At 38.4% G+C, this 120555-nt stretch overlaps 3 protein-coding genes across 14 annotated transcripts; 1 reads left to right on the top strand and 2 right to left on the bottom strand.

Annotated features, from left to right (window-relative positions):
- Nucleotides 1-590: 590 nt before the first annotated feature.
- LOC114354085 (mitochondrial import inner membrane translocase subunit TIM44) lies at nt 591-6279 on the bottom strand. The gene is made up of 8 exons (XM_028306341.1): nt 6118-6279; nt 5924-6019; nt 5394-5555; nt 4955-5096; nt 4597-4703; nt 2752-2841; nt 2311-2433; nt 591-1971 (listed from the first exon to the last, which is right to left on the bottom strand). Exons 1-8 carry the CDS (start codon nt 6118-6120, stop codon nt 1384-1386), a joined length of 1311 nt encoding a protein of 436 aa, XP_028162142.1. The 5' UTR covers nt 6121-6279; the 3' UTR covers nt 591-1383.
- Nucleotides 6280-6862: 583 nt separating this feature from the next.
- Nucleotides 6863-38579, top strand: eIF5 (eukaryotic translation initiation factor 5). Of its 12 annotated transcripts, none has more exons than XM_028306298.1 (13): nt 6863-7160; nt 7380-7510; nt 27026-27134; nt 27827-27938; nt 29134-29367; nt 30176-30293; nt 31628-31814; nt 32497-32598; nt 32910-33039; nt 33856-34015; nt 34914-35121; nt 37459-37641; nt 38342-38579. In XM_028306298.1, exons 5-13 carry the CDS (start codon nt 29211-29213, stop codon nt 38456-38458), a joined length of 1362 nt encoding a protein of 453 aa, XP_028162099.1. In that variant the 5' UTR covers nt 6863-7160; nt 7380-7510; nt 27026-27134; nt 27827-27938; nt 29134-29210; the 3' UTR covers nt 38459-38579. The 12 variants fall into 12 exon arrangements, with proteins under 12 accessions (XP_028162099.1, XP_028162073.1, XP_028162062.1 ...); XM_028306272.1 differs by having other exon boundaries at nt 27821-27938; XM_028306261.1 differs by having other exon boundaries at nt 27803-27938.
- Nucleotides 38580-45114: 6535 nt separating this feature from the next.
- On the bottom strand, nt 45115-94844 carry NijA (Ninjurin A). The gene is made up of 8 exons (XM_028306184.1): nt 94658-94844; nt 55684-55806; nt 52892-53002; nt 50443-50495; nt 50273-50374; nt 49411-49587; nt 47134-47392; nt 45115-46189 (listed from the first exon to the last, which is right to left on the bottom strand). The coding sequence occupies exons 1-7, from the start codon at nt 94842-94844 to the stop codon at nt 47192-47194; spliced, it is 954 nt and encodes a 317-aa protein (XP_028161985.1). The 3' UTR covers nt 45115-46189; nt 47134-47191.
- Between the last annotated feature and the right edge of the window lie 25711 nt (nt 94845-120555).

Raw genomic sequence — 120555 nt, 5'->3', positions numbered from 1 at the left:
TTTTACAAAGTAGAATTATTTTTATTTTAAGTTTTTGTAGTGGTTTATGAAAAATGGCGGAAATTATTGCAACATTGCAGTGAAATGCATTTTTTTCAACTTGTGCATACTTACTACTACTTTTAATTTTATCTTCTCAAATATGTTTTATACCTAGAATCTTATTGTTCTACATTTTTCATAAGCGACACTTCAGTTTATTTACGAGATAGTGTAGCTCGAGACACATTCCTTAGTTCGCGCGGTTTGTTGTAACCTAGTCACCATTCGTCGTATGCGGTATGTAGAAGCACTCGTAGTAACAATGTAAATAATTTATGTATGAAGGCGTGCTCCGTCTTTTTGAATGTGCCTCTAATAAAAAAATGTTTTATCAATTTGTCTTTTATTTTTCTAAGATAATGCAAAATTATATAAAGTGCATCTGTAAAAAAATCAGTTTTCTTTTTAATATTTTTAAATAACAAAAAATATAAAGCACATCCCTAGATATAATTTAATCGAAGTAGTTTATCCATTATGCTACAAAGAATGTCACAAATTGAGATTGAGGATGCCTAATAAATAATGGAGAAAAATAAAAGATATTATTGAATTTCTGTACATTTTAATAGGTAGGCGATCTTTTGTTAAATAAATACATTCCTTGTCTGTTCTGCCAATCAACAAACAACCATACTGAACAAATATTAAATTACACTTTCATTGCTATTTTACAGGCAAAACAATACTCCTGTGTATATTGCTCAGAAAATACGATTCAAAATTCGTATGTCCGTAAAAATTAAGTAAATCCGTTTATAGTACAAATATAAACCATTATAAAATAAACTAATACAGTTAAAAAATAAACAAACTATAACTCAAAACGTAAAAAAACTCACAGAGCCCTAGAATGTATTATAATTTCTTAGGCAAGCTACGTATCATTTCATTGGTAAACAACAAGGCCAATCTATTTGAGCCCTTGGCTAAAAACATTCAGAGTTCAGTGAGTTTCAAAACTAAAAATACAAATTCCTGAACAAGTATAAATTACACAGAGTAATCCGATTGCAACTAAAATGTGTTTGACTTCCACTAAAACAGAAAGTAGATCTTTTATTATTCGTCACATTAATAAATATACGCGAACCATTCATATTTGGAGCCGGGCACGTTTCGAAATGTGTGTTCGCTCGGCTTCAGAAAACGTAATTAACAGAAACAACGTCGACGTTTACTAAAACCGAGCTACGTATTTGACTTCGAAAGGCGACGGCCGCATATTTAACGATAACCGAACAACAACAGACGCGAATGTTTCGAAAAGGTCACCGGAGGCCTACGAAAACGCTCTAATCGTCAACAACGAATTACGCTACTATGTACACGGGCACTGCACTAGATTAACTGTTCCACACTGTTGGCCGAGAGCTCCAGTAGGCGCCAGGCCGCCTTGGAGTTCAGCTCCTGCGGGTCGCGACACAACACCCACACGTAGTTGACCCGCATGACCTTGTCGGGGTCGCCCTCGATGACGTTATTCTTGCCGTCGCGCACACACATGATCTGCTGCGACTGGAATGTTATGACCAGCACCGGGCCCTGGTCCATCATCTTGCCCATGACCAGCTCTATCTGCTCGATGTCTAATATCTTCGAGTCGAGACGGTAGCCGAGCTGCTTACATTGCTTGATAGGCGTCGCCAGAATGTTGAACACTCCCTCGTAGCACCAGTCTTTGAGAATCTCTAGATCCCCTCTGACCATCGCTTCCAGAATGTTCGGGATGATGTCGTTGGCGCAGTCTTCTAGGAACTTCTGCTGGGTGAACGTAGGGTCAATCTTGCAGATTTCCGTGAGCGTTTTGGACAGTTCGGTCTTTTCGAAAATGTTGCCGAAGAGACTGCCGACTTTCTCCGTGACGAAACGCGAGGCTCTGACCACTGGGTTGTCTGATTCTTCGTATTTTATTTTCCAGTCGAGCACCTATACGACAAAAAAATAAAATAAATAAATAGCAAGATATGTATCAAGTATTTTTGTTTCAACTATACTTACGAGCAAAAATATGGAATCACCCCTTTATGTTCCGAGCGGTCTTAAGAACTGAATGACTATGTATTGTATGTATCTATGGTTTCAATTTTAGGTTTATAATATCTCCTTTAAAATGGTACCATTTTTATTGATCTTCTATTAGTCATTTAGTTCTTATGATCGCTCGGAATAAACAGGGTGATTCCATATTTTTGCTCACGAGTGTAGTTTCAAGATTTTGTCATTTGTCTCCAGCATCAGACAGTACGACCATCAGCTGGTCCTTACCTTGTTGATGTACTGGTTGTTGTTCTTGAAGTCCTCCCACTGCTGGTAGAACTTGGAGTCTCTGTGCAGCTCCACACCCGTGGTCTCCGTGTCTGCTTCAAACGACCGCTCCATCGACGCCACCTACAACAATCGACTATGTTAAAATCGGACTTATACTTATATTAAGTTTCAATCACCCATCATCATCATCTCAGCCATATGACGTCCACTGCTGAACATGGGCCTCCCCCAATGCTTTCTATGTTACCCAGTTGGTAGCGGCAGAGTAAATTTGTATTTAGTCTGGTAGTGGCCTGCGTCCATGGCCTTTATGATGTCATCGATTCACCTTGTGGACGTCCACGCTGCATTTTTCGGTACGCGGCCTCCACTGCACAGCACACCACAAAAACAAATTGATTAGTTCTTAGCATTAGTTCAAGGCATAGAAGTACATACCTCCACCCGTTTTCTTAACGATAATGGCGAGGTATACACCCGTCCCTCCAATCCTCTCGGCGCCATCTCGTTTTTCACCACTTCAGTAGCCTAGAAAACACAGTGAAATTAATATTGACCTATATTTTATGCATTTGCAACATATTGGTGTAATAATAATTTGGTTAACAGATCTATGTCAAGATCTTGGATCCAATGATCAATAATTGAATACAAATGTCAAGAAATTACATTCCTTGTTTGTAGCTATAGCACGGGCTATAGTCCGGTCGCCGAGCACGTAGAATTTCGTTCAATGCTCGCACACTCACTGCGGCCACGTCGCACAGTCGCGATAGCAATATAATTACGTGCGAGCGATAAGGATGGGTTCGTTCGTTCGTTCGTTTCAGCCGAAAGACGTCCACTGCTGGACAAAGGCCTCCCCCAAGGATTTCCACAAAGACCGGTCCTGCGCCGCTTGCATCCAGGTACTTCCCGCGACCTTCACCAGATCGTCGGTCCACCTAGTGGGAGGCCTGCCCACGCTACGTCTTCCAGCTCGTGGTCGCCACTCAAGAACTTTTCTGCCCCAGCGGCCATCATCTCTTCGAGCTATGTGCCCCACCCACTGCCACTTGATTTTAGCGATTCTGCGGGCTATGTCAGTCACTCTGGTTCTCCTACGGATCTCCTCATTTCTGATTCGATCACGCAGGGAAACTCCGAGCATAGCACGCTCCATCGCTCTTTGGGTGACCTTGAGCCTTCTTATGAGGCCCATAGTAAGCGACCACGTCTCAGAGCCATACACCATCACTGGCAACACACACTGGTCAAATACTTTTGACTTGAGACACTGCGGTATTTCGGACGTGAGAATTTCGCGAAGCTTCCCGAACGCTGCCCAGCCGAGTTGGATTCGACGATTAACCTCTTTCTCGAAGTTGGACCTACCTAACTGGACTGTTTGTCCCAGGTATACATAATTGTCAACAACTTCGAGTGTAGTGTCTCCAACCTTCAGAGGAGTGGGTACAACACGGGCATTTGACATAATTTTTGTCTTGTCCATGTTCATTTTAAGACCCACTTGTTGAGAGGCTCTACTGAGGCCATCGAGCATTGTGTTTAGGTCCTCCACGGTCTCAGCCATGACTACGATATCGTCCGCGAAACGAAGGTGGGTGATATACTCGCCGTTGATATTTATGCCGAATCCGCTCCAGTCCAGAAGCTTGAAAACATCTTCCAGGGCGGTGGTGAACAGTTTCGGAGATATGACATCTCCCTGTCTCACCCCTCGCTGCAACTGGATAGGTTTCGAGTTCTGATCCTGGAGGCGGACCGACATTGTGGCGTTTTCGTACAAGCCCTTCAGCGCTTCGATGTATCTATAGTCAATTTGGCACCGTTGGAGAGACTGTAGCACTGCCCAGGTCTCGATCGATTCGAAGGCTTTTTCATAGTCCACAAACGCCAGACAAAGTGGCTGATTATACTCCTCGGTCTTCTGTATAATCTGCCGTAGCGTATGTATGTGGTCTATGGTACTAAAGCCTTTTCGGAAACCGGCTTGTTCGGGAGGCTGGAAGTCGTCGAGCCTGCGAGCGAGACGATTCGTAATGACTCTCGAAAAGAGCTTGTAGACATGGCTCAGAAGTGAGATGGGTCTATAATTTTTCAACAAGGTTTTGTCGCCTTTTTTGAAAAAAAGTATCACCACACTTCTGTGCCATGCCGTAGGCGTTTTTCCCTCAAGTATGAAGGATGGGTAGCTTGGGGTCATTGGACGAAATTCTACGTGCTCGGCGACCGGACTTTAGACTGATTAGACTAGAATACTAATATGTGAACCTTGTATACCTGTGAAATGGTCTTGAAGGCGGACGTCCTGCCGATCTTGTGTCGCGTGTCGGCGATGCTCTCGGCCGCGTCTTTTGCCGTTTTGGATAAGTCTTCTGACAATTTGCCTGAAATTCAACATTTCCAATTAAGACATCTTTCTAAAATCAATCCCATGGGCAGTATGGAGTACATGGTTGCAATAAGTGAAATGAGAAAAGCTATTGGCTGCTCTAGTAAAATTGGACTTAATATTAAGAATTACCACACCAAAAAAATAATACTAAGTTTTGCAGATGGCCAGACTTTCAGATCTTAACTAAAAGAGGTTTTACATAACATGGGCCTCAAGAATACCATATACATTTGGACAATCAACCTGCTTTCTTGGCAATCTCAGTCTTGCTGGCTTCCTCCAGCACGTGGCCCATCTTGCCCTTGATGCCTTCGATGGTCTCCTTCAACACCTCGGAGCCTTTGGAGGCTTCTGATTCAACAGCATGAAACTTCCGTCTAGCAGCCTAAAAGAGTAAAAAAGTAGCCTGTTATCATGTTAAATGTAGGTAAAAACATGAAGCGTATGTTAATCCTGGGTTGCGCCATCTTACATCAACTGTATGTAATATACATCAAAAGTCTGTCAAACTCCATACAAAAACACAGGTTAGGTTATACCCAATATACAACTACAACATCAATAGAAAAGGTACTAAACTTAGTACTTAATACTTAGGTACCTATTCATGAAAAATTTTAACTATGAATCATATGATGACCTCAGAATATAAACAAATAGCAAGTGTGAATAGTTTAAATACCTGCAGGGCTTCAGAGTTTTCAAGTTTCTGCGCCTCTTCTCTGAATTTTTTTATGTTTTCTTTCATCTCTTTGTTTTTTTCTATATCCTCTTTGATGTTTTCGATGATGGATGAGAAGAAACCTTTTCGAGCCGAGTAATGCCGACATTCTAGTGCTGTTATCTGGAAATTAAATTAAGATATGGAGTGAATAAGAGAACCATTTTTAATTTTCGAGATACACAATAGTGGAACTGCTAGGAAGATAATATTTAAAGAAATAAATGTATTTCTCTGAAATTTATTAAGTAAGAATTTAGTTATAAATAAGTAATATTATTTTAATGAGATGTGTAGGTATTACAAAGTCCAAAAAGACAGTATCACAAATTAAAATTTTATGAATGAAACAAAATTGTTTAACAGTTTAAAGTAAAAATGTGTGAAATAACGAGACAAGAGAGACCACTAGCTATGGGAATTAACATGAATTATAAAATATTTCAACAAAACAGTCATAATTTCATTGATATTGGTAGATATATTTTTACCTGATCAGATTTAAGAGAAAGAACTGTTGGCTTGAGATTAACTGGTAGAACACATTTCCATCTCGCAGGGCTGTAAATCAATTGTCGACATGAATGCTGAAATTGAAAAATAATCATAGAATTCAATCAAGATTCACAAGGACGACTGACATAACCTCAAACACCCATTACAGATGTTTGAAAACTGCAATTACCATTTCTCTACTAGAACCTTTTCTCAACACACGGATTATACACTGTACACTATGCTAATCTATTCTACTTTAATCGGTTTATCGAATTATTCGGATTTTACTACAACAACTACGAAAACCCATTCATAATCCGTGCAATCATCTGTCAAAAAGACAGTTGGTTCTCAATTCTCATTGGAATCTGATATTACGAAATTTCACATCTAGTAGGTATTTCTTGATGGTAACTGCGATTTTTATTTAACTTTGTTAGACAAGCGTCATTCATATAATGAGAAAATGTTTAACATGGGCGGGTGGGTCTCGCACGCACGTAGCACAGGAGGCCTTTAGATCATAAAGTTAAATTTTAATGTGCGTTAGTTATATTTTTGGTGTCGGATGTCTTTCATTATTTTTCAAATACTCAAAGCTCTTTGTCTGTCATAATAGCTGCTGCTATGCAAAAAGCATTTTCTTGAATATCCTATAAGAATATTTTTTTTCTTCGTAAGATCGTATGATTTGGTTAAATTAAGGGTTAACATGTTCCAACTTCGTGACAAGCCTAAAATATTGAGTGATATGATATTATTTTCACGAACTTCCCAATTGAACATAGAAAACAATCAAATCCATAGACAAATACAATAAAAATTAAAAGTTTTTTTATTTCCGTTTGTCAATTTTAATTTTTCAGAAAGAATTTGGTCTTTCGGAAAAAATAAATTACCATTAAAATTTTCGTAATTGTTCTGCTTCTGAATAAATAGAAATGAAATATTTTTTCAGCCCAAACACCCTCAATTCCAAATATTATGTTTTTATTATTTCTTGTTTAAAATGCTCGCTTCCGGTGTGAACATAGTTCCAGAAACATAAGAAAGTGTACTTTTCATTTATTTTCTGTCGTCATTTTTAGCCACGATAACGTGTTGCGTTTGATGAAAATCTAATTTATTTTATGTTTGTTCGTACTCGAACGTAAAGTGGTGCTGGTGTTTAGTTTGTATCGTGCGTTCGGAAGTTTCCGAGGTGCTTCGCTTCGTCATAGACAGAGGAAGGTATGTACAGACGTAACACTGAACAACTCTAGCCTATATTTACCTATAGAGTAGGCATTATAGGCATTCGATCGTGGACACCACGTTTTTGCCAGCTGGTGCGTACATTGCGGGTGTAGAAATTGGTTAGAATAGTTGTTGGATGTGTGGAAATTGTAATAATGGTCGGCGTGTGTCGTATTTATACATGATAGTGTAGTATGTGGCATTTTGTGACAGGTTTGCGCGCCCGGCGAGTCGCGTGGACGTCTCCCTGGTGCAAGCTTGGAAGCAAGGATCAACAATTCCCGTTCGTCAGCTCTCGTCCATCGGGGCGTTACCGTTTTATATGACTTTAGCAAGAAATACAGGTAAGAAATCATGAATTTACTAATTTGCATATTGCTAATTACTTATTGGCTAAAATTAGTTGCATCAGACTGTCATGTGTCCTCCCCCTGTGGGGTCTCACCTCACTGAAATGTCCAAAACTTTTAATGTTATACTTGCTAGTATGTGTTCAACTGGACCAGCATTTTGATGTGTCATGGCCAAATTTGTAAAATCATTGTTGCAGACTAAACTTGATTCATTACCTTTGGTATGTTTCTCATTAAAAAAACAAGTGGATAATTTTCAGAATTTAAATAATAGTGGGTAGAGCAAGGCTACTAACTAAGATAATTTTGGCAGTTCTAATAATCTCTTTCACACTTGAGTTATAGAGGAAAAGAGGTTTCATTCTCTTGAAGCATAAAAATTTTTGAAGAAAAGTAAAGGCGTTAATTTACTTAATTCGTCTCTTATTGATTTCATCCAAATTAAATGGACTATCAAGAGCTAAGAGATACATTTCAGATTTAAGGGCATTCTTCTAGCTAAAAATTGATTAGACTTTTAACTCAAATGGACAGAGGAGGATAAGGGAAATTTAGTTATTTTCTTGGTTTATGATATCATAGCTTGTTGATGTGCCGAGTTAAAATCACATGGATGATAAAATTCTTACTAAGTTAACCTTGCAAAGTTTCCATAACTTCTAGACTACAGGAAGAATTTGGACCAGAGCATAATATTCTAAACCAGGAATAGGCTAAAATTTTCCTAATATTTTAAGTTATTGGTTGTTGAAAGTCTATTTTTTAAAACATTTCGTGTTCTTCATTAATTCTATCATTACTCAGGTTTTGGATGATTGTTTTCGAACCACCTATGATTTAAGTCAGCCTCATGTTACTGTGCTAATTCATTTCAACAGTTCCAGTATCAATTGAATTATAACTAGTTCTAATAGACAATTCCTGGTCTGTTTTGGATTAGTTTTCTAGTTGTTACTGGTCAAGACAACAGAAATGTCCAATGTAGGTTGTTTACAAATATCCAGAAAAGGTAGGCATAGACACTATTTTATCCCTTCCAAAAGCCTAAACATTATACATGTGTTATTCGGTAAATAAAATGTTCCTACTAAAATATTCCCATGTTTCCAATCTTCTTCTTTTCATGTCGATAACAAACCTACACAGTGTCAGCCCAAAACTCCGCCTCAAGAGTGGCGTTGTCAGTAGCACCCATCAAATCCTCCTGAGTGCAGTTGCTTGGGCACTCAGGGCATGACATTAGGTGCTTCATCGACTGGGGAACAAAACCGCACCACATGTTTCCAATTGGATAATTCTGATTGGCTTGTCAGTTGTCATAGTAATATCTCTGTAACAATCTTCAAAATTGCGTATTCTGCGCGCGTGCGGCCGTTTGTTCATGCCCTGTAATAAATCTGGCGCGATGTAGTCTCAGAGACTCAGACTCAGGCAAAGTCGTGATTGTCATGCAAAGGCGCGAGCGGCAAATCCAATAACCTATTTTGCATTTTCGTAAGTGCTCACCCGTAGCTGTGACGCGTTGTGACGCAGCTGGGAACCTCTTTGTTGAGAAAATCCGATACTTATTCCATTTGGCAAACAGCAGCTGCCTACCTTAAATATGACTTACTAGTGGCCGCCCAAACAAAATTTAGCCCTTTTCCAAAATAAAATTTAGCCTATGTTACTCGTGGATAATGTAGCTTTCTAATGGTGAAAGAATTTTCAAAAACGGTCCAGTAGTTTTTGAGCCTATTCATTACAACTAAACAAACAAAGTTTTGCTCTTTATAATATTAGTGTAGACAAGTCAGCAACTACTAGTATTTATTAATCTTCTAACATATTTATTATTCTAAGATAGTACATAATTACTAATAATTAGTTTCAATTTAAGTTTACTGACGTTAATTTGATTGCCGTGACTTCCGAAGGGGAGAGATTTTTTTCGAGGCGGGTATATGATTCATTGTTGTGCAATCAAATCAAGTGCGTCGGCTTTATTAGTTAATAATGCGTCTAATGTCGAAAATTACGAGTAATCAACGTAATAATATTTACCATTTTGAACTGTAGGGTAGCAGAATAGCTGGAGTTGCTCTCCTTTAGTCCTCTAATAAAATAGCCATCATTTTTACCCTGGACCATCTTTAACCTACTAGGGGCCCTGGGCACTTATGGATCAAGGGGGCCCTTATCACCTGGAAGTCTGCAGTCTTTTGAGCAGATAGTCCCCCTACGTCGCGGGGCCCTGGGCATGTGCCCATAGTGCCCAGTGGGAAAGAGGGGCCTGCTACCTACCCCAAGACCAAGAGTCTATCTGGACATAACATCGGGCATAAAGTAAGCCGTAAAATGTTCCTCAAAATGATTTAAAATCCGCAAGCTCAGTTTTTTGAGCTTCAAACTTTGCAAGCACTGAAATGAAAAGCACCCAATCGAATCCTGAATAATCAGCATCTAAATAGGCCGGAAATGAGGAGTCTAGGTACTAGGTGGACCGACGATCTGGTAAAGGTCGCGGGAAGAGCCTGGATGCGGGCAGCGCAGGACCGTTCATTGTGGAAAACCTTGGGGGAGGCCTTTGTCCAGCAGTGGACGTCATTTGGCTGAAACGAACGAACGAACGAACGAGGAGTCTAGAATGTTCGCGAATAACTAACGCTCGACGAGCTATTGCTTCGCGCCTTAACTACTGCGCTCGAAGATTTATACGCTGCGCATATCGGAGAGGCATTCGTCTTGTGGAGTCGTTTAAAAATAAGCTACGCAATACCAGTTATCGTTCTATGATTTAAGAATCAAATCATCAAACAGTTAATGAACATTTTCAGTGTTTGGAACATTGCTTCAATTAATACTTACAAATATGGTCTGACTATAGATGACCCACGCTGAACTGTCCCGCCAAACTCAGTGACAGGGGGGCGCTACCATCGTTCAACTATATGGTTTCCAACATGGCAAAAATCTGAACCAGCGATCCGGTATTGACGGTGGCGCCCCACTGTCAATGTCATCGACAGGACAGTCCAGTATTTTGGAACTATAGTTCCCTATTTTTGTCATCACAATGTACCTACTGCGTGTAGGTGATATACATGGACTAAAACCTGCATATTATGCAGGTTTTAGTCCATGTATCCCTTTAAACAAGGTCTCGTAAGGCTTGGCTGAACTGACTAGTATGGACTGCCAAGCGTCGAGGAAGTCCAGACAAGCGGTCTGCCCGACCGACGCTATCAGCTATAAATAGTACTGATAGGGATTGTGCATATGTGCCGGCAATGTTCTAGCGCCATAGTTAATTGGTGCATTGGTCACTTGAATGTCAATTTTTGGTGGGTAGTCTGAAATTAATCATTCATCGTTGATTTATTTGTAACTATTATGGGCGACGGTAATCACTTACCATCAGGTGATCCGTCTGCTCGTTTGCCTCCTGTAACATAAAAAAAAACAAAGAAAAGAAACATTGTCCAAAGTGTAAATCCTGGGAAATAGCGCTTGACCCTCTACTGTCGTGTACCCAAATAAAGTGGATAGTTATTTGAAAGAAACAAGAAAGAAATGGTTGTTTTTACTCTTGAAGTACCTAACTTCTCGTGAGTAATCTCCTATTAACCAAAGAAAAGAAAAATGTCCAATGCATAAATCCTGAGAAGTAGTGGTTACCCTCTTTTGTCGTTATCCTTTGAAAGAAAGAAATGGTTACTTTTACTCTGGAAGTAATTTATTCGTTAGTGTCCTGCTATTCTTTGGAAAACGCTTTTCTTGTTTTATACACCGTTCATAGAATCTCATCATGTAACAGCCTATTTATACTTGTGACATTGCGTTTATCTCGCTCGCCGACCTTTTGACATTGCCTCATTCGGGTACCTCCGCTACGGACTCACTGCAGGGTGCACGCTCGCGATCGATCGCGCTCGGCCGATTGCAGAATATTGCTATTGCTGTATAGTCGCCGCACATCGTATAGCTAGGAATATTGCCCGCCTCCTTGCACAGGAAGATGTTTGCCCTTACTTGTCCCCTTGACAAGGATCAGGTTTCTGGTTGTTTTTCGCTTGGTTCGTCGTCTGTTTGGCTTTAAAACAAGCCGATTGCAGAATATTGCTATTGCTGTATAGTCGCCGCACATCGTATAGCTAGGAATATTGCCCGCTTCCTTGCATAGGAAGATGTTTGCCCTTACTTGTCCCCTTGACAAGGATCAGGTTTCTGGTTGTTTTTCGCTTGGTTTGTCGTCTGTTTGGTTTTTGATGATCCTACAAATGGTCTGGCTTTTAACTTCGTTGTTGTGTACTTAGACGACTTAAATAAAAAACCAAGAAGATTGAAATCAGCACAAAAATGATTCCTACAGAAAAAAATCTCGAAACTTTCACAACCATCCATTGTTACCCTATGTCCAATCAATCCCACAGGATAATCGATACTTTGCAATGTCATCACAGTGTAAAATACAATTTCCTTATCATAATAATTGCGTGAACATATCCCCTCTTGCACGGTCCCGGCACGCCTTTAGAGTCGAGCTCGTCATAGTAAAACATCTTCAAACTAGTGCCGCAATTTCTAAGTCTATGGAGACTCACATTTTATCAAAATTGTGTCATTTAATTGGTGGTTAAGTCTTGACACTCGTGGTTTTGTATGGAAAATGTACCCACAAGTTTAAATATGGTTTTTACTATTTTCTTTTCCTCTGTGGATGACGAACCTCTCGCGTGACACAAATAAAGATATTCTGTGCGTGGTCCCATCTATAGAAGCTCCTCAAAATACAAAAAATCTTTTTTGTATTTTTCTTCTCGGATACTTTGCTTCATGAGGATTTAATTCGCTACCTTGGTTTACCGTACGTGTAGCGGGGACAGGACTGTTTCCGGACGGTTACCGAAAGTTTTGTTTATCTATTGTTGGGTACTCAACTCATAGGTTAGACCAGATGGCGATGTCCAAAATGTTGAAGGATATAATTTATTTATATTAAAAAAGTAGGTCCGCGACAGTCCATGACTTGCGGTGGCGACAGGAGATTCGCGGGTGTTACGCGGCCGGCATGGTTGCCGAAACGCTCTGTTATATCATCAAGGGCGTTGAACCCACCTTTCTCGTCTAGCACACAGACCTCGTTTGCCGGCGCACGCGCATACATAGTGAATTAGTGATAGTCAAGTCTAAGCGCCGCAACGCAAAAACTACACGGATCGTAATATTTATTTGTTTAATGTAGTTACGTAGAATTACTGTTGTCGATCACGAAAAATTGCTAACTGTCTGACCCGTCATTTTCCAACGGCCCAGAAAGTTTCGCTGCGAAATTGAAACTGGTTCGCCATCAAATATTAGAAGCAAATTTAGAACCTGTCCATCATAATTGAACAGCGAAACATTCCCGAGAGCTAACAGCCCCTGTCGGATTCGGGGAAGAATCTACAATATCTACTGAAATATTCAAATACGATTAAAGTAGAAGCCTCTGGGAAACGAAATCGATGTGACCGCCTCACTCGGAAAACGAAGACGGTCTCGACTTGCAAATCCCTTCGCGGGTGTCGCAACAACGGTCGCCGTCGTGGCTTCAGACTCGGAGGCCGTTCTAATCCCTGCAGCCGTGCGACACCGCTGGCATTTGGTGGCGAATGTTATGCCCAACAGATTCAAACCTTACAAAATATTGGTGATTATTGCATCCAATCATTAATCCTTCAAGCTCCGCGAATCTAGACACAATAGATAATCAATTGTTATGACATTAATTAATGCCGTCTGGGACTCAATCGGTTAATGCACTGCTAGTGCTAGCATTGAATACTCTTGTTGAAACTGTATCAAACGTTGTAAAGTCTATCTCCTCCAAGATCTTTAATTTGGCATATGTAGTTGGACTTCAACATCTGTGTTCAAATTATGTACAAGATATACAATGATATTGTGTGCGTCAAGCACGTAATCTACGTTTGTTGCTATCAGGCTTATATTTGCGGATTACGGGGTTCAACGGCCGGCTGGCGCAGACTGTGGTACCACACGCATGCTGCATCCGTAATGTGGCTATCGATCTATCTGCTGATGCAATCATTGACGTCTGACATGCAGACGCATTGAGCACTGTCTAAACACGTACCGAAAATATAACCATGTCCAAGACTACCTTCGTGCTTGTACATATTCGCAAACGAATCCTATTCCCTCGAAAGAAATAAGATAACATTTATCTCGACAACTTTCTTGTCCCATTAGAAGGTCAAAGTTTTATCAGATTTGCCGATACAGTCCCACGTTGCGCCGTAACTTCATCTGGCGTAAATTCTGATGGCTAAGTAGATTTCTCGCTGGTGGAAAATTGTAGGTTCCGTCAACCATGAAGGGACGAAAGATCCGAAAATTTTCTCATTCAATGAGCTGAATACGGATTTTTAACCAGGTCAATGGTTCGATGGAATTATTATAATATAGCTTTTGTTATGGCTTCAGATTTTTGACAAAATCGAAGAGTAATGAGGACAGTTTCCATTTTGTTATAAAATGTTGTTCCTTTCTTAGTTGATTCCTTATGTTTGCCCAAATGCATCTTAAGGTAATAGTGAAGTGCATCCATATAAGAGTTAGTTTTTTGTGTTGCATCATTTTGTAAGGAGACAAGTTAAATGTGGCTCAAAGCGCTCATGCCCCTAATGACATAGATAAGCAAAACGTAACTATTATAACAAAAAAAAATAACTTCCTAATAAATTCTTAAAGGTTTCTATGTTGAGATAATATTGAGCAACAATGTTACTGCAAGCTATGATTTGCTGGCTTTAAAAAAAATAATGTTACGTAACACACGTGTTATTTGGTTGGAGATTGTACTTTTGTTGTTCGTTGCTCCACAAAAATAATATTCTGTGTGGAGTGTGGACTATAAACAATGAATCTCCATTTAAACTAATTACAATTGGTTTTCAATTTCATTGATGCACCATGAAAGGTATTTTACAAAATATGCAAAATTTTAAAGTGTGTTTAGGCTCTAAAAGGAACCTGGGGTGGGCTGTTACATAATCGATCGGGGAGACACGCATGCGTGCGGTCGCCGGCACCCCTCCTCTCGATCCTGAAGCCTTCCAGGCATCGCACACTTATGTACTACGATGAATCGCGAGCGTTCTCGTGACGCCCGTACTTAGCAGCTGAGAACGAGCACCTCTAATGCCTGGCATGCAAATTATTCTGAACCCGACACATTGTACACTACGCTGTTAGCTTAAATAAAGGCGGGAGCACTCTCTTTGTTGTTTCAAAACGACGGTAATTTAATCTCCCGTATAATGTTAACGGTGTTCTAGACAGTTTACTTTACCGGAGCCCTTTCTCGAGAAAAACATTTCGCTGTCGACCTTTACTGCTAATTCAATATTCTAATTTTCTTTTCTCATTACCATTACTGTGCCCACAAAAGGTTTTTCATGATATTAATTCAGGCCCTAGAATTTCTGAAAAACAGTCTTATCATATCTGAATATTCAACTATGTGACGTAGTTTCTGATAGCCGATGATCCATTATCTAATATTGCACATTCATGTTCAGTCAGGCGGCCTTAGCGCCTAGTGGGGTTGTCACTCGATATTTCTGTATCGTCATTACGCGTATTCAGAGCGTGCTAAACGGTTCTTCGATACGGCCGACATTGGCCCCGTTATCGCAGGGCGCGATTGTTACTCCGGCGCAATGGCGGCTGATAACAAAGCGCTGGGCGTACCTAGATCACGGGATATCATCAATAAGAACCCGTGTCTATGTAATATGTAACGACATCTTCACCCTTTTAACCTTTTACTTTGCTGTCCCTCCAATGTCATTAAGCTTCGTCCTCATTGCTCATCATTTAGCCATTGTCACACCTGAACACTCAGTTGAGTACCCAAACCCCGGGATAGAAGCCTCGTTAATAATTACTAACCATGTCTGCGGATTATGGTTCTACATAAAGATGTAGATAAAGATGTAGATGCGGATAAAGATCCGCCACCGATATTACTCGATCGATCTGTCTTCGACCAAGTTTTATATTAAAGTTCACATTTTGAATGTCTATCTTGTAATTTTGGATGTTCAATCGTGGTGTAGGTAATCACACTTTTAATTTGTTTGACGCTCTTCATCTAATCTATACCTGATACAATTTTTTTATGAGACAAAGGCTGGTTCGATATACAATTATGTATAATGTATTTGTCCAATTAGTCGGCTGCCTCTTGCCACGTCTTCGTCTTTAACTGCCTCCTTGTTAAATATTATATTATGATATGCGTGTCATTATAATTGGTGCTAATGCATCATTATCGCTTGAGCCAAGAGCCAAGCGGGTTAGCACACTCGTTGTGAGCCGACGTTACGATAAAATTAAATATTCCTAGTAATTTCTTTAATTGAATGCTGTTGATATCATATTTCCTTGCAATAAACATTTCAAATAAAATCGATCGTTTATAATAATAATAATAATAAATATCCTTGGACATTTTTTTACACTGCGCTTCTAGTCCCAAACTAAGCAAAGCTTGTACTATGGGTACTAGACAACGGATATAAACATACTTAAATACTTTTTTTTTTGTAAATACATACATATTATACATAGAAAACACCCAGTCCAATACAAACAAATATGTTCATGCACACAAATGTTTGTACTGTGCGGGAATCGAACCCGCAACCTCCGGAATAGAAGTCCGTTTCGAACCACTACACCAAACGGCCGACAAACCGGTATGTTTATGAACTCGTCACCTCGCGATTCTTCTACACACCCGAATCGTATCCTTCAGTCTATTCCAGTCCGTGTTGTTCTGTATTGTTCTTGACTATATTTTCACATTTCTATTCGAATAATGGTTTCGTCCAGAAAATATGTATAGAAATTCGCTGTCCTTTATTCGCGTTCCTATTGTTATAACCGCAAAATACATACAATACAGAAGGACAGTTCTTGTTTCCAGAGTCGACTAAAGTTTCTTTTTTCGTCACAACAATGGTGGATTCATAATTTATGGTAGGAGTGGATCTATTGTTTCAATTTTGATAATTGTTCTCCTTTACGACTACCTACTTCTAATATTGTTCTAAATGTTTATCAAGGGAAAAATAATTTCTTTCCTACAAGAATACTCAATTCGCTAACTACATTATTCATTCATAGATTTAAAAATTATTCATGGCACTTTCTCGTGCTCTATTTTAGCGATTCTTCTGAGTTTGTCAAGTAAACGAAAATCTGTTTCCCATAACCTGTCTACCGAAATAATGAGTCATGGTATTTTAATTCGCATTGCAAATGATATAGCCCTGCACCTTGCCAGATTGTTTACGTCAGTTGTTTAGTGGGTAGTTAGAATATTTCAGCATGATTTTTCAATTATCAGTTGGCATACTTGTGATAGTCTTGTATCATCACCATCTATCTAATAGTTTTTACAGTATGATAACTGTATTTTTACAACATCATAAAATGTTCTATTAACTTTGCTTTTATCACCATTTTCTCTGTGTTGAACTTAAGTTTTACGATTCTTGATTAGGTATCACCAACTAAAACGCTATACGCTTGAGTGGATACGCATTCATTTCAGAAGTGTCCTTTATTAAAAAAATGCTGACGTCTTCCCTGACGTTTCATGAATGAAAAATGACCTGTCTAATGATCCATTTAATCTTCAGGCTTCAGAGTATTATTCAAAAGTTTTCGATAAGATACGATCACCTGTTTCACGAATATTAATAAATGCGGTATGATGAGCTATCAATACTTCAATCGTAATAAGAGTTCTATGTGATAAAAAAGTTTTTTTTAAGTACGAGTTTACGAAGTACGATGAAATTCACAACTATTATTATCGTCTGGTCTCTCCTATGACATGTAGCCTGCGAAACCTCTCCCCTCTGTTAATTGTTCTCCAAATTCTAGTTGGTGCTAGTTCGCATTTTATTTCGTTATATTTATCAGCCCATTTCTGCTACGTCGCTCCGCCTGAGGTATTGCGCAAAATCCGCTTGTAATGCATCATCATTTCCAGCTCACACCCACAAATATCCCTGCATGACGCTGGTAATCCTGCGGGTTGCGCCTAATTGTGGTTAATGTATTGTGATCCATCACCGAGTTTGTTCCATTAATGTTTTATACAATTTCTCCTTCAACGTGAAAATGGTGATAGATAATGGTAGTACATTTTTAAAATTACAAATTGACTCTATGGATCTTTTTCCTTTGTTAGCGATCTTATCAATAAATAACCAAAAACTATTTCAAAACTCAATAACAGACACGTATTATGTGCGATTTGATACAAAATAGGTCAAACGAGTGATCTCGTTAAAAAGCGATTTACTAACCGACAAATTGTATACTAAGTGGATGTATTGAATTCGCTCAGCGAATCTTGTAGACCGCGACCGAGTGGTGCAAGTGTGGAGATGAATGCGGTTTGTGTGAGCTACTCTTACGTTTTATCTTTGCTTGCTATGACTACAAGTGCCATTGTGTAGTAATCCATAGTTATCTCAGTCCAGATCACTCCTACTTCACGAATGCAGATATCTTTATTATCACACACCACATGTGCAGCACGAATTTAGATATCCTTATCAAACACCATCCGTGCATCGGAATCCTCACAATGTTCATTTACCCTGTTCATTCTGTCTGAGCTACCACCCCTCACTACTTGTTCTAACTGGTTTGAAATATTCGTTATCTTTTGAACGAATCCAGTCCTATAATGCCGTTAGCTCTTGTAAATCCCATCCCCATTCCACAGCTCAATCCAATACATTTGCCTACGGCTGAGCAGCGAAGGGTGAAATCATCAACCTTGTTATAGATTGAGTCCAACCGTCTGAGAATTGGGAAAAGGTACCTTACCCTAATTGACCTTTAATAACGGGGTAGTTGACTTGACACCACTAGTTGATTGGCATACTTTTTATGAGCTGTCAAAACGCGATTGTTTTGGGTTAAAAAGAAGTGAATTCAAGATGTTGTGTTTTGATATTATTGGTTAACAGGGTCAGTTCACTACCTAATCTATGTCTGTCTCTATGTAATTTCCCAGGGTAAAGGACATAAAATAAAGTGTTACAAGGCAAGGCTTTGATACGTGACCTGTATGAATTGGTTTCTGACTTATGTCCCATTTGATTAGACCCAACATTCGGACTTTAGCCTTACCCCAGAAACTTGATTCAAGGCCAGTATCTCATCCCTTAATCCGCTTGTATTAGACATGGTTGGGCAGCGGAGGGTGAAATCCTCGTCTTTGATAAGCCGGCTGGACACTCGCTGGGGAATTGGTTAACTAACCCACACTGGCTAATTAGCTCTTTGTTTCCTAAATTAAGCTCATTGCGGTTGACTCTTCATCCATCTTAATTATTACGATTGAGGAGACCAATGACACGATATAGCCTCGAATAAATACAGTGCTGCCTACCAGCATATCTCGATATTCTCATCCAATGACTACCAGTCTTTTTGAGTTCCTCGGTTCAGAACTTGGGGGCTTGAACGGTTCTAAGACAGAATATGGTCGGTCGGCTCATGGAATGTATCACTTACTTTGGTCTTCTGCCGGGGGTTTAATGGGATCTTTAAAGAGATCCGAATCATCGACCTTTTTGAACAACTAATGACGTGAAGGGCGGTCTTAAGTATTAAAAACCTTGCTATTCAGAAAACGTAAATTATGAATACTGTCATCAGCTACGAAATTTATCGTACATCCCAAAGCGTAAATGCTAAGGCCTTAGCCTTAGTCGGTAAACAAGTGAACTTATCTGCCGTCAATGCTCCCTCGTTACTAACGGACTAGATTAGTCGAGGTTCCAATTCAGAACGCGAATAAATATGATATTTTATCCGAGCTTACTTCAGAATAGGTATTCTGTGCTTTGGGGCAATGACCCAGCCCTCCGCCGATTACATAGATTGATATCGAAAAGCGGCTAGTTAGAGTGAAGTATAATAATGTGAAAGGGGTCTTACTTTGGTTACGAGATACATATACGATACGTCATACTGCGCACATACTGTATGTGCTATGCTATCAGCTATACTAGAGTTAAATAGTGTCATTTCGTTAGTCAATTTGTTTCACCATTGGTCTACCAAACGTTACTTTGTTGTTCTCGTAGTACAAAGAACCTCTAGGAATACAATAATTTGCATTCTGTGTAACTCCAAGAAGTGTACGTAGGATTTTCTCATGCCCTTGATAACTTCCTAGAAAGATGCGCGCGCTCAATCACGCGTGCTGCGGGAACTATTATCTTCGGGTAATTAGGACGACGCAGATAATTATATGCAGCAGAGCATGTTTGACGCAACCAGTGTTCCTGATTTATGTTTCTGTTGTCCGCTTCTCCTATAGTAATTCTACATGATCTGTACGAAAAAATTCTACATATAAAAGCGCGTAACAATATTTTAATGTTAAGTTTACCCATTGTTTTTTTCCATGCAAACAGTGGCTATATTATTATGTGTGTGTGGTCAACCAAAGCGTTTATCAGATGACACATGAGCGGCCGTGATCGGAAGCCGACGTGGATGTTTGCTTCTGTAATCGATACCGCTGTGGTACATATTTGTTTTGGGGCTTCCGTTGTCTTTCATAAATAATAGGTTGCGATTAATCGATTTATTGTCAACATTCGGCAGAAAAAGTTTCTTGTGTGATGATTGCACCAAATACATACTGAAAGGAATGTGCATAGCTGAATTACGAAATTTTGCATTGAAGTACGACCGGTGGCAGTCGCAGTGTCTGGCGGATCGGGTTGCGCCCGCGCCGGTGTCGCGTTACGGCTCCGTGTCCGATGCGCATCGATACCGGACGTGGGTGTGGCGCAAGCTTTAAAGCGAGTTCAACAATGCATACATTTAAAATGACAGTTCCATACAGGACTTCCTAAATCTGGAGACTATTGACTGCAGACGGCACAGCGACGTAGCATCCTACTTACTAGGAGGACTAGATAAGTGTTATTTAGTGGGATTTTCGATTTGATTACGAGGTCGGACTACCGACACTTAATACCAATCATATCGTAACAGTTTTAACGAAACGTGACGTTTCAGTTAAAAAGCTTACCTACTTCTACACTAACAGCAATTTTTCTCGTCATTGAAGAGATAGCAGACAGAGTGATTAGCTAAGACTAAGAAAAACATATCCCTTTACACAGAATATACGTAGATCTCATCAACATCCCGCTCATCAACGCGCTAATCTGACGGCACCAACAATGTGCCTGACTGAATGGATGCCGCTCGATCGTCTGCCGAAGCGTCGCATGTAAATAATAACATCGCCCATTCAATGGCTCGGATTGCTGCATCGGCCGACACTTCCTGTCGCGACGGTGTTATGGTTTCAGCGCTTCGCAGAATAGCCTTGCGACGTCACATGTTTGTATTACATATTCAATATTGTAGCGCCGAATCGCAAGATTAAGATTGGGGTCCGATTTATTACTTTTTGGTTGCCATTTACAATAATTATCTATTTATCTCTTCTTTTCGGACTTAAAAGTCAAAAGAACCCATAACTTGTCACGATTTCTAGAATTATTTCATGGTTCTATTAGCGCTGTAGTAAACCTACTGTTTGTGTTTAAAATTCGAGACGCCAATTTTGTTTTTGGGAACTGAAGATTCTCTAAACATGTCAGTTCTCAATTGAAGTAAACCTGCGCGTATTGCCGTTTTTCAAAATGATAGTGGTGTTAAAAGGTTGCAAATTTCGCCGCACCACACTACATTAGCATAATTTATTCATTATTCAAGCACTTCTGCTCGTATATTGGCTTATCAGCAAGTTGGTGGATGAGCCAGCTAGACTGCAGTAGCCTTTGGTTCGAGTGCAAATTGTATTGAGCCGTAGAAATCTCTGGCGACTAGGAGTCGTGAGTGGGTTTTTAGCATTCCGATAGCGCGAGACGCGGTGAAAGTACGCCGCTCGCAATCACTGCTGCGGAATTATTTTTAACACTTATCAATTAGCTAGTATAGCTGAACTAGAATAAATACAGAAGGATTAAAGCGCCGATTTAAACAAGCGACGATGTGAAGAGCAGCGATCGATGTTCTCGATTACCGATACTCATTCTGATGCTATAGTGTAGATAAAATATGGTCTTCCTGATGTCATTAGTTTGATCCAAACGTAATATTATTATCATTGTCATTATTTCAGTGGGTCCAGTCCTCATTTTTCTTTAGGTATTCATTCAGTCCTCATTCAGGCTCTTTCTTTCTTCATTTTCTAATACGAGTAATGTTCAAATATGTGTTTTAAACTGAACTGCGGGAATTGCAAATAATGAAAACGTGCAGCCTGCCAGATGGTTTAAGCTGGTATCTCTAAAATAGTGAAGCGGACATAAGGTCTGTGGGTGCGGGTGCTGGCGCATTGCGACCCGCGTAATTGGGCCCTGCATAACGCAGCGGGGCGCAGTGGGACAACTCCAGATGGGGCCAAAAAACGGGCACAATAGTCATTTGCAATTTTTTAAAATAGTCATTAAAGGGCATTTTTCTTCTATGTACGCTTACTCATAAATCTAATCCGCGTAGTCCTTTTACTTCACCTGAGTATCCACATTTTAAAATGCCACGCTTTGGAGGAAATTGAAAAAAACACTGTAAGAGTAAGGCTTAATTCAGACACCATGTTTTTCACCACGTAAAAATAGCAGATTTGTCATTTACAAAGTTTGACAACGTAGAGCCCATCAAAGATGAGTTTTGGAAGGAATTCCAACTCTCATTAGAAGTCGCCGAGAAAACTTTTGGAATCAGCCAATCGTTGAATAGCCAGAAGTCTGTTTTCATATCTGAGTTTCGAGCTTGCTTTCGGAAAGTCCAATACTTTCCGAAGTAATCGTACCTAATTACGAGGATTTAGACGTATTAATGTTGGCTTCAATCTGTGTAAGAGGGTGTGGTGTGGTACGTGCGAGAGTGCCGCACTGCAGTTTTCTTTCGGGAAGTATTCGAGCATTAGCGTACATTTATTTTGACAAAGAACCCTGAAACGTACGTTTCTAGTTTAAAATAGGGCGCGTTGTAGCGGTGCAAAATAACTTCTGGCTTTAACGAATTCCGTTGATAGGCGGAGGGTGTGACCTTGTATGCTAAAACATTTCTACCTCTATACTGGTGCGAATATTTCTATCTGATATTCACTATTAATAAATCTAAGCTGGTTTATTTTGACATCAGCACTTAGTAATTATCGACTGAGATCATTTATATGCGCGAAAGGATAAATATTATTTGTCAGATGATAAATTGAGCATCTGGGGGAATTTATCCTACGATTCACTGATAGTTCCTGTGCTGTGCCATTATAGCGGACACTTGAGATTGTGGCTCCGGGCCGTGCAATTTGTTCAGCCCGTACTTTGTTAACTGGAGTGTCTATGACTGCTATGCAGGACATAATTCTAGAGCACGTTAATATTAAATATATTGCATGTCTTTTGATTGCGGCTTTCAAATAACTGAAGGTATAATGTGTTTCTAACATCCAAGAAAAGTTTAAATAGAAACGAAAATCTGTAATCATTCACAGCTTGCATCGAAAGTAATGTAAAAAGCAATAAATGCAGTTATTGCTTGATAGTTTGGAAATTGGATATAATCGCATTTCACGGCGCGGCCGATGCGATGCGATTGCAGGTTGCAGCCGTGAACTTTGCTTGCGGCTGCGTCGCTCGCTGCACCGGCGCTGCACTTGCATCGCTTCCTGTTTGTTTGCACACCCTTGTGAAATCATATGCGTAGCGACGAGCCGGTAGAAGTTCGGAAAGAAACCAAAATTTTGCAAATTCAAGGTATTTTTACATTTTTAAGTAGCGTGCGTGAAGCTAGACATTCTAGCTAGTGACGATTGCTTGTCTCAAAAATAAGAGGATAATGTTGGGAGATTTTGGTCTCGCATCATTTTAAAGCAATTAATCAAACTCATGATAACATTTTGATGTAAAATTAAGCGCAATTACGCACGCTATCCGCATTCCAGCGACAGCGACCTTAAGCGCGAGAGCCGAATCTGCAATGGACAAAGTAACGCGACGATAAATTTTAACAGTGGCTTTATTAGTTTGCATAACATTCGCTCGTATACGACGTATGGTGCGTTGGCCAATAGCGAGGGCGTCCTTGACGCACTCGGCCGCGGACACAGCGAGCGCTGCCGTATGCTCCACATGCTCTCTTCCGCGAAACCACGTAAATGGCAAGGAGATAGCTCGTAAGTTGTTTTGTTTACTACATACCTACCACGCAAGAAAAGGTTATTTCGATTTTTTTCCGATTTTGCCAATAATATCGGATATTATGATAGAGCGTGTGTAGGCTTTGGACCGGTGGGAAATATCGGAATGACAGCACGGGATTATAGTATTGACGAGGATTCGCCGGATTACAAAGGGTCAGTCGGCAAGGGAGTTCGCGGATGTGTAATAATAATGGCTGATACATTTTCAAATGAAATATCTTTGTTAGGTGTCCGTACATCCTTTGGAGACTCGAGCTACTTGGTCTGTTACTAAGAATTCGATTTGTTTGGCTAATATCGAAGAAGCTTAGCAATGTTTCTTTACTAAGAACAAAAATGAAGTACTTTCTATTACTTTGCTGAAATCAAAGGTGGATATTTTCAATACTTGTGTAGGAAGACTAGTAGTTAGTTCGCTGACGTCACGCCTTTTTATCTGAAAGTAATTCGCAATAGTAATCGGCTCTGCAAACGTTTGTACTCGCTTATTGGCTTTGCGCGGATATTTGTGTGTAAGTATGGCAAATACGTCATACGCCGTGTATGTTTGTTTGTATTGGAATATCTGCGGTAATGTGCGTTTGCTCAGGTGCTTACAAGTTAACATTGTTTGATAAAGTTTTCTATTGTTACCCAACTTATTTTAATAAATGAGAGTTCATATCATTTCAAATCATAGTTTAGAAAGAGTACTATTTTTCAATAATCTACTAAAGCCATACACCATTCATCATCATCATCACCTCAGCCACAGGACGTCCACTGCTGAACATAGGCCTCCCCTAATGCTTTCCACGTTGATCGATTGGTAGCGGCCTGCGTCCAGCGCTTCTCTGCTACCTTTACGATTGTCGTGATATAAGCAATTAAATCTTGCCTTGCTTGCAGACAAACGGATTTACCTTTGTTGATGATAATCATATAAGTCTACTTACTTCGCACAGTACACAGTGTTTTAGAAACCCTCAAAATCGGACATGATTAAGTTAATGCCATGAGTCGATAGCGTCTTACGTTTCAATCACAAGAGTGAAACTCACGTGTGCTCATTTTACTTGGTTTTTGAGAAAAAAATTGTGAAAGTTGGCCGTTTTTAACATTCCTAAAAATAAAATAAAAAATTTTTTAATAATTAAGAGGGCTAGTAAACTTGTGATAAAGCTGATTCGATTGATCATTAAAAGACGCATGTATTGTACTTTATTTCATTTCTACAAGTCAGGTAGTTCCAGAGATTTTAATTATATTTCATTATTTAGACTTTATTTTTTTTCTTCCATCCTAAATGGAATCCGCAATTTTATTTCATACTGAACAATACTTTGGTATAACTTCTATGTAGAAATATTTTTATCTTTTGTGGATCGTGTCTTGTACCTGAGATATATGAATTTTTATTTTTTTTTTATTTTCGCCTGTACAATTTTTTTATAGCAATGTTTCATCTACGCATTGAAATATAATCTGACGTTAACTATACTCCGATGAAGGGTTGTGTGTGGCACGGGAAGGGGTCCACACTCGTAGGGCGATTGCTAAAACCCATTTAGCAAATTAAATTGAAAAGAATACCTTTCTCTAAAGCAGTACTTTCATTACTTCAACCTTGCCAACACGAACACCAAGACACCGAAGATACTGGAGATACCGAACACAGTACAGAGGATGAAAAGTCCATAATAATATAAACGACACAATGTATTTGGCACGGGAGACACGTATTTTTGACGACGAAGTCCCCTTGTAATTATTCTTTAAAACGCCTTATCATATTCCAATGCGTCGATGAAACATTGCTATAAAAAATTGTATAGGCGAAAATAAAAAAAAAGAAATTCAGATATCTCTGGTACAAGACACGATCCACGAAAGATAAAAACATTTCTATATAGAGGCTATACCAAAGTATTGTTCAGTATGAAATAAAATTGCGGATTCCATTTAGGATGGAAGAAAAAAAATAAAGTCTAAATAATGAAAAATAATTAAAATCTCTGGAACTACTCGACTTGTAGAAATGAAATAAAGTACAATACATGCGTCTTTTAATGATCAATCGAATTAGCTATATCACAAGTTTACAAACCCTCTTAATTATTAAAAAATATTTTTTTTCATTTTTAGGAATTTTAAAAACGGCCAACTTTCACAATTTTTTTCTCAAAAACCAAGTAAAATGAGCACACGTGAGTTTCACTCTTGTGATTGAAACGTAAGACGCTATCGACTCATGGCATTAACTTAATCATGTCCGATTTTGAGGGTTTCTAAAACACTGTGCAGTAGTCAATACACAGCGTTTTCCACGCGTTTATGAGAAGGGTTCGTATAAATTAGAAAACCTTTTTAGCCAAAATAAATTGTAGATTAATCATGAGGTACGGCCTCGCCTCGGTAAATGAATCGATTCTATTGGTTCTTTATAAACACATCCCTCGCTACGCATCCTCGCACATCTCTGGAGGAAACGCAGCCTAATTGATTTCATTATTAAACATTGTCAACGGGGCATATTGTAAGCATATTACAATGTCTACGCTCCGTCTGCCCGAGTCGAGCGAGTTCTATTCGTTTACTCTGCGTCAACTAGATAATTGACAACATTACATCGCCTATTGCACTCCGCGCACTTGTCCAAACTAACTCAAACACGATTCCAATTGGAATTTATTTGGACTTCCACTTGTTGAAAGGTCAGTGAAGTCACAAATGTACCAACATGTTGAAAGAATGTCATGAGGAAAATTGGCACTCATTTTGAATGCAAAACAACATCGGCAAAAAGCTTTAGGTAGCTTCTTTTAAGCAGGGAATCTTCCATGTCCAAACACGTTGACTAAATTCTTCCACATGTCTTAATAGGCAGTGATGTAATCTTCATTAAGGCAGGGTTCCACCATCTTACTTTATCTATAAAGAACGTCAAGTCTGTTAAACTCCATACAAAAACACCGGTTAAAGTTATAGTTGAAGTTGCAACTGAGGCAAACAATTTCAAGTTCCTTCTCTTCAAGTAAGAAGCCCCTCCCCAACCCGTCTGGCCAGCGTGGGTAGTGTAGGCCAATTTCTCCATTTGCCCCTGGTAAATTGTAGTTTTGCTCCTGTAGTGGAGACTAAATGACCTGATGATAATGAAGTAAGAAGTGTTAGATCTTCTAGCCTCTAATGGGAACCCTTTGTTGTTGCAGAGACATCAGTACAGTGCGTGGAGAGTGGTCGGCGCGTGGCATCGAGGACAGCGGCCGGCTGCCGTCGAGCGTGCATGACGCTGCACACAACCTCCAATACTGTCCGCAGGTCAGCCGATAGGGACACTAGATGCCTTATAGCTGCTCAGGAATCGTCACCAAGGTACCAGGCTTAGTTGGGATTAGGCCCGGTTTCCACCAAAGTGAAGCGAAGCAGAAAAGTGTGTTGAGCCAATCAGATTACATTATTTCCACTTTAGTCTCTGCGCTGCGTCGCTGTCAAATTCGACGGCTCGACACTTTTCCGCTTCACTCCTCCTTGGTGGAAACCAGGCCTCAATGAACAACACAAGAAGAGCTTATTAATCTTAGGACCAGATTTTTATTGTAAAAAAATCGGGTTGTGACCTCCCAAACCAACGGGCGGTGGTGCTTTACACTTGGCGATAGCATGAAGCGGTGGACTCGCCCAAATTCCGAACGGGGGTGGCTCAATCGTTTCTTATTATTTGCAAAGCTGTCAACTGATAGCAACTCGATTGTAGTTTCCAATAAGGGGATTACTTTGCTAATTTATCAGCAGTAAAGTTATTAGAAGGTGCTTTCAGTTTTAATACATAGCTTTGAACATAGTTTAATCTCTTTCAATGGTTTTCTAAAAAATACTCATGTGAACAAATCAGTACCGCGGCACAATGACCGACGGCAAACGCGCGACTAACTAACAGGACGGTACTGGCTTGTCAACGCTACTGAGGCAGCGCCGTTCTGTTGCAGAGCATCAAAATTTTGCAGTAACAGGCACCGGAAGCTGCTGCCGCTGCGGCAGACGTGACTGGCGCGCCCGCGGGCCCGCCCGCATGCCGCCCCGCGCCCGCCGCGCGCTCCTCACCCCCGCCAGCTAGACAGCCTGGTCAGTGACACACACAACACACTTCTACAGGGTGTTAGGTAAATGGGTATATGAGCCGACACTAGCCCATGTTAACATGGTCATATAAATGGTATGGTGAAGTCAGAAATTTGATATAATTTTTTTTTTAATTTTCATACAAAATAAATTTTATAAAATCCGATTTGTATGAAAATTAAAATAATTAAAATGAAGATATCAATTTTCTGACTTCACCATACCATTTACATGACCATGTTAACATGGGCTAGTGTCGGCTCATATACCCATTTACCTAACACCCTGTATAGTCTGGTCCGTGAGCATGTAGAATTTTGTCCAATGACCCCAAGCTACCCATCCTTATCGCTCGCGCGTAATTATGTTGCTATCGCGCTCGCACACTCACTGCGGGTGCTAGTCGCACAGTCGCGACAGCAATATAATTACACGCGAGCGATAAGGATGGGTAGCTAGGGGTCATTGGACAAAATTTCAACGTGCTCACGGACCGGGCTTTACAAGAGTAAATACAAATGAGTAGGTTATCTTCATAGAATCGCACCGAGCGCGGTTTGTATGTGAGCGCGCTAATACGTATGCGGCGCGCACGCACACTCTGACAAAATTCGGTGCAACACCCTACTAATTCACGCTAAATTGTATTTACTCTGCTTCTACCCTACCCAGTATACCAGTTACCACGTCCCCACACCCACTACCCTCGACTCTCACAGCAGGTTAGAAGACAGCTATGGTCAAAATACTACTTATTCCTATGCAAAACAACCCAAATGGGTAGTTGACTTGACCAATATTTCCGAGACAACTACTTTTACCAAAACGCTTCAGTCAGTTACTTAACCCCGTTTTTAATTGGCTATTTATTACGATTTCTATCCTGCTTATGAGTTCTATAGTTTTAAGATATTCCAGCATTTCACAAACCATTCATGCAACATGTAGATTATTAGGACCAGATTTTATGTGCTGGAGAAAATGGTCTGAATTAACCAGCCTGTCTGCTTGTATCTGCTGTATTTGGAATAAGTAGAATGCACGTTCCCCTATTTATGATGGAACTGCTAGGAAAGAATACGAAGTATTGATAGATGAACAGCTAAGTTTAGCCGTGATTCGGACCTATTTTCACAGCAATCGGAGCAAAATTTATGTCTACATTGACATCTTCTAACCAATACATTATCTCTTCCAGAATCAGTGTCAAGAAAAAGCCAAATCAACAATCATCAGTCCCCATTAAGATTAGTTAGTTATTAGTAAGCCGCAGCCATGGGTTCCGTGAACGTGAACCGCAATGTGGCGGACGCGTTCTACCGCTACAAAATGCCGCGCATCTGCGCCAAGGTGGAAGGCAAGGGCAACGGCATCAAGACCGTCATCGTCAACATGCCCGAGGTGGCCAAGGCGCTCGGCCGCCCCGCCACTTGTAAGTACACAATTGTTTGTTAAATTGTTATTCATATCAACGACAGCCCGACGAATTGCCGGACTAATGTGGTACTGAGAACTGATGGCGCAGAAAAAATCTGAACTGGCGACCACGGACTGGAAAACGTAGCGTTAGGCCCAGAACAGACGGTGAAACGCAACTGCAACGAAACTGCAACTTTGTGATGATTCTGATGAATGAAACTGAAACTGAAAGTTTCAAACTGGTCGCGTCATGCGTGGTCTCTCAACGGCCGCCATGGCAGAAACTTAGATGCTCAAAAAAAACTCAAAAGTAACTAGCAGTTGCAGTTGCGTTTCACCGTCTGTTCTGGGCCTAAGCGTTCCTACTCAGTAGATCGACGATCTGTATACAGGTCATTATAAAATCCATGAGGCCTTTGACTAGCAATGTACAGCAAATCAAATCATTTATTCAGTGGCTAGACCCTTCCCAGGGCGCTTGTACACGTCCCAAGTATAGCTTGTCCTACCACCACTTAGGAAGTTCGGAACAGCATAATATGGGCTGGTGCTGAGAAGAAATGGACGGAAGAAACTTATGCCCGTTTTCACCATCAATCCCTAGTTTTTGAAGTACCTATAGTAACACATTTTTGTTTTCATAGGAGTCACTTAAAAATTAGGAATTGATAGTCCAAACGGGCATTAGTCACCTTAATTAAGTTAAAACAAACACACTATTATCTGATAGTATAAGCAATATCCTTCATTAGACCCACTAACTTTTAATGCCAATAATTTGATCCTTTTATGCAAGTTGCTAATTGTGTGAATGCTTGCAGACCCGACGAAGTACTTCGGCTGCGAGCTGGGCGCACAGACGCAGTTCGACTTCAAGAACGAACGGTTCATCGTCAACGGCAGCCACGACTCCGCCAAGCTGCAGGACCTGCTTGACGGGTGAGTTGCAGTTCACCTTTGACCTTTGTATTACTTTTCAGCAGCTTCTTTTTGAGGCAGACAAGTGGATACGACGTATTGAGGCAGTGGGTGGAGGCACGTTGCCGATCGAAGTGAGTCGACGCTACCCAGTACTTAAGAGCAATACTACCCATGGCACCAGACGCGCGTAGTCCCGTCTCAATTAAATTCACGGCTCCGATTGAAGCGCCTATATAAGCGCAAAACCTTATAAAATATGGCTCGGTCTTTTTCTTCTAAGTTGTTTCGTTCTTGGGTTCGTTCGTTCGTTGTGTTGTTCGCAGAGTGGTTGTGGTCACGTTAAGGCGTTCACGTCAATTGTAGAGACGGATACAGCTCTTCACACGTGCTCCTGCCATCTCTCCCTATTGGCAGACTGCCTGGTGTAATCAGATACGCGGTTTCTCGGCTCGGTTTGCGCCGACGATAGCCTCGTGGCGAGTCGTGCCTTAGCTTGAGACAGCGTTACCATTTGAGCAGCCACGGGTCGAGGCAGTTGCTTGACCTGAGGCTATATCTAGTGGAGATCATGCTTATGATAGTTCAAGTAAAGGACAATGACCAAAAATGTATGGAGTGTGGTCCAAATGTCCACCACTAAGGAGACCTATGTAGTAAAATAGTCTACTAAATACTGATTAATTATAACCAAACCGCAATCAAAAATATGCTGTCAGTAAAAAGTTATGACTGAATGAAGTCATGATTTTTACCTTTTCATCCGAAAAATGTTCTTGATGTCATTCTATCCATCGCACATTTTGGATTAATCTATGCATGTTATCATAACATTGTTATGTCATGTCGCTTAGTGTGCCGTGTTAGATTCTCGCTAAAAGAAAAAAAATAAGCTCAGAAGAAAGACAACAATATTGGAATTATGGTTGGGTGGTCGCTGCTCCGCCCCTATTAGTTGTAGGGTGATGTTATATAACCTAAAACCATCCTTGATAAATTGGCTATCCATAACAAAAATAATTTTTCAAATCGGACCAGTAGTTCCTGAGATAAGCGCGTAAACTACTTCAATTTTTCATACGGTCATAAATTTTTACTGACAGCTTATTTTTTTTCATCCCATATCGAAAGTTAATCTCTATTTAAATAAAAAAAAGTATTTAAGTATATTTATATCCGTTGTCTAGTACCCATAGTACAAGCTTTGCTTAGTTTGGGACTAGAAGCGCAGTGTAAAATGTCCAAGGATATTTATTATTATTTAATGGACTATAAGCCAATATAGGTCTCATTAGTGGTGGACATTTGGACCACTTTTGGTCATTGTCCTTTATACGATACTAACAACGTTTCAGATTCATCCGCAAGTTCGTGCTGTGCCCCGAGTGCGACAACCCCGAGACCGAGTTGATCGTGTCGACGAAGCGCAACACCATCTCGCAGGGCTGCAAGGCGTGCGGCTACCACGGCCAGCTCGACTTCAACCACAAGCTCAACACCTTCATCCTCAAGAACCCGCCTGCCAACGACCCTGCTGTGCAGGTGAGATAGCGGCAATAAAGTCCGGTTTTCACCAAAGCGGAGAGGAAAGGAAACGGCAGACGTGTTTTGATTATCTAAGCAGATTTTGTTATTTCCACATTTCAACTTTGGTGGAAATGCATGAAGCGGTGAGGAGATGTGTCAGGCAGGACCGGCGGCCTCGCGCGCCTTGTACTTCGCTGCTTTCTCCTCCCGGCTCGTACCCTCTAAAGCAGTGGTTCTTAACCTTTAAGTCATTAGGGACCATTTTACCAAATTTGTCTTGTCAGGGACCACCTCATTATCGGTCAAAACCAGTTTGTCTGCAAAAATCAGTTAAAAGTGGTTTTGACCAAGTTGTGCAAGTGCACTTCGTGGACCACTTGGAATGCTTCCAGGGACCACCAGTGGTCCGCGGACTAAGAACCACTGCTCTAAAGCGTCATACGATTCGTAGACACAGCTGACAGCGTTACGCACATCTCCTATTTTCCGCTTTGGAGGAAATATGGCTGCTTTAGGAAGAAAGCTATGATTTGTGCTCTCTGGTGCCACTGGCAAATGACCGCCTAACTTTAACCCCTTCCCTTTTAGCAAGAGCCGTATTCTGATGGGCTTGCTTCGTGATAATTGTGGGAGATAGTTGCAAGAAAAAGGTCTACAAAGTAAACTTTACGAACTAACGAAGAATTTGAATTTGCAGGGCTCTTCGCTGACGGAGGGCAACCGCGGCAAGCGCTCCAAGCGCTCGGGCCCCGGCGCCGGCGCCAACGGCAACCACGAGGAGGGACAGGAGCCCGCCAACGTGAGTATACTTTCCAACCTAGTGTATTTACTATTTATCATAGCTTTGTGTCTGTGAATTTCACAACCTATTGTATTGTTATTACTTCTCAATAACTTTTGTCTGTGGATTTTCATAAATTTGTTTCGTAACAAAGCTACGATTGGCCACGTAAAATAATGTTAGCAACTGAGGCAACAATAGTCAATTGAAATGATTCAGTTTAGTCGCTGCAGACTTCTATTAGTTCCGTCCTGTCTACCACTGACGCACATAATTCGCACCAGCCCTTTATTATTTTTTTGAAGTAAACAATGTTTTTGTCCGTCCAGCAGGAGGGCGAGACGGGCGCGGCGCCGGCGCCGGCCCCGCACCGCAGCAAGAAGGCGGCGGCGGCCGACGACGACGACGACAACTGGACCGTCGACGTCAGCGAGGCCGCAGTGCGCGCGCGCATGCAAGGTAACCAGCTTTATGGAGCACGCATTTCAATATCATCATTATTGTCATTTTTTGGCCCGTTTTCTTCATCAATCCCTAATTTTTAAGTGACCCCTATCATTTAAAAATTAAGGATCGATGGTGAAAACGGGCATTAGTCTCTACTGCAGGAGGACGACTCTTTCCTTTTCCCCTTTACTAGAGGATGTGGAGGATTTGGCCTACATAGCCTGAAAGCCCTAGGGAGTAGAGTTCCCATGCTGGCCAGACAGGTCGGAGTAGCATTACGACACCTACGAGAAGAGTGGGGGTGGTCCTGAGTGGGGGTGGTCCTATTCTATGCTACCTGAACCAATCGGTTAATTTTTATATTTATCGAACATAATAATATTTTTACCAAAACTAAGATGAGTTTTGTTCTATCTCTTTTTACGAATTTGAGTGGAGACGAGACGTGTGAATAACGAAAATAGCCTGTAATACCGACGACCTCATAAAGATAGCAGGAAGCTGGATGCAAGCTGCTACCAACCGGACGATATGGAAATTGAGGGAGGCCTATATTCAGCAGTGGACGATCTGTGGCTGAAATGGTAATGATGATGGCCCATAATATCGTTTCGTCTCCGCTTTTGACTCGTCAATATGACTTACTTGACTTAAGGTCCTATGTCCCCTAGATGGGGCAGAGGGCGTCCACAACAGGCCTCCATCTCGTTCGGTCATGAACTTCGCGCTTGATCTCGCTCCAAGTCTTACTGATCTTCTTCGCCTCCTCCGCTACAGTCGTCAATATAAGAGTCCACAAAATAATCGTTATCTAAACTTGTCCTACAGACCTGACGGAGGGCGCCAAGAGCATGACGGTGTCGGAGGACAGCGAGAAGAACGAGAAGCAACGCATGGACCTGTTCTACGCCTTCCTCAAGGCGCGCGCCGCCGCCGCCGACCTCGACGGCCCGCGCGCCGCCGGCGACGTGCTGCACGAGGCCGAGCGGTCAGTACGCTACCCTGTACCACGTTACTAGTATACGGAGAGCGGCTTCTAATGCTGGTTTTAGTTAGAGTCACGCTGACCGTCAGCGCTGACAGCCAAAATGTATGAAGCGTCGGCGCCGAGCGATCAGCGTCACTCAGGAATCTTCCCTTCAATAAGGCTTGATTTCCTTTTAGGCTGACATTGGTGACCGACGTCAGCGCCGCGCACGATTACACACTAGTTCTATGTAATCATCTACCGCTGACGACGGCGTTGCAGTGCGGTGCTGCATAGAACATTGTGTTTATTCGTACGCTCGACTGATGTACGCGACCGACGTCAGCGTAGGAGGAAATCGAGCGTTACATACATATTGATTTGTCAGCGCCGACGATCAGCGAGCGGTCAGCGCGATTCTAAAACCAGTTTAACGCATGCATGGATGCTGATAGTAATGGACGCCTAGAGTGCGCGTGCGAAGCGAACGTGCTGCACGAGGCCGAGCGGTCAGTAGCCGAGGACTTTACTTAAACGTACATAATGAAGGCTAACGTTTTAGTGCTCACTAGTTGACGCCACTGCAGAGTAAGGTCACTGTCACATACTAGTGACGCCCAACTGGTGAGCGCTGAAATGGTAGTAAAACGCTCGCACACTCACTGCGGGCGCCCGTCTCACAGTCGCGACAGCAATATAATTACGCGCGAGCGATAAGGATGGGTAGCTTGGGGTCATTTGATAAAATTCTACGTGCTCACGGACCAGGCATTAGCAAGTGACAGTGACCTTACTTCATAGTGGCGCCAACTGGTGTGCACTAAAACGACAGCCCTCATTATGTTCGTCTTGGTCCCCTAGGTAGACAAAAAGGAAAAGGTGACTTGCATTTCATCTAAAACTGTTTATCGATCCACAGCTTGGAGGTGAAGTCCAAGGCGCCGCTGGTGATCTTCGAGATCCTGGTGCGGCCCAACTCCATCGCCACGGACCTGAAGAAGCACCGCGCGCTCCTGCTGCGCTTCACGCGCGCCGACACTCGCGCACAGCGCGCCGCACTGCACGCGCTCACGGCGCTGTGCGACCACCATCCGACACTGCTGCCCAAGGTGCCCGCCGTGCTCAAGGTACGACGGAGTAACGCAGAGTGGAGGTTCTATACAAGTGGAGCTAGCTATAGGTCGACTCTATGCGCTTCACGCGCGCCGACACTCGCGCACAGCGCGCCGCACTGCACGCGCTCACGGCGCTGTGCGACCACCATCCGACACTGCTGCCCAAGGTGCCCGCCGTGCTCAAGGTACGACGGAGTAACGCAGAGTGGAGGTTCTATACAAGTGGAGCTAGCTATAGGTCGACTCTATGCGCTTCACGCGCGCCGACACTCGCGCACAGCGCGCCGCACTGCACGCGCTCACGGCGCTGTGCGACCACCATCCGACACTGCTGCCCAAGGTGCCCGCCGTGCTCAAGGTACGACGGAGTAACGCAGAGTGGAGGTTCTATACAAGTGGAGCTAGCTATAGGTCGACTCTATGCGCTTCACGCGCGCCGACACTCGCGCACAGCGCGCCGCACTGCACGCGCTCACGGCGCTGTGCGACCACCATCCGACACTGCTGCCCAAGGTGCCCGCCGTGCTCAAGGTACGACGGAGTAACGCAGAGTGGAGGTTCTATACAAGTGGAGCTAGCTATAGGTCGACTCTATGCGCTTCACGCGCGCCGACACTCGCGCACAGCGCGCCGCACTGCACGCGCTCACGGCGCTGTGCGACCACCATCCGACACTGCTGCCCAAGGTGCCCGCCGTGCTCAAGGTACGACGGAGTAACGCAGAGTGGAGGTTCTATACAAGTGGAGCTAAAGCCTGGTCCGTGAGCACGTAGAATCCCGTCCAATGACCCCGAGCTGCCCATCCTTGTCGCTCGCACGTAATTATGTTGCTGTCGCGCTCGCACACTCACTGCGGGCGCGCGTCGCACAGTCGCGACAGCAATATAATTACGCGCGAGCGATAAGGATGGGTAGCTTGGGGTCATTGGACGGGATTCTACGTGCTCACGGACCAGGCTTTAGCTATAGGTCGACTCTATGCGCTTCACGCGCGCCGACACTCGCGCACAGCGCGCCGCACTGCACGCGCTCACGGCGCTGTGCGACCACCATCCGACACTACTGCCCAAGGTGCCCGCCATGCTCAAGGTACGACGGAGTAACGCAGAGTGGAGGTTCTATACAAGTGGAGCTAAAGCCTGGTCCGTGAGCACGTAGAATCCTGTCCAATGACCCCGAGCTACCCATCCTTATCGCTCGCGCGTAATAGGGTATTTGACATCACCAATCAATTGACGTACTTTTTAAAACTGTCAAAACGACACTCTCCCATAGATTTTGTACGGCAATACTAGCATGTGACGTCACAATTTTATCAACTCAATGATAATACTTTTTTCAATTATAATGCAACCAAAAATCGTAATTTACAGGTAATTAAAAATAAATTAAGTTTTCATGACCAGAAAGAAGTGTCTTTTTAAAAAAGTTGTGCTTTAGAATTATTGAGAAATGGTGTCAAATACCCAATTATATTGCTGTCGCGACTGTGCGACGGGCGCCCGCAGTGAGTGTGCGAGCGCTACAACAACATAATTACGCGCGAGTGACAAGGATGGGCAGCTCGGGGTCATTGGACGTGATTCTACGTGCTTAGCTATAGGTCGACTCTATGCGCTTCACGCGCGCCGACACTCGCGCACAGCGCGCCGCACTGCACGCGCTCACGGCGCTGTGCGACCACCATCCGACACTGCTGCCCAAGGTGCCCGCCGTGCTCAAGGTACGAGACTATGTGAAGTTGCGAACTGTCGGAACGGAGCTAGGTGGCATCTCGGCTTCCTGGCTTTGTCCGTTGCCTGCGCGTTTTTAAACACCATGATGCACGAGCATACCATTTAAGGCCTACGATAAAACTTAGACCCGGTTTCCAACAAGGCGGAGCGTAGCGCAGACGAGAGGAGATGTGTTTATCAGTTTAAATTAAATTATTTCCACGTCTCCACTCCGCTCCACTTCGGTAAAAATAGATCAAGCGAAAAAGAGAGATGTGTTTTGAATAGTCAATCGGATTTCATTCTCTGTTTGGCTCTGCCTCGGGGGTACCGGGTCTTACGTGGGCACTCGCCGCAGGTGCGCCCGTTTATTTATTTAAACTTCTGCACATAGATACAAAGTGCTGTTGCTGCTGTGTTTATTGTCGCCTGCCTCTAGCCGCACTTATGGTAACATCACACTCATGCGCCCCAAATTGCTCTATTCTTACTTTTTTCGATACAGATTTTTAGTGGAGGCTCCTCAGATTTATATTTATATTTATGGAGCGATAATCTCAGACGTCGCAGTGCCGACGTCAACCCACTAAAAATTATTTAACGGCGCTATTCACTCGTACATTTGTCATTCCAGCTGCTTTACGACTACGACATCGTAGAAGAGAAGGCGGTGCTGGAGTGGGCGGCCAAGCCGTCGCGCAAGTACGCCAGCAAGGACACGCTGGCCGACGTGCGGCGCCGCGCGCAGCCCTTCCTCGACTGGCTCAAGGAGGCCGACGAGGAGGACAGCGACTCCTCCGACGAGGAGGACTTCGAGGTCGGTACATGCACCGCATTACGCGAAACAATAATGCCCGGTTTCCGCCATGGCGAATCGGAGATATGTTTTGAATAACCGATCAGGTTTTATTCTCCAACTAACGGCCGCCCGCGACTTCGTACGCGTCGTAGTGAGCACCTACGTTCTAAAAAGGAACCCCCATGAAAAATTTGAGACCCCTTAGCACTTATAGTTTCTGAGATTTCGTGATGAGTGACTGAGTCAGTCAATTTGTGACCTTTCGCTTTTATATGTAGATAGATAAATAATGAATGATATCTAATTGGTTATTCAAAACATTTCTCCGCTCCGCCTTACATTTCTTCGCTCCGCCTTGGTGGAAACCGGGCCTGAGGGCTATCGTATTTGGCCTCACTAGATGACGCCACTGTACGTCATTTGCAAGTGCCGCCATCTGGTGAGCGCTGCTGCAGTGGCAGGAGGTTATCACATTTGCACTCACTAAGATGGCGTCACTATAGTGTAACGTCCTGTCATTCGCCAGTGGTGCCAACTGTGAAATATGATAACGATATTCGTTCTCTGCCCTAAGCAAGATTTGAGCACTTTTGTTTAAATTTTGAAAACCTGCCCTCGTCCATCGTCCGATGAAGCTCCAGCGAGATATCTACGCTTATCAACTTATACCAGTGCGAAAACAAACCAAATGAATAATTTGTTTGTGCCATTGTGTCAGATCCAGTACGACGACCGCGCGAAGGCCACGCCCATCAAGGCCGTGGCGTCCCCCGCGCGCCCCGCGCCCGCCCAAGACGACGACGACGGCAACGACGTCGACATCGACGCCATCTAACCGCACCACACCACACTACACCACCCACACCACACCACTATACAACTAAAGCCTGGTCCGTGAGCACGTACAATCCCGTCCAATGACCCCGAGCTGCCCATCCTTGTCGCTCGCACGTAATAGGGATGTTTCCTGGGTAAAAAAGCAAGAGTTTTAATTAGTCCGTCAGTTAGCTTATCAAAAACTACTCGACACGTATTTTTCACTTTTAAATCTAATGAAAATGTAAAGAGATAAACCGTGCCAAAGTTCTAAAGAAAAGGCCCGTGACGTCAGTGAGTGCGTAAAAGTGTAGCACTTTATGACGTCGCGCGGAACTTCAACGCACTATAACTTTGTAATTATTTGTTTGATTGACAATTAAAAATATACGTGTCCAATATTTTTTTGTATTAAAATTGAAATTTTTTTTTGGGAAACTAGCCTATTATATTGCTGTCGCGCTCGCACACTCACTGCGGGCGCGCGTCGCACAGTCGCGACAGCAATATAATTACGCGCGAGCGATAAGGATGGGTAACTTGGGGTCATTGGACGGGATTCTACGTGCTCACGGACCAGGCTTTACATATGCGCGCGCGCCGCTGCCTGAAACAGTGACGAGATCGACCCCTTACAAGATCTTTGTTTATGGTTCTCGTAAACGCAATGACATCCACCATAATCCATTGTTGGACTGATTCCAAACCTAGCTAGTGTCATTTTATCGAGATAGGATAGATTGGTTGTCAATGTTACAGGGAATGGCCGCGTGCAACTAAATGAAATAGAAAATTACTTACCACAGTTTCTCGTCTAATAATCAAATCTGCAATGTGTTAAAAACGCTGTCATTGGTCTATTCATCCATGCCGCTCTCTCGTTCGCACGTTAAAGATTGTAATAGTGTGTGAGCGAGAGGGTCACGGTTGTGCTCGTCTAGCTTGTATTAATAACTATAGACTATTAATTATGCACACTAATCACAGTTGATTTTGAGCAATTTGATCATTAGCTCGGAAACCTAACAGGTATAATTTCAGTTTGTTTAAGTGGGGCTGTATAGTCATATATCAGCTTCGAAACGTCTAGTTTTTCTAAAAGATACACAGTACAGTACTTTCGATTAAACTGTGCTAATCAAAAATGCATTTATTTTTATATTTTCCTCTAACTGCCTCTTATCCTCTAATATTCCTTAAATTTTAAATATCTTTATCTCAAAAGCACAGTTTAACCGACAGTATTCACACACCATGATCCAAATAGTTGTTACATGGGGTAAAATTCAACAAACGATATTAAACATTCTCCAAAGTTTTTAAACATTGCAATCGCACGGAACTGTTCCAAAATTTCAGAAATATTCTTTCAGTATCGCCAACATTCCCGCGAAACATTTTAACTTTGGAGGTGTAAACATTCTGTTTGTGACAAAAAAATTTCCTGCTATGTAACAACTAGGTAATTGTAACAGATGTGTAGTCATGTATACCCTCACTGAAGCGATCCACTCGGCGCGTAACGTGATAATATTAGTACAGATACAAACACAAATTCTATCCCGTCGCAATCGTAATTTAATATTAGCCCCAAAATACAGCACGCTTCAATCATCACGTTCGTTCGCGTGGATCGCGTTGCTTGTAAAGTCGAGCGCAAAAACTTGTCAACATTTTGATGTCGCAGTTGTTCTTGCACCCGACTGTCGCTGTGTCCCCTGCCGACTGTATGTAGCGTACACCGTACTTTGGGCTGTCGAACGAGTGTCATATTAATTAATCGTATACAGGCGTAGCTATACTCGAGTCATAGGATTAGTCGCGTTTTCGAACGGGGAGAATCGGTCGACTTGTCGGTAATTTGAATCTTAAACTTTTTGCTATTACATTTGTATCTTCCTAAATTGATTTACTGATTCAGTTGACGACCCTGCGAGGGCCGCTGGCCGCGACCACCTCGAGTCAGCCTCAACTTCGGCTGTTCATGGGACGCTATTTTTACTTTTTCCATCAATATTTTGTTCCTATATCTGTATAGATTTTTAATTATATTTTAAATCATATTTCCGATATTTATTTTGGGACGGTTTACACGCACTGGAGCTGCGAGCGAGACGAGCCCCGGATCTCACTGATTCTTTCCGATCATGAATATTGTAATAGTCACAAATGTATAAAGTATGGCTTCACGTGACTCGGTACGGATGCTGCGATCGGATGCCGTAATCTTAAGGCGATGCGTTTGTATGAAAATATTTAATATGAAATAGAAATTGATTTAGTATTTAAAATCGTGAAATCGGCGGAGTTGTGCGGAGGCGGTTCGGGAAGGTTCTCATCGCGTCACACAAGAGTAAGTGACAACAACGGGAAATATTCATTTTTGGTTATACTTATCTGAAAATGTTACTATAGTGTCATACCAATATGAAAGTATGCAGTGAGAAAATACACAGTTCAAATTAAGTATCTTGAGTAACATAGTTACATATTGGTGACACCGATGAATGTAGCATGTTCAGTGTGTAACTCGTGAATACTTCCCGCTGTGTAACACTGGCATTAGTGGATCTAGAGGCCGCAGCCGCCGCCGCGCGCGCCGAAGTAATGTAACGTAGGTTAGTTTATTTGCTACGGAGCCCAGTTGCGCGCAGGTTATATTATTTGTAATATATAGGGTATGCCGCCGGCGACGCCGCGGGACAAGTTTCCTCTTACTATTAACTATTATTAAAATAGAATATTTTGAAATTGCCACCTGACAATTTATTAGATTTGTTTTGTATTCAATACATTTGGATTCTGAAAATTTATGGGTTTTATTTCAACAGCAAAATAACACTTCTCGATCACGAGTCTACTTTATCCCTTACATTCGAAATAAATATTTATAGTTATTTTGTCTTTGACAAATAAATTTCCATAAAATATACACGACTCAATAATATTAATTTACATAAACTTTCACGATATAAAACAAGGCACATATTTTGAACACTAAAGTATTTCTCAATTTAGAAGTTACAATCTCATATTAGTTAATAACATAATAATACATAACTTAGTAATAATAGATAATAAAAGTAATTACATGTGGTAACTTACAAAAATTACATTAGGTACTTAGTTAAATAAATGCAATAGCGCTACATACAACTAGTAGTAGGTTTACAAGTATTATAGTGTGTGCGAGACGCGAAAAAGCGATTGCAGGCACGAACAATGGTGTACGTTACTCCAGCTGGAAAGTACAGCCTTGGCCAAAAGTATTGAGCACCCCCTAAATACTGCTTATACGTGATAACTATAAAAGATACTCAAAGATATTTGATAAAAACCTTTCTTTGACAGGTTTTGAAACATAAACTCACGGCACAACGTGCAATAAAACACGTTTCGAGATGTTTAGCTATGACACTGTAGTATTGTTAGTCTTTGAAAAATCATAAAAAATCTTCTTCCGACCTCGCTGCTGAGTTATCAGCTGAAATTAATACGCCGATTTCTGCAAGAACAACTCGCAGAAGACTCCAAGAAGCTGGGCTTAAGGGCTATACAGCCAGAAAGAAGCCATGGCTTTCTGTAAAGACCAAAACAGCTCGTTACGAGTAGGCTTTAAAATACCAAACTTTTACCGAGGAAGATTAGAAAAATATTGTGTGGTCAGATGAATCAAACTTTGAGGTAAGTTAGCCAATATCATGTATTAACAATACGCGACAATAATATTATAAAACTATATTTGTAAAAATAAATATTGGACCGAAAAACACTTAACAAAATTTCGTTACTTTACGATTGTTGGCACACCTGGTGTGACATTTGTCCGTCGTCGAGTAGACGAAGAATTTACCCCGGAGTGTAAGGTACCTACCGTCAAACATGGCGGCGGCAGTGTGATGGTCTGGGGGACATGTTTATGAAAATATTTATAAATATCAAGTAATCGAGCTTTCTTCAAAATCCGAAAAAATCGTGTAGCGTCTGATTAACAAAACATACAAGCTCACTGAAAACTGTATTCGATCCTTCTTAATACGTATTATAACCATAAAAAGTTTCAAAAACACACATTCATGGGTCATTGAATAATATCACTAAAAGTAAATACGACGGTTCTATAACTTTGACGTCAAAATACAAGGAATCAGCTACACCAAGATGAGCGGATGTCAACCTTATAATTAGAGCGTTTATTAAACAAATATAAAATATAATATTCAGCTTTAAATGTATCGCTTAAAAAAAGATATGCACAAAAATATCAAATTGTAAATAACGGCTGGTTACCCGACCAAATTTGAATGCATACAAAAAAGCGACGGATTCATACACATCGACGACCTTTCACATTGAGTGTATTAAACTTAAGCTGTTGTTAGTACAGTCGTGTTCAAATGTTTTGGCAATTATTTTAAATAGTCGTATTTTAGATTGTTAATGCAAAATAAATACAATTTGTAACCACATCAAATGAAAAACCCTTATTATTTCTCTTCTTAAGAATCTCTTATCAATTTATCTTAAAAAGTATTTAATCATGACGTAAAATCACAGATCAATATCGTTCGAAAGACACTACTGGACAAAAGCCTCCCTCAAGGATTGCCACAAACACCAGTCCTGCGCCACTCGCATCCAGCTACCTTCCGCGACCTTCACCAGATCGTCGGTCCACAATGTTAACGGTAGAACCTTTGTAGTAGAACGGGTGAAGCCGTGGGCAGAAGCTAGTATTAATATACATGTTTCACGTCAAGACTTAATTGTAAACTATAATATAGGCGCACTTACACATTACTCATGCCAGAGATAAGAAAAAAAAGTTTGTCATTAAAATGTTCGTTCGTTCGTTCGTTCGTTCGTTTCAGCCAAATGACGTCCACTGCTGGACAAAGGCCTCCTCCGAGGTTTTCCATAATGCACGGTCCTGCGCTGCCCGCATCCAGGCTCTTCCCGCGACCTTTACCAGATCGTCGGTCCACCTAGTAGGAGGCCTGCCCACGCTACGTCTTCCAGCCCGTGGTCGCCACTCGAGAACTTTTCTGCCCCAACGGCCATCGTCTCTACGAGCTATGTGCCCCGCCCACTGCCACTTGATTTTAGCAATTCTGCAAGCTATGTCGGTCACTTTGGTTCTCCTGCGGATCTCCTCATTTCTGATTCGATCACGCAGGAAAACTCCAAGCATGGCCCGCTAAATCGCCCTTTGGGTGACCTTGAGCCTTCTTATGAGGCCCATAGTAAGCGACCACGTTTCAGAGCCATATATCATCACTGGCAACACACACTGCTCGAAGACTTTTGTCTTGTCATTAAAATATATTTTTTACTTGTTATTTTGTACTTCAGTGTACTTCGGTGCAACAAATTTCTACCGGTTAGTGAGTATAGTTAAGAAGGTCATCGATATGTATGAATCCGTCGCTTTTTTGTATGCATTCGAATTTGGTCGGGTAACCAGCCGTTATTTACAATTTGATATAATATTGATATATTTTTGTGCATATCTTTTTTTAAGCGATACATTTAAAACTGAATATTATATTTTATATTTGTTTAATAAACGCTCTAATTATAAGGTTGACATCCGCTCATCTTGGTGTAGCTGATTCCTTGTATTTTGACGTCAAAGTTATAGCACCGTCGTATTTACTTTTAGTGATATTATTCAATGACCCATGAATGTGTGTTTTTGAAACTTTTTATGGTTATAATACGTATTAAGAAGGATCGAATACAGTTTTCAGTGAGCTTGTATGTTTTGTTATTCAGGCGCTACACGATTTTTTCGGATTTTGAAGAAAGCTCGATTACTTGATATTTATAAATATTTTCATAAACATGTTTCTTTCACATATACGCACAAATCAAGAGCTACTCGTGTGTGTTTATTCTATAGGCGCACATATAACGGTTATTGAGATAGAGCATTCTGCAAAACGTTACCCTGGCAGGAAATGCAATATCTCGAAAACCTGAAGACGCACAAATCACATTTTCAGCTCACATAATAGAACAAATATAAGCTATCTGCTCGTACACAGTTTTTCTCTTTCCGATCATTCNGTTTTTGAAACTTTCTATGGTTATAATACGTATTAAGAAGGATCGAATACAGTTTTCAGTGAGCTTGTATGTTTTGTTATTCAGGCGCTACACGATTTTTTCGGATTTTGAAGAAAGCTCGATTACTTGATATTTATAAATATTTTCATAAACATGTTTCTTTCACATATACGCACAAATCAAGAGCTACTCGTGTGTGTTTATTCTATAGGCGCACATATAACGGTTATTGAGATAGAGCATTCTGCAAAACGTTACCCTGGCAGGAAATGCAATATCTCGAAAACCTGAAGACGCACAAATCACATTTTCAGCTCACATAATAGAACAAATATAAGCTATCTGCTCGTACACAGTTTTTCTCTTTCCGATCATTCGTTTAGAATTTTCCTGCTAGAACAACGTTACTCCAGCAGGAATCGTTTTTTTCGTTTTGTACCAAAACGACAGCACGCACTAATCTCTAATTCGGCGCACATTTACACCATGTTGGGAACTAATTATACGTTCTACTCATATCACTCTAGAAGCTACTTTCCAGCTGGAGTAACGTACACCGAACAATGAGCGTTTACAGAAAATAGCAGATCTCCCAATGCACTAGCAATACACTGTGGCACTCTTTGCAACAATTGACAAAAGTAAAAAAGTGAATACCAAAAGAAAACAAGTGTGAAAAAAGAATATAGGTAGGTATTTTGTAAAACTGGTAAACGCTCGATGCTTTAGTCTAATGTTTAGTCTAGATTTTTGTTTTTATTAGGCATTTTTAAATAATCTCGATTTCAAAAGCTAACCTATCCGTGCATTACTTGCGCTTATTGACTAGTCGCAAACATTCGACACTTTAAACTTAAATACCACCATCATTAAGTGGAGATAAGATTGAGCTGCTTAACTTATAATAAGTCAAATAAAAAAAATGTACAAACTGTACACTAGCTTGACATTCTTAAAATCAGATCAATATTTAGTCAGACCTATTGAAAAATGCTAATATTTCATCTATTGTACTACTTTCTGGCAATAGGTACATCTGCCAGTAAATTATTTTTTGTCATTAATGTTTGATTAATCCTCCTTTGAGATTAAGGGCTGGATTCTAAAATGGTATCTACTGTAGGAAGTGGAGAATATTAAGAATGCGAACCAAAACCAAACGGTGAGTTTGGGGTTCGGGACTTGAACAAATACTCGAGGTTTGGGTTCACATACCTGCTGCAATGATCCCAGAAAATTGTTGACAGTGAGTCTTTCTTTTTGTCAACTTGTAGAATTTAAAAGACTATTTTTTACCGTAAATAGTATTTTCCAAATAGTAAAAATACTATCGAGAAACTGAGAAAGTATTTTAAAACGGGCCTAATTGTATAAAATGAGATCCGAAACATTATAAATTGCACTATTTTCTGCAGCACCATGTCTTTGGTAAAGACTGTTCTATATCAGTATTAGTACATACATAGGTGTTTTAATGATAAAATCCCTAATGAGAAGATTGTTGAACAGTTGGACTGTACAGCAGCGTCAAAAGTAGCCTAAAGACACGTCTTCTTTACTATTTGAATAAGGTTGTGTTGTCAACTTTAAGCCACCATCAATCCCTATTTTTAAGTGACCCCTATGATAACACCTAACAGGAATTTTGTTTTCATAGGGGTCACTTAAAAATACAGATTACTTAACACTAGAGTGCTCGCGCGGGTGACATATGTCACCCAGGGTGTAAAATTTGTAAATATTTTTTCAAGGTATCGAGCTACAGTGCTGCCTTCTTAGGTATTCCTCGAGCATGTATTGTCGCACATGATAGTAGGTAGTAACGCCATCTTGCTAGACGCATCAACGTGAGTGCAGAAAACATTTAAAGTGTTTGGGTGACGCATGTCCCCCGCGCGAGCACTCGAGGAATTGTTTGAGAACTTATCATCGCGGTTTAAAATCAAGTTTACTTTCATGTAAGTTCAAAGTTATACTTTTTAACCATTTTTTAAACTTTTACAATAATTATATTGCTTTATAAGCATAAACTGATGCAAGAAAGTAGTTGTTTTAGATTGTAAGTAATGTCGTAATAATACACCTAGGTCTATAAAATTAAAAACCAGGATTCTTCTGGGGTTGCGAGAACACCAACTAGCACAGAACTTGCCAGTACTGTGGCAAATGACGATGTGTTTATCGCACAAGAGCAAGAAATCGAAGCACTCTTAAGCAAATGTAACAAGTGGAATAGGCGTTTTTGTCCAGATCATTAAATCAAATCGTGCCCGAGTAGTGATCAAAATATCACAGAATAAGATCAATCTATTCATTAACTTTCTAATTAGGTGATATTTTTGCCAAAATAATGGGTCCAAGGACTATTTAAACGACTTTGGTCTCGTCGACTCTAAAATATTTGGAAAATATTGAAGTATATATTTTGGTGTATAATACGAGTTCACGAAAGAATTACTCACTTTTTTTTAATTATTTACTAAGAAATATTGTTTATGTTTAATATTATAAATTGTTTTACTTGTATTAATTAAGATTAGAAAAAATAAACCCATATCATAATGGGTGACACATGTGACCCGCGCGAGCACTCTAGGAGTATTTAGGGGCGCGAGCACTCTAGTGTTAATGGTGAAAACGGGCATTAGGGTATCCCGAACTATTTTTAGGAGTTTGTGAGCTATCAGCCGGCCTGCTGAATAGGGATGGGCGCGGGATTGGTGCTGACGGGCCCGACGCTGAAGGAGGCGATGAAGACGTTGACGATGGTGATGAGGAAGATGCCGAGCACCGTCATGTTGTTGATCTTGTCCGCCTTGCAGATGTCTTTCTCTTCCTTCACGTTGTACCGGCTGTTCATTATCAGCCCAACGCCCACTGCCACCTGGAAATTAATTTATTAAATATGAAGACCTATTACACTTATTTATTCAATTCAACACTGACTCCTATAGAAAAATAAGGAGCAATCAAACTTCGCTGAATTGTTGCTATAAAACTATCATCAGGCGAAAACTACACCGGTCTCATGTAGAAAAATGAGGAGCAAAGTAGCAAGTTAGATACATTTTTAGTTTAGGCGCAGATTTATTTGTGTTTTGTAATATTTATTGTATTTATAAACGCAAATCAATACTATTGAATTTTCTATGCTTTTGGTTCACAAAAATTTAAAATTATATAAAATTTTAAACTTTCGCGTTCAATTTCGACTAAAATAGAAAGACACGGGTCTAACGCGACATTTATGAATGAGTTACGTTATAGTACGCACGGCTTGACGTTTCGGCTGCGATGCTGCAGCTATGGTCACAAGCAGACTGGCGGCTCGCGGCGTCGTCGGTTCGAACGGGCTTGAAAATTTTCGTTAAGACCCGTCTTTCTATTTTAATAATAAAATCAGCTCTATGCACAGTGATTCGAGTAGAACAAGCTAGCTGGACAATATTATTTTTTTACTTTAATGTGTTTAATACACGCATTACTTACTTTTTTGTGCAATTTAAGATTAATTAGGCTTGTTATTTTAATAATTATTATGGTTTGAAAAAAAAAATTTTTTTTGGTAATAAAATATTTATTTCCTAAAATCAAGAGAAACAGACTAAAAAGGAAAGAAGAAACTAACTTTACAGTATAATATTAATTGTTCTTATGATGTATTAGGTGTTAAAGTATGAAATTCCCGTTTTTTATGGAGAATTTAATGAAAATAAATTTTTCGATATAAACATTTTTGCGATTTATATGGAACAAAGAATCTCAGTTTTTTTTAATTTAGTGGGTAGACTGGGACAACATTAATGACTTGCCAAGTTGCTGTGGCCAGCAGACATTTGCGCTGCAGCTTCAGCAGCCAATATCAGTTCTCAAGTACTTCTTGAGGAAATGATGTCTAAAAGTCTTCTTCTTTTCGTCTTTTTGCTGGACTCGTCGAACTCCTTGAGTGGTCGTCCAAGTGTAGAATCTTTCGACGTGGAAGACTGAAATTTATGAACAGAAACATGTAACACTATGGCTCCGGGAATCCACTCAGTTGGGTTTTTCATGAAGCGTTCCCTGTTTTGCCGTATTTCGTCCATTGAAATGAAATTGAAATGCGACTGATGCTATTCTTCAACTCTCTTAGCAAATTTTCGTGATCCCAATACATCACATTTTGAGAATATAAATTAAAAATCATGCTATTCTGGTCACTTTTTCAATGTTTTAATCATTAATCAAAAAACTTGATTTTTTATTAATCTGAAAAAATAAAATTGTTGTGCAAAAGTGTGCAAACTGAAACTGGTATATTTGAATACTAGAGGGTTACAGCTACAATATATATAAATTCCAGACTGGGGTCAAGTGGGGGCATACAACTTCTAGTCTTCCAAACATAAAATTTTGAGAAAAATATAAAGGTCAACATTTCGCCATACTTTTTAATACTATGTGCATTATTATGCACCTTATTGTACAGAAAATAAAAAGTACTTACCCTTATCTTCAAAATCCATCACACAAATATTTGGTCACCATAGTAAAAAATAATGTCAGGTGTTGTCGAAAGTCGAGCAAAATTAGGAATTAAAAATGACACTATCCTCATATCCTCACTTACCATGTTAATTACTCACGACTAGGTAATTAACAAAGTAAAAAAATGTGGAATCCTTAATGTCTGGGATGTTGTTTAACGTTTTTTATAAACGATAATCAGAAATTCAACAATGACTTTTGTCCAGCTAGCTTGTTCTACACGAATCACAGTGCTATGGTATGATACCTAAAGCAAAAAAACCTGTTAACCGCGTAGAAACGTAAAGCGGTAGGACACTTTTTCTTTACGATGAACCTAGACTGTAAACTGTTTGTGTATACCTACCTATTACAAATAAATAAATAAATGATGCTGACCTGAAGGATGATGCTGAGCGAGATGAAGACGACGCTGAGGTAGTAGTATGGATGGCCGGCGGAGGAGGACTCGATGACGTAGCGCAGCTGGTTGGCGTTGGCCGACAGCAGCGCCAGGTCCATCATGCCTTGCGCCAGGTTCTTCTTCTGCTGGTACGTGTTCACGTCCGGGATCGACTGCCAGAAAGATATTGGTTAATACGATATTTCGATTGCGAAAGTAGGCAACACCATGGGAATCACTGAAGACCCCCAGGTAGCCTTTCGAACTAAGCGTCACAGACGCAGCGTCTTTAGCTTCGGTCTTGTGCCACCAACGTCGCGTCACTAACTCGCTTCGAAAGGCTACCTTTAAGACCAAAGCTAAAGACGCTGCGTCTGTGACGCTTAGTTCGAAAGGCTATCTTTAGATTTAAGTGACGAAATATGAAAATGAAATGAAAATGATAATGATTAATGTCAAATTAACTAATACAATAAAAAAACTATCTAACGCTATGAATGATGTAAAGAGTATCCCGTTGCCACAGCCGTTTTACAAATATTTCTTCGTTTGGATTGGATACCAACTTGGTAATACGAATGCAAATTGGTGCTAAAATTTATAAGATCAACGGAATTTTAATTTTACTTACGCCATTGATAAATTATTGCTTAGCGTTCTATGGAGAAGGATGCTCGGTGTTTCTATACGAGATCGAATCAGACATGAGGAGATTCATAAACGAGCTGAAGTTGCTGACGTAGCCCGACGGATGAGTCTAAGTTGAAGTGGTAGTGGGCAGGGCACATAGTAGATACGCAGAACTGACGGCCGATGAGGCAGCAAGGTTCTGGAAATTCTGGAATGGAGAAAACGTACCGGAATGCGCTGCGCAGGACGCGGTTGTCGCAGCCTCATATATTGGAAAGGCGACTTCATTAAAGAAAGGCGCTGGATGCCGGCCGAAAGCAAACGGTTTATCTGGAAATGATGATGATGATAATGAAAATGTTGATGAAGGTGATAAGTAATTATAATGTATCGCTTACGCCGGGTATGGGTGAAATAGGCCGGTCGTCTGCGCCGAATCTGTTGCCGATGTCTGAAAATAACAAATTCTATTGTAAGTAAGGACACTCCCTAATTGAATCCCCAATAATTTCGCCGCTGTGACATTGTGAGATAATGCTTCAAAATTTCTTCTAACATGCACAATGCACTCGGTGGGATTTGAACCCGCGACTACGAGTATAAACTAAGGTTGTGTATAAATATCCTGGCTACTTGCTGAAGTACTTCAAAGCGATCGGAAATTCTGATCAATACGAAATGTTACATTGTCTACCTAATTATAAGTAAAGTAATTAGGTAAAGTAGGTAATACATTCATAATGCGACTTTTATTAAAATAGTTACTAACTAAACTTCACCTTGCTTGATATTAAAATATCATGCAACATGCATCCCTTCATGCAAGAAAGCTAATTTACAAAAGGTATTTTGCTAACGTCATTAGGTTTGTCTAGGCGTAGTAAAGTGGATAAAATATTCACAAGTCTTAGTTTATTCATCAGACGACCACACCGGGTACTTATTAATTATGTATACTAAAGTCATTCATATTCATGCATAGCAGTATACGATACACGACAGTACATCAGACGATATTTTAAATAGAATTTTGCCAATATGAGCGCATTCATCAACCGATGCCGTAGACGTTTAACGGCAATAATGATTCTTGCACAATTTTAGAAAAAGAATTACTGATTATCATCAGGTCATTTCTCCATGATTGAGGAGCACGATCCTAATTTAATAAAGGCAAATGGAGGATTTGGACTACATACACTCTCCAATTCTTCATGCTGGCCAGAAAGATTATACAGTGTGAGTCACGATAAAGTGTAGGTACATATGAAATTAGGTGAAACTAGATCTATTTTTATCGACAAGAAAGAGGTCAAAAATTTTTGACTCACACTGTAGAATCGAATTCGAATTGTAAGTTATCTACAGGCACTGAAGTTGTTACATAAGTAACTTCACTGTGCAAGAAGTCTAGATGCAACCATTTACTTTCATGNGAGGCTTCGATCTTATGAACAGAGACTTAATGAGTTTAACATAACTCCACTTCACCTCCGACGCGCCGAGATGGACCTAGTGAATCTGCACAAAATAGTGCACTCGGAACTTGACAGCCCTGAGATCTTAGAACTGCTACAATTTACCATTAAACACAATCCCCGTAGACCAATGACAAAAATATTTGACATACCCCTTTTTCACAACAATATATCACACAACCAGCCTCTGGCTAGATTATGTCGACTCTACGAGGATTACAGTCCTCGCTTCTCTGACCTTGACATCTTCAACTCTAACCCGCGTCGTTTCAGAATGGCTTTAAAAGACATCCTCAAGAATATCCCTAGACCCTAATTTTATTATTTTTACCCTAATTTAATTATTAATATCAATAGTATAAGTAATTTTTACTAACCCTATAAGTCTGCTTCTCATTACTAGCATGCCGTGGAAACACGTTATAGGATTACTATCTTGCTTAACACCATTGTAAATTAAGTATTAATCTAACCAAATGATGTAATCTGTTGTGTTTTCCAATAAAATAAAATAAAATAAAATAAAATCGTCTATGTAAGGAAGTACCTAAGTACTTAGTCAAAGTACAATTTCTTCGCGAAAGTTCAGTAACATAATATGCAATATGGCCCGTAACCTAGATTCCAGAAATACGTCCATGACATCGGTTATTAGCGCGGAATTACGAACTAAAATGTGTAATACAAACACTTGAGTCGAGGAACGGCATGCATGCAAATTTCGATTGACGTTAAATCCGAATTGAATAGCAGTTAAAATCGGGTTGGATTTAACTATGAGTCTTTGTTTCTTAAATTAACAATGACTGATGTATGATGCATCCAAAATCTTCATTTCATCTCTAGTACAAATCACATCATCGCGTTCAATACGCGTTTTGTCTTTTAATTATTTTTAAAGACTCTTAGTTAAACCAGCGGGCTTACTCCGTAACGCGTATTCCGTAATTTCGGCTCTATCCGTCACTCACGCTCATAGCATTTCAGTATGGGCAAAGTTATAGTTGCCATTCGCAGTTTTCGGATTTGCGGGAAAAAATGGCAACATCCTAAGAACGTCACAGTAAAGAAAAGTTTGGGAAGCCCTGTAGGGTCTAGAGTCTAGATAAGTGGCACTTTTTTATCGAATCGCAAATTTGACCGCCTTTTCTTTTCGCCTTTCGACCGTCTTTCGACATCATAACTGTTTTGTTTTGCCACTTGTCTAGGAGGGCTGATCTAGTAGGTAAAATGCTTTTATGACCTTTCGGAAATTCTAAACAAATGCATTAATCCTAGAGATTGCGAGAGACTGATAGAGCCGATCACACGGACGCGACGGAGTGTCCCTGCCCAGCGGCGGCTCCTCTAACGCAGTGCGTCCATTCACCATAGGGGTAGTCGGTCTCGTCGGGGGGCCACTCCCATTTACCGTCGGATGCGCCCACGCCGTCTTCTGACGTCGCGTGCGGGTCGTCCGGGTCTAGCTCTTTTTTGTCCACTGAAACAAAAATAATCGAATCCTGAAAAAGATTGCAAAACATCACCTGTCTTTCCACACATCATTTGCTTATTGTCTAAAACGCCAGTAAATGGTAGTGACCACTGCAATAAGCATGCTCTACCTTAAACCCTATCATCACACATCTGTCGTGTGATTGAGGTCCAATCACAGAATAGATTAGGTCTACTGGTCTCAACTAAAATCGAGTCTGCACTCGATTTTAGTTGAGAGAGAGATGACTTGTAGGCAGTACAGTACATACTTTAAATATTTAGACTGGATTTACCTATACTATACACAGACAGATACTTGCTTGAGTAAGATATTATGCTGCAGTCTTACTGCAGTTAAGAATCCTAGAATTAAGGTAGGCAAACTAGTGGTCTAGGTCTAGGTAGACATTTTAACTACTTTTGGAAGAACACTTGGCAGGACATGACGATCTGTTTAATGACAGATTGATTTCTTATAAATATCTAAGCGACTCATGTCTGCCGGTCTGTGTAAGAACAAGGTTAGCAATCTTATGTCATAACTCACAGGTCACAGCTAAGTATGAATGTTTATGTAGAAATCTCAGCAATTTGATATTACTTATTAGTGCCTTTGTAATTCCTCAGAGTTCAATAACCAGTGCAAATAATAAGTTATCACATTTATGTTTAATTATTCAGATTAATTATGAACAATTTATACTTAAGTGTTTCTTGTCGAAGATTAAGGTTCTTAGTAATGACGTTATATTTTGTTCAGACACAACCTATCTTTGTTTGTATGAGTGTAACCCGCTTATCGACCGAGTTGCTTGAAATAACACAAAAAACGTCCTCGAGTGTAAAAACAACGTGACTGAGAAGTTTGCGTTAGGTTTAGTATACCTAGATCTATCACTTTTTGCATGTGTTTGACATCAACCATTACAAGTATTGGTGGCTATTTTTAACAGATAGTAGGTAAGTAGTTATTTACTTCGCGGTCCAGTTATCAGCCGTTACGACCACCGCCACATCCTTTGTAGAGTTTGATAGCGTGCCCTCAATTCGGAGTTCTAATGAGATCTCAAAACGTTCTATAAATTGCTTTCCGGAAATGTTTTTCAAGATCAATCAAATAATAATAAATAGATTTTTGAGAGATTTTACGAATATTATCAGTCTGTGTTTACAGTATCTACAGACATATTGGTAGTTAAAATCAAGATTTTTTTAGACAAATAGGTAGGATCTAGGTTTGCACCTGCTAGTTAATTCGACGATAAAACGTCTAACAACACCTTGCATGTCACAATCTATCCTACCTACCAACAAGTAAAAGTGCTAATCTGAAACATTACTGAAACTCTACTTACTACTTACCTACATACATTGAGTTCCGCGATCCCATTATTTTTTCCCCTATTTAAAAAAAACTTCTGTAAAGTTTACTTGTTAAATAAATTAACCGGCAGGCAAATTCAAATTTTCTTACAGTTAATAGGTATTTACAGAAACATCCGGTTTAGTCTTTCAATATGAAAAGTACCTACTACCTACTTTCACACAGTCCCAGTATGTTTTAATTATTTCCGAGACAACGCGAATGTTATACGTTTTTTGGGGTCAGCAGCGTGACCTGCGCCGCAATTCTTATCAATGTTATCAGTCACACAGTGGTCAAATGTAGGCACTATCACTATGTACCTACTTACTTGACTAAAAACGAGATGTTTTGAAAAGTCTTGGAAATTATTCCACGTGCTGGAATTATCAGCGAGATAGCTTATTAGCAGCATAATGTAGATTAGACATTAGTTGATCTCTCTTCCCAGTTAATGCCATGGCAACGCAGACATGAATGATGGTAGTTAATAATATAGTATTTGCGACAGTTAATTTATTTTATCATGATTTATCGTAATTTATCAAACAAAGTAAGCGTGTGGATAACTAAGTAGTTTTTGTCCTTTATACATGATTATTTGACGCCTTTTTAATTGCCTGTAATTGTGTTATTAGAGCCTGCATTACAGTGTAATCTTAGAGTGCACAATTAACTAACACTTAGCTGTTACGTGAGACGACAAAATTAATAATTACTTTGCAGTAATTGTAGAAAAACGCCGCCTTACATTATCATATTAATGGGATTTTTACAGGAAGCGTTAAAAACCCCTTGGCTTGGGTAAATTCTTGCATTTATTTTACTCAAGTTCTAACGCTGTTATGGTGGTGGTGTAGTTATTGATGGTTCACTGGGTTCTATAGGTACTGAAACCTGATAGCAGCATTGATTTGAAGAAGACTGGGACATGAATTTTTAATTTAGTCGAATCAATGGTTACTTACCTACCTATTGAACATTCATGAAGAAGCTCAAAGTTGCACAGCGTGCTATGGAAAGGGCTATCTATGCTCAGTGTTTCTTTACGAGATCGAATCAGAAATGAGGAGATCCGTAAACGAACTAAAGTCACTGACATAGCCCGACGGTTCAGCAACCTAAAGTGGCAATGGGCAGGGCACATTAAAATTATTACTTAAAAATATTATGACACAAACTATCTTGCCTATTAATTTAGGATGAAGAATTAAAGCAGTATATTAGGTAGGTACAGCGGAAAATTTAGTGATTTTGCAAGAAGGCAGTGCACTAAATGCAGAAAACAGACGTGTTACAAAACAAAAGTGTTATATTCTTACCGTCGCCATTGCCGAAAATCTCTGGAGTCTTGTCGATAGGCTCCAGCAGGCCGTCGTCGATGCCGTGGAAGGTATCAGCAGTCTCGGGCCGCTCGTCCATGTCCAGGTCGTCTACTTCAGGGCCTGGGGATGGGAGCCAGTGGAAAGCGGTGGGCAAGCTCAATCGTGAATCATTAAGCGAGTGTAGAATCATAAAAAAACGAGCAAAATAGGCATAAAGTGGGTTTTCTTGTCGCTTTGCCTGACGTATGTTTTTCAGTAGTAAAAGATCACTTGTTTGTAGTTCACTGGCGAAAACCTACACTCAAAAGTTGTAGGTTGCAGAAAAAGCCTTGAAAACTACTGAACTATTACAATTCTAAAATTAGGAAATAACTTTTGGCAGTAAGCGAACTCTACATTGCCTAGTCTAGTCAGTCTATTACAATCTCCATCATTTAAACTAAAAAGGAAAGCATTTATTACACTATTGCTGGGCACTGTACATAATGTACATGCGCGCGAGTTAAAAAAATACAGTATAGAGTTACCTGCCCTCTGTTGTTCACACCCTATTGTTACTTCGACCACAGCTTCGACTTATAGCGGGTGGTGGGCCGGGTGGTCACGGCGAGAGTCTCGATCAGCGTTGCCAGTTTTTTTTTTTCGCCAAGTCGGGACTTTGCTACTTTTTGAGTGAAAATAGCGGGATTTTTCCGTCAGAAGCGGGACATAGTAAAAAAAACGTATTTAATCAAAGGTTTTCAAATATTTATCTTTTTATTTGACTTAAAATTACGTTTACGTGATAATAGATAGCAAAAGTAGCCATAGAAAATGTATTTTAAATCCGACAATATAAACAAATCGATATTAAAAAAAAAACTTTAGAATAATATGGCGTTTCAAACAATAGTCTGGTGAAGTGAGTGTCTCTATCCGAAAAGCGGGACCGAGCCTGTCCCGCGCGGGACATTTAAATTTGATTTAAAAATCGGGACGTCCCGCCAAAATCGGGACGTCTGGCAACGCTGGTCTCGATAAATAACCCTAGGGTTCTATATTGGCTCACANAATGTTCGATGCCTAGTACAATGAGAAGTGGACTACCTGGTAAATATGAAAATCTCTTCGGATGCAGCGACTCGTATAATTACGGTCAAACTTCACTTAAGGTAAGTTTGTTTAACCATAAATTAAAACTTAAAACGTTTAAGCAAAAATTAATGCCCATGATTAATAATTACAGGACCGATGTCCAGTGGAAAAACCAAGGATACTGTGATTAAACTTTTTAAACAATGTAAGGTGCTACCAAGAATTTTTGCTTTTTATCCTCCCAAACCTCCCAAAGGGACTTGTGGCAAAATAGTAGCAAATAGTCCCTTTCAGATTCTAATAAATTAACTAACAAAAATGGTACCTGTGTAAAAAAAAATAAACACTATTGCTACACCAAATAAACAATAAGCAACAAGATGAATGCGCTGCAAAACTAATTATTTTGATTGTTTATTTCCAAACCCATGTCGTTATTATGACCACTAGCCACAGACCCGTATAAACCACAAGCACTGCGGTTGCCAACAGCCAGACGAGTTACGATCGCCCACGAAAGCAGTCCAAAGCCGGAATTAGGCTTAGCACGCGTTTTCACCTGTCTGGAATGTTTCTCTGTACTTTAACTTCTCTGGATCGACTAGTATCTAAGCATGTTGAACTCTTCGACTCGGAAGTTATGGTTTTTATTCCCAGAAGGAGCGAATATCGTGGAATATTACTCAAGTATTTTGGGTTAGTACCTATATCAAAATGAAATATTTGTATAAGTTTATAATATAAGACAAATGCGCTGCAATCTTAATAAGTAAGTCGAAAGGTTACTGCAATCTTAATAAGTAGGTCGTTAGGCTTAGCACGCGTTTTACCTGCCTGGAATGTTTTAGTCAATACCTCAAAATACCGTGGTAAGGGTACCTACTAAAAATGTTACACGCTAGACCCAGAGGATCTTCCCAGGCGGGGTATTTAATTATAGAGTAATAGGTACACTACTCTGTGTAAATTTTTCCTCTTTTATCATGATGATACTTGGATCAAACTAGGATGTCCCGATGAACAAATACCTATTAAAATATAGGTAAGTATGATTTCGAAGTGCACAAAAGGCTAATTTAGTCGTAACTCGTACAGTAGAAAATACGCTAGAAGCAGTATACTTTGGTCAACGTTATTACTTAGCCTAGCATTCATCAATTTCGCACTGACTAGCAATCTAGAAACTCCATTTGGTTCAACAATGTATGAGAGTGGGATACAGACAATATAGCGATCGATTAGTTGTTGTGTGGTTCTGTATTGTCTCTTGGAGCCTTTTTCTTTCTGCCTTTGTTGGTAGCACTTTGTTCTAGCCCTGAAAACCCTATTCCTACCTAGGGTAGGGGTATAGGGTGTGTTAGAGGTTCAATAATACCATTGAATGAGGGCTGTCGTTTTTATACTTAACAGACGGCACCCCTGGCGATTGACAGGACCTTACTCAACAGTGGCGCCATCTTGATGAGTGCAAATGCGATAGTCCTCCTACCACTTTAGCGCTCACCAGCTGGTGCCACTGTCTTCGCTACTAGCAAGTGACAGGACCTTACTCTACAGTGGCGCTAACTGGTGAGCGCTAAAACGATAGCCCTCATTGGGCATCTACTAATTGCGTAGGTACGAAGTGACTTTGTAAGCATATTTTATTTACGGGACAAGATTTTGAAATTTATTACACAACATCTATGGGACAATATTCTGACAGCTCATAAAACTATTTCAATTGATTGATAGATCTGCCCTATTAGCCTATAATCTCTCCTGTCCCCCTAGACAAGTGGCCAAACGTGACAGTTGTAATGACAAAAGGCCTTAGCTCCGGTGTTTTTTTTGTATGACATCGCTTCGTGAACGGTTTCGACTAGATTCGATAAAAAGTGCCACTTGTCTAGACCTACAGGGTTATTACATCCTACAAGCGACGAACAAGTGTGACCAAAGATTTTAATTTAAATTTAAAAATTTTATAGCTTATTAAGTGTTTACAGGCTGATCTTGTAATCAGTATCAATTTTTTTAAATAAGCTCTGTAGAACAATTATTTAACAATACAACTTTATCTTAATTAATTTTAATCGTGGTATTTTTCGCAAAAAAATGTTGAAAATCTAATTCGCTGGTGCCCATATCGTATTCATATTTTTATATGAACGAAGCTAATTATCCTCGTGTGCCAATTTTAAAGCCGCGCGCAGCGGATAAAAATAATTAAATATGAAAAAAATAATTGTTTAAGTTCTGATTCTGAGTCGCCTAAAAATTTGGATACTGATTGCAAAGTCGCTCTGTATCCTGCTTGCATGAATAGCTTATAAAGTGTATCTAAGGTTGTTACAGCCTACACAATCGATTAGGTGTTATAATAGGCACTAGCTAGTTCTACAGGCGGTACATTATTTCGTTGCCAACAAATTACTAGCCCGGCAGCAGTACAAGCTTAGTGCAGCACACGTTCGCACCTGTCCGGGAATGTGCCGGCTATTCCACTTAATTAAGCTGTTGTGGAAGGAAATTTAACAGCTGTGCGAGGTGTTTGGGGAATGGGACGAAGCATGTAATTCTTGTCGTTCATTTTGGAAAGTTATTACTCGCTGATGAATAAGTCAAGAGAGACTGCCATTGAAAATACAACGATTGGAGATGTCAATCAAAATGAAATAGTTTTTTTTTACCCAGTCAATTACCAAGCCTACTTTAGTCAAACCAAGAGGTCTACTACTGCAGTAGGCGTAGTAGTCCATTATGCGAGTATACAGTTTCCCATATAGGTGTTATTATAACATAATATTTATGTTACTGATCCATCATAGTGTTACGTTACCCACAAGGTGGACGGACGATCTCATAAAGGTAGCGGCAGGAAGGCGCTGGATGTAGGCTGCTACCAACCGGGAGACGTGGAAGTCATTGGTCGAGGTCTATGTTCATCAGTGGACGTCCTGTGGCTGAAAATGATGATGATCATGAAGAAAGCAACAGATAATAAAAAAACAATTAAGTATCAATTGTTATCTATATCAATAGACTCCAAATCTACCAAACCAAATCGGCCAAAGTTCCTCCATCCGTAGTCTCATCGAATTATCTACTCGAATAACCGAGGAGAAGTCAAAGCGTTGCGATTATTCGATTCAGGATGAGCTAGTTACATCAAGAACAACAAAGGCGAGCTTGTTACCCGTATAGCAGCAAAGATACGACAGGTAAAGGCGGTAGTACACTGGCTGGAAAGATATTTTTTGTCCCTCGGAGTAGTCTCAATAGAACATTAAAATTGTTAATGAATGAAAAAGTATTGAGTGAGTTTGAGCTTAGGCAAGTAGTCATTAAATGTTGTGAACGTCACTTTGAATATGTTTAATGTTCTCTTTCTTTGCTATCTTCTTCAGATCATCTGTTTATCGAGGAGCCTGGGGGTCTCCCTACACGCGCTTTCTTCTTGGGACTATCTGTCTATCCAGGGGCGCCCTACCACCCTGTTCGCTGACGTTTGGTCTCCATTAGCAAACCAGCTTACTCTATTTTTCATTGGCAGATATGGTTAACCCACTGCCACTGGTTACTGGCCTACCTGAAGAGCTAGAGAGAGGATGCTTTCAATTTCATTAAATACTAAAATCCGGGTCAGTGCAGTTTTACAGAATACCAAATTATTATTGATGATTATAAAAAATACTGTTGTCACGACTGGGTTTCGGCCGTGAACGTAGGATAAATAAATGATACACGTCGTATTCAGTAAATTCCGGTTTATTGGCGCAGCGCCCGACCAATGCGCCTGCGTCTCCACAACTGACTCATACATGTCGGGAATAACACATGCAGCAACACATACACATAGATAGGTGGTACACATTACATCGTAAGTAATACGACCCCACACTGTAATAAATATCTTCCAATAGCATTGGATCACTAGCATAAGTTTAGGAAACGTCCGATTTCCCGGACGGCGGGCGGCGCGCACAAAACACTCGCTCAAATGTACCGGAATAATTGTTATTGTATTCCCGCCGTATATGCGGCGCTGGCAATATGTGCAGTGCACTTCTCGCGTATTAAATGCATATTCAAGATGCTTTATGAAGTTTCAGCGTTTAGGAAATGATACATTTCGCTTGACCAAAGCGGGTACTTTATATTAGATTGGAGCCTTTTGTTTGTTTTGTTGTTAGAGATTAGTTTTGTTAGATTTCTAATCTTTTAATGTTTATATCATTTACAGTTAAAGGTTACTATAGTTCCTACATGTGCTTAAAGTAATACTCGTACCCCGATGATTAATAAAAAGTTACACCTAGGATGAACACTGGATTAAAACGACATTTCCATACTAAATGACAATTTAAGGCTTGGTATTTCTTCTAAAGTAGGTATTTCGCGCTGTCAAAATCTGCGCGCGCAATTCTTCGCCGAAAACAGCGCGTCAAAGAGCTCCCGCCACAATTTCCAGCTACACAGTATAGAAATACGCAGTTGGTTAGGTTAGGTTGACTTCCTTCCCTTCAAGCGTCACACTCACAACACTTTCTAATAGAAATCATATCCAAGTGATACAAATTATAACACCTTTCAGACTTTTTGGGAATATATTCNCAAAAACCAGAGCGGTCTGTGAGACCGCACGTCGTCGGTTAAAGGTTAATGAGTTTAACATAACTCCACTTCACCTCCGACGCGCCGAGATGTACCTAGTGAATCTGCACAAAATAGTGCACTCGGAACTTGACAGCCCTAAGATCTTAGAANACTGGACTATCTATGGACAATATTCTGACAGCTCATAAAACTATTTCAATTGATTGATAGATCTGCCCTATTAGCCTATAATCTCTCCTGTCCCCCTAGACAAGTGGCCAAACGTGACAGTTGTAATGACAAAAGGCCTTAGCTCCGGTGTTTTTTTTGTATGACATCGCTTCGTGAACGGTTTCGACTAGATTCGATAAAAAGTGCCACTTGTCTAGACCTACAGGGTTATTACATCCTACAAGCGACGAACAAGTGTGACCAAAGATTTTAATTTAAATTTTAAATTTTTATACTGATCTTGTAATCAGTATCAATTTTTTTAAATAAGCTCTGTAGAACAATTATTTAACAATACAACTTTATCGTAATTAATTTTAATCGTGGTATTTTTCGCAAAAAAATGTTGAAAATCTAATTCGCTGGTGCCCATATCGTATTCATATTTTTATATGAACGAAGCTAATTATCCTCGTGTGCCAATTTTGAAACCGCCCGCAGCGGATAAAAATAATTAAATATGAAAAAAATATTCTTTAACTTCTAATTCTGAGTTGCCTAAAAATTTGGATACAGATTGCAAAGTCACCCTGTATACTGCCTGCATGAATAGCTTATAAAGTGTCTCTAAGGTTGTTACAGCCTACACAATCGATGAGGTGTTATAATAGACACTAGCTAGTTCTACAGGCGGTACATTGTTTCGTTGCCAACAAATTACGAGCCCGGCAGCAGTACAAGCTTAGTGCAGCACACGTTCGCACCTGTCCGGGAATGTGCCGGCTATTCCACTTAATTAAGCTGTTGTGGAAGGAAATTTAACAGCTGTGCGAGGTGTTTGTGGAATGGGACGAAGCATGTAATTCTTGTCGGTCATTTGAAAAGTTATTACTCGCTGATGAATAACTCAAGTGAGACTGCCATTGAAAATACAACGATTGGAGATGTCAATCAAAATGAAATTTTTTTTTTTACCCAGTCAATTACCAAGCCTACTTTAGTCAAACCAAGAGGTCTACTACTGCAGTAGGCGTTATAGTCCATTATGCGAATATACAGTTTCCCATATAGGTGTTATTATAACATAATATTTATGTTACTGATCCATCATAGTGTTACGTTACCCACAAGGTGGACCGACGACCTCATAAAAGTAGCAGCAGGAAGGCGCTGGATGCAGGCCGCTACCAACCAGGCAATGTGGAGTCATTGGGGGAGGCCCATATATGTTCAGCAGTAGACGTCCTGTGGCTGAAATGATGATGATCATGAAGAAAGCAACAGATAGTAAAAAAACAATTAAGTATCAATTGTTATCTATACCAATAGACTTCAAATCTACCAAACCAAATCGGCCAAAGTTCCTCCAGCCGTAGTCTCATCGAATTATCTACTCGAATAACCGAGGAGAAGTCAAAGCGTTGCGATTATTCGATTCAGGATGAGCTAGTTACATCAAGAACAACAAAGGCGAGCTTGTTACCCGTATAACAGCAAAGATACGACAGGTAAAGGCGGTAGTACACTGGCTGGAAAGATATTTTTTGTCCCTCGGAGTAGTCTCAAAAGAACATTAAAATTGTTAATGAATGAAAAAGTATTGAGTGAGTTTGAGCTTAGGCAAGTAGTACTAAAATGTTGTGAACGTCACTTCTAATATTATGTTTAATGTTCTCTTCAAGCTATTTTCTTCCCTGTTCGCTGACGTTTGGTCTCCATTAGCGAACCAGCTTACTCTTTTTTCATTGGCAGATATGGTTAACCCACTGCCACTGATTACTGGCCTACCTGAAGAGCTAGAGAGAGGATGCTTTCAATTTCATTAAATACTAAAATCCGTGTCAGTGCAGTTTTGCAGAATACCAAATTATTATTGATAATATCGCAATGACTTTAATAAATACTGTGTTAAATATCTTCCAATAGCATTGGATCACTGGCATAAGTTTAGGAAACGTCCGATTTCCCGGACGGCGGGCGGCGCGCACAAAACACTCGCTCAAATGTACCGGAATAATTGTTATTGTATTCCCGCCGTATATGCGGCGCTGGCAATATGTGTGGTGCACTTCTCGTATATTAAATGCATATTCAAGATGCTTTATGAAGTTTCAGCGTTTAGTTTTGTTCAGGAAATGATACATTCCGCTTGACCTAAGCGGGTACTTTATATTAAATTGGTGGCTTTTGTTTGTTTTGTTGTTAGAGATTAGAGGTTTGTTTGATTTCTAATCCTTTAATGTATATCATTTACATTAAAGGTTACTATAGTTCTTACATGTGCTTAAAAGTAATACTCGTACCCCCTTATTAATAAAAAGTTACACCTAGGATGAACACTGGATTAAAATGACATTTCCATACTAAATGACAATTTAAGTCAGAGTTCAACTAGATAGAGTGTAAGGCGTACTCTGCTCTGGTAGAACATTATTATAATTGAAAAAACACATAGAAAATGAAAATCTCAAAGTCAAAAGCATAACTTTAGTCGATATTTATTTTACTACATTGAAAACTTGATGATAATCATTCCTGAAATAAACACATTTAATTCCTCGATAAAATTTAAAATACGGTGCAAACGTTAATATAATTGTATAATCAATTTATTTCGTTTAATCAATTTAATCCCCTACCAAACGGGTCCAAACAATTAATGGAAAATGGCAATCAGGCTGTTAAATGAACCGTCAAAATGATTTTAACACTCGGATGACAATTTTTGTAATTATAAAATTATTTGTATAACGTATTATGACGTGATCAATCATTGTTACCGATTGCAATTAGTACCTGTAATAGTGTATGATCACGATCTCTGAGATCGGTAAGGTTCGATTTCCGAGTAGAGCAATAGAGTGGTGAAATGATAACTGACACTAAAATATTGATCACCCTTTAGTAATTTGTGTTTAATATACATTCAGAATTTAATGAAGATTTATGAAATAAAACTTGGATTTTTAAACAGAAGAAAAATAACTAGAAGCTTATTTACCTTGATTACTTTATTTGTTGTACCTTTAGAAAATATCTGTAATATTTTTTTGAAAAAACTAGGTAAGTAAGGGAATAAGCTAAGTAAGGGACTGTGTTAAACGTTATAATGTAAACTAAGTACCTACATAATACCAACTGATTTCTAGTATGTTATTGCTTCTTTAACAGTACAAACTAGAAAACATGCCAAATATTGCATCTTCAAAGGTAGCTCTTAATGAAATTATACTGAAACTATAAAGTTAATAACTAATAATAAGTCATATCGTAGATTGTGATTTAATAAACACATGGGTGGTGTGTCAAAGTTAACGTTTATTAAGTTAAGTGGAATACCACCGCTATTAATTCAGAGACCCCGCCAATATCTCAGTGGGTTGATTAAATTCCTTAAGTTACAACCTCTCTCAAATGTCGTNTTAAGTCAGAGTTCAACTAGAGTGTAAGGCGTACTCTGCACTGGTAGAACATTATTATAATTGAAAAAACACATAGTGAATGAAAATCTCAAAGTCAAAAGCATAACTTTTGTCGTCATACTTATTTTACTACATTGAAAACTTAAAAATCATTCCTGAAATGAACACATTTAATTTCTCGATAAAGTTTAAAATGCGGTGCAAACGTTAATATAATTGTATAATCAATTTATTTCGTTTAATCAACTTAATCCCCTACCAAACGGGTCCAAACAATTAATGGAAAATGGCAATCAGGCTGTTAAATGAACCGTCAAAATGATTTTAACACTCGGATGACGATTTTTGTAATTATAAAATTATTTGTATAACGTATTATGACGTGATCAATCATTGTTACCGATTGCAATTTATTAGTACCTGTAATAGTGTGTGATCACAATCTCTGAGATTGGTAAGGTTCGATTTCCGGGTAGAGCTAGCGGTGAAATCTATATAAATAAAAATGAATTGATGTTCGTTAGTCTGATTAAAACTCGAGAACGGCTGGGCCGATTGAGCTGATTTTGGTTTTAAAATGTTTGTCGTAGTCCAGGGTAGGTCTAAACGGTGAGCAAATACGCGCGCGATATTGTTTTTCTGTGACAGACAAAATTCCACGCGGGCGAAGCCGCGGGCGGAAAGCTAGTAAAAAATAAATTACAACAAAAAATGATCGTTTGTATTGGTGTTTAAATATAAAGTCAAAAATCTATGAAGATTAAAAAAAAACTTGGACTTTAGAATTGAAGAAAAATAACAATAAACTTATTCAGAATGATTACTTTATCCAGGGCCCATTTAGAAAAAATGTAGTTTAAAAAAATGTAAATAATAACGAGACTACTCCCACCCCTCGTTCTTACCGCTGCAACTCCTGTGTAGCCAGGATCTGCAGCTTGACCGGAAATAAAAACCCAACCAGTGAAGGTCAAGTTTGTCCCGGGGGAAAGTTAAACTGTCATTGCGAATTGCTTTGGATAGCAGAACCTTGAAAAAACTAAAAATATAAAATTGCAAGTAAATAATAAATGATTAACAAACTGAATGCTTTTTCTTTTTAAACAAATATCTACAAAGGTAGCTCTTATAATGAAATTATACCGAAACTATAAAGTTAATAACTAATAATAAGTCATATCGCAGATTGTGATTTAATAAACACATGGGTGGTGTGTCAAAGTTAACGTTTATTAAGTTAAGTGGAATACCACCGCTATTAATTCAGAGACCCCGCCAATATCTCAGTGGGTTGATTAAATTCCTTAAGTTACAACCTCTCTCAAATGTCGTGAACTTTACATCGATTGGTGTATAATTTCATTGGGGAGGTGTGGGAATTCTTGCGCTGTACTTTTGTGATACGTGAATCATATTTCGTTTTGCACAGATGGAAACTAAAATTAATATTTGTAGGTGTGAAAAGATGATTGCTATTATAAGCAAGAAGAGAGTTGCTTACAGAAGAACAGCATGTAATTCAAATTCAAATTGTTTATTTGCATACTCGTACATGTATGATCTAAACATCTAACCTAAATGATATTTCACCGCAAAAAATAAGAAGAAACATGGATGTATGGATCAAATCAATACTAAGTTTGAAGGTAGGGACTTGTCTCGTAAGCAACTAAAGGTCAAGCAAAAACTAATGGGCTGCCACCTAAAATGTTTCAGTGTTTTACCTAATTGGGTGCCTGAAACCAGTAAAGTAACAGTCACCTCCTCGCCCTATTAATTTTTGGTCGAAAAAAAGTACCTACTTACAATCAGCAGGTAGATTGATAAATTATGAATTTCAAAAAACAACGGGATGCCATCCAGCCTATGTTCTGTCACAATCCAAATTGACAGATCACACACAACTTTACAAAGCCCACAGCAGTAGCGGAGGGTGTTTTTGTCCATCTGTGATGAACAAACGAGAAGGTCGTATCGGGGTTGCTTTGAGACGATTAATTATATCACATCGTGGGGCGGATCACAATTTCAACAATGAAAAATTGGTTTAGAACAGTTGTTGCTGAGTTTTAGCTTTTTATCTAAAATTGTGGACACTTTTTTGTAAAATAAAATGTATATTTTTGAGAGACGAAGGTAATAGAGTATTAAAAACGTATAAAAATAAAAGTCAAATGAAGAAATCTAAGATAAGGTACTTAAAACGCGAATGGTTATGAAGTTAGATTTTCGTTTTCTCATAAAAACCACTAAACAGCTTTTAAAAGCTTTATTTAATTAACAAAATAGCAATAGGTTATTATAATTAGCTAAGCTTCTTTTTAATACGCGAACGAAGTCACCAACACAATAAAATTTGCGTTTGCATTTGTTTTTTGTCGTATTCCCTCGAATAACGTCGAATTTCACCCCAGTCCCAACTTCCCAAGACAATAAGATAGCAAAAATTATCACCTCCTCATCACCATTGTCCGGATCTCCGGACAACGCCCCAGATTCTTTGTTCCGAATAACGATACATTTACAAACGAGCCGACCCGGAGTACCGGACCGGGCCCAGACAATTCATCCCGAATGAGGGACCTGTTTTTGCCATTAACCTAATGTGTAAATAAATGCGTGCAATAATTAAACACACAACGGAGTGACGGGAAACTAATTGCTTTCAAGCTTTGCTTGGGGTTTTTCACTCGTTCTAATTGCGTGGGTTATGAAGTGACTGAATTAAAATCGTACGGTCCATGATCTTTGGGGAGCGATCGTATTGGCGTAAGGTTTTTTTGTGCATTTCTTTATACTTTACTTTTACTTTTTGCAAACTCTCGGCATGTTTTTACTAACTTTAGGATAGCTCTGGAACTAATGTTATTTGATGGGTAATATCAATAATAATAATAGGACTAGTAATATTTACTAGTTAAAATTGTTACACTAGGCAAATTTATCTATACCTACTTAAATCTCTAACTAGAAACACCATTCTTAATAAAGATTAAATGCTTAGTTGGTCCACTGGTTAACTTGTTCCTCTTGTTGCATTCTTCCGGCTCTCAGAGGCGATAGGTTCCCTTCCTGGCTGTACACACTAATTTAAAAACTATCATTCATTCATTCAATTACGGTCTGGTACGACTCAAACCCCTATGGGTGGATGAAGGTTAAAATAATCTCAATTGCTGCAACCAAAACGAAGATGAAATACTAAGATCAAACGCTGTGAATTTGATACAAATAAGCACAAATAACAAAATAACAGGCATAACCCAACCCCAGAGACCAGCATCTTTATGCGTCATTGTCCGCAACATTACCTCTGTGGCACAAATAAACTAGGTCCTGAGCCATATTTTTCCATAATTAAGATTCACTGGGAGCTAGGTCAGTGGTTCACCCGCGGTGCGTACGCTTTTCCTTTCAGACCCACCGTGCGTTAACGTCGGGGGAAATAAAATGGAATGCGTACTCTTACCTGCGTTTCATAATAAATGTTGTTTTATACAGATGGATTTCTGTGTCAGAAAGTGAGTGTTTATTTATGTTTCGGATATTAATTGACATCACACTATGACGTCATTGACATGACATAGCGTGATATGGCACAAAATCTACGAAAATAGACTTAGGTCGGGTTGCTCTATCTTACTTTAACTTTGACAAACGTCAAAAATCTGTCAAACTCCATACAAAAAGCACCGGTTATCGTCATAGTTACGATCAAAGTTAGGTGGTGCAACTCAGCATTAAAAATATTTGGTTTAAGAGTTCGAAAGTATTTTAAAGTGGCAAAAAGTTATCACATTACTCGTAAAAACGTTCTGAATATTTTATTATTGTTAAGGTTCTAATTTTAAAATTCCAGGTATCATTTCCTTCTATTTTCCATTCCTATGAAAGCTATAAATTAATCACTGCACTTAACTACACCATAATAATTTACTACGTAAAAATTAGCCTATTATGCATGGAACGTAATTATTAATAAAAACCTGTAATCACGCGAATGACTGCAAATTTCATAGGCACTGAATAATAATAAAGAAAATCCTTTAATGCCGGTATTAAGTGTAGCTAGGTCGAGTTTAATTAAAAATTTAAAACCACTTCATGACTTGGAATAAAAGGACTTTTTTATTTCAATACTAGCTGACCCGGCGAACTTTGTTCCGCCTTAATGGCAATAAATAAGCAGACTTTTTTTAAAATTTCGAACGGGATAAAAAGTATCCTATGTCCTTCTCCTGGCTCTAAACTACCTCCCTGACAATTTTCAGCTAAATCGGTTCAGCCGTTGTTGAGTTATAAGTGGTGTAACTAACACGACTTTCTGTTATATATATACATATAAGAAGATTATAACCTAATGGAATCAGCCATGTTTTTTTTAATTTTTTACTATGGCTGGGTTGTACCATCTTACTTTAACTTTAACAAACGTCAAAAAACAGGCAAACTCCATACAAAAAAAAAAACTGTTATCGTTATAGTTACGGTTAAATGTAGACTGGAACTATTTTGTATGGAGTTCGACAGATTTTTGGCGTTTGTTAAAGTTAAAGTAAGATGGTGCAACCGAGCTAAGTCTTTAAACGTTTGACAAGTATTTTTATTAGTAGTGTAGTGTGTGAGTAATGCATTGGTTTGGTACGTAACAAATACACAACAGCGACTTTTTACTTCTAAACCAGGGCGTCCATGTGAATAGTAGAAAAAGCCGGAAAGCTATTTCATAGTGAGGTTAAAACCAATTCAAACATTCGATAGGCGTGACACAAAACCAATTTGCCGATACCGATCTCGACGACGACTGTGTCTATTGCCGGAGTGACATACTGCCAGATAGAATGAAAACAAGGTCATGAAAACAGTGTGAAGTCAACTGCAGATCAGAAATGATAGTCAATAGGGAATATGCAAGGTTTTGTAATTTCTTATATTTTAGTGCTTTTCTATGACAAAAATGTAAAAAAATACCCAAGATACAAACATTAGAAATCTCGTGACGTCACTGGGCGTATAAGGGTTCGGCCAAACCAACGCGATCACACGCGATCATCCGGCGTGCAGCGATGGCGATTAATGCTGGTCGCCATCGATCACTGCACGCCCAGCTGATCGCGTGTGATCGCGTTGGTTTGGCCGAACCTCATAGAATAACACTATTCACCTTATTAACAAAAAGTTACACCCTATTTTGAAAATTATAAATAACTTGAAAAAATCGAACTGCCTAAGGCGGGAATTGAACCCACGACCTTCCGCTTGCCGGGCGACTGCAAGCGGAAGGTCGTGGGTTCAATTCCCGCCTTAGGCAGTTCGATTTTTTCAAGTTATTTATAATTTTCAAATTAGTTTGAGATGCGACTCTNNNNATTGTAGAAAATAGTAGGTTAGGTTAGGTTAGAACAGTGACCCTTAATGCGCGAAGGCGAGCGAAGCGTGCCGCGGCAGCGGCCGCCGAGCGCTAGAATCATCTCTATTGTTAATGAATCATTTGGAAATTTCGACAAAAAGAATGAAATATGAAAATTTATTTAGAAAAAAATTTATATTAACTACCCACTAAACAAAATAATAACTACAAGCTAATTTGTATTCCATTCTATGCACCAATCAAATTGTTTTGTAAATAGTTTATCGTCAAATATTTTTGGCAAATGAAACATTTGGCAAAACATACTTTGCCAAACAATAATTTGCTAAACAATAATATGCCAAAAACGACATTTGCGAATTAAAAGTTTGCAATAAGTTGTTTTGCCAAATGAGAATTTGCCAAATGAAAATTTGCGAAACGTTGTTTGCGATGTGATAATTTGGGAAACGTTTTTTGGCCAAACATTAGTAATCCGGGACGTCCACCTACAAGGTGGACCGACGACATCGTAAAGGTAGCAGGGAAGCGCTGGACGCAGACCGCTGCCAATCGATCAACATGGAAAGCTTTGGGGGAGGCCTATGTTCAGCAGTGGACGTCCTATGGCTGAAATGATGATGATGATGATGAACGCGATCACACGCGATCAATGCATTTAAGTCTGGTCGCCATCGCTGTACGCCAGCTGATCGCGTGTGATCGCGTTGGTTTGGCCGAACCTCGTAGAATTACTTTTCACCTTATTAACAAAAAGTTACACCCTAGTTGAACACTGCAACTGTTTCAAATTGACGTTTAGCAATAAATAAGTTTTTTTACACCATAGATCTACATGACTCAGTTTTCCCAGTAATTGGAAAATCTATAAATGTAAACGGAGAAAATAGCCAAAAGGTCTTACCCTGTAACTGGAGAATCCTTGTATAACAAAGTCAAGCCTACTCTAGCTTGTGTAACAAATTCTAACACCGTATCCTCAGGGTTGGAACTCAATATGTCTATGCCACGGGTAAAGTATTAAATCTATGTTAGACTTTGTACGATTTAATATTGGATTACCTATCATTCGATCTGCCTAGGTATTCCCTTTTAAGGTAAATAAAATACTTAAATAGGCTACTCGTGTATCAATAGAAGACAACATTTACCTATATTATTTATTGTACTAATACCTAATACCTAAGTTTTGGTACGAAATTGTGTCATCATAAATCGATTTATGAAATAGTCTGTAGTAAGAAATTGCAATTGAAATTCTCTTTATCTATTTCTCATAAAGAGATTTTCAATATCATATTTCTTGGTTAAATCCGAATAACACATTGGTAATTTTGTTCAGTAAAAAACTAGTTCACCTCTAGCAATATGATTCGACCTTTTTATTCAAATCTCTAGTTCTCTAACTTGATTTCCATTCGAGAAAATTACGATAACTAGGACCTAACCTAATACTTTCCTATTTTCAAAAGATCTCAGTCGCCCAAAGTAATATTTGTGACAGTTTCAATTTCGAAATACCTTCGCTCCGAATTTTTTCTACGTAACAACTTCACTCCGTAAGCGGTTGCGCATTCATGTCATGTCATGAAAGTTTTGTTATTTTTGACAGGGTTGATTAAAAAGCAAAAAAAAATATTAATTTGAATAAAAAAAAAATAAGTAAGAGGACTGGTTGGTGCATTTGAATCGCCTACAACCGCATTCAATGGTCAACTTGTGTGTGTACAAGAGTGTAGTGTGTGTATAAAATAAAATTCATAAAATTCATAAAATTAAATAAAATTCATTTATTTTTGCAAATAGGCTTTTAGAAAGCACTTTTACACGTCCCAATATTAACCCTACCACTGCTTCGGGACAATAAATGGGCCAGTGCTGAGAAGAAGCAGCGCAAGAAACTCAGTCACTATTGTCAGCCTCCTTTTCAAGGGTTTACAGTCTTTAAAATATACAAAATATTATAGTCATAAGAAAGGCTGCAACGCGGGTGGAATGGCGACGGATTGTGAAGCTTGCCACTATAAATCAGTTGTGATGATCACGACCAATCAAGAAGAAGAAGCGCAGCCTAGCCGACAACATCAGCTCATGAGAATGCCGCGTGGAACGGCGAAACGCGTCGAGGTTTTATTGCACGTCGGTGTTGGTACTAACTATTGCATCTGTGTCGCATGCGATTTGTGAGAAGACGGGCGGTGCTTTATGCATTTGATAACACAGTCGGTGCACGCGGGTACTGTGGTTGGTTGGGTACTTGTGCCGGCGTCACTAAGACCCAGAACAGACGGTGAAACGCAACTGCAACGAAACTGCAACTTTCTGATGATTCTTATGAATGAAACTGAAACTAAAAGTTTCAAACTGGTCGCGTCATGTGTGGTCTCTTAACGGACGCTATCGCAGAAACTTAGATGCAACTTCAAAGTAACTAGCAGTTGCAGTTTCGTTGCAGTTGCGTTTCACCGTCTGTTCTGGGCCTTAGCGGAAATTTTAAGCTAAGTAATTTTATCTCTCAAAACTCCAGTTTCCCCAAGCAACCGCTACACCATTGTTTGCATAGGATCGCACGCAAAATACGCGTTGCCCGTTAATATAACATCCTTGCTGGCAGTTACTTACATCCACTTGCACGGGAACCGTTTAACTTGTTATGGGGCTGGACCGACGCCAAACATTCAAATTGAAGTGGCAATATGTACAGTCAGCGTCGAATAGTTCGTGACTTTCAAAGTAGCCATAAAGGTTTCGACGTCTTTGTTGCAATTGAAATAAGGTTGTGTTATCAACTTTTTGGCCACTTTGGGAGTCACGAACTATTTGATGCTGACTGTACAGACGGCGCATCAAGCTTAACACTGTTGCCTCTTATGTGCTTGTGGTAAAGGCGATTTTTCCACAAAAATTTATAGTCTAATGTGCTAGTCTGTGCTAGCTATTCAGATGCTATCTAGAGAAAATATCGCCAACTTCAATCTGGGTTTCAAATGCTAGAGGATTCGGATAGTTTTAGTTTATACTGGGCTAAATACTAATGAAAGACTTGGTCAAGTGCGTGTCGAGTTACAAAAAAAAAATGTTATCATTTACTTTTAATTTTGTATTTACATATTTCATTTATTCATAAGTAACCTGGGTGGTACTCTAAAAGAAATTGAAGTTATCTAAATTAGTATTTTCTAGTAGGTAGCAGTGGCAGTAGCATAAATAAGACTCTACACAATTTTAAATTATACTCATTGACTCGAGTAAAAAAGGGGTTTGGTAGAGTATTTTCATAATACGCATTGTTTTTCCTAATTTGCTGTAAAAGTATAATATTTATTCTATTTTATCCTTATTCTGTATTATATTTTCGATCTTACATATTCCGTATTTTGTTCTACTAATTAAGACATTACTTTTCCTCGCATTAGCTGGTCCGAGTAACGTAGCCCAAACCGGAAGCCAAGACAAATATCGTAACATATACAAACAAACATTTGTATACAGTCCACAGCACACCAGAATATACGTACATTTTGTTGCAAAATAGATCCTATTGCAATTATAATAAGATATCGCAGTCTTTAACTTACTGTGCTGTCGTATGTGCAAATAAAACTTACAACAGACAAACAGCTTTGAATTTATGAATGTAGAAAATATATTCAGAAAAATGGTTTGCATTTTTAAAATTGCAATGTAAGCATTCTATCTACTCCGTTGCTTGCTAGTATTGCTACTACTATAAACTTAACTTCTAAACAAGGAATATAGTACTGTATACGAGGATTAAAAATTATTTTATTTATGTCTTATTTTTGCAAAAAATACATAAAAGTCCGCTACATCTACCTGCAATATTTAGCATAGAATAGCCGACGTGACTGCAACGCGACCGAGACGTGAGCATGGCGATACGTTTCCATAATAATTCGAAAACCATAAGAAAAGTCCAAGAAGATACCTACTTGTCACGTTGCGCTTTTTACTATCTTACTGGCTGTGTGGTAGAGGCACAGAATAAGTAATAGTACCAAGGTATAGAGGCTTAGTTTAAGAACACAAGTCATTAGAAAAAAGCCATCTTGAGCATGCCTTTAAGAAGTGGTTACAATTATAATCCAAGTTACTACATTCCAAAGCAGCTTCTTGACTTTTAGAAGTTACATTCAAAGTAACGTTCTCTCTCGCTCTCTATCACCGTCAAACGGTAGCAAAAACGAATGAGCCTCATATTTCAGAGATAAGATACTATCGACAAGGGCTTCGCTTACAGCTTCATTAAAGACTAATAGGAGGTCAACGAGGTCATCTATAGCCTTCGATAGGACCGATTAAAATTTATCGGTGAGTTAAGCGACGCGGCGTCGTTGGATGGGCACTGAAAAAATAGGCGGTCACCGATGCATTGAGTGACCAGTTTTATCTACGAAGGTAATGAGACAATAAGAAACTGAATAGGTATTGACTGTATTATTTATACTCTTCTTTCTCTACTTTAACTGGACAAATGCCCGTATTCACAAACATTACTATGAGGTCTCACAGGACTCACAGGGTGACAAACGAACCAATCATAGAGCTGTATTCAACGCTGTGCTTTCGATTTGCTGTTTCACTTAAGCAAGCGGGTGCGGGTGTCTATGGGCGACGGTAATCACTTACCATCAGGTGATCCGTCTGCCCGTTTGCCTCCTGTCACATAAAAAAAAGTATCGTTTGTGAATACGGACGAAATTCTTCTCACAAGCATTTCTCTAACTTACCGGTCTTATGCTGCCCGCATTTAGATGCTTACCACAACCTTCACAAGTTCATCGGTTCACTAAGTCAGAGGTTTGCCTTCACTGAGTTTTGCGGTGACGAGAATTTTTCTACTGTACTGTTGTGTATAGAAACTTGGTTAAAACTACGTAGTATAAGACATCTGATGTAGTTGCGTTTACCTGTTTTACCTAATATAGTCTTAAATGCTTATTGGCTGTACGTAAATTAAGTAACAAATCTTATGAATTCCCAACTTTTTTTTATGCATAACAAGGCAGGTAGGTATTTGACCACAATCGCACCTGATGTTAAGTTGGATGCAGTCTAGGATGGTACATATCTGCCCTGTAAGTGCCTATTCCCTATAGGTTCTCATAACAATAGGTAGGCAAGTCAATATAACTTACCATAATTCCAACGATAACTCGAGCAGATGCATTTCCACGAACATTGGATCAGTGAATTAAACCTGCACAGTGACAGTCCTTTGTGCTACAAAAGCACGGATAATAATGGATATTGCCATTTAATTATTTTAACTCCACTTAATGAAATAAATTATCGCGTGTAATTTATATTCGGACATTAATTCGATACCTGTTTATCGGTTTACATTTAATTTTCGACCTAGAATTGTGAATTGAGCCATCGAAAGCTCAGTGTAAGTAATTACAATAGTTTGTTTGCTTTACGCATTCAAGTATTTTTATTCGAATATTGCATAGCGTAATACAATATAAATTAATTTTCAAATCAAAGTAAAAGCTTTTATTCAGTATTGAAGCCTTTTCCAGGGTGCTTTTACACGTCACAAATATAACTTGCCCTTGCACAGCTTCGGGACATACAAATACCTACTCGACTGTTAAAAAAACTTGCTTGATTTCATGGTAAATTCTTTAATGTTTCGTACTTTCGTGGTAACAACACATTGCATTGAAGTCTCCCTAGTCCATGGGTTCGTTTTTTCGTTCGTTCGTTTCAGCCGAAAGGCGTCCACTGCTGGACAAAGGCTTCCCCCAAGGATTTCCACAAAGACCGGTCCTGCGTCGCTCGCATCCAGGCACCCCCCGCGAGTCCATGGGTAAAAAATTGAGGCTAAGGGGTTGTAAACACTAATGAGGGGACGTCTTATTTTACAACCCATTATAGAATAAGAAAAAGAAGATTTCTGAAACGATTATGAACTCAAATTCTTCTTTATCTTCATTATCTGCAAGCTCTAATAGTCAATTTAGAACTACGACTGAAGCAATATTTGACGAATCTCCACAATAAATAACCCTACAGTCAGAGCAGTATTAAAACACAGTTGTACCTCAGCAACGCCATCCATTCCGAATGCAGGTATTTTGGCACGGACCACTGTTATGCAGATGCACCGTTTATGCACTTCTACAGGTGTACTAAACGTGGCATCTGCTGTGTTTCTGGAATGAGTATGCTGACGTAATACAGTTCTTGTTTATGGGTCAAAGCTGTAAAGGTGAATTGCTTCCTGGAATCCTGGCCCTTTAAGACTGACGAATGGATACGTTGACCATTAAATTATTGTGGCGGACCCACTCTTTTAACTATATGAGATTTACGGGAAAGTTACTTATTTTTATAACACAAATTACTTCTCTTTTTTACTACAATCAAAAATAAATTTAGTAAAACTTTAACTGTTCATTTTATTTATATCTTACTCAAGATTTTTGATTGCATGGAATTGCGTCATTTTCTCATTCATCCCCACTCGTTCTACACTTAAAAGAAAAAAAAAACAAATGCCAGCATCTACCTTTATCTGTTTGAAAACGTCACTCCCCTCGCTTACTTTTCTAAAGTCACGCATCACCCTAGGGTTGTCGACTCCTTTACCCACACAAAAAGGGATCGTTAGCAAAATACTCCGCGATTGTATGAATGAAACTAAAACTAGGGCACGCAATATTTCTATGGCGTTGCGTCAAGAGTCCTCGAAGTAGGTACCCTTAACCTCGTGCGTCAGTAACGATACTCTATTAAGGGATGAAGCACTGGAGCGGGGATGTTTTGCCGTTTTGAGCAGTGAACAGCTTAGTTTGGATCGAGTTACTGATAACAGCCAGTGGAGCGTACTTGAGATGAGGGTGACTAGTTATTTTGTAATTGGACTGATAAGTAAGCTGATAGTTTGAGATAAATAAACCTTTTGTAAATTGCTATACTGTTGGATATGAATTAAAAATATTAATTTAAAGCCGCTGCTTGCCACTGTGTCTGAATGTCACGTAGCGTGGACACTGCACGTCCTGCAAAAAATTAAGTAAAATTTTTCAAATAGATTCAGTAGTTTCTGAGCCTATTAAATACAAACAACCAAATCTTTCCAAATATATGATGCTTGCAAAAAAAAAAAAAATTTTTTTACAGACAGCTACGCATCCCTGCTAAAAATGGTTCATTGATTTAAGAAAAATTTAAAATATTGGTGACAAAAACTGACGTCTTAACTTAGCGTTAATTCGGTTTAATTAATGAAGATGGGGAGATACCTACATAAGTAAGTACAAGCCGCGTTGAGAACCTGAATTATACATTAGATACGCCTAATTATTGCTGAACTTAGTCTAAGGCGAGTGGAATTAGGCTAATTGCGTGTATACTATAAATCACTTACGAGCATAATCATTACGAAGACAAAATTAACGTATAGACGCCGCGATTTGTGAATCATTTACATAATGTAATCAGAGTCAGAGATTGGATGTACGAATAAATGTAGCCACTCCAATTTTACTTAGCAATGAAAATAATTCAGGGCACAAGTTCATTTAACTAGAGCTTTTTCCAAGAAGTTAAACTNGTTAAACTATTTTTTATGTTTCTACAGATTTAATTCGTAATTATCATGAACATATCGGACGAACAACTAAAAAAGTTTGGTAATCGTTTTTATGAAGAAGATTCTGGAAGCAATGTAGAAGGCAGATACGAAACGGTTATTATTTGACTGATTTTGATTATCTTCTTTTATTTTATGTAGGTGCAGTGCCAACAGTGGTGTAGTTTATGGTGCATAAAACAAGGGTAGTTAGAGGCTTTTCATGCCCACTTTCAAAGTGTGATTTTCTTTTGGAAAATGTTTCCTTTTTCACAAGAAAACTTAAGCCTACCCATTAAGTATCATACGATGCATAGCACCTGCAACTAGGCATCTATTTCAAAAGTAGTCTATGTGCTAAATATAAACCGCACATATCAGAGCCGCAGCAGCGCATATTTAACGGATTTGGTGCATTAATCTTGCAAATCCTCATCAAATTCATGGAAAGTTGTTTCATGGTTACCATTTTTAGTGAAAACCTAGCGAATTCCACGAAATCTCAATTAGTTTGAAATTCGTGAAATCTTTAGTGATGTTAAGCATAGCTTAAACTTTGAATTTGAAATATTTGGAATCTGAGAACCCAAAACATACCTACTAATTCCATGTATGGAATGAATATTTCAGTCTAAATATCTATCTACAATATGCTTTTAACCTATTTAATTCTATAATTGAATAGGGCTTTTCTGGGAAAAAATACATCTCATAGCTCGCGAGCGCTACGTGAATTAGATTTTAATTAAGATCAAACACATTCAAGACAAAAAGCTAGCATTTAATAGAATGATAAACATCTTGAACATACTATCTCCAGAAACCCTTTCAATTTCTCTCAAACACAAGCTTAATCTTTGGGTTTTCCGCCCAATCGTGCGGTGTCAAACGCTCACGCCCGCCGCCCTGTGACGAGGGCACAATCCTATCGAGTAAACACATGTATGACTGAGATAATGTGAAGCCTTATAAATAAATATATTACATAGCGATCGGGGAAAGACCACGGAGTGTTTGGAAAAAGATTGGAAAACTGTGGTATTTTCTTTAAAGTTTGTGCTCTACCTAGATTGTCTGCAAAAGATCGCTTCCTAGCGTTAAATTGTATTTTTTCGATTTTGTTTTCTTTTATTTGTCTATTTGGTGTAGTGTAGAAAGAGTAATGTATCTCTCTATGGTTTTAAAGGTGTTTCGTAAACTCCTTGGGGGCCTTAGTCCAGCAGTGGACGACAGACGTTGTTTGGCTGAAACGAACGTAAACTGAAAATATGTTTCGTGATGTAAATGATATAAAATAATAAAGGACCAAGGTAATGGTTATATTATTTATCCTTCAACTATTTTTCCTTCTAGTCTAGTACAAAAAGTCAGGCGGCAGTTTCAAATGAAATACTTACCATCAGGAAATAAACAAATCAAACACAAAAAATAAGAGCCAACGTTGAAACAGAAAATAAGTTCAGTATCAACATTTATTAAAGTAAGTAATTCATCAAATAAATAAAAGTGGCTGCCATAGATTTCAAAGATAAAACGAAAAAGTCTTTCAGACGCATGAATTACGTTTTTTCAGCTGTTTCATACATATGAAACAGTTGTCGGAAACTCTATATTAGCTCGAACGGTCAGTCCGATACTGCCAAGTTTCCAGCGGGGTCTTGCCAAGTTTACATAACAAAGACTTTAAATTAGATCTCAAACAATGAGCTTCTTAATGATGATAGCTCCATGCACTGCCACCTTCCGCTCTTGAGTTCTAGTGCAGTTTGAGAAGGCAGTTATGAGAATACATGGTCAAGACGAAACGTACGAGTCGGAGTAGTTTACGGTATGTAGCATAGTGATGAATGAAGCAAGTGAAATTAAACTTTTTACATCTTTCTCAAATAAAGTTCGCTTCTTTAGTTTCAGTTGTAAATCCTTTTTACTTACTTTACTTTTATTATTAGGACAAATGAAATCACAAGATTTTTACATTAAAATTATACTTACGTACGTAATATTACTTCAATGGATTTTTATCAACTCTTAAGACATTTTTCTTAGATTCTTGGAAGTCATAATTACTATAGCTACTGGAGACTTGCATATTTAGGCAACGTTTAAATCATCATCATCATAATTTCAGCCATAGGACGCCCACTGCTGAACATAGTTTTCCCTCAAAACATTTACGTATCAAGTGAAATTTGTTTAAACAAAATCTGAAGTTCCCTACCCCACCACTCACTTTGTTAATAACCTACATGCAATATAATCTTGTTCTTCAACGTTGTAACTTATAAGAGTATATGCCACATAAGCCTTTGTTCGTTTGATTAATATTTTTAGTGATATAGTTGGAGCGGAGTTATTTTTGAGAGCACTATCAGGATTCCAGTTCAGTGGTCTGGGGGTATAGTTGATCACGGCCGCATTTCAAGCGTACTCTATTTCAGCCTTTTTTCATAGAAAATACTATTGAATAGAGTGTATTTTGGTAAACGGAATAGAGCGAGGATGGTCGTTACGAATTGAGAGTTATTTTAGTTATTCTTAGCAAAAGTTTTACAGGGCTATTTGGAAAATTGGAATATTTTTCCATTCTAAAATTTTAGTCTTTCCTTGTAGAAAATTTTCATGTGAGAACAATGTATTTTATTATTTTCTTATACATAAACTAAGCATTAACAGCTTCATTGAATTTTAAAGCAATATCATAAAACTTTTGAAAAAGTTTTCCTATGTGATTGAACAATTTTAAGTCATTAAGAATGTTGAATAAAAGGCTTTGTTTGGTTTTTGATATTTAATGAAATTATAACTCTAAATAAAACCATTGAAACATACGATTTTATATCTACAAATAAATCGTGATAATAATTTCTCACATTTTAACAACTTTGGCACCCATTCCGTCGTTCTAGTCGTAACGGCTATTTTTATGTCTTTTTACTCATTCTGATAAAATATGAAAGCCTAATTTATTATACGCATTGCAAAGACCAGATACGCAACTCTTGAAATACGATGTCCAGTGCGGGGCAGAGTTCCAAGGAAAAATAACAACCTCATGCGATTTGAATAGTATGAAAGCCAAACGGTATGCATTATTCATTTTCCGAGAAACGCAGGGGGAGTGCACATGTTTAAATTTTCCCTTATATCTGCATTTATGGAGTGAATTACGGTGACGTAGCAGTTCTGAAAAGAATCTTTTATCTCGCGGAAATGAATTTATGTTTTGCTGGAAAACGCTGGTGTACAAGCAACCCTTTTAGTTTTAAAATGTTTTGTAAGTGGATTGCGGTATTTAAAGGTTTTTACAAAAATATTTTGTTAAAAAATACTTTTTAGGATGCTTTGATCAGGATTAACAATGAAGCATTTTGCATGTTAGACTGAAAAATTATACGTCAGAATCTATAAAAGCGAAAGGTCACTGACTTACTGACTGACTGACTCACTTAATCATCACAAAATCTCAGTAACTACAAGTGCTAGGAGTCTCAGATTTTGCATAGGGGTTCCTTTTAGAACGTAGGTGCTCTTTTGTAAAATTAGACTCCTCCGGGGTAAAATGGCGGTTGGAAGTTTGTAGTCGCGGCGAACGTTATCCCAACTTATAATATTATAAATGCGAAAGTAACTCTGTCTGTCTGTCTGTCTGTCTGTCTGTCTGTCTGTTACGCTTTCCCGCTTAAACCTCGCAACCGATTTTGATGAAATTTGGCATAGAGATAGTCCCGGGAAAGAACATAGGATAGTTTTTATCCCGGTTTTTGAAACAGGGACGCGCGCGATAATGTTTTTCTGTGACAGACAAAATTCCACGCGGGCGAAGCCGCGGGCGGAAAGCTAGTACGAATATAAAATTAAGTTAAAAGAAGAACAAATCCATTTGTAATATTGATGAAGGATAACAAATTTTTGAAATAACTATGAAACAAAGGTTCAAGTTTACTTATAGGTATGGGAAATCAATTATTTCTCAAGTAAAGAATATAGAACTCATAACTGTATTTTTGGAATGAGCTAATTAAAGTTGTTGTTGTCTGCGAGCAGACTAAACACATGATCCTATTTTAATACTGTCACGCTGTATTACTGTGTTTTTAGCAAATAAACGTTCTGAATTTGACCAAAAATCACGAAAGCAAAGTAAGTAGACATACAATACCTAACTGATATCATATCATACAAATTGTACGAATAAAATTTTACGCCCGTTTTCACAAACATTACTAGGAGGTCTCACGGTACGCGTGGACGCACAGGGTGACACACAAACCAATCACAGAGCTTTAGTCAATGCTTAATTTGCTGCTTCACATAAGTAAGCATCGTTTGTGAATAAAGGCGATAGTATTGTTGTATAATTGATGGTTTGAAAATACGCCTCCTAGCGTTTGTTGTTCGGTCCGTACAGTAGTAAACTGATATTTAAAGCCCTATTGTCTATTATTGAGAACTTTAGTAAATATCAATGACTACAGAGGATAGTAATTAATCAATTTGTCATTCCTATCATTTGTTTGGCTTGGATCTAATCTGCCAGAGACAGTGAGGGAGGGCTAAACAAAAAGTTTTGGCCGTACACTAGCGACTCGACATCAGATTTTGTATTGTTCTATAGTCTATTAATTTTGTTTAATTAATTTGGCATGTTTAATTTGGCAAAAACAATAGTTTTACTATGGTTATTAATTAACGTTTCTAAATAATAAACAGCAGAATTAAAATTATCTTCAGTATTTATCCCTTAAAGTGTCTTGGTGTAATACTTCTTTATTCTAACGAATTTCGAAGAGATTCAATTGTTACATTCTTATAACTAGAGATCGTTGTGAGGTCCAGTTAGATTTTTTTTGTGAAATAAATAAAATATGCAGATTTCATTTCACGATTAAAGTTTTGAGTGTGCGATTAATCGCATTAGTAAGTCTAAAATGTGCGCCCCGCCCGACTAGTCGCCACCGAGTGTATGATTGATCACTTTACACTGTCTTGGATAACTACGACACTTTGTTATTTTTCACAAATCGCGAGCAGATGTGTGAAAGAGCCGCCATTTTATGAGAAAATAACCTTCAAAAATATTTTCAGAGAAAACGAATTAGAATTCTGAGGCGTAGACTCTCATACCTAGTAAGCTTGCTTGAATGGATTAATTTAACTAGTCTTTATCTAAAAGTATGATATTGTAATAAAATGTTATATTACTATAAATTGGTTTGATATAACGTCGAACTTATTACACTAACGATAAACAACTTTATTGACACACATTTCTATTTCTGAAAATCTTTATAAGCCAAGGCGCAGACCACAGACTTTTAGTTGGCTGATAGTTGGGTTGGGCTGTTAATAAGTAAGGAGATGTATGAAAGTGCGCACATTACACCGATTTGGTATTGACCGATTTTTCATACAAATTAGATTCGGGCCCAACTATCGGTCGACTAAAAATCGGTGGTCTGCGCCTAGGCTAAGAGAGACATTTTCTAAAAGCGTTGATCACTAGGTAACATATTGCACATTTAATTGTTGTACAAAAATACCTTTTTCTCTAACTATTTTATGATGATCATATAGACTTGAAAGATAAATAACTTATATTAACACACATTTTCATTTCTGAAAACCTTAATCTAAAAGTGTCGTATTATTAGGCACATAATATTATTTTATCGCTGCATCAAAATGCCTATTGCTCTACCTATTTTATGATCTTATCAGTCGAATCCGCTTTGAGCGTATTCCTCGTTAGTATCTCCAATTACAGCTGAAAATCAGGGTATTTGCATTCACTTACAGCACACGTAATAGGCTCCTGTGTACTCATTGGTGCTATTGGTTCGGAATTGAAAACTACATTGGCACTAGCTCAATTTTCTGCCTGAGTGAATGCAGTTTGGTACACTCGTGTACACCGTGCAATACTTTTGTTCTTTCAAACTTAGTCGGAGAAAGTATGCCAATTGAAACCAGTTGTTTATTTTTTTAAGGGCGCGTTCGTGGATGCGGTGCTTTAGCGGGGTATAAAGCAGTAAGCGGGTGAATAAAACGTATGAGGTTGTACATGGAAATTCTATTAAAAAGGTAAAAAAATAATAGAAATAGGTAGCATAAAGGCAAATGCTCATAAAGGCAGCAGGAAGGCGTCGTATGCGCTCTACCAACCGTGCGATTTGGAAGTCATTGGGGGAGGCCTATGTCCAGCAGTGGACGTCCTGTGACTGAAATGATGATGACGATGATTTCCTATTTTTATTTATGCGCTGATATTGCAGCATGCATGCAGTTTTCTCCTGGGGCTTTACGAACTTAGGCGCAAAATGTGCAGAAAAATCACCTTCTCGCAAGCGTGACTCCTACATTTTTTCTTTTATCCGTATTTTTCATCTGTAGATCTCGCACAAGCTGGGTATTAGTAAAAGGAACAGAATTTCTTTCAGATAGATTCAAATTCATAGGTATTCTAACTCCTAAATCCGCTGGTACCGTGAACGTGGCCTTAGAACCGGACTTTTTCATTCAGCCCAGTGAAGCTGCGCGAATGAGATTGTTTGAGCCACTTTTTCTTATTTATCGAGAGGACGCTTCTGTTGGTGAAGCATTAAAGTTTTTAGTTTCCAAGATTGTAGTTTGCTTAGACTTTATTTAAATTAAAAATATGCAATCCACTTCATAGAACTGGCGGAGCAATTAAGTGAAGTGATTCTATGAAAATATTGTGGCTAGAACGACGACTTTAACTTTGCTACCCACTTAGTTTTTATTTCTCTTATTGTTTTGCTTTATTTCTTTAGTACAATTAAGTATTATCTTGTCTACGAACAATATCTTAGTAATAACTAAACGTGCAATGCGACGGCTTAAAAATCAGACTGACGATGCCAGAGGTATTCTCATCGACCGTCAATTTGATTTAGTTAAAACCATCATCTTCGATTATGTTAAAATTAAAGCCCTGAAAATATGATTGGGTGGCCAGGGAGTTGACGTTCAAAGCTAAAATTTAGATTCCTTACATCAAGGTGTATCTATGTAAATCAACCCCATGTATGTTCTACGATTTTGCTTAGTTTAGGAGATAGAGTTAATTTTGTGATTTATCCTATGGTTGGTTTTTAATTTTTTTCTCACTCTGGAAGCTTCTCACCACCTCGATGTAAGGAATCTAAATTTTAGTTTTGAAGGTCAACTCCCTGGCCACCCTGTATAAAACACAGTTCCATGCTAATGTGGCTAATTTTAGTCTCAAATCAAGTCAGTGAGTTTAAACCGCCAAAATTGTAGATTTAGTAAGCCGTATTTAACGACAGGGTAGGGTGAGTACACACAAAAGGATAAGTTTCAGATCTCCCATTAAGTAGTTCAACACGAAAGAGGCGGGCAAATGGCCCGGGGCCGATTCGGGGTCATTACCTAAAATATATTTCTTGGGTTACACTAAGTATGTGTGTACGAGCCTTAATCACTCCGCTGGATGCAATTGTTTGGCATGTTTTTGTTGCCAATTACCGAAAATATTGTAACAGATGAAGTTACTGGCAGCAAATTAAACCCAAAGTTAATTAGGATGTTTTTATCTTTATCTATTTCTACTCCTTTCCTTTTGTTAGAGAAATAAGTACTAGTATCAACAGCTATGATAGAAGTAACTAAGTCTGCTCTCACTGTTATCTTTGGTTACCTTCATATTAAATCATGTTGAATTTCACCATATCGTTTTTATTATGTCAGATATATTTTGCAATAATTTTGACACAAAATAAATAGCTCTAAATTCCATTGGTTTATTCTTCAGACTTTTTTTCTCAAAACGTCCTAACTAAGGGGCGCTCGTAACTTTTCGCAAATAACGATAAAGTACACCCCGTATTTTGTTGAAGTGAAGCGAAAAAATAAACAAGAGGGTCTCAAGTGGAGTGAAAGTTGGAGAATCCTTGGACGTCCACCACCGCAGTTTGGAAATGACGAACGTAAAGTTTAGTGTGAATGCCGTTATTATAAGGTGTCATGAGACGACAAATGTTACATTAAAGACTAAAGTCGATAAAATGTTTCGTTAAGACGATTTCATTTCAGACAATTAACTACGTTGATTTCTCGCTTTTCATTTTTGTTTGAAATCCTGGTCAAGTTTTATTACTGGCACATTTTTTAAGAAGAAGAAAAATGTGTTTCCTTATTACAAACATACATACTTTGAACTTACTTTTTTACCATAAATAAGTAATACCTTAATTTTGTTCCATTATTATTTTACTCTCTTTGATGCGCATGACTGATATTATTGTAGACTGACATTTCAGCAATGTGTTACTTACCATTTCTTAAAACGAAAAGCAACCGAAAAAACCTTGTGATACCGCATTTAAAGATTATGGATTGCTTTAATACGTAATCGGATAGGAATTGAGACAAATACTTTTGTAAACAGCTTTAATTTAATACGCGATTATGTCCCTCACACAAAACACCAAAATTCTTCTAACAACTTCGTTGTGTCAATCCTAATTTGCAAATAAGTTTATCCTTTATACAGCTATATTTCCTTATAGAATATTACATGTTAAGCATCTACTTTATTTCGCATGCAATTCCGATGCGTAATTTTTCAGGAGCGCGTCATAGGTAAGTGACAGGCGGACAGACGGGCGCTGGGTTTTACCTTTTACTTTCAGAACTCTCTGAATAATTCACGGAGGAGTATTTTTTGGTCGTTACCTCGCTCACCTGAATTCATATTCTGTCGAAGGTCGGCCATCTGTGTTTGTTTATTTATGAATCGTCTGGAGATGAATGTGGATGAAGGTACGTGAAAGAGGTGGTGGAACGTTTTAAAAAATATTGCAGTACGGCTTTTTGAGAAATAAGTATAGTTAAAGTTGTTTTTTTTTGCATTTCCGTATTTATTCATACTTCATAAGCACTCATTGCGTGATCTAATTAGCAACGAGTATAGGACCTTTTTACCATAACTTTACCACCCAAGGGCTCTGATGTACCCTATGGTATAATTATGTAATAAAATTGTATGAAACTTTGTTTTGTGTTTACGTTACGCTATTTCCAGGTATGCCAAAAGCTTAAGATCTTTCAAAAAACTTTAACAAATCCTGATACAAATAGACAACTCATTATGTTTAAACTGAAAAACAGTCAGATACGCAATTATGATCCGCTGGATTCGCGCTTTCTGTTCTTGCTGTCAGTACACAATGAAGTTATGTAACAGTAACATCCCTCGACGTTCTGCACTAAATACACATCATCATCATTTCAGCCATAGGACGTCCCAATAGTCATTGGAAGAGGCCTATGTTCAGCAGTGGAATATGGAAGTCTCCATGTTGACCGGCGGCTGGTAGCGGCCTGCGTCCTAAATACACGTAACGTCTTAATAATGTTGAGATTAGGGTCTGGAAATGCTCACAGGCGCTCGTTGTTTACACATTGAAGATGTTAACGTTATTTACAGAAAAAACTATTTGAGTAAAAATTATGCTTATCCTTCAAGATTCAAAGGCAGTAGAACCTGATTATTCTTTATTTACAGTTTTTTTTCTGACGACTTAAACTTGTGGATTGTGAAATGTTTAGCAACTTGCCTAAATCCTAAAATATGATTTCAACAAGTTATCTTATCTTATTTGTAGGTGACCTATTTAAGTAACAGGGGGTGAAAAGACCAAAATCGGATCCCTCATTTAAAATAAAATTTTGTATTATTAACTAGAATCCATGGATCCCCATGATCGCCTGCATGCAAATACAGCCCTTCTGCGCTTACCCATACTGTGTCCATGCTTTCAGCAAACAATGGAATGTTTCGGAAACTTTTAATGGCAATCAAACAATCGTTTCATTCCATTCCACAAACCGGGCCGCGGATTCTGTTTTTAAAATTCACCCTACATAATGTTCCATTTACCCATTTTCTGTGGACAATTAAAGCTGTCTTTTATAATAAATTAATGCATCTTTTGGCAGTTAAATATGCAGAGTAATGGAAAAAATTAGACTACCTTTTAGAATACATTTTTAATCAAATCCTAATCTTTCATCTATTTATCCATTGCCGTGTTTAACTGGGACTTTTTTCCACATCCACAACGAGGAAGAATGCTCTGCATCTCACCTAATGGAAAGTGATGATCAGGCCGAAGGCGGAAGCGTAGATTGTCTTTTTCTTTGACTATTTCTCCATAGGTACTACCTATAATATGCGCTGCTAAAGTTTCTACACGATAATTTTCTTATGCTGAGTTGCACCATATTACTTTAACTTTGACAAACGTCAAAAATCTGTCAAACTCCATACAAAAAGCACCGGTTATTGTTAATGTGTCGGTTAAAGTTAGGTGGTTCAACTCAGTCTTAATGTCTTTGATATAAGGCTGTGTAAGCAAGCTTAGTTTTGTCTTAGGATGTTACATACATAATATAGTGAATAGAAACCAGTGGAATTCAATTCGCATAAGACATGAGAACACGATTTAGGAGGATCTGTCTATACAAACTATTATCTACGGATAGACCTCGGGGTAACAAGGCCTTGGGCTTGTCTTACTCGATCCCTCTGGATTTAAAACGGGAACCATGGGAATGGATAAATATGCTAAGGTTAAGTACACTGGACCGCAATGAAAAAGGACCGGTTAGAAAATCACTTATACCTTCAAAAGTACCTGATCTTGCTTTATGAAACTAACAAGTATGTGTTTTTCTAGTAAGAAAAACACGCATTTTTTAAATTAAAATTTTATTTTTAAAATTAAAAAAGCTTGCATTATTTTAGTTTTTATTTCATAAAGTTAGGTCAGGTACTTTGGAAGATATTTAAGATTTTCTAACCGACTTTTTTTCTTTGCGGTTTAGGGGCAAGTTTAGTAGAAATAATAAAACTCTATTGGCCTGAAATGTTTTCAGTAAATGAAAAAAGACAGAAGCCAGACTACCAATTTGGAACTGACAAACAGAAATTGGCTTTATCGGCGATGGTTAAAAATGGAAACGTGTACCTAAGTACTTTTACTTGGTAAAAGTAGGCCTACTTTAATGTTGACTTTTTTCTGTAGCAATGAAATACATACTTTTTTATCTATACATATACATATAAAACTCAAAGGTGACTGACTGACTGACTGACATAGTGATCTATCAACGCACAGCCCAAACCACTGGACGGATCGGGCTCNTTTTATCTTTATCTATTTCTACTCCTTTCCTTTTGTTACAGAAATAAGTACTAGTATCAACAGCTATGATAGAAGTAACTAAGTCTGCCAACAATCACACTGTTATCTTTGGTTACCTTCATATTAAATCATGTTGAATATCACCATATCGTTTTTATTATGTCAGATATATTTTGAATTAATTTTGACAAAAAATAATAGCTCTAAATTCCATTGGTTTATTCTTCAGACTTTTTTTCTCAAAACGTCCTAACTAAGGGGCGCTCGTAACTTTTCGCAAATAACGATAAAGTACACCCCGTATTTTGTTGAAGTGAAGCGAAAAAATAAACAAGAGGGTCTCAAGTGGAGTGAAAGTTGGAGAATCCTTGGACGTCCACCACCACAGTTTGGAAATAACGAACGTAAAGTTTAGTGTGAATGCCGTTATTATAAGGTGTCATGAGACGACAAATGTTACATCTAAAGTCTAAAGTCGATAAAATGTTTCATTAAGACGATTTCATTTCAGACAAGTATCTACGTTGATTTCTCGCAATGTCTAATTTTGTTTGAAAGCTTGCTCAAGTTTTATTACTGGCACATTTTTAAAAAGAAGAAAAATATATTTTCTTACAAACACATTTTGCATTTACTTTTTTCTTACCACAGATAATACCTTAATTTTGTTTCATTATATTTTACTGTCTTTTGATGCATGACTGATATGACTGCAGGGTGACTTTTCAGCAATGTGTTACTTACCATTTCTTAAAACGATGCAACCGAAAAAACCTTTTGGTACCGCACTTAAAGATTTTGGATTGCTTGAATACGTAATCGGATAGGAAAAGCATTGAGACGAATATTATACTTTTGTAAACAGCTTTAATACGCGATTATGTCCCTCACACAAAACACCAAAATTCTTCTAACAACTTCGTTGTGTCAATCCTACTTTGCAAATAAATAAGTATATCCTTTATCCTTTATACAGGTATGTTTCCTTATAGAATATTACACGTTAAGCATCTACTTTATTTCGCATGCAATTCCGATGCGTAATTTTTCAGGAGCGCGTCATAGGTAAGTGACAGGCGGACAGACGGGCGCTGGGTTTTACCTTTTACTTTCAGAACTCTCTGAATAATTCACGGAGGAGTATTTTTTGGTCGTTACCTCGCTCACCTGAATTCATATTCTGTCGAAGGTCGGCCATCTGTGTTTGTTTATTTATGAATCGTCTGGAGATGAATGTGGATGAAGGTACGCGAAAGAGGTGGTGGTACGTTTTAAAAAGTATTACGGTAAGGCTTTTTGAGAAATAGTAAAGTTGTTTTTTTATGCATTTTAGGGTTCCGTATTTATTAATATAACCTATGCACTCACTGTGTGAATCAGCAACGAATATAGGACCTTTTTCTCGTAACTTACCTATGCAATAAAATTGTATGAAATTTTAGATCTGTCGCACACCGTTGATTTTTCGTCGGCCGATAGTTTAGTCGGGCTGTTGATCAGTATGGGCATGTATGGGAGTGCGCACACTATGCCGATTCGATTTGGCCGATTCTTCATACAATTTGAAATCGGGCACAACTATCGACCAACTAAAAATCAACGGTGTGCGCCTACTCTTAAGCTTTCGCGTTTCATTTCACCTAAAATAGTAAAACACGGGTCTTAATATTTTAGTTTAAATTGTATGAAATGTCATTGTGTGCTTACGTTACGCTACTTCCAGGTAAGTATGCCAAAAGCTTAAGATCTTTCAAAAAACTTGAACAAATCCTGATACAAAATAGACAACTCATTTATGTTTAAACTGAAAAACAGTCAGATACGCAATTCTGATCCGCTGGATTCGCGCTTTCTGTTCTCGCTGTCAGTACACAATGAAGTTATGTAACAGTAACATCGCTCGACGCTCTGCACTAAATACACATCATCATCATCACCATCATTTCAGCCATAGGACGTCCACTGCTGAACATAGGCTTCCCCCAATGATTTCCATGTTGACCGGCTGGTAGCGGCCTGCGTCCTAAATACACGTACTTAACACATTAATATTGAGATTAGTGTTTGGGAATGCTCACATGCGCTTTAGTTGTTTACACGTAGAGGATACTAATGTTGTTACAGAAATAAGTAAGTAAAAAGTATATCAACTGTATATCTTCCAAGATTCATAGGGGGTAGAATCTGATTATTCTTCATTCAGTCAATTTTGTCTTACGGCAAAATTATGGCTTGTGAATTATCTGATTGTCAGCTTGTCTAAATTCTAAAATATTATATCAACAAAAAAATTACCTATCTTAGGTGGCAGTAAAAATGACCAAATTATCTTTGATACCAAATAAATATTTTTTCTTTCTTTCTTTCTTTCAAAATCGAATACCTAATTCAAAATGTAATTTATTACTAGAATCCATGGATCCCCATGATCGACTGCATGCAAATACAGCCCTTCTGCGCTTACCCATACTGTGTCCATGCTTTCAGCAAACAATGGAATGTTTCGGAAACTTTTAATGGCAATCAAACAATCGTTTCATTCCATTCCACAGACCGGGCCGCGGATTCTGTTTTTAAAATTCACCCTACATAATGTTCCATTTACCCATTTTCTGTGGACAATTAACGCTGTCTTTTGTAATAAATTAATGCATCTTTTGGCAGTTAAATTCAGAAAAAATGGGAAAAGGGGGTAATTTTTTTATAAGCTAATAATAGGAATTTAGGATTTAATTAAAATATCTATTATAATTGAATACTAATCCTGTATTTCCGTCCATTATTGTCGTGTTTAATGAGAAAGGTTTTTTTTACAATGAGAAAGTTCTTGGCTCTTATCATCTGATGGAAAGTGATGATCAGGCTGAAAGTGGAAGCTTGGATAGTCTTTTTCTGACTACTACTATTCATACTATGTTAATATGCGCTGCTCATTGATATATTATTAAGGTTGCGTAAGCAAGCATAGTTTTGTCTTAGGATGTTACATAAATAATAGTGAATAGAAACCAGTGGAATTCAATTCGCATAAGACATGAGAACACGATTTCGGAGGATCTGTCTATACAAACTAGTATCTACGGATAGACCTCGGGGTAACAAGGCCTTGGGCTTGTCTTACTCGATCCCTCTGGATTTAAAACGGGAACCATGGGAATGAATAAATATGCTAAGGTTAAGTACACTGGACCGCAATGAAAAAAGGCCGGTTAGAAAATGTCCTTTATCTTCAAAAGTACCTGATCTTGCTTTATAAAACTAACATACTAGAAAAATACGCATTTTTTAAATCTAAATATATAAAAGGAGAAACTGACTGACTCACTGACATAATAACGCACAGCCTCAACGGCTAAACGTAGACACTTAAAATTTGGAAGGGACGTACCTTAGGTAGGTACCGTAGAGGTGCACTAAGAAAGGAATTCCCCGGAAAAAATCTAAACCGCGTAAGATAGATGAAGGAGGTAAAACGGGATCCACGCGTACGAAGTTGCGGGCGGCTGCTAGTTAAAAATAAAAAGCTTGCATTACTTTAGTCTTTATTTCATAAAGTTAGAAACTTAACTTTTGAAGATATTTAAGATTTGCTAGCCGACCTTTTTTTCTTGCGGTTTAGGAGCAAGTTTAGTAGAAATAATAAAACTGTATTGGCCTGAAATGTTTTCAGTAAATGAAAAAAGACAGAAGCCAGACTACCAATTTGGAACTGCCAAACAGAAATTGGCTTTATCGGCGATGGTTAAAAATGGAAACGTGTACCTAAGTACTTTTACTTGGTAAAAGTAGGCCTACTTTAATGTTGACTTTTTTCTGTAGCAATGAAATACATACTTTTTTATCTATACATATATAAAACTCAAAGGTGACTGACTGACTGACATAGTCATCTATCAACGCACAGCCCAAACCACTGGACGGATCGGGCTGAAATTTGGCATGCAGGTAGGTGTTATGACGTAGGCATCCGCTAAGAAAGGATTTTACGAAACTCCACCCCAAAGGGGGTAAAACGGGATCCACGCGTACGAAGTCGCGGGCGGTCGCTAGTTATAAATATAAATCTGTACCTTCTACTTTCTATTTTTGGAGTTCCGTTAATCCAAATTAGATACTCCTTTGATAGGTAAAATTAAATGAACTCGTATGTAACTACCTCAGATCATAGAATCCTCTTTCTATGATCTGAGGTAACTACACTTTCTGGCTAATAGAATCAAGACTTTCTTGTACAGTATAAAATTTCCTCGTGGCACATAGCTCGTAGAGACGATGGCCGTTGGGGCAGAAAAGTTCTCGAGTGCCGACCACGGGCTGGAAGACGTAGCGTGGGTAGGCTTTCTACTTGGTGGACCGACGATCTGGTAAAGGTCGCGGGAAGAGCCTGGATGCGGGCAGAAATATACGTTCATTGTGTAAAACCTTGGGGGAAGCCTTTGTCCAGCAGTGGACGTCATTTGACTGAAACGAACGAACAAAGACTTTCCACGTGCAGATATTGATCACATACTAGATTATCGGCTGATAAAAATAAAACCGTACTAACGATAACGCGACACTTCCATCAAACGGCAACAAATAAAATACGGCCATCAATTCAGTATTTCAAGGGAAAGTTTTTATTACCTTTTCAATACCTTTTCCAACTACCAAGTGCTTTAATTTGCGGCAATATTGTTTCCAATCCATAAATAAGAAATATCGTAAACTCGTGGCCGTGACGTATAAAATATTATAAGATAAATTCCCAGAGAAATATGCGGATACATTAATATCTATTCGCTTTTATGGGTTCATATAAAGTTTATGAAGTTTTTATGACTCGTCCTCTCAGTGCAGACCGTCCTTAATAATATTTTCTAGGGCATAACGATGTTAATAAAATGTAAGAGATTTTTATCTGTCTGATAAAGTCGATGCGCTTATTATCGCGTAACGTAAATTGGAGGTTTTGAGAATGCAGGTGAAGTTTAATAAATTTTATGATGAAGCTTTTGCTGACGCTTTGACGTAATTTGTTTTTCGCAAAAACTAACAAAAGACTTGGTAAATATAAACTGTTGAGAATTTACGGATTCACTTTAGGTTGCACCATCTTACTTAAATTTGACAAACGTCAAAAATCTGTCAAATTCCATACAAAAAACACCGGTTATTGTTAAAGTTACCACTGAACCGATTTTGTTGAAATTTGGCATAGAGATATTTTGAGTCCCAGGAAAGGACATAGGATAGTTTTTATCCCGGGTTTTGAAATAGGGACGCGCGCGATCAAGTTTTTCTGTGACAAACAAAATTTCACGCGGGCATAGCCGCAGGCGTAAAGCTTGTTTATAATAATTCTCCAAAAAGGAGTCCTACTACTACTGCACTTTAAAACTTCGTTATATGAGGACTCTTAATCGAATTCGAATTCAGATATTATTTCTTACTGAAGACACCAACTGAAATATGTGATAATGCAGTCCCCTGAAGAATTCGAACCAGCAGCCATAAAACGAACCATCAGGCTACAAATTAAGTTACATTACATTTCGCCACTAATCTCTCATGCTTAACTTACCTAACAAGTTGTCCGCTAAACTGACAACCTGGAGCGAGACCGAGTTGTGAATCTGGGTTCCGCAGTTCCAAGTTCCAGTAACTTTGTCCCATTCACTCTGAATATTCTGTTGCTGAGTTACTGGGTATTCGTCATTACGCCATTCTTTTGAAAGGGTTCTCAGTACTATTTCTAAGATCGTTAGCATTTTTGAAACGCCGTTAAAAATGCTGAAATATATTTGTGTGAAATCATTTCGCCTTCTTGAAAAGTATGCTTTTTGTGCAAGGACATAAAGTCTGTTTGTTTTATCTGGGTGTTTCTATGCGTAACAATAATTATGTATTTACATTTAAAAAGTGTTCATAACTGTTTGTTGGTAGCACTTAAAATTAATATCCTTGTGCATCTTTACCTGTGTAAAGATGTTCAAGGATATTTATTAACTTCAGAGAAAATGAAGGATCCTTATTATAGCTTAGTAATTACAAAGTCTACAGAGAAAGATGTCACAGAGTTGCCAAGTCTTTAAGCTAAAAATAAGTTTGAAGCCTTCTTAGACTTGTCAAGCCTCAAAACCATTGTTAATATTCTATAATTTCCTCCAAAAGTACTTTTAATAATAAATTATTCTGGGAAATCTTCCTAATGTTACACCGTTAAGTCGCCAAAGAGTACGAAACGCTCGGAGGAAATTACTTTTTTCAATGCGTAGGAATTCTATGGATCCCACAGTTCTATAGATATACCCACCTCCGCCTCACAGTAACGGACAGACCGCGTTAACATAGTCGAGGTTGATACAGAAAGGACACTTTCCGATAAACATATTAAAATTGTGCCTACTTTTTGAAACACCCAAGCTCACCCAACACTTTTCTAAAAGTTAACTTTTTTATTTAAATGGCAACCAAACTAAATTTATAAATTCTTTAGATAATTATGTACTATACTTAAGTTCAATGTTATGATGATAAAAAATAAGGGTTCCTTGTCAGGACTACGAAACCCTAAAAATGTAGCAATTATAAAGTTTGCATGTAAAATTGATGAAAACTAGCAAAATTGTAGCTTCTTTTGTAGAAAAACCACATTCCCCAGTTCAGTCAGTCAATGAGTTATTATTATGTATAGTTTTGACAAACTTAATTACAATTTTAATGATTCTTTATCGCAAAATGCGGGAGAAATCATAAGTCTACTGCCTCTATTTTTCCCCTGTGATAAAACCCTGCGACCTTTTATGCGGGCGAAGTAAGTTTTATTAAAACCTGGCAAAAATATATCTAATAATATGAAAGCGGGTGTCAGTCCATGACGTGAGATGAATAGCAATAGTAGAATAGTTGTGCAGAGGAATTCATTATCGGCAGCTGTGATGTGGTTTGATGTGAAATAACTTTGAAATAATAAATGGATGGAAACAGTATTAAAAAAAATTACACACCTACAGGGTGTCCCAGAATGGGTGAATCAACCTCCCGGTAGCTCTACTAATGTACTATCCCAAAAAAATATGAAAAAATAATTTTGAGTTCGATTTTTTTTATAAAATGCTCTAAACTCTAAATCTAGTCATTATTTTCAAAAGCTTGTTTACAGATAAACGAAGCGATCATGTTAGTAAGAAAAATGTACAAATAAACTCCAAACGTAGCAATTATAGCCAGATACTTAGGCAAGGCTGATTATTTTAAGTTTTTCAAAAAAAAAATTTTTTTATTTCCTTATGCGCTTTATTTTTTTTCATATTTTTTAGGGATTGTACATTAGTAGAGCTACCTCCCCTATCAGTTTGATTCACCCACCCTGTATAATTTGTTTTTTATAATAAGCAGCATCATCAGACGGATTAGCGAGCTGAAGTGGCAATGAGCAGGGCACATAGTACACAGAACTGACTCATCGGCAGCAAGGTTCTGGAGTGGAGGCCGCGTACCGGAAAACGCAGAGTGAGACGTGGACAAGGTGGACCGACGACATCATAAAGGTAGCAGGAAGGCGCTGGAACACCAACCGGTCAACTTGGACATCATTGGGGGAGGCCTATGTTCATCAGTGGACGTCCTATAGCTGAAATGAATGATGATAAAGCAGCATCAAAGTTAGTGGTTTATCTACCGTATTTTCTGGTGATACTTAACTAATATCTTATGGACGATTTCGTCGCCTAAGCCGAAAAATATTGTCTTTTCACTTTACTTTAGAAGAAGTTTTCTATTTATGGTCCACAAGTTAATTCAAACAAGTTAAAAAAACAATTCAATAAACACCGACTCTAAATAGACTGCAACTTTATTTGTAGATCACAACGTGATTAACACATTAGCATTCACTGGAATTAAATGGCATGTCACAGTATAAATTCTTTCTTAACCTTCGGAAGGCAACAGGGGTGACCAGTCACCCCACTAGTTCAAAAAAGTCTTCATACGTTTAGTTGCAGTTGTTGTGTCTTTTTATCGTTTGGTCTATTCTCTAATTGGAGGGAGAGCTATCAGTCGCATGCGTCAACATATCGCGTTAGGCTCATGTTTTTGATATTTTGACACTGCTGGGGTGACTAATCACCCCTGTTGCCTTTTACGTATACTTTATTTTTTCGTGTTGGTAAAGTAAATGGTTGGTTTTGGAGTAAAAATGGCTTTGTTTTCGGATGATCAAATCGAAAAATACTTTCATGGACTTGCTGATGTCAATTCCCATAATAAACGCTGCTCAGATGATAATAAGATTTCTAAAATTGAAGACAATAATCTCAGTTCAGTCGGAGGAGGAATACTTTATTTCCAATAGCGAAAATTGTAACGACGATGACGTTCTACTAGCACAATTCAAACAAAATGAGCTACTATGTAAGAACAGACATGTTTGGTCTTCTTGGTTTCATCACCTTGGAGTCAAACACCTCGACAAAATATAGTAACTCTTGCGAGAGATGCGAGAATTATAGAGCAATTACACATGGCATTCTAAATATGAACTAGGGACCTCCTGAGGGTGCACCTTCAGCAAAGTTATAGAAGCAGGCAAGGTTAGTGCTGTCNGACACTTTCCGATATACATTTTAATATTGTGCCTACTGTTTGAAACACCAAACATTTTTCCTAAAGTTATTTTGTTTAAAAATGGCATTCAATCATCTTTTAAATTCAGTTTAGGTAATTACTTCTATGTATTACAATACTAAGGCTGGGTTGCACCATCTTACTATAACTTTGACAAACGTCAAAAATCTGTTAAACTCCATACAAAAGACAACGGTTATCGTTATAGTTACGGTCAAAGTTAGGTGGTGCAACTGAGCCTAAGTAACTCTTAAGTTCAATGTTACTAGTGACACAATGGTAAAAAATTGCTACTATAAACTTTGCATGTGAATTGATGAAAACTAGCAAAATTGTAACTTCTTTTTAGTAAAGCCACATTCCTCAGTTCAGTCAGTCAATGAGTTATTATTATGTCTAGTTTTGACAAACTTAATTACAATTTTAAAGATTCTTTATCAGTAAATGCGGGAAAAATCGTAAGTCTACTGCCTCTATTTTTCCCTTGTGATAGAACCCTGCGACCTTTTATGCGGGCGAAGTAAGTTTTATTAAAACCTGGCAAAAATATATCTAATAATATGAAAGCGGGTGTCAGTCCATGACGTGAGATGAATAGCAATAGTAGAATAGTTGTGCAGAGGAATTCATTATCAGCAGCTGTGATGTGGTTTGATGTGAAATAACTTTGGAATAATAAATGGATGGAAACAGTATTAAAAAAAATTACACACCTACAGGGTGTCCCAGAATGGGTGAATCAACCTCCCGATAGCTCTACTAATGTACTATCCCAAAAAAATATGAAAAAATAATGTTGAGTTCGATTTTTTTTATAAAATGCTCTAAACTCTAAATCTAGTCATTATTTTCAAAAGCTTGTTTATAGATAAACGAAGCGATCATGTTAGTGAGAAAAAAGTACAAATATTATAGCTATATATATATATATATATAAATATTAAATAATATAGCCAGATATAGGCAAAGCTGATTTATTTTCACTTTTTCAAAAAAAAAATTTTTTGTTTCCTTATGCGCTTTATTTTTTTTTTCATATTTTTTAGGGATTGTACATTAGTAGAGCTGTGAGTGAGAGCCTGAGTTCTGGGACACCCTGTATAATTTGTTTTTTGTAATAAGCATCATCATCAGACGGATTAGCGAACTGAAATGACAATGGGCAGGGCACATAGTAGATACACAGAACTGACTCATCGGCAGCAAGGTTCTGGAGTGGAGGCTGCGTACCGGAAAACGCAGAGTGAGACGTGGACAAGGTGGACCGACGACATCATAAAGGTAGTTGGAAGGCACTGGACTCAGGCCGCACTAACCGGTGAACATGGAAATCATTAGGCGAGGCCTATGTTCATCAGTGGACGTCCTATAGTTGAAATGATGATGATGAGGCGGGATCAAAGAAAGTAGTTTATTTACCGCATTTTCTGGTGATACTTAGTAAAGTTAACTAATATCTTATGGAGGATTTCGTCGCCTTAGCCGACAAATATTGTCTATTCACTTTAGATTAAAAGAAGTTTTCTATCTATCGTCCACCAGTTAATTCAAACAAGTTATAAAGACAGTTCAATAAACACCGACTCTAAATAGACTGCAACTTTATGTACATCAGAACGTGATTAACACATTAGCATTCACTGGCATTAAATGGCATGTCACAGTACAAACTCTTTCTTAGTCAAAAGTAGTTCTGTCTAAAGGAGATATCGAATACTTATTGGTCTTGTGACACTTATTTAATAAATATATCAGGCAAACTATGTTAATTTAATTAGGTAGGTAGGATTTAGTTCAACTTTTGTAAAAACGCGGTCAGATTTTACAATTAAGACCGGAAAATCCACATTGAAAGCAAAAGTATTGATCAAATGAAACGTTAATAACCCTACTCTGACGCAGTCAGGTAAAAAGGACCTTAACTAGTAAAATGCTGCTTTTGCTGATATCGAATTGTGACTGTAACGAAATTAAATACGTTATTGACAGTCCGACAGACAAGCGTCCGCGTAACTCCTGCTTTATACAGTCAACGGCTCATCAAGGTAAAACACAAAAGCATCTTAAGCAGTAGTAATAGAAGCGAATTTTCAACAAATATGTATAGTCTGATGTGATGACATCTGTACTTTACAATCGTTTGAATTATTCATTCAAAAGAGGGTGCGTGAGCGAATTCAACCTGAACTTTGTCAAGAAAAAACTTCTTTGTCTCCCCATTTTCTATTTCCTGATTTAATTCAAATGTAGTTTACACATCCGAGAAGTATCGTTTAGGAAACAATCGATTAGTTGAATAGCACACCACCAAAATTACTCATCATCATTTCAGTCACACACAGGACTTCCACTGAACTGAATGACCGATGACCGAATTCCTGCCATCCTTTATGAAGTCGTCGGTCCACCTTGTGGTGGTCACACGCTGCGTTTTCCGGTACGTAGCCTCCACTCCAGAATCTTACTGCCCCATCGGCCGTCAGTTCCGCTTACCTATTATGTGCCCTTCCCATTGCCACCGAACCGAAATAATAATCTATCTAATTAAAATTTACAGGAAAATTTAAAGGAAGACACTGAATTAATAATGTCTTATCCGGTAGACTTCCGTGAATTCCGTGATTGGTCGTCAGTCAGTCGGACTAATTAATTAATTTTCGTTATGAGAAGAGATTCGTTTTAATTTGGAAAAATGAAAATAGCTATTAAGTATAAAAAATTTACTCAGTAACAAATAAATTATGTTCCCCTTTTAGGGTTTAAAATTATTATTTCAAGAACACAGTATCTGTGTGATTATATAAGGCATTGTAATCGGTATAAATCTTTTTTAACCGACTTCAAAAAAGGAGGAGGTTCTATTCTCAATGATATTTCGGTTACAGTGTTCCAACTTCTAAGTACCAATTACTTGAAAATCAAATACCGTCAACAGCTATTTCTAAAATTTTATGACTTAATCTTTTTACATTTATCAATTTAAGGCTCACTTTTGCCTGCCTTCTGCCAATGCCTACAGAATCGGCTATAATCTTTAAGGGTATGAGATTAAGAGTGACTTTGACATGATTGTCGATTGTTCCATTCCATGGTATTAAAGCCCAGCTGGTAGCCAAAAGGGCCAACAGGACATTCCTAGCCGCAGGGCGCGATAAGAGAGATGCAGAAGGCGCGCTTCATACTAAATTGAATTGGAGCCAAAAGATCTTTCTGTGGATATCGTAGAAGGTAGTTAAGAGGCAAACATGTGAACATCAGACCTCCTCCGCAACACGTCTTGCCAGCTTGGGATGTATGTATATGTTGAATCTTCAATTTTATTTGCCTTTGGTAAATTAGAAAGAGTTCTGCTCTCTGCAGTAGAGACTAATACCCGTATTTACAAACGATGCTTACTTAAGTGAACGCTATGCGAAGTCGAACGTATAGGATTGAAAAGAGTTCTGTGAATTAGTTCGTGTGTGTTACTCTGCCACTCAAGTATTGTCTATGAATAGGTTTTTGTTATCCTGTGCGCCCACTTACACTGTGAGACCTCATAGTAATGTTTGAGACACGGGTGTAAAACTCTAGGACCTGATGATGACGTTGAAAAAATCCTGAGCTTTTTTACTACTAAAGTAATAATCAAAAAGTCTTTTGTCCTGCTTAATTTTTTGTCCTTTTGGTACTTGCTGAAGTTAGTGACCGTGACCAGGTTATGAAATATATTATAAAAAAAATCACTCTTTATTTACATCGTTCATTTATCATCNTTATTTACATCGTACAATAGAAGCGTGGGGATCCTGAAGCTATATACATTGTAGCGGGAGGTGTTTGGGCACTGCACTTTCACTTTTAATAAGTATGGGACCCTCCTTTAATAAAGTCCGTGCCCCAGGGTGTCCCTAGGGGAGCACGTTTACGGAGGGGACCCGTGATTCTTGGACGTGAAACTGTGATTGCTCGAATTAAATTCGTGATATAATTGGGTTTTTCTGTTTATTGAGGTAATTTGTTTTGAGCAGAGTGTTAGACGTGGGTAGAACGTGAAATATTTAAGATTTGATAATGGTTTACGGTGGGGGCGATTTGCCCCATTTAGAGGTAAAGTACATAAAGTAGATAGGTACTTTAGGAGCGTCTTGCAAAATGAATTATTTATTTAATTTATTTTGTAGTAGCACATGCTCAAGTAAGTATGAGCGAGATTAATGTAAGTAGCATTGTGATTACAGACGAATCTCTGCCTAGTGGTGTACTTTAAGAAGGTCATGATTTTCCTCAAACATTTTGTTAATATTCTGACTATATCCAAGCACCGTCTGTAATGAAAATACCAAAGCCATTGTAATATACATACTCTAAAGAGTCAATCTGTGAATTGACAAAAATACTGACGCGTCCTATAAAAAGGCCAGTCATAATGGAAGGCCTCCAGTTAGGTCCTGTTGTGTCAAATATTAAATTCCGACGAGACATCCGTCAGCGAGCCTTTGTGCAGCAGTATTATTGAATTTCCAAACCGATTGTACAAAGGAAAATGAAATCGATATTTTTGGCCGAGATGGTGTTTTCTGTAGGCTGTTGTAACAAGGACAGCTAAAGGTATTGGCTTTCGAGTTTAATCTAAACACAATGGAGACGGTAAGTCATTTTAGATTTTAACGTTTTAAGCCAAAGATTTAATATTATTCATTGTATTTAATTCTGAGCTTGTAGGTTTAAATATTTGCTGTCGCGGTTTCCATTTGCAAGGTATATTTTTGAATAATCATAATGAGTTTTGATTTTGGAAAATGGATAATTCTAAACTTTTTTAATACCATTTTAAGTCCTGAGACTAACTCTTGGTGAAATGTATGACGTACGTTGAGCCCTGGCATGTCATCAAGTTCTTCAATTAGTTTAAAAAAAAAGAAACGAATGCCTTAAGCATTAATAAACCTACATAAACAACTCGACTTTAATTTACCCGTTTTGATTATTCAAATTCAAATTTCGAATGGCATTTGTCGAATGGGCAAGATCAAAGAACCGGGAGACAGGAGTGAAGTTATTTTTTAATCTCAAGCTGGGAATGGAGAATTAAAATTCCAACTGCCACGGAAAATGTGAAGGTAAACATCTTCCTGCGATATCATTGAAAAGTTTATTTTACTTTTCCCCCGCTATTGGAACGCCTTCAATTCCAAGTTTTAATGAGTAAATAACGAGAGATTCAGAGAGGAATTGCTCTCTTTGCGTCTTGTACCTATAAGAGAGGGTCGGAAAACTTAGAAGAAACATAGTTCGTTTATTGTTATCCACTACAATTTTCATAGCATTAAAATTAAGATTGATAAAACAATTTTTCCTTATGGCTGTTACTTTGAAAGAAAGAAAGAAAGAAAGAAAGAAAGAAAGAAAGAAACATTTATTGCCTGGACATCACAAAAGACAAATGAGGTAAAATGAAAAAAAAAAACAAATAAGACAGAGGTGACATAAAACATACAATGAATGAGCAAGTAAACTAAGCAGTGCCACCCTGACGCACAGCGATGCCCATCGCAATGGGACCCCACTCAGCATATGCCGTGGCCCCCGGTGAGGGAAGCCACGACGCTGGTTTTCAGTGTGCCCCATGCCGAGTGAGAGTCACGGACACTAACCTATACTGCATAAAATATCCCAACTAGTCCCAACTAATATTATAAATGCGAAAGTAACTCTGTCTGTCTGTCTGTCTGTCTGTTACGCTTTCCCGCTTAAACCTCGCAACCGATTTTGATGAAATTTGGCATAGAGATAGTTTGAGTCCCGGGAAAGAACATAGGATAGTTTTTATCCCGGTTTTTGAAACAGGGACGCGCGCGATAAAGTTTTTCTGTGACAGACAAAATTCCACGTGGGCGAAGCCGCGGGCGGAAAGCTAGTACATACATAAATAATAATAATAGTGCGCGTATAAATTTTAAGTGTAAATACAGACGTAGTAGAAAATAATAATATACGATATAGACGAAGTAGAAAAGATGTGATAAGATATTAATAAATAAAAAGATAATATTTAAAAAACAAAACTGTGTGTGTGTACATAATAATAATAATAAATTGTAATGTATTAAAGTGCGTTTGTGTATACTGTATGGACCTACTAGGATTTTACAATTTTGATATTCAACACAAAAAATGTATCGTAGATATTTTTTCCACTTTCGCAGTAACAGGGAAGCTCTTGGCCAGAATCTCATTCCCACTTTTAGACATACATAATGTTTACTATCTAATGTCCTTACGACCAATTAAGTAATGTCCGTATCCGTCCAGTATAATTTTGTATGTAGTTTAAGTCACGAAGATTGAATTAACCAATACCCCTGTTATCTGAAATTTCAATGATTGTCACGAAACTCTATTGAGTAAAAATTTAAGGGCTTCTATGCTTTTACACCCCACGAGTCGTTTTGAACTTTTTCAACCTAATAAATCGCGCTGTTTGTTAACTGTCGATACGGTGTGAGATATTTCCGATTTACGAGATTTGTCGATAATTGACGAATAATAACGTTTTGGAACTCGTAAAAGTCGTTTTGGCAAATTATCTTCTTTACAAAATTTGTATTTGGCACCATTTTTATATTTAGACGAAGTGTCATTTGGTGTTGTCACGTAAAAAGATAATTTCGTGGAATACTATTGTGTCATTTTGACATGGAATAAAAATATTCCTTTTCTCGACCTCTCGTTACTTTCGGCTTAACAAAATTCACTTCGCCGAATCAGCTGAGTGAGGTCAGTGACCGAACACAAAAGATTCGCATTCCCCTAGAGGGACAGATGTTTTCAATTGACAAAAAGTTTTTTTTTCACTTCTATTTCTACAAACAAGACAAAGCGAAGATTATTACCGAAGTGTTCACACTTCAATGCCAGGAATAGTTCTGCTGGAATGATTGCCGGGTTCATTCCGCCGAACAATATATTTAGGCGGCATGAGGAAGCAACTTGGTTAATTAACTAATTACTTACGCCCGCCCAAGATGGATGGAGGCGACAACTCAAAACAAAATATCACCACAGAGACCCGCAATTTATCATTACTGTCTTCTGTCGATGCGGATTCGAGTTCGGGGTTTTTCAGTATCCACTTAGATTCTCATTATCCTGTCAAAGGATTATAAGGTTTTTAAAGGATAAGGACACTTATCTAGAAAGCGGGATCTTATAAAATTTTCAGCAGTTTTACCGGTTTTTTTTTTTAAATTTAGGTCTAACTACGGGCTCACACGTTCTCACTATGGTGTGGTAATCGTTTGATTTACATATGGAAAATTTAGTTTGCTATGGTTTTATACGAAACACGATTAGGTAATAATTATACGATTACAAGTGAGTCATTCATGCTTAAGGCACTTACGCCCGTATTCCCAAACGATGCTTGTTTAAGTGAAGCAACAAATGGAACGCACAGCGTTGAATAGAGCTCTGTGATTGGTTCGTGTATCACCCTGTGCGTCCACGCGCACTATGAGGTCTCACAGTGCGCGTCACAGGACGCACTTCTGCTGCTGCTTCACTTAAGCAAGTATCGTTTGTGAATACGGGTGTTAGTTTACCTAACAGATAATATTCCTATCTCTTTTATTATTCTCATTTTTTAAAGTACTGTTTTTATCAAAGAATTTAATAATTTTCTTGCCTTCCGCTCCACAGCACTTGTCTAATTTAGTTAACTTGCGGTTAAAAGTTTTAGTACTAAAGTTGCGTTATTATAGCGTAAAGAAAATTATAAAAGTTTTTGCAACTTTGCGTCTTAACTGAAAGCAAATTTGCAAAATGACTGTCAATCTTGTTGTGGATTAACGTTTAAGAAGTTCAGTGAGCTATCTACAAAGGGATTTAGTTTTTTTTGGAAAAAATATTCTTAAAATAGAAAAGAAGAAGGAGCGAGATTAAAATGATATTAAGGCTGTGCGTTAATTTATTCCCGAGGCCATATTAAACGAGTTTATGGATGAAAAAAAATTCTAAGTTATGATTCAACGTCATTGTAGCATTTGTAGCTATTCAATGCCACGTGAAACAAAATTATGGTGGCAACATAGCATCTTATTTAATTGTTTTATCGTTGATTTCGGTTGTTTTTCTTTATTTTATCTTTCTTTTATTTTTTTATTTCACAGCAGCTGGAGTCAAGTGGTCACTTGATATTAAGCGATCAGTTATTATCAATTACACAAGTACCTACTAAACTGCCAGCCGTGGTCACACGTAGAAGATTGAATTTCTCATGATACCGCAACGTAGTTGATCTCCTGCCATCAAAATGATGAGGGTGAAACTTTGTAATAAGAACGTTTGCGTAAATAAGTAATTTGGTTTAAATCAATCCTCAGTATTTAATTCAAGTACCGGGCATTTCTCGGTGTCAATTCTACTTATTAATAGACTTGCAATGTAGTTAACCGAAGAAGGAATAAAATTACTAAGGCTGGATTGCACCATCTTACTTTAACTTTGGCAAACATCAAAAATCTGTCAAACTCCATACAAAAAGCACCAGTTATCGTTAAAGTTACCGTTGAAGTAAGGTGGTGCAACTGAGCCTAAGAATTGTACCGTCAATCCACGGCACGCCTCAAGAAAAGGTAGTAATTTACATTTCAATGTATGTCCTCTAATAGTGGTATTACGTAGCAAGTAGCTCGTTACAGCTTGATCGGTGAAACGATTTGTATGAATACTGCATTGTGGCACAGCACGAGGAGATAAGTATACGAAAATAGCATTAAACCATTATGATTTCCCTTGAATCAAGTGCATTAAGTTGGCGTTTCAACCGTTTGGATCAGAGAAGGTTACAAAAACATACAAGGGATGATTACGGATAACATAAAAAGGTTTTCTTTTTATGATACCAGGAAAGTATCTGCACATATTATTATGCAGACAGACTTAACAATGTCATAAGGGTGTATCAAGATTACTTTATCATAAGGGATAGTATAAGATAATATGGAAAAGGAATGAGTATGATAATGCTATTAAATTTTCCTAGACGCACCGCAGAAGACACGGGCATGAGTTAGCTTAAACTTAGTTCCGTCTATATTACGGGTTCTCAGAAATCTGTAATTGTATATCCCAAACTTGATATCTATCAATCAAACTGTGAACAAATACATAAATTATTTCATACTATCTATCTAGGAATTGGGTCTGGAAACCATTTGGGAAATTAATAGCTAAATAGGAAATTCAGTAGCGTAAGCGCTTAGATTAGTAGATACATAGCTGGAAGAACTGATGGTCGTTGGGACAGACAATTTCTCGAGTGGTCTCCCACTCGGTGGACTGACGATCTGGTAAAGGTCGCGGCAAGCATCTGGATGTGGGCAGCAAAGTGCTGGTCGTTGTAGAAATTGTTAGGGGAAGTCTTTGCCCAGCAGTGGACGACATTAGGTTGAAATGAGAAGCATTGTATTAGCAGTATGGTTTAGGACCCAACCACCACGTTGCCCTGGACGTTAGCGTGGCAGTTAGGACAAAATTGTTCACGTTGTCTAATGTGGTGGATAAGACAAATGAAGTTGGGTTAGCTGTTCTTTATGACATTTGTATCGCAACCCGCCAATCAGAATCAATAAAGGGTTGCAGCGACACTTTAACTGTCTGAATTATTTACTAGACTCAGTCTGGGGCCTCCTCAGGGAACTGGTGTCCATTTTCACTGTATTTAAAATGTCCTCATAGAATAGAAATGTATCGTTCATTTTCTATGACATGCTTGTTATCATTTCAAATGTTGAGGTTTTGACATTTTAGTTTTGCTTTTGTGGTTTTTGCTTGACAAAATCCGTGTACTTAGTCGATTTCACAAACTACAGTTTTACTAGGAATTATACTAAAATTACCTACATTAAAAACAGCGTATTTTCTGTTTTTCAAAAGGTCATGCTACGTAATAGTTACCTACCTATGATAAGTCTGTCCTTTCCACCCCTCTTCACCGAACTGGTTTTCTCTCCGACTCTTTCCGTCTCCAGGCCATAAGGCTCTGGAATTCTCTGCCTGAAGATATCAGGCAAGCCTCTAGCAAGTTTTCGTTCAATAAATCTGTCCATAACAACTTTCTCCAAATGTTATCATCTTCATGAATGGTTTCTGTTTTAACTTATCGTCATCCATCATTATATCTATCATCTTAGTATGTATTTATGTATTATATTATTTTATATATTATTTATGTATGTGTTTAAGTAGCTTATTTGTTTTGCCGTCGCTTTGTTTTATTTAATTTTTGTTATACCGCCAAACTAATTTTTCTGCATAACCCAAAGGTAAACTGGATGAGAATGCCTTATGGCATTAAGTTCGCCTAATGTTAATATTTTTGGCATTGAAGTATAAATAAATAAAAACTTATAAAAACTTTATTACAAAAACGGCCAGTTGTACCCATAGGGTTACACGGGCCGTCCATCGATCAGCTAGAAACACGGCCGCCCTTCCGCGAAATACGGCCTAGGGCCGACTGTTTACGGTGTTGCCAACGACGATGACCGTCGCGCTACGTTTACTCCCGCAACTTTATGGTCTCCTGGTAACTTTGTTAGCGAAGAAAACGTTTTGGGAGTGATTTGTTTGTACTAATTTTATAAATTTGAAAGTAATTCTGTTTGTTTTGATTTTCAAATTTTAGTCAAAGCTTAGGGTCGACTGTTTACGGTGTTGCCAGCGACGTTGACTCCCGCAACTTTATGGTCTCCTGGTAGCTTTGTTAGTGAAGAAAGCGTTTTGGGAGTACCTAATTTATTTACAGTAAATTTTATAATATTACTTTGATAGGTAATCCTTACACCAGGCGTGTCTTTGTTTTTGAGCGTGAGTGGGATGGGTAGATCGAATACACCGAAATTGTTTCAGAGAATATCCCCAAAAACGCAACATTTACAACGAACTTCGAACAAACGGATACACTTTGGCCTCACGGACAGATGACCGTCAGGCCACGTTACTCCTGTGACGTCGTGTTACCCTGGTACTTTAGTGTTGTTTTTTGTGCTGTTAATAATTATTAGGGATAACTTTTGAGAGTTATGTATAAATGTAGTGTACTCGTACAATAATTATATCGAAATCACAGGTTTCTTGAAATTAATTGAAACACAAAAAGGTTTTCAAAATAATGAAATTATTTGTCTAAGAGACTTTATATGGTTTATGTTTTTACAATTTAGAAAGAGACAATGATTTGGCTTTTCTACCTCGGGATATTCTACAATCCTAATTAAAAGCATTTCAAAGAACATCTACTTAGTTTCAGATTTCAATCAATCTATTGAGTATTTAGGTTATTGCTCTTTCTTATTAACAGAAATCCCGAGAATCAAAAATCAAATCATTTTATTTGAAAGGAAATGGGATTTTCGTGTAGCATTTACACACTACAATATGAATATAATTTAAAGGAATTCCGCGAACAATCTGATGGTAACCGTTTTCCCGTTCCGTAGATGTTATACAAAAACCGTGTTATATGAAAAAGTTATCAGCATTGAAAAAAGAAATATTTCGCTTGACAAACCTTTTATCACATTTATGTTTTTACACGTGGAAGCTTTTACCGGTTGAATAGATTCTGTCCACACTATAGACAGAAGTAGTAAGTTCATTCTCTTTGCAACACGCACATAGGTAAGAATAATGAGTGAGTATCATTCGAATAACTTCATCTAACTAAACATTTTCGGGTACTGAAACTTTTTTGAGTATAGAACACAAAAAAATTAATTGACACTAAATGAATGATTAATAGAGCGTCAAGTTCAGATTGTTTGTCTTTAAAATATACCTACTTACCTACCTATAATAAAAAGTTTCACGGTGACAAGTCAAGTTCCAACCATAAAATTGATCAAAAACTTACCAGTGCCTTAAATAACAGTAAAGAAATTACTGAAAATAGAGGCTATAACATTTCCGTATTAGACCTTCTCAGCAAAGGACCTGCTGCGTGTAGATCCATTAGATCATCAAAATGTGCCAACGACCTTGAAAACCTTTTAGTACATTTGTGATTGGAATTCGGATTGTTATCTTACCGTAAATGCATTAGCGTTTGGATTAGATTATCGTTAAGGTGCTCGGTTTTGGCTCAGTCAGCCTGAAAACCGGTAATTGCTGCTGAAGTGCTGAAATGTCTGATATAGATTTGTAAGATTTGTTTTGTTGTGAAATGACGTCACATTGTGATTGCAGAACACGAATCGGTAGCTCAACAATCCCAACATTCTGGGGTAGGCACTAGCTAGACCATTCTGGGATGGGCACGACCCACCCTAAGATATCAATGTTTTACTAACTAAAAATGTTTTCATTACTATTATAATGATGACATCATTAATATGCCACAGGATGACAGGACGTGCACTGTTAAACATAGTCCAGCCCCAACGTATGCTTAGTTTTTGTTAGGTTTTGAATAAATTAAAATTACCCTGAAGGTTGAACAATGATTTTTTGATGAACGTTAGAAGTGGCCTTCATCCAGCGGCTTCCTGCATTTATTTTTCTGTAACGTTGATTGGATTAAAACTTTACCAAAACAGTGTGTCCGCATCTCCAAGATCTTGAAAATATTTAACTTTGAAGCTTAAAATCCTCATCGATCATTCAAAAAGGTTCTCAAACTAATTTTTAATTTACATCACGTCTTCATTCCGGCGGGTCACCGAAGGCGAGCTTACCTCGTTTCTTGACGAAGCTGCCAAAGCAGAGAGCTTAAACTACAATATTGTTATGTCTATCTTTCTTCCNTTTCTTGCTCATCAGAATATCTGGTGGATAATGAAAGAGACAGATAGAGCCTAAAATACGAACACCGTTTTGCGGAGTAGGTCTGATTCCAAGATAAATCCGCGGCGGAAATGAGCTGCCAATGCCACCCCCGGGCCTCATCCGCTTGATAGCGAAGAGCGAAGAGCGAGCTGATGTCCGCTGGCGAAAACCGTATATAGACTGAAACAATATACTTTACTTTACTTTACTTTAATATAAGATCTCTCTGAATGGGTAAATCAAACAGTTACAGGAGATTTGACCTTCCTTCGTAATTTTTTTTTCATATTTTAGGGGTAGATCAGAGGTCAAGCTACCTCCCATAGCAGTTTCTTCACCCATTCTGGGACAACCTGTATGTATATTTTAACCTCAATTTAATCAGAAAATCGAGATTATCGAAACAAAGGTTAAATAACTTTCTATTTTATGAGTGATCGCTACATTATTTGACTTGGTAAACAAAGGTTTATTTGAATCACTAGGGAATCAATGAGAAATTGAAAAGTCTATTGCGATTGCTTCTATAAGTAAGTACCTACTGATGCTCTGGTCTGAAACTTTTCGTGACATCAATTTAGGCAAGCTCAAATATTTTGAATTCAAGTGGTATTTTTCTGGTACTGGTAACAAATAACAGTACCAAATCTCCGAGTCCTCTCCATGCGGAACACCAAAAATCTATTTTTCCAAACATCACGCCGCAATATTGGACAATACAGTTTTATTTCGGCGGGAACACATTCGGACCCCGCTCTCATGCATATTTTAAACGAAACAGCCGGACGGCCCGCGATCTTTTTCTGGGCATTCCGAATCTATTTTCGTTGCGTCTTTCTTTTAAGGCAATGGGATATTGAAACTAGTACAAATATTGGTTCTTTCATACGAGTTGTTATATTGTCCAACTTCATACATAATTATTACGTTTTAACTGAATTATTTTCTTTTACGCTCCTAGTGTTTTATCAGTATTTTACGCATGCTGTTTGAAGAGAACCATACTTATCTATATATTATAGATCAACAACTAACTGGATCTTCATATAGCGGACCACGGAGGCACACTCTATGAAGGTCGTTTGTCTTGGTTATTCGCGTCTGGGAGGATAAGGTTGTAGGGTTCGAATCCTGCTGATGAAAACGCGAAATTATTTATAATTATATGGAGTTCTTTCTGTATATAAGTAGTTAGAAATGGCCTGAATGGACCAATTTGTTTACTTATACAATATTGCCATTAAATTAATAAGCTTATAACTTCCAAAGGGGTGATTCTTATAAAATTGTAACGACATTTTCCACAGAAAAACTTCTTTCGACTTGGATGACCAGTATGAATTAAGATGCGCCATCTCCCCGTCGCGTCATCGCAAAAACTGTCAGTCAGCGTCTTCAGGATATGCCAAACGCATGAGTTTGCGTTATCTCAAATTTCGGTAAGTCCTCGAATCTGACATTGAAATTGAGCCATTGTGAGCAGTCGATCAAGGGCTCGTTTGCTAACAAAAGGGCTGGGCGGACGCAGGGGCCATTTCTGGGCATAACGAGCCCATTCAAAACTAACAATAGTGGGCGTCTTGATCGAATCTTAGCTCGAAATTGCAGTTAGATTAAGGGTTAGTGTTTGTTGTTACAAGCGATGGGCTGGTTATAGATAAGGGAGATTACAAACCGAATATTGCCTTGTTTAGTTGTAGCCTTGCGTCTGTTCTATTGCGTTATTTATTCAATAAAAACATACGGGTCGAATTGAGAACCTCCTCCTTTTTTTGAAGTCGGTTGATAAATAATAAAGACACTTGGGAATTTCGAAGTTTTAATATTTAGTGGATCTTGCATTGGACACGTTTTTTCTAAAATTTTATGAATTAAGAATAGGTAAATCTTATCAATTATAATTTATTTAAATAAATGCCTTCTAAGTCAGGTCGAAAGATAAAATGAAAATTAATTGACATTAAATACACATACTGCACAGTTGTCTACACGTTTTTCACCCAAAGATCCTATCAGTGTATTTTTTTTGGGATGGACTGTTCCGCTGAAAATTTCTCAAGTCTGTCTAAAACGTCTCAACAAAAAACAATTCTCCGCCAACGTTTTACACACTGCTTATTCAAATAAAACAATAAACTGAGAATACATTCGTGTAGAATTTCGAAACCTAACCTCAAACAGCAGACTCGTAACAATATTGATACGACGCTCTCCATTGCCTGGGCTTTGTACCCGCCATATTAAAGTCGAGAACCTGTCTAGACTGGAATTTTAGTCTCGACAAAGATTTCCTCATATTTCACATTTTCTTTGATTCCATCTCCTCAGGAGTGGTTTATGGGGAATGCTCGCTTGATGCTTTTGCACCTTCCTCAATATTTGTTACGTTCGACGTAAAAGTTTTATTATGTTTCGCTGTGTATCAAATTGAATGGGATTGGCTCTCACTTCAAGTTACTCTGTCTTTTGTATGGATTTAAGGTCATGTCTGAGCAGAAATCGATTACTGATAGGTACTCATAAATTTAAATGGATAGGTAGACGTTAAAAAAAAAGTTGAAGTTTTCTTATGTCATCTACATTTTTATTCACTTATTAAGTTATTCTGGTGAAATCACAGTAGTAAAAGTACTAAAACGTTTTCAGAGTGTTTTTTATTTCAGCACTTAAAACAAAAAACTTCAATTATAGCGAGTAAGTTAAAACATTTAAAAATAAAAGCAAGATCACCTGCCTTTAATCCAACACTTTAAACACCGAAGAGAAACCTCATAATTGGCGACTGATTAAACTAAATTGAACGACAATTTATTGTACGAAACGCCAATTACGCCAGATGACCTGCAATTACCTAGCATAACGTAAAAATACTGGGTAACTCTACGAACCTTTTTTCGATGGCGAGAACTAAGGTATTCCAAGGAGATTTGGGTATAGCATTATGTACGTATCTTGTACAATTTAATTGTAGCACTAGCACAAAGACATCAGTTATCACTTCCACCGTTTCTCTATCAAAGTTTTAGTTTGACCGTTCTGACTATAGTATTCTGATGCAGGTAGACAGTATTTTATCTTCAAATCATTGTGAGTATGTACCTACCCATTTTAAGACACACTGTTTGGTGTCCTCTGTAATAGTGAAGGTGTATGATGTGTGTATATATATAAGTTATTCTAATAGGATGATAACCTATTTCACACGTGTGGTTACACTATTTTGGGGAGTAGGCCTACTGTCCAATTCTATCTTGTGATGCCAAACATGACAAACGAGATTCTATTTTCCACGGGCTCTTATTTATGCCGTAGACTATTAATAGTCCGACTTATTTATCACTCAAGAAATAAGAGTGATTTTATAATGGTGTTAAATGTATCTTTTCAAAGTGCTGTATCGTTTAACGAGAGCACTTAGCACTTTTGGCAACGAGGTAATGGAATAAACTTGAAAAGTGTTACAAGAATTTTAGTTATTTAGCCTGCTTTTACCTACATAAGCTTGAAACTAAGCCAAAGTGTTAGTAAAATATTCACGATGACCACTTTAAAGCTAATATTTATCTTTAATTAGCTGAAAATAACCCAAAATTCTCCGTAGCCGGTTTTCCAGGTAGTAGCCTAACTACACAGTTGATTAACTGAAATTAACATTATCGTTATGTAACCAAGGTTTATGCCAAGCCAATTTATGAAAGGTACCTAGTTAATTTATTTATAAGTAAGTTACTTTATGAAAGTGATATTTCATTAACAAGATTTCAATTTGGAGCTGACAATAGCCCTGCTGATATTATTAGAAAGTTTTTTTTCTATCAACGAATTATGTTCTTCATTCAAAGGTTTTTTTTTAAATCTTGTAAGAAGTAACTTGGACACTTTTACCAACTTTTTTATTCCGTTACAACAGCGCAACTTTAAAATATTTTTTGCATATTTCATGGACAAGTTTCCGGCGCTAACGACGCATAAAGGACTAAGGACAACGGAAACTTTGGAATTTCCGCCCAAACAACGAAAAATATTGGAATTCTTCGCGTCTCTGGAATTTTAACTTGAACATTAACGATTTGCAAATTAGAACGCCTATGGAAGATATACGGGCCACTATCTTTTCGAAACGAATCTTTTTCCTCAATTTACGTCCACATTCAAAGATAGGGCTTTTAATTTGGCGAGATCGGTGATTGAGATTTAATCAACATGAAGACGATGTTCTGGATGTGTTTTATTGTCTCTATTGCCAGTTCTGAAGCATTATTTTGTGTCCCGGAACAAAACACGAGTAAATTTTACGGCTTTTTGTCGGCAAATTGGATGAAATATGATATTTAATAACAAACCTAAATACGAGTATAAGAACTAGGTAATTTAGCGAGAAAAACGTTATTAAGGTGACAAAGGTCCTATTTTAAACTCAATCTATTTTTTGCACTGTAATTTTAAACTTGAATTCTGCGTTAAACCACAGAATAATAATAAGTACTACGTACAGAAGTTTTACTTCGCGAAGGTATTTAAAAAAATGTATGCTCAAAGTCATTAACAATATGGTGTAATTTAGCCTGTCTCAAGAGTCAAGCACCATTTTGTTGACAAACGTCAGTGATCGGCACTGCGCCGAAGCTATAGGGCTGACTTCGGTAAAATGATGTGACGTGAGGTGCCAAACTGCGGAAAATGGCGGAGGAAATACATGATTTCGCATGAATTATCATGAATAATAAATTAACTACTTATTTACCTCTCAGTGTCTTGAGGAAACTTAAAAAAGTACATTCTGTGTTTTTATTATTATTTGGGTAGTTAAATACTGCACAGTATTTAGTACACCATTTTCTTTATTTTCTTCCATCATACACAAGAATACGCATGCGTGAGTCAGTGTTCGCTCTTATGTGAGGCCTTGTCGAATAGTATCCTGTAGGTGGGCCATCGTGCGTGTTTTGTTTTCGATGTAAACTCGCGGAGATGAACAGGCCTGGTTAAACTAAGTTTTAAATACAATCAATTTGAATAAAAAATTAAATAAAAAAATATTTTTCAAAAACAAGCTTTTAATGCTCTAAAAAGAATAAAATAAAACAAACCCATCAACTTATTACTTTACTCAATTTATATGATTAAAAGCTTGTCGCGAGATTTACTAGATGTATGTATTTAACTATTTGATTTTTTTCTAAGATCAAAGTTTTAGCAAGATCAAGTTACGTATTTAGATAATGTATTTTTATACAAGTATATCTCGCGACAAGCTTTTAATCATATAAATTGAATAAAGTAATAAGTTGATGGGTTTGTTTTATTTTATTCTTTTTAGAGCATTAAAAGCTTGTTTTTGAAAAATATTTTTTTATTTAATTTAATTTTCGACTTTTTAGTATTTATAATGCGGGTTTGAAAAGTTGAAATTTATTGAAACATTTTGGTTAAGGCGCAGCGTTAGTGATTATGACATATTATTTTTTATACACCCTCATAATATTCATATTCAGCTCTCAGCTCGTGCACCTTTGCAATGGGTTATTCATCTAATCAAAATGAAACTACTTACATTCATACTAAATGTAACGAACATTATTCCCATTTGATAGGGTTACGACTTGCGACGTATTAAATGAGCCCAAAGTCTACGGGGTTGTGTCGCTTTATTGCGGAGTTCCTATGGCCACATTCCAACTCCATAATTAGACCCTAGTATCATATAGGATTGAAGTTGTCGTCAATACAAATTAAACGAGCCCAAACTCGATGGTATTGTGTCGTTTTATTGCAAAGTTCATGTGACCACCTTCCAGCTTCATTATCAGACCCTAGTTATCATATTATGTGATTGAAGTGCTCATCAATACGAATCAAATGAGCGAAAACTCGATAAGGTGGTGTCGTTTTAGTGTGGAATTCCTATAGCCACCTGCCGGCTCTATCATCAGATCCTGTTTATCATATAAAATTGAAGTCCTCATTAATACGAATCAAACGAGCCCAAACTCGATGGTATTGTGTCGTTTTATTGCAAAGTTCCTATGACCACCGTGCGGCTCCATCATCAGACCCTGGTTACCATGTAGGATTGAAGTACTCGTCAATACGAATAAAACGAGCCCAAACTCGATGACATTGTCAAATTAAGGAAGGCACGAGCCCAAACTCGATAGGCCTGTGTCGTTTTATTGCGGAGTTCCTATGACTACCTTCCAGCTCCATCATCAGATCAGCTCCGTGTCATCATAATATTGCATTGTCATCCGACTTACACATGCATGCAAAATTCCAGCTCAATAGAAAACCGGGAAGTGGGTCAATTTTAAGTTGCAAGATTTGACGACAGACACCAGACATGTGAAAGTAATAAAAAGCTTGTAAAAAAGCTTGTAATAATAATAATAATAATAATAATAATAAGCCCCCTAAAATCCATCCTTTCGTCCGTGCTTGACCATCTAAGCCACGTAGGGGGCGGACACTCGCAACGAAATTACTATGCGAGTGACCAACAGGGCAATGGTAAACCCATCGTAATATGGAGAAATGAGTAATGGAAGATATAATTTGCGGCCGCTGCCCGGGGGTCGCCGGGGCGCACCTGGAGCCGTTGCTGGGTGTCTCAGTATGCGATCCAACGGCGACGAGGAGTTGAGCAGGCGGGCTCCAGTCGACAAAAATACTACAGCCGAAGAACTTCAAGATTTTGACACGCAGTCTTTATTATCAACAGGCTCATCCTGCTACCAACCTGAGCTCGAACGACCATCTTCGTCATCCTCTGAGTACCAATCGTGCGAGGATGTTGCACAGGAGGCACCATGTGCCGTAAAATCTGTGCCCACCACGTACGAACGACGTAAACGTAGGAGATGGAATGAAGAAATGAACATATTTCTCCTACGCACGTACCTGGAAATCACGTTATTAGAATCTGACAAGAAAAATTACTTGGAACCGCTTCACAAAAAATTTAGTGAAAAATACCCCCATTTTGAAGTCACTCGACAAAATTTAGGCAATCAACGTAGATCAATAGTCAATAATAAATTAATACCACAAAGCGTAATCGACAATATTTACCAAGAAGTCCAGGCTACCATAAACTCTTCATCCAGTCAAAACTCAATAGCAAACACTACTACTACCTTTTTGTCAAACCAACGTATGAGATGGACAAATGCACACAATGAATCAATAATGAGGAGCTACTATAGAATAACGGAATTAGAAACCAATAAAACAGCATACAGAAGACCACTACACCAAGACTTCATAACTACATTTCCTGAACTTGCGCACTTAACTGAACAGAGAATTGCAGACCAACGAAGACTCATCATACTCAACAAATGGATAACTAACAGCAGACTGAACGAAATTAAAGAAGAGGTGGCACTAGAGCTACCAGAAAATACACGAAATCTAACTACTACACCCTATAACACACAACGCCATGAAGAATCTGAAATGTCTTATAACACTTTGCCAAACTCTAACTCTAGCTTGCCCACCCAACCACGTGAAATTTCATGGACTCCACTAACACGTCATCACACAATTACACAAACTACTGAAGAAGAGCTACTAGAAGTGTCAAGGAACACTACTGATACCCAACAAGCTGAATTAACACGAAGAATCCCAGAAGTCGACAGTGCATTTCAAGAAGCATTAAATTTTTTTGCAGGTACAGACCCAACATCTAGAACTTACATACCTAAACAAAAAGCTACAAAAAAACTAGCAATCACTACTCAATACATTAACAAAATGATCTTGCCACAACACATAAACAATGATACTACTTTTAATACACTGCAAACAGTACTATACTGTGCTGCATGGACAGCTGCTAAGGTTAATGGAACAAAACTTTCACTACCAGAAGAACATTACACATCACCAAACATACAAGAACCTAGCAGAACAACAGCGAAGAGGAAGGACAACAAACCAAGATGGCAAAGACGATTAGAAACGAGGATTGAGGATCTTAGGGTTAAAATTGGGCGGCTAACACACTACATAAACGGAAATAGGAGTAGAAAACTTACCAAACACGTTAATAAAATTCTCAACGATTACAAAGTTCACTCAACACACGAAGGAAATAACTCACAACTCACACACTTCCTAGACACTCTGAAACAAAAACTGTCCGTACTAAGCAGCAGACTCGATAGGTATAACAAATGTACACTCCGTAAATCACAGAACAAACAGTTTATATTAAATGAAAAACAATTTTACCGAAAATTTAGGACAAACATTAATTCTCATACTACTACTTCTACACCGTCCCCCGAAGATATGAGGGAGTTTTGGGCAGGTATCTGGGAGAAGTCTACAAACCATAAGGAAGAAGCTGAATGGATCAAACACGAACAACAAAAATTTGCACATATAGAAGAAATGGTATTTGAATCAGTCTCATTTGATACCTTCAGGAACATTATAGATAAATCACATAACTGGAAATCTCCCGGCTCTGATCAAATCCACAACTACTGGTATAAAAAATTTACTCATATACAAACATATCTACACAACTTCGTCAATCAGTTTATTACAAATCCTCACAGCATGCCCACATATATAACAACTGGAATAACCTATATGATATCAAAAGATAAAAATGATATATTAAATCCGAGTAAATATAGACCAATTACTTGCTTACAAACAATCTATAAAATAATCACGTCCTGTATAGCACATATTATATACAAACACACAGAAATTAATGAAATAATGACAGAGCAACAAAAAGGCTGCAAAAAGTACAGCCAAGGGTGCAAGGAACAGCTTACAATAGACTCTGTAATCCTCAAACAAGTTAAAAAACACAAAACTGATCTTTATTCCATGTACATTGATTACAAAAAAGCTTATGACTCTGTACCTCACAGCTGGCTACTTCAAATTCTGAATATTTACAAAATCCATCCTACAATTATACAGTTTCTACAAAATACTATGCAAACATGGACAACACAGCTTAGAATTAATTCAGATATAGGTACTTTACACTCCGACCCTATTCGTATCAAACGCGGCATCTTCCAAGGAGACGCGCTGAGCCCACTCTGGTTCTGCCTCGCTCTCAACCCGTTGTCAAATTACTTAAACTCTACAGATCTTGGATACTCACTAACATATCAGACGCACACAGAAACACTCACTGGAAAGCTAAGTCATCTTATGTACATGGATGACATTAAACTTTTCGCGGAATCGGAAAATGATCTCGAAGTGCTTGCAAATATCACTGAGAATTTTTCCCTTGACATTAATATGGAATTCGGAATAGATAAGTGCAAAATAAACTCCATTAAAAGCGGACAGAGATATCAACATTCTTATCAGCTAGACACAGGTGAGACAATTACGCCCTTAGATGAAAATGACACTTATAAATATTTAGGTTACAATCAATCCAACTTAATAGACTATAAACAAAGTAAAGAATACCTGAAGAAACAATTTAGAATCAGACTTAACGCTATTTTATCTACACAATTAAATTCTAGAAATTTGATCAAAGCTATTAACACATACGCAATACCTATTCTCACATATTCTTTTGGAATCATTAATTGGTCTAAATCCGAANATCTCAGATAATGATTGCAAGCTCACACCTTTGAATCTAAAAGATCAAGATGAACAAAATAGTGAAAAGCAGACCCACAGAGATACTAAACTACAGGATTGGATTAGGAAATCTCTCCACGGGAGGCATCTTCAAGATCTTCTCCACACTAACGTCGACTACAAGGCGTCGAACGAGTGGCTGAAGCGAGGAGAGCTATTCCCGGAGACGGAGGGATTTGCTATAGCCATACAGGACCAAATCATAGAAACACGCAATTATCAAAAATACATCATTAAATTGCCAAACTTACAGAATGATAGCTGCAGACGATGCAATAGTTCTCCGGAGACGATACAACACATCACAGGTGCATGTAAGGCCATAGTTCAAACAGACTATAAACACCGGCACGATCAGGTTGCAAACATAATTCATCAAGCAATAGCCCAGAAATATAAACT

The sequence above is a fragment of the Ostrinia furnacalis genome, unplaced genomic scaffold, assembly GCF_004193835.3.
Source record: "Ostrinia furnacalis isolate ACB-3 unplaced genomic scaffold, ASM419383v2 OfSCF0185, whole genome shotgun sequence".
Taxonomy (NCBI): Eukaryota; Metazoa; Arthropoda; class Insecta; order Lepidoptera; family Crambidae; genus Ostrinia; species Ostrinia furnacalis.
The sequence above is the reverse complement of the archived record's forward strand: the minus strand, read 5'-3'. Positions and strand labels throughout refer to the sequence as shown.

Coding starts and splice junctions, on each gene's coding strand:
- LOC114354085 (XM_028306341.1), bottom strand. Junction 5,556..5,923: donor TTTCTCTTAAATCTGATCAG/GTAAAAATATAT, acceptor TTTAATTTCCAG/ATAACAGCACTAGAATGTCG. Junction 5,097..5,393: donor AAAACTCTGAAGCCCTGCAG/GTATTTAAACTA, acceptor TTACTCTTTTAG/GCTGCTAGACGGAAGTTTCA.
- eIF5 (XM_028306298.1), top strand. CDS start 29,211: ATGGGTTCCGTGAACGTGAACCGCAATGTGGCGGACGCGTTCTACCGC. Junction 30,294..31,627: donor CTGCAGGACCTGCTTGACGG/GTGAGTTGCAGT, acceptor ACAACGTTTCAG/ATTCATCCGCAAGTTCGTGC. Junction 33,040..33,855: donor AGTGCGCGCGCGCATGCAAG/GTAACCAGCTTT, acceptor CTTGTCCTACAG/ACCTGACGGAGGGCGCCAAG.
- NijA (XM_028306184.1), bottom strand. CDS start 94,844: ATGCTAACGATCTTAGAAATAGTACTGAGAACCCTTTCAAAAGAATGG. Junction 55,807..94,657: donor TTTAGCGGACAACTTGTTAG/GTAAGTTAAGCA, acceptor TCCCATCCCCAG/GCCCTGAAGTAGACGACCTG. Junction 47,393..49,410: donor CGCTCAGCATCATCCTTCAG/GTCAGCATCATT, acceptor ATTAATTTCCAG/GTGGCAGTGGGCGTTGGGCT.